Below are 132,307 nucleotides of genomic sequence, written 5' to 3'. Positions count from 1 at the left end.
TGAACTTCTTTCGAAAATACGGAATTGCTTTTAGTGGTAGCAATCTCAAAAATTCGTTTCGCGCTAGAAAAATGTGATGAAGTAGAGGAAAGATCCTGACTAATGAACTTAAGTACATTGTCAATACTTGCATTTGCTTCGAGTTGTTAGCAGAAGTATTCCATGAGGGTTCATATTCAGGAGTTCTTCAATCTGTTGCTTTTGGCATTTTTTTTAACAAACAGAAAAGTAGCACTTTGAGCGACCAAGGTGGTAGAATAAAATTTATAGGCTCCCTTGACACTCCGGGACCCTGCGGGACCAGAGGAGAGGAGGAAGCAAGGCTCGCGGTCTTTGCCGGTTCTCAGGCCGCGCGGACGGCAGGGAGGAGCCGGTGCCCTCTGCAGCCGGGCCGAGCCCCCGGCTCTGCCCGCTGGTCCGGTCGGTCCCTCACTGGGCGGGGGCGGCGAGCACACCGCGCTGGTCATTTGGCTTTTGTCCTTCGCCACAAGGAGCCCCGCTGCACCGGGTCCCCAGGGTGGGAATGGAGGAGAGCCCCCGTGGGGAAAGGAGCTGGGTGAGCCGCGGGGCAGCGGCGGTGCCGAGCGGCAGGCGGGGAGCGCGGAGCGAGGGCAGAGCATGGCTCCTCGCCCAGCCTCCCCAAAACATCGCCAATCCCGGCCCCTCCATTCCCTCGGGAAGAGTAGAGCAGGTACATCCGCCAGCAGGGCTCCCAGCCCTGAACCTGTACCTCTCCGAGGTGGCTTTAGCTAACCCTGACCTCTGGTCTCGCTTCCCCAGGCAGAGCGGCTTGTGCGCGTCCCTTCTGTCTGCTTGTTACCATTTCTCGGGTTTGCTTCTGTGGTGAGGTTATTTTTTTTAAACAACTTAAAAAATTACTTTATTTCTTTGCTCCTGGATGCAAAGATGAGAGGGAAAAAAAGAAAGGAGGCTTAAACTACTGCCATCCCCTTCCTCTTCTCCCAGGCTTTTTCATTATTTAGAGGACCAGTGCTGAAACAAATCACATTGACCGTTTAGAAGCCGATCAAACCTTTATAAAAATCCATCGCCTAGGAATCGATTGGTAAATATTTGCTAGGAATTTGTTCAAAAGAAATAAATAAGGAGGGTAAGTATATTAAATGCAAAGGGGGAACACGGAGGTGTTTTTCTTCATTGATTAATGACCTCTAAAATAAAACAAGCGGGAAGAGGAGCCAAGATCGATAAATTAACTACCCAAATACATCATTTTCTCTGTGCTTTTTTTCCTTTTAGGGTGTTTGGCTGGGGTTTGTGGGGTTTTCTGATTTCTTCTTCTCTCTTTTTTTTCTTTTTTCTTTTTTTTTTTTTTCTTTTCTGCTGGGTTGGATTTTATATTGTAAACAACACCTATGAAGGATGCACTTCTCTTTGGAAACTCGAAGGCTTTATTTTAGGCTTGGGTTAGAAAAGGGAGCTAAACCCCTTTTAGCAAGGGATTGAAACGGGGACACCCTATCTGATTTCGTTTGACACACAATTAAAAAGTTTGCCTTTCATATTAATTAATTCTCCTGATCTGGGGAAGACAAATGGTCGGTTACCTCTGACAGGAGTCCGATAAAGGATTCAGCAGCTTTCCTTCTTGCCCTAGGCGTCTCCTCATTCCAGTTTTAAGGTCACGAGCGGCCGAGTTAATAATTCATTAATATAGACATTTATTCAGATGGGATTCACGGGGATTCGCGCTCTCCTACATCTCACCATTCGCATTTCAGGTCCCCTGGAAGAGAAGAAGAGGGGGAGGAGAAGGGATAGAGGAAGGCTCTGCACAATGGCATCACACGGACCTGTCTCCACACTCGTGTTTAAAACGTGGCGCTCCCAAGGCGAGCCCTGCCGGGGCAGCCCAGCTCCGCTCCGCTGGGCGCCGCTCCCCAGGCCCAAGCGGCGGCCGAGGGCTGGACGGCCTGGGGGCACTTCCCGAGCCCCTCCCCAGCAGAGGGCAGGCACTGCCCTCCCCCTCCTGCTTCCCTGGAACCAGCAAGAGTCGGTGAAATTGCCCGAAAAAGCCGCTGGCAGCGCGCCCTGGGGCCGGGCACGGGATGCAGCGCGGAGGGGGCTGTGGGGGTGTCAGTGGGGGCGTCAGTGGGGATGGCTGTGGGGTGTTTTCAGAGGTCTCTGTGGCGGTGACAGTGGAGGTCTCTGTCGGGGGTCGCGCCCGGCGGGTCCGCGGGCAGTGCAGAGGCCGGGAGGAGCCCCCGAGGGCACCCCCGAGGCCCGGCGGGGGGAGGCTGACGGGGGTCGCTGCTGCCGCGGCTGCGATTTACCCCGGGCCCAGGGGTGTCACTTGGAGCGGGAGGGGACGGGCGCCCGGCATCGCTGTGCATCACCGTTGTGTGACACGGGCTGTGTGACACTGCTGTGTGTGACACTGCTGTGTGTGACACTTGCTGTGTGTGACACTGGCTGTGTGACACTGCTGTGTGACACTGCTGTGTGTGACACTGGCTGTGTGACACTGCTGTGTGTGACACTGCTGTGTGTGACACTTGGTGTGTGTGACACTGGCTGTGTGACACTGCTGTGTGACACTGCTGTGTGTGACGCTGCTGTGTGACACTGCTGTGTGACACTGCTGTGTGACACTTGCTGTGTGTGACATTGTTGTGTGTGACACTGGCTGTGTGACACTGCTGTGTGACACTGCTGTGTGACACTTGCTGTGTGTGACACGGGCTGTGTGACATGGGCTGTGTGTGACACGGGTTGTGTGTGACACTGCTGTGTGACACTGCTGTGTGTGACACTGGCTGTGTGACACTGCTGTGTGTGACACTGCTGTGTGTGACACTTGGTGTGTGTGACACTGCTGTGTGACACTGCTGTGTGACACTGCTGTGTGTGACGCTGCTGTGTGACACTGCTGTGTGTGACACTGTTGTGTGTGACACTGGCTGTGTGACACTGCTGTGTGACACTGCTGTGTGACACTTGCTGTGTGACACTGCTGTGTGTGACACTGCTGTGTGTGACACTGGCTGTGTGACACGGGCTGTATGACACGGGCTGTGTGTGGCACTGGCTGTGTGACACTGCTGTGTGTGACACTGCTGTGTGTGACACGGGCTGTGTGACACTGCTGTGTGTGACACTGCTGTGTGTGACACGGGCTGTGTGTGACACGGGCTGTGTGACACTGCTGTGTGACACTGCTGTGTGTGACACGGGCTGTGTGTGACACGGGCTGTGTGACACGGGCTGTGTGTGACACTGGCTGTGTGACACTACTGTGTGACACTGTCCTGCTGCCCTCCTCGTGGCCACCGCAGCTGAGGTCCCCCGTTGCTGAAGTGGCTCATCCACGAGGGGAACTGTGTCCCTTCCTTGGGAGCAGACAGCAAGGGGCTGTCTGAGGGGGAGTGCTGCGGCAAAGAAAGGAAAACACCTGGGCACGTGGAACTGGACAGCGATTTTTAAATGGCTTGGCAACGGCCACGAGGCAGATGCCAGCCAGATCCATAATGACTTTCTGCCACTATTGACCTGATATGGATGTGAACTAGTGACCCTTGGGGCAAAATGCACTGTAGTCTATTTCCAATTCCCCCAGCCACCAAACCCTCCTCACAGACAGATTCAAATATTTATGCCCGTCAACAAAACAAACTCTGCTCCAAGCAAGGCACACTGCAGATGGGTTGAAAAAAGGAATTCTCAGTTGTAAAGAGCAACTAAAAATAAATCAATTGCATGAAGAAAGTTGCCATGACAAATTTGGGTTAATTGCATTTCTATTTCCACACAGAGCCCATTGAAATTACTCTCAATTATTTGAGAGCTCTAGGTGGGCTGTTTTGTTCGGCTTTTGTTTTGTTTTGTTTTGTTTTTTGTTTTGTTTTGTTCAGTTGGGTTTTGGTTTTATTTTTTTTTGTGGGGTTTTGTTGTTATTGCTGTTTGTTTTATTTTTTTTTTTTCCTTTTTAAACCCAAAGACAGTGTTTGGTCTATAGTGTAGTACTTCAAAATGTTTTTCCAGTTAGGATTCTGGAATTTAAAATCTATTCTCTGGGTAATAAAAAGATTAATAGGCAGAATATTTTAATCACGTCTGTATCTTTAAGGCCAGCTTCTGTGTTTTTTTGATATTTGCAGTCTGAGTGCACACTCCTACATGTACTTCATTCAACAATTTTAAAAAGAAGTGTAAAGGAGCAGTCTGAAAGGCAGACTTCCTTTAAAATCCCTGAACTCACGCCTTCCAAAACCGAGTGACTCAACATTTTGAATGCAACTCTGGGTGACTACCTCAAGCAGAAAAACAGTCTAGAGAGTTTTCCTTCACTTTATCTAAAAATAGCTCTCAGAAATACAGAATCTATTAAATATGATTGTTTGCATATGACATAAGAATGATAAGGTCTGGACAAAACTGCCATAATATTTGCAGAAATAAATGGAGATTGTGGGGTTTCTTTCCAATTTTGGTGTAGGATTGTAATCGTGACTCAATGTTTTGGACAGAAAAACCTCACATTCTCTATTTTCCATTTAAGTACTTTTTCAAAACTTTTACTTTTATAACAGATTTCTCCAGGCCTGAAATCTAGTTTATTTTGATCAGGGTTTTTTTAGGAGGGAGTGGAGTTGAGGTTTATGTTTGGTTTGGTTTTTCTTGTTTTATTTTGGTTTTTTCCCTTTATAAATCACCACTGAATCTATTGATGGGCAAAGGAAAAGACTGACAGTCCCAAGGAGCAAGAGTTCAAAGCAGGGATTGTATCTTCCTTTGCTTTGTGTACCATATGGTAAAAGGCCGCAGGTACAATGCTGAAATATCTGTCCTGCCAATGTTCACTCTTTCTTACTGGTCTATGTCTGGCAGACGATCTTTTGCTTAAAAAAAGACTGTATGTCAAACTAACTTCAGCAAGTCAGACTCTTGAATGCAATTGTTCATTCTGACACCATTATTCAGGAATAACCATCTTGGATTTTATGGTTTAATCCCAGCCAGCAGCCACTTGCTCCTCCTCCACCAGTGGGATCAAGGGAAAAATGGGAAGGGTAAAAGCCAGAAAACTCATATTTTGAGATAAACCCAGGCTAATAGGGAAAGGCAAAAGCTATGCACACAAGCAAAGCAAAATTAATTCACTGATTCACACGGGCAGCCTACTTCAGGGGAGCAGGACACATAAAGCTGACTTGGGAGGACAAACACCCTCACTGCAAGAATGCCTCCTTTCTGCCTTCTTCCCTCCCACCTTATGTACAGAGCAGGATGCCATATGGTCTGGAATATCCCTTGGGTCAGTTGGGGTCATCTGTCCCAGCTGTGTCTATTCCCAGCCACGCAGCCACCCCCGTGGAAGTGCAAACAGCAGCAAAGGCCTAGGTTCTGTGCAAACCCTGCTCAGCAATAACAGAAACATCTCTGTATTATCAACCCTGTGTTCAGTACAAATCCAAAACACAGCCCCATACCAGCACAAAGAAAATTACCCCAGCCAAACCTAGAGCACTGGTAAAGTTTTGTGTGTGGAGAAGGAACTGGGGAGAGAGTAATAGTCCTGGAAGAGCTGCTAATGATGAGTACCATGAATACTGTGAAAAATGGTCACAGCTTTAGCACCAAATAGAAAATTTTAGCTGCTACAACATTATTGCTAGCTAGCACCTCCTGAGCAATGGAGTTTCCTAGGTAAATGAATAAAACTGAACATTATATGAAGACTCAAGGAATGTCTACATCAAGAACTGAAATACCCAAGTAACTACAGTAGAGTACTTGCCTTTCCACCACAGCTGCTCTAGATCATTCTCCAGTGCTTTACAAGACAAATGCTTGTTTCAATTTTTCATATGCTTAAATATTTCTCATAAAGTTATCTAGAACTATAGAAGTCCAAAACTGAATCCAGAAATACAGATGTTAAAAAAATAAATGACATCAATAAAACATCTGGCTTTTCAACAGACAGCAAACCTACTGAAGCTGGCAATTTTCTGCAGCAAGGTTTAGGTTCTGAAATTCTGTAGTGTGAATTATTAAAGGCAGGGAGCCCAAGCCAGAACAGCTGATGTATGGAAACATATAGAAAACCCCTACTTCAGGGGCTGCCTAAATACCTCATTGTAAAATCCTGCACTCTTCCCTTCTGACTAAGAGGAATCAGTTCTTCTGGATTCCTGTTTGGATTCTGCCAATCAGACTGGCCTTGTTATTTCATCTTGTGCACCTGAGCTAAATCTATACAGAGATAACCCCTTGATTGAGAAAAACCAGTAGGCTCTCTGTAGCCTGTCACAGGTACTTAGCCTCCATCCAGCTGAACTGATATTAAAAAACTAGATAATCCTAAAAGGCAAAGCGCTAGATGCACATGATTTTGTGAACTATTCCACGTTTTGGCTGGAACAAGTTAGGTATTCTGCTACACTGGCAGTGCAAGTATGGATTTTGGGTGTAGAAAAGAAGAGAAAGCATAGACTGAGAAGAAACACTTTGGTTGCTGACTTCAGTACATTGACGTTGCAGTCAACTGTGGAATAGCTGTTAAGTCCAAAAAAGTTTAAAAATACATAATTTATTTCTGTTACATGCTGTAAGAGCTCTACCCTCTCCTTCCCCTCCTGAAAATACCCAGTAACAATCTCAGGGCTTTCAGTAGAAAAGACAGGATAAAAAAAAAGCAGCATAAAACTTCAGAAAACAATGCACCATCAGTGAAGAAGTGGAAAGACAATTGATGCTATGAACCTCTGCACTGAGACAAGAGTTGGTTAAATGGAAATGCCCAAGGGACATTAGAAAGTGAATACCCCACAGAGAACAGAGGAAATAAAAATGTCAAAGTGTAATGGTCAGGTTTATTTTATAGACATAAAAAACCTTGACCATAAAACCATAAACTCTCCAAGACTTTAGGTACATCAGTGCACTTTTATCAATTCCCGATATTTGAAAGAAACACAAACACAAATAATTTATCAGAACATGATTTTGTATCAAGAAAAAACAGAAAAAGCCCTAATGCAAAGCACGCCATGGTGTTATATAAAAATTGAATGAAAAAAATAAAGGAGGTGAGAGTCAGCCTACAGCAGCTGGGATCAGGCAACACCTGGCCTGGCATTTTGGGATAACCTCTGAGGAAAATGAAGGGCTAAGAGTCAAACAACAAACAATAAAACTCCATCCAACTCCTGGACAACAAACAGTGCAGGAAAGCATCAGAGACTCAGGCAGCAGTTATCTGCATCCCTGATGGGCACACTGTCTACAGAACAGCTGGGGGCCAGAAGAGCAGGAGGAACTTGACCAGAATGTGAGGACTCAGGTAACACACTGCTCCATGTGGAGCCCGGGTAAAGCAGCATGGACAAAAGTTTCAGCTTTGCCTGACAATCACTGTAGACAAACCTCAGGTATTAGAGACACTGGCTAAATTCCATTCCTTTGCAAGAACGTGACACATCCCTCACAGCCACTGCTGTGGTCGTAAGATCTCAGTTCCACCCCAAATCCAAGTGCTGTTCTCCCACACTCCATCTCTGGCATGCAAACTGTTCCTCTAGGAACATGTATGGGATATCTCCTTCCACTTAAGCCCAGAAGGATCACCACTGCATCTTCTGTTCCAGTGACAAAAACTCATTGCAGATACATTGTCCTGCTCTTCATGACAGCAGAGCATGGAGGTTCTTTGAGCTCACAAACTATGAAATTTGTTTTCCTGACACTCTTTTTATGGGCTATTTAATTTAAAGTATGAGAAAGTGCACTTTAGGACAGGTTCAACAGTTATATTACATGAGTAGTAAGGTACAGGTGTTTCATATGTTGGTAACTCAACCAAAGTATTATACTTTCACTCTGGAATTTATTCTTAGACCATAAGAGGCTATTGCCCTGAAATAACTTTATCACATTTCTTCTGGAGCTTAAAACCTGCAGACAGCTTATGAAAAGGAATCACATCTTTTTTCAGTACATGACAGCCAAAGTAATGCAAAATATCCTCAGAGGCAGGTTAATGTAACTCTTGTGCTGAATGAAAGGGACCTCCCACATTGTTTGTTCTGCTAGTTGAACATATTGTAATTTTTAGCTGTCAGGTGAAAAAAAATAAACTATAAAATGTTGGTAAATTCTTCTCAGCTGTGTGGAAAAGAAAGTCTTTGTATAAGGTTTTTGTGGCCATGAGAATTTGCCACATGAAGGCAAATGAAGGTCATGAGAATTTGCAAAATGACCTCTACTGCTATACAGAAAGGCATTTGGGATCATTTAAAATTTCCTTGTCTACCAAATGCTCTATTAACGAGAATGTGCTTTCTACTAAACTTGAAACTTTGTTTACTGTTACCATATCTTAAGTTGATTAGACATAAAAATGCATTCATTTTTTATTGTAAAGTTCCTAGCAGGACTATTGTTTCCACTAGAACCTTTATAAATTAAAAATTTCCCTAAATATAAAAATTTCAACTTGTTAAGTTTATATTTCCAGGGGATGTAAGATAATCAAAATCATGCTGTCAATATCATGTATGATAAGGAACTTAAGGGACAAGCAGTATATGCAGCTCAGTGGAGTTCTCACACAAGTCATTACTTGTGTTGCCTCTTTTCAGACATACAAACCCAAATCACACTTCTTAAATATAAACGGATTACTGGGCTATTTATATGAAAGAGCTTTATAAAATTATGGAATGTTTTCACTACTTTTCATATGAAACAACCCTTTTCTCTGGTGAAACAGACTTATATTACATGCCAGCCAAATTAATTGACCTAGTGTCCTCCAGCATTCAAAAACTTCTGTATTTCAGAATAATTTCCTGTCTATTCTGCACCTATCAGGATTGCCACGCAAATCAATACAATGGCACTACCTAGGATAAAATACCCTAAAACGACATAAAAATATTAAGGTTTAGCAGATTGTATTTGTACTATACTATATTTACACTAATACATACAAGTGATCTTCATTATAGAGAAGATCAAATGTGGTCACCACACGAATCCAACGTAACCTAAACCATGATGTGGCCTAGACATCTAAACCAAACCTGTAGTACTTTAAAAGCTCAAACAGATTCTAGCAAGAAATTAATTTTACACTCTCTGTTGATAGATTGCTGTCCTTCCTGTTCCTGAACAGCAGATTCTAGTTACAGCTCCAGGAGGTGAGGTGATTACACTCCTGGTCTTACCCTTCTGTTCTGTTAAACTTCACATTCCTCAAGCAGCCCTGGCAGGTACCTTTTCAAACGTATTCTTCCTGCCATTTTTACTGTTGATTTGGTTGCCCAACATGTAATCTTACTTTCCATGAAACTTCCAGAGTCCTTCAGATTTGCAAAACCATTAGAGAAGGGCAGAGGCAGGAAAGTTGAGCAGCTAGCAAGAGTACCAGAGACACTACTTTCAGAAATTAGCATCAGGAAATGTAAAGATACAGAACCAGTGCCCAGAAAAACAATTAGAAAAAGAAATATAGATGATGTTTTTCCTGAGTACCTCCTAGTTCTTTCAGGCCACAAAGCCTCATAATAAAGGCTTGACACATTTAAGACAGGACCGCAATATTAGACTCACTTCAGTGAATGCAGAACAATGTAAGGAGTAGAGACACCACAAAATGTTAAGTCAAATAATTTTTTTTGTGATTGTATTTATAATTACAAAACAAAAAATTGTGGGGCTGGAAGAGAGGAAGTACCTCAAAGACAAAGCATACATTTTGAGAAGCTCTCTTATATAATTTCTTCTTTTTTCTATTTAAGTTTTTGGTAATCAAGAATAAAAAATAGTAAGAGTGGGCAAATTTTGATGACATCAGTGCATCCCAAGTCTCACTGATTTCAGAAGGACAAGTGCTACAATAAACACTACCAGGCACTCAGAGGTCAAAGCTTGCATTTTTAAATCAAGTGCTCATTTTCCATCTTATTCCTAGAAAAAAATGAAGATCTGAAAGATGTGGCTTTGATCACATGCTTTAGACAAGAGAAGTGAGAATCATTTTAATACAGATTTATGCCATAACTAAAGACAGCAGTAATTCTCAATTCTCTTGACTCATTTGAAGGGAGAAGCTGATTCTTCAGCTAAAACCACGTGACCTGAAGAAATTACAGAATCATTCTTATTTCTTTTGAAATTTGCCTAATCATTTACGAAGGGAGATGACGTTCACAGACTAATTCAGAACAGCCTAAGAACCTCTTTAAGGTTCAGCACGAGAATGAGGCCTTTCAACAAAGTCAATTTAGTCTTTGAAGAAGAAAACTTTAAAAGACACAATTTTCAGAGTGTATCTTCCATGGAGGGTGCTCAAGGGGTATTTTCTGCAATAATTTTTATAGAATAGACTTTTCTAGAATGGTGAATGGTATGCCAATGTGAGTGCAGGCACACGCCCTGAGTACAGTTTGAACTTGAGTCCCAGCACATTTGTCTCCATTCATTTCTGTTAAAATCTGCGCATTCAGACAGATATAGAATTCTGGAAATTAATCTGACAGCTATGCATTATGTTACCTTTGTATCCTAAGAAGCAGAGTTCAAATCAATAGGGGCTTAGTCAGAAGGAATAGACTCTGCACAGAAGAAAGTATGATACTGGATTTATTAGATCCGGTTTAGTAGAATCTTGAAAGATATTTTTGCTTGCAAAATGACCGAAGTATATACTTATACCAGATATATATAGACACACACACACACACACACACACACAATATAAAAATTTATAAGTTATATATAGATGACTAGTTTTTAATACAAATTCATCCCCTAGCTTGAATACACCTCTGAAAGTTGCCATTTGAAAGAAAATTATTACTGTTAAGTGTACTTAATTTCAGCTTATTTAATGGAAACTTGACACTGTGCTGAAAGCCGTCCCTAAGCCTTTTACACTAAGACTGGTACAATAGCATCTGTTTAAAACCAAAATGTGACTGTGGCCAGGAAAGTGACTATATAAAATGCCACTTTCCAACAGCCTTACTCCTGCTCTTCACTGAGTCATAGCTGCTTTTCCTTCTTCTGTTTTTCTGTGATTAAAATATATTTTTCCACCACTTTTAATTTCTGGTAATTGTGTAGAATCAACACAGTTATAGGAGAATTAGGCAGACAGTTTTCCATTTATATAAGATAAGCAGATTTATTAGGTAACCTCTGATTCTTTAATCTTTATTATCTGTGATATGGTGTGATCAGAAAAAAGAAAAACAGCTTCCATTTCAGGTTGTATATTCAGGAATAGCTGCATTAAAACAACTTTGGATTCCTCAAAATAATAAATGCAATGTAGAAAATGTAAGAGACAATGTAAAACACAACCTTCAATACTGTATAGTTACAGTCCCTTGAAATCCATATTTTAAGCATTTTTCCACATGAAGTCCATTATAAAAAATCACACCATCGGAAACCTGGGGTATTCTATTATTGGACTCATCTAAAATATATTTTTTATTAAATACATCCATAATATTTCATAGTCTTATAAATCATGGAAATAATGACCCAAGAAGGATGGAATTAAGTTTTTCTAACTTTATAAGGCCTTTTTTTTTACTTGAAGAAAGTCAGATCACTGACTAAATATCCCAGATACTTTCTGGGATAAAACTATCTGGAGAATAGATGCTGACATTGTGAGGATTTGGCTACATAAAGCATTTAAAATAATGTAATCTCTAAAGAGAAATGGACCAGTATTTTGGTAGCTTTTTTGAGAAACGTGATGTTTTGGGTCTGTTGCACACAAGAAATACCAAGTTTAACTTAAATAAAAAGGGCTGAGAAAAATAGTTACGAATTTTCTATGAGATAAGAGCTGGTGAAACAGGGCATTTGATTTATAAAGCAGGAATACCTGGAGTATCAATACAGAATGCAATCAAGGCAACTATGTGCAAGTACTTTCTGGAACCAATGACTGGTGATTTCACTTGTCTTTGTTTTACATCTCCAGAAAAACTGAGGAAAAGACCAGTGCTAATAGACACTGTGTTGCAAAAAGAAGGGATCTAACACCTGAAGACCTAAGCAGACCTTCCAGACTGTATAGAATTAAATTATATCTGAGCAGATAGATACCCAGTTGACAGTGCTGTCCGCATGAAATGGCATGGAAACTAACAAAATGACACACAAGATTTGCACTGGGACACAGAGAGTGAAAAAAACAGGCCCTAAACCTGTTTATATCCTGAATAGTGTGCACAAAACTGTGTCAAATAAATAGGTTGAGACAGGATGGCTGAAAAACCATGAGAGTTCTGTAATGATCCTCCTTTTTTCAGGATCCCATATCCTTGGTTTCTGTATCCAGGCTAACTACTTTCCCCAATAATGTAATAGGCAAACCTTCCTGTCTGCAACAATATCTCTACAGAGGTACTACTTATTACTGACTTGTAAAAAGCTTTGATGTCTTCTGGTGAAAAACAGTGTACGTGCTAGGTTATAATCTGTTAATAGAATGGCAGTGAAAGAACCCACACGTTGGCCAGGAGAGCTGTTTTTTAACCATCAAACCACCTTTTCTTGCCTGTTTTGTGCTGTGATGTGTGTAGAATACTCCAGAGTGTGTGTGACTGTGAATATATGCCTGAGAGAGAGGGACAGGAAGAGAAAGACAGAACCACTCTGAGAATAAGAGATCTCAACGAAAACTAGAACAAAATCAATCTGAGTTGCCAAGAGACCTAATGTTCTATTATGATCAAAATAATGTCAAAGTAAATCGAGAGGTCAAGCAGCAGCAGCAAAAATTCATCACCAGTCAGGGTACAGAGACCAAAACTTAACTCTTCAGAATACTGTTTCCCAGTGCAGAGGACAGGGTCCAGCTTGAGATGAAACCAAGAAATGTTCTTTGAAAGATATTACCACATTTACAGTGTACAGCAATCACAAGGGGAAAAAAAATTAATATTAAATAGCAAACGTAAGATTTTCTATTGGTGGATTTTCTTTTTAAAACTGGACTGATAATTGTTTTACTTTCTGTCATTATTAAGATGTTCCCCACCATCAAAGAAAGATTAACAATGTGAGAATCCAGAGGGATTAGAGAATGAAGAAAAACTGTAACTGTTTAGACCAAAGATTTGGCAAAACATAATAGTGCCCTGAGGTGTTGGAACGTAAAATGCCAAAAGTATTTCTAGCTTGAAAATTTTGACAAGCTCAAGATTTGGAATTAGAGAATTGTTAGTGTTGGCAGCTTTGTTAGGGGGTAAGTAACTCACAATGATCTTAATTTTGTTCTCAAAGTGGGATGTGAACAGTTCACAAAGTTCTGTTCATGGAGGAAGAGCCAGATTAGTCAGCTTCCCTGCAATAAAATGTTACAAGAAAGTAGGGCACGCTGCCCATTCAGCAATTAAGTTGGAATAATAAGCAGATCTGGCTTGTTTCAAAACATCTCTGTACACATTTATATAGAACAAACTTGTAAGTGTACATGCAGACAAGAAGTCCTCAAACAGCATTTAACTTACAGCCCAGAACATTCACTTTTGAGGACATCTTCCAAAAAGAAGTGTACAGAATTGGTATGCCCGTTAGGACATTATGAGGATGGTTGAACTATTATATTTTTAAGAGGAAATCTGAAACATTCTGAAGCAATCAGCAGTATAAAAGGAAGCCGCTTTGGTCTGGCAGACAATGACATTCAGTTAAAAAATGAGTGGAAAGCTAGGATATCACAAACCTTATTTAGGTTTTACTCAGGTTTTACTTCATTAAATGGTTGAGAGGTGGGGTGTTTGTTTTGCTCTTGTTTTTTCTTGTGTGAGTGTGCATGGGTTTTGGTTTTATTGTTTGCGTGTGTGTGGGCTTTTTATTTGGCTAAGAATAAGTAATAAGTAAAAAAGAAATAGTGGCAATTAGCACCTCCATCAGAATTTTTATCTATAAAACCTCTTATCAGTATCACTAACTGCAGATGGCCATCCTCCAGATGAAGACACCAAGACAGTGAAAATAATAGGTCTTGATTCTACATGGATTAACTATGGCTTTAGACTCTCACACAAAAATATAAAATTTGAAACCAATGAAATAAGTGTCATGTGAACAGCTAAACATTCAGAGGAAAGTGGTCCAGAAGTGAGCATATTTCCTTTGCCTCTGTGCTTAAACTTGATGAATACAGCCTTTGGTAGAGTTACTGAAGGTTCTATTCATGGCAGATAAATCACAGTTGATAGATCACAATGTTGATCTTGGAGCTAATGGGACATGTAAGATTTGCGGTTTAACTATGTAATCCAAAATCTTTCCTAAACTGCCTTCACATTCATATAGGTTTTGTCTTCTTTTTCTTATGTTTTTACCATATTAATTACTAACAGAGAATTCTCCACTTGTTTCTGCATGAGGTAGAAGAGGATAACATGGTGCTGCTTGCTCTATTTTAGGACACTGAGCAATTTGCTTCACCCTCAATGCCTTCAGTATTTATTTTGGTACGATTAAAGACAGAGTGCATATGGCAATAATTCTGGTATTCCTTCTTGTGGATGAATCATACAGAACATCAGACACATTCGGAAATCATATTACCATGTAATTTGTTATCAGAAAGGGTCGTAAGCAGTAAGTGATAGAAGTTCAAACTCAGTAAAAGCAGGAGATTATATGGTATCGTGGAACAGATATGATGGAATCATCAGATGCAACCCCCTGCTCAAGCAGGGACACCTACAGCTGGTAGCCCAGGACTGCAGTCCATCAGGTTTTTCACATCTCCAAGGATGGAGACTACCCCACCATCCTGGGCTACCTGTGCCAGTGCTCAGTTACCCTCACAGTAACAAAGTGCTTCTGGGTGTTTAGACAAAGCCTCCTGTATTTCAATATGTGCCCATGGCCTCTGGTCCAGTCTCTGGGCACCTCTGGAAAGAACCTGGCTCTCTCTGCACACCAAATGGAACTGTTACTGCAGCTTCTGAGGCTTATAAGTGCTTGAGTGTGGGTCAGAGATGGATGCGACAATGTGCAAAGCCTTTTTCCGGCTTCTCAGTCTAAGAGTCCTCTTACATGGATTACTATAATTCTGCTGCTCCAGGACTGACAGCTGCCAACAAACAACTAAGGTCTGGTGCTCCTCAAAGTTTGTAGACATAATGTTGATAATAAAACAGCAAATAATTCATGACCTGTAGCTATCTAAGATCATTTCTCCTGAGAAGGGACCTGTAGCTGATTCTGTAAGAGACATCTTCTTCCCTACCAAGGCAGTTTTGAAAAACACTTCCTTGGGAAACCCAGAGTCCTATTAACAAACCAGGAAAAACACCTACTCTTTGGTGAAATTGAGACATTGATGATGTAACTTTAAGTGATGTAACAGCGAAGAGTTTTGAGAAAAAAAGCAAGAGCAGCAAGAAAGCTGTAATAAAGGATTGCATGTGTGAGCATAGCTGGATGCCTTAGCTCAGCTACCTGAATGTTCTGATCAAACCAAACCAAACAGCATCATTTACCATGTATACAACTTAACCTTTTGAGTGCTACCTTGTGTGAGAAAGAGGAATTAAAACAACTGCAACCATGGTATAGAAGCATAAAAAAAAATGGAAACAGCCAATAGGCAAGTCAACACTGGAATCGACAACAAATCTTGAGAGGAACTGTGTTGCTGAATCAGACAGTTGTTTTTGCAATACTTTGGAAGGAAAAATACAAAAAAGTTTGTGTATCTGTTGAGTGGAAAGAAAATGGTTACAGAGGGGTCCAGTAGACTATGAGATCCTAGAACTGAGTCTGTCCTGCTATTTTTTAGGATACATCTACATGTTGTGTATAAACTTACATAATAAACCACTTTTCTGCTCTCTTTCTTTCACCAATGTAAAACTGGATGTATTAATAGTGAGGCTTTTGAGTGAGGTGTTCTGGTTCACTGATCCATCAAATAAGTGATCTACAAAGAGGAAAGGTATATTCTCTATCAGATCAGCAGGTTTACATGACCTGTTGCACAGCTGTAGCTGTATTAATAGTATTTCATATGACATAAAGAAACAGATATAGTCTGTCACTTGTGAAGCATAGGAAGAGAGAAGGAGGAATGGGATCATTGTTTGCAATAGCCCACAACTGAGACAGATTAGATACAACACAAAAGGGCATCTTTAAAATAGAAGTGTAACCAATGTGGTTTCTGATTCTGACTTGTCCTGTTGCACACATAAGCACCCCCAGAAGTCTGGCTTTATTATACTTCATCACAGACCCTGCCTTCCCCAGGGAGGTTTATCACTGACAGCTCCACGTTATGGTCCATGTGTTAGCTCCTGCACCACCTTGTATTTTTACACATGCATTAGTTCCCCATTTTGATGACCAGGGAAAATGCCTTGGAGAAAAAACAGTTTAAGGAGAGTAGACTATGAAACTACTAAAAATAACGTGTAGTTGCAGTCACATAGAAAAAGGATAATCTCACCAATGTTATCAGTTGCCTATCCCTCAATAACATACAGCAACATGCAGAGACGCAATGGGAGGCTAGCATTACCATTAATGAGTGAGTTACTCAACTTGTTACCTTTTCCTCTCCAATCCTAACTAGGGAAAAGATCATCTGTTGAAAAATTCTGAGAAATTAAGACTAAACACAAAAAGTCTTCATCTTGCAATGCCCCCTTTCCCTTCCTCTGAAACTCAGTAGGAAACACTTATTAGGTGATCTCAGGATATAATGTTATAATGATAGCTTCGTAGCCTTGCAGCTATGCTGAAGTAACCTGTTGGGCTGGTGAAGTCAGGAAAACTCTTGGGAACTCCCCTCCTGCTGAATAATCATGGTTCTTGGCCGCTAGACATTACACTCAAGAAGGAAAAAAGGGTAAAAGCAGCTGAAATCTATCTATCTACAATACTCATCTCTCAGGCTCCTGTTCTGCCATGTTGAAAGAAGAGGAAGACAGCTCTATCATTAGGCTTTAGGTGTCTCTTGACTGGCAACTTTTTCAGTTCTTCTGCAGAAAAAAATAATTTACCATCAAGAGAGTGTACTCTAATCTAAGTGACTTTTCCATTATCTCCAGTATCTCTTAATTTTTCTCCAAGTCCAGTTGCACTACTCCTATTTCCCATCTGGTTGAACCAAGGTAGAAAAATGGCATAAATGAAGCTTAACATAATGCAATTAAGCAATCTATAACAACATTCCCCAAAAAAGGTTATGCCTCCATGATTCATACCAGCAATTCTTGAGCATATTAATCTGTGAAATGGTATGAACCTGTTTTTCCTAAAACAAAGCACCCCAGCTGCATTTCATTAATAAGAATTTTATTAAAGACTACATTTTATGTCATCCTTCTGATCCTTATTCCTTTCAGAGTCTATGGTAATAGCCACTACCACTAGCTGTGTGTAAACAATGGTAACTTTAAAAACACTTTCCTTTTTCATTCAAGTGAAAATGGAAATAGAAGACAGGGCTAAAATATGTATTCCTTAGTGTACTTTTGTCTTGCTCTTATTACTTCTGTCTGTCCTTCTTTTTGTGCTGCTGGCCTTTCTTATACAAAATAAACATGAACTACTTGTCTTTCCACTGTGTCTTCTCTTCACATTTATGCCTTACTTCCAGGATAAACAAGAGTAAGTCTGTTCTCCAAGTCCTATTGAATTTACTGTACTGATCATGATACAGAGATAAAAGTGTTTTTAAGCATCTAAGCACCCAAGATTTGATCTACTCTGGTTTTGTGGTGAAACTAGTCTGAACTAGGCCACAAAGCAGTTATTGACACCAGACTTTAATTCCTGAGTTGAGGCCTTCTGGAATCAGCTTTGTATGAATGCAGCTTTGATGACACCTGAAGTGAAGCCAGGCATTCTGTTAGCTCACTCACTCTACTCCCATGGGCATGTCCTGGCAACAGTTTCTAGACAATTTCTTTCAGAATTTCTTGCAGCACTTTCTAGGCTGATATATAAAATTCCGAGTTTGTTTTGAAAGGCAAATCCTCAAAATACAAAGCTGATTTTTCAACTGGCAATTTTTTTTTTTTTTTTTTTTAAAGTAAGAGAAATAGAACTGCCACTGCCACTTCTGAGGTTTTATTAGTATTTGAGTCTGGGTCAGAGAGATGGATGTGACAATGTGCAAAGCCTTTTTCCTGCTTCTCAGTCTAAGAGTCCTCTTACATGGATTATTATAATTTCTGCTGCTCCAGGACTGATAGCTGCCAACAGACAACTAAGGTCTGGTGCTCCTCAAAGTTTGTTCATAAAACAACAAATAATTCATGACCTGTAGCTATCTAAGATCATTTCTCCTGAGAAGGGGCCTGAAGCTGATTCTGTAAGAGACATCTTCCCTACCCAAGGCAATTTTGAAAAAACATTTCCTTGGGAAACCCAGAGACCTATTAACAAACAAGTAATCTGAATTACAATGTCTTCCCAACACATCTGCTCTTCAGAAAGCAAAATGCAGAGAGTTTGCAACTGGTCAGTAGACTACAAGTTTAGAATCAAGGAAATAATTTAATTGCATTCAACTGTTTGCCCAGAACACTGAGCATGTGCTCAGTCTTAAAGCCATTCCCTGCATAATATTAGTGACAGCAAGTGATATTACTCAAAGCAGCCAGGATTGCTCATGCAAAAAAACTTTGGTTTATTTTGTTGCTTCCCCCTGCTTTCTCTCGCAAGGCATCACTTTAGTTTTTGCAATTCTGAATGCCTGTGAAGACCCTTTGAAAATATACTTCCTATGAAATTTACTTGTCTTGTTGATATTACTGCTAGGTAAACACATAAATGTAACATCAGCAGGTGACAGAAGCAGGAATTTAGGGAACAACTGCTTTCTACTTCATTCCACTCACTCAGACAATACGTGACTTTGAAGGTGATTCTGCTGAAAAAGTAGATGCAAAACCGGATAGGAGCTCAGTGACTGATGGTTTTCTCAAAGCCTCAGGCAGCCAGCTTCAACTGAAGCAGCTGAGATTGTACAAGATCTCAGCAAAATATATTGTTTGCTTTATCGGGTACCTTGCCCAGCAGAGAGAGACACAGTTTCCAGGCAAGATAAATGTTAAATAAGCAGTTGTAGATACTGACACTATCTGGTTATCCAATTTCAGACAGGATGCCAAGGCCCCACTGAGTGACACAGAGCTCTGTATACTACTGCAAACAGTATCTCAGGCAGGTAGTCAAAGCATCATCTCACAGCACAGTTTTGCCCTTACTGTGAATCAGAATGAGCTAATTGCACAGCAACTTTCTTGTCAGCATCCTGATGTCTTAATAGAGGAGGCAATAGCATCCACTGAAAGATGGAGACACAGTTGACATTATACTGCAGGAAGCTGTTGTATTTTCTCCCCCAATTTTTGAAAAATACAGATGTAATCTGCAACTGAGCCACTGATGTGTAAGTAGCATGAGGTAGACAGAGGAGGTAAATTTTTTTTGTAAATCTCAGAAAATGTCAGTGGGAAAAGAAGAGAAAGAAGGAAAGGGAATGATAAGTCCTAACTTCATGTTTATGCCCGTTTGCCACAGTGTGAACTTGTGCCTGTCTTCTTAGCTGTTCTTCACAGATGGTCTGCTCCTGCTCCAGAGTTCACAGAAGAATTATATCTAATTATTTGTTCTGAAATCCATGGTCATCTTATTTTCCTCCAGAAATCAGGATTGGGACACCTTACAATTTTTCTTATTCAGTTCATGGCTAAAATACAGCTTGTGATAGTATCTATAGTCACATAGTCCTATTCTAGGTCTGAAGGGAGAAGCATGAATCACACCTCTATCTTTGAACTGGTAAGACAGACAAAACTATGGATAAGCTTCATTTAATCAGATCATAGCTGTGTAATGTCTTTTCTACCACTTATATCTTCTGGCAAAAAAGACCACATGTGGACACTCCTAGCCTCACTAGAAAAACATCCTTAGCCAAGTTGATCCTTAAAGGCTGCCAAATATATAAATCTTACACCAGCAAATGTAAAAATCCTACTCAGACAGAAAATGCAATTAATGGGGAAGCATCACAGACAGAAGACAGAGAGAAGAGAAGGTCAGCCAACAAGGACGCTCCTGCTGGAATACTTCACCAGTGCACTGTTTCTGTGCTCTGGAATATCCTGCTCTGACAGAGGCAAACACCACTTTGTTAGAACTGACTTTACACTGATGCTAAAGAGGCAGAATAAAGACCCAAGTTCTAATTTACATTTCAATCACTTTCCCAATGAACTTATTTTGCTTTTGTAAATAGTTTGAATTTAATTTTTTAATGACATTTTATTTATGAATCATGCCATTAAAAGACAACACTTTAGCTGGAGATGACATTGTTTATCCTTTAGGGGAACATTTGCTGCATTAGCCATAATATACATAGCCAAAGTGTTTATGAAACAAGTACCAACTTAGTCTTCATGTTCAGGAAAGCTTTACTGGTTCAAATTTACAGATTGGTATCATAAGTGTGAAAACAGTAGTTTGCACGTCACATGATATATCCATCTGCTTTTACAGCAGTGCATAAGCACAACAGTTGTGAATATACTCTGGGTTTACAACACTACCGAGGTCTTCTACAAAGAGATGCATATAAAGCTGTCACTTCCCTGACTATGTTGTCTGAAATTAGAGAATTTTGACGCAGAACATTGCTGAGTCGAAAAAAGTCCTGGCTTTCCTGTCAATGGGGAGACAGAGCCCCGGACAGGAAAAATCTTTCCCAAAAATGAATTTTACGTATTCGTTGTAATCCCATGTCTTCAGCAGCAGCTACAACTGGTAGTCTTAGGACTGACGTTTTTTGTGCTTGTCAGATCGATGGAAGGAAAGATGTGAAGGAAGAGATCTATAAAAAAGTGCTTTTCCTAGAAGGCTGCAATGCCAATGAAATCATAAGAATGCTAGTGTTTAAAGAAGCCTGAACATTTTGGAACAAAGCAGTACATGGACTTTATCAATCTGATGTTTTAATGAGAACAAAAATGGCACCACTAGTTTGCCAAGCCAAAATTTCTCTATTTCTAAGAATACCATTGACATATCCTTAGATACAATCAGAGAAACATCTGCTTTGTTTCTACTCTGATGTTGCTTCTGCTAGAAACTAGGACTGTATTTTAAGATATTTAAAAACTGACATAAGAACAAGTCAGTTTCCAGGTAGCTTTTGTGGGATTACATTTAAATCCACCAAGGTCTATTTTGAACTGGAAACCAATAATCAATGCAAGTCTTTGGGGCCTCTAATGAAGATTATTAGAATTTAATGGATTCAATAAGGGGGACTCTCCAACCTATTTCACCATCCAAATAATTAGTTTCTCAACCAAAACTGTGGGATGTGCCATCCAAAGCATTATGATATTGGCATATGCTTCCAGACACATAGAAAATATGGAATCCAGCAAAGTATAAGCCATCTAAAAACAGAAGGAAAAAGCAATGCTTTCAATGGTGTTGACAATTACACTAAGTATTTTGGCACATAAAATGCAATGTGAAGTTATATTTCTGAGAGCATTTCCCCAGTAAGGTGCTATTAATACATCTGATCTTTGAGCTATTTATCCCAGGTTCCTTTGCCTGCAGTCACAAATTTGATAATTTCCATAGAATCATACAATAGTTTGGGTTGGAAGGAGCCTTCAAAGGTCAGTTAGACCAAATGCCTGCCATGAGCAGAGACATCTCAGACTAGACTAAGCTACTCAGAGACCTGCTCTGTTTGCTCAGACCAACTGAAATTTCCCAGACTGTTCCTACTTTTTTTCTTACAGTTCTTCATATCAATGGGTGACAAAAGCAAAAATCAGTAAAACATTTAATAACAATACACTAAAAAAAAGTACTGACAATTCAAGGTTTAGCAGTCTTGTTTCATAGGAAATACAGAGAACACAAATGGCAAGTGGTAAACTTGCCATCAGCATCAATTTCTGATGTATTAAATATTGAGAAGTGATAGCGGTATGAGCAGATTTTCATTCCAGACAATTGCATTTCCATACATTATGCATATTCTATGTATTTTGTAAGAAATCCTTGTTTTAAAATGCTTTGTTCAGTCTTCAGGGCTGAAAGGGTTGATGACACCTTTTAAAAAAATCATTAAAACACTAGTCTTTTTCACCAGCTTAACCGTAAAACTAAAACAGTACTGAAAAGTTCCACTATGGCTGAAAGCTTCTTTCCAAAAAGCTAACAAGGTGTTTAAAATCCCCAAGTTTTCATGTCAGACCTGAGCAGCCCTGGTACAGCACCAGCACTGTCTCCCCAACATTCTGCCTCCTCCCACACCCCAGCAACTTGTAATTTTCTGAGAAGTGGCTGAATATCGCCTACAGATGGGAAGTAGATAAAAAAATTTCTTTTTCTTTTTTCCGGTTTAACTTCCTTTTTCTTAACTCATTGCTGTTTTCTCCATCTTAATTTTCTTCCACCTCATCCAGCTGAGGAGAGTGATAGAGCAGCTCGGTGGGCATCTTGTATGCAGCCGAGGCCATCCCATCAGAGAGAGGTCCCGCTGCCATCAGTGTAGCTCTCCAAAACTGTGAGTCAGAATTATTTCCAAATTACCTACAATTCCTTTTTCAAAAATAACACACTTACACTTCCGTTCATTACAAGAACTACAACAATGAAATGCAAGGTTGACTGCTGGAATAAGCTACTGGGCAGAAAACATAGCATTTACAAAGCACTTGACAATAGGATTTTTATTGAAAAAATTACTTAGAAAAGAGACAATGAACTTAGCATAAACAATGGTAAGAAAAAGAGGAATAGTTTCAATGTTATTTGAACATACACAACAAACACCACAAAAATGTCAATACATGCAGAGTTATTGTAGCATGCTCATCAGAATATCACTTTTTATTTTAAGTGGGAGATATCATTACATTTTCCTAGATTCTGTGACAGGGAAATTCTTAATGAACATCAGTGTACAGAATTTTATCTGTGACTGACTGTAACACTGTTCAAAAAAGAGATAGTAAATAAAAACACCAGCTATATATAACAGTTAATAGCTGATCTCTTAATTCCCACCTTATACACAGGACCATTGTCCTTTCCTTGATCCTTACACAGTCTTGGCAGAATTCCTCTAGCTGTTGCATAGGTTTAATATACAAAAATGTATACAAAATTATTTCATATAGACAAAGGATCACAGTAGGTATTTCTCAAAAATTTCATCTCTAATTGGCAAGATCTCCAAGAAAACATTACAGCTCTAAAAAAATACTTTGTTTATTTCACTGTATATTTTCTGAAAGACCTGAAACATGCAACAAATAAGGTAGTATCTAAGTCAAGTGTATGCAGTTAGCTGTATATGTATAAGAATAAAATCTTAATAAAACTTAAAGTAATATAGAGGTGAACTAGACACAAATCTTAAGGTAAATTAAGATATCTTTTTTTACATAGTGTAATCTGTCTGACAGCAAATAAATACATCTTTTCAGGAGCACTGCATCTTACTGAACAGAAATTAGAAAGAAGCTAGACATATGAGGTCCTTGATCAGACACTACTTTTAACACAGTAATAACAATGCAGAACTTCAGGATCAGGAAAATTATACGTATTTTTTTCCCGGTATCTTCTAACCCATATTTCCTGGACTAATGAGGCTAGCTTTGTACTTCTGTCAGCACAGCAGGCTACAGAGGGAGTTGGAGAGAGAAATATAATGTATCCTCACCTTTCACACATCTTGAAACAAATCAACATATTTTCCTTCCACTTAATACTATCCTGGCAACAGCTTCCTCTCTTGTTCTAGATGCTCAGGTCTTTGCGAAAATGATCAGTTTTACAAAATCTCTCTAAATAGTCCATGCTTTCCTTACAATTTGTAAAGGAAAAATTGTTGTAATTTTCACTTTCCTCTGGAACAGTTTCAAGTTTTATTTTTCTTTTTAATTGCTACAACCTCATCTGGTATTTGGAAGGTGAGGGCCAAACCCATACACATACCTTAGCACTGCTGAATATGTTAGTTTTCTTCTGAGTGTTACTCCTGGGCTGCCATTTCACTCCCTGACAATTAATGAGCTTTCCCTGTTTCACTCTTCCTATGTCCTTCTTTCCCTACCTTTTCCTTGCTCCCCTCCACCACCAAGAACAACTGTAATTAAAAACATCACATGAAAAGAAACAAACCTGTACCTATTCTTCACCATAGACAAGTGATGGAATGCTGTTTTCTTCAGTTTCCCATTTCCATATTTGAGGAAGGAATTATCTTTTTTTCTTAAGAGCCTAGAAACACAAGACTACATATTCTGATTTGCACCTCTCAGCATTATCAAGCTGGAAGTATCAATTACTGAAACTTAAATTTATTAACAAAGACATACTTTTCAAACAGCTATGTACTTACTTTGAGGTGTAAGTAGTTCCATGGAAAAGAGATCACAGCCATAATTTAGGGATAAGCAAGAGTGTTTGGAGAACTGGAATAAAGAACTTACTATAATTGGAAGTAATATTTGGGGAAGGAAAAAAAAAAGATCATATGGAGTTTTAGCTTTCTTTTCCCCCTAAGTTTTAGCTTTTTTGCCTTGAAAACAAAGAAATCTTACTGTACATTTCCTCACAGCTATGCCTTGCTGAAAAAAAATTTTCAGTTTTGCCCTAAGGGATCTTATGCAACCACAGATGCTATGAAAAACAGAATTTAAATGAATGACTATGTGCTAAATGAGATGTGCAATTACAGATAGCTCTGATATCCTGTAAACATATAGGCTCAAAATGGTTCTGCCTCCAGCTGCACTATTTTGAAAACACATTGCTGGTATCACCTAAATAAATGCTTTGACCATTAGAGTGGAAAGGGTGACACTTCAAATCGTGTTTGGATACAAAATTTAAAAAGCTTAAAAACCATTCACCAGAAGGAAGACACTTATCCGGAGCATAGGACACATTTATTTTGCATAAGTGCACCAGATGACAGGAGCAGTCTAAGCCATTTTACAAGTGGTTTAATAGAAGAGACAGCACATACGATACACTCCATCTTTCTGAAATCACATAAAGGAAAAGACAAAAAAACACAAACAAAACTTCCTATAAACCTCTTTCTTCATTATTCATGAGGGCCATATTCAATGACTTATAATTTGCAGACCTTAAGCTGTTTTTTTTTTTTTAAACTGTTGCATCTCAGAATCATATGTCAGGTCACAATGGCTTGAATCTTTTAACACTTTTAAGCATTTTATAATTCAGCTGGTATATAAGATGTAGCGGAGCATTTCTTAGTCTTTATGGGATTGAAGCTTGGCTTTAAACCTATTATTTTATTCAGTGATACATTAAATAAACAAGACAAGGAACGTGATGGCAGCGTGAAACTTTATGGACAAAGACCAGTCCTGGAGGGGTGACACACTTTCAGTGATTCAGCCTTGAGAATCAAAAACTCATTTCAAAGTGAGAAAATAAAAATAAAAGCTCAGTGATAGCAGTCTTACAGGACACAACATCTACTCTAAGTTTTATCCTGGCAGCTATCAAGCAGATAACATCGATGAAAGCGCCTACAGAACCATAAAGCATTATTATGTGTACCAGAATTCTTTTACCTGTACAACATGATATACTAGAGCAATTTGGATATTAAATATTTCTATATCACTACAATAAATCATAGCTCATATCATACCATAGTGCTGAAGGGAAGTGCTAGAATTACTGCCAATGCTAGTAGTACCAGAAATCAAAATCTGTCAGATTCGATATGCTCAACAGTTCTCTCTTCTGTACCCATTTTAATTGTAGAGCACCTATAAGAAACAATGAAACACCTCATTACAGACACTATTACTTCAATCCAAGACTATCAAACAGTAGCAAATTATTCTTTTAAAAGGTTGGTGACTTCAAGAGACATGTCCCAAGTAACACATCAGCTAGCTCTAAAATGCAACATGTCCCGTGCACCATAATACAAACACAAGATAGTCTAAGCATATGCTTTGAAAGGGCTACACAATCTTTGCCACAACAGCCTTATGTCACTAGAACAACTTAAAAATAAAGGGGAAAAAAACCCAAGAAATGACAAGAAATGACAAAATGTGCTTATCTGAAGCTTCTTCTTATGTATAAGAACAAAGGTAATATTTCAACTAAAAGCTATACATCCAGATGACGCCTGCTCTAATACTTGACCCATGTGGAAAGATAGAATGAATTGGGGTTGTTTAGTCTACAGAAAAGAAAACTGAGGGAAGAAATGATAACATTTTTTTCAAATCAGCTTCACTGAGGAGGTGAACAAATTGTTCATGGTTAGGAAAGATGGAACAGGAAAAAATGGTTTTCTCTTGTATACCCTCTCTTGATTTTGCACTTTTTTTCTTTTATTTTAATATGGAGAAGTTGTCTCTGTGCAAAGCCAAAGTTCTCAGCACATTGTGTCCAGTTGGTGTGAAGAGTTTGCAAATTCTTCAAGAGAGCTATGAATAATTAAAGCAGAAAACAAAAGTCTCCATAACAAGTTTTTACACATTGTCTAGTTCCATTGCAAGGATTTCCTTATTTTCACAGCTAGCACAAAGTTTACTGTTTGTCTGGCTTTTGTGTACTTCCAATTTGATAGTCATGACATCAAACTCCTACAAAAAGAACATCCACTTCTTTTAGCATCAGGAAGAGATTTTCTGTGTAAAATTGACTTTTCACTGAACATAATAAGTTTCTGCCTCTTTTCAAGATTTCCTCTTTAAACATTGTTTTATCTTCTTCCAAAAATTATTTAGCAGCATCACCAGTATGCATAAACTTTCCAAGATAATATAAACCAGATCCCATCTCATCTTCTCATCTTGTTGTTTTTAAATATCTTCAGTGCTATCAAGCACTCCTTTCATTCTTCCTGCCTCACACTGCCATCTTGTATGTGGTTGAAATATATTTACATTTCAATAAAAAGGGCAGTTTATCCTTGCAAACACCAACATTTTTATTGAGGAAGAGTGAAAGGGAACTCTTGGGAGAACTGTGACTAGAGAGTGTCATTCAGCATACCAACACCTTTATACACTCTGTATTAAGCAGTATTAAATTAAGGGGTCTCTCAGCCAGATCATCTTTTTTGTGTCTTTCCAGCTCCTTGTTCATTCTTCTGCACCTCCTGGTTTGAATCAGCGTACTATTCTGACTGAATTGCTCTGAGACAATACAGTCTCATCAGCCAGCCTTGGTCTTCTTTCAGATTCTAAACTAGGAATTAGCCTTGGCTCCACCTTTTTCCTTATTTTTTTACACATTCACCTGGTGACCTACATGCATTTGAAGTATCAAAAACGTTCTGCCCCACACATGCCAAATCTAAAAATACTTCAAATTAAAAGATGAAAAGGTTTAGGTCAGATATTAGGAAGAATTCTTTATGGTGGGTGGTGAGGCACTGGAACAGGCTGCCCAGAGAAGCTGTAGCTGCCCCATCCCTGGAAGAGTTCCCAGCCAGGTTGGATGGGCTCTGAGCAACCTGGTCTGGTGAAAGGTGTACCTGCTCATGGCAAGGGAGCTGGAATCAGATGATCTTTAACGTTCCTTCCAACTCAAATCATTCTATGATTCTCTAAACAGGGATGGAAATGGTAAATTTACATACGCCTCCTGCATTTTAACTATTGAGACTTATGTGATTAGATACACACAAGAACTAATTTTGGTTTACTGAAATGAACAGATCTAAACAGCTGGAGGATAAATGTCTTGAACCAGGCCCTGAAGCACCATATCCCCTAGTGCTGATGGAGTCCCCAGGGGGCAAAGGTTTGGTAAAACACTCAGTTGTACAAAATGCCAGCATATAGGTCAGACATCAAAGTTAAGTCCTAGATTAGCGCAGATGGCTCTTTGATTCAGGAACTAAAAGTATGCTTTACACTGCTTGAGGAAAAAGTGTCAGTCATCAGTTAAGCAAGATGGCAATTTGGTGTTGCTGCTCATGCACTATGCAATGTGGAATCTGTACCCACCCTCTCGGCTGTGCCCATGAAATTAGTTTTTACTGTAGTCACTTGATGAGAAATCTCATTACACTCAGATACTAGTGCAGGCAGCATGTAGGCAGAATGGAAAAGAGTAGAAAAGTTACACCCCTATCAAGGACAATCTGTGATCACCACATATTGTCAAAAGTGTGCATCAGGGTATGCCATGTTTTGGATTGGATGAAGAATGAACTTTGAAGTGGATCTTTCCAATATACTAGCTTACTGTTTGGTTCAGAGAAGCCTGCCATATACGAACCAGATGCCTGTCAAATGGCTACACAAGAGAAAGTTTTCCACAAGCATGCCTGCACTCTTCAAGTGTTGTAGGCATTTGGTCAGCTGCACAAGCCACCTGAAAACTCACAGAGAAAACATCATCTGTTCATGGACAAGTGCCCCCTTTGCTGCCCAAAACGAGCTGGACAGCCAGGCCCTGAGAGCGGGGGTGAATGGAGTTACATCCAGCTCATGGCCAGTCACAAGTGCTGTTCCCCAGGGCTCAGTGTTGGAGACAGCCCTGTTTAAAATCTTTATTCGTGATCTGGATATGGGGATCAAGTGCACCCTCTGTCAGTTTGCAGGTGACACTGAGCCGGGTGGGAGTGCTGATCTGTTGGAGGGTAGGAGGGCTCTGCAGAGGGATCTGGGCAGGCTGGATTGGTGGGCTGAAGGCAGGATGATGAAGTTGAACAGAAAAGTGCCAGGTCCTGCACTTTGGTCACAGCAACCCCAAGCAGTGCTACAGGCTGGGGACAGAGTGGCTGGAAAGTGGCCCAGCAGAAAAGGACCTGGGGGTGCTGGTCAGCAGAGGCTGAGCGAGAGCCAGTTGTACCCATGTGGCCAGAAAGGTCAATGATTTCCTAGGCTCTACCGAAAATGATGTGGCCAGCATGACCAAGAGATTGTCACCCTGCATTGGGCACTGGTGAGGCCACCTCAGATTCTGGGTTCAGTTTTGAGCCCCTCACTACAAGAAAGACATTGAAGTGCTGAAGTGTGTTCAGACAAGGTCAAGAAAGGTGGGGAACAACCTGTTGCACAGGTCTGATGAGGAGCAGCTGAGGGAACTGGGCATGCTCATCCTGGAGAAAATTATAACCAAGGGGACACCTGATCACTTTTTACAACAATCTAAAAGAAGGCTGTAGCAAGGTGGGGAACAGCCTCTTTCTAGCATGTAGCAAGCCTTAGGGCAAGAGGAAATATCCCTAAACTGTCCTGGAGAGGCATAAGCTGGATATTATGAAAAATTCTTTCATGGAAAGGGCTGTTAAGCACTGGAACAGGCTGCACAGGGAAGTGGTAGAATCACCAACTGGAGGTATTTAAAAGACATGTGGATGCAGTGCTTAGGGACATGATTAAGTGCTGGGCTTAGCAGTGCTGGGTTAATGGTTGAACTCAATGATGCTGAATATCTTCTCTCACCTAAACAATTCTATGACTCTGTGGCTATTATCTTTACTACTTGCCAACTGAGGCACAGTCGCAAGCAGAGGGGTTCGGCAGACATGCAGTGCACGTGCAGTGGTGCAGAGCACATTCTCCCTAGGGCCCTGCACCTGAGCTCTGGGCTGGCTTTGCAATTGTTGGTGTATGTGCTATGCCATACACCCAGAAACACAGGGCTGCTGGGTTTAAGGCTGAGTGTGTTTGCATAATCCACTGACAACTTCCCTCTTGCAGTGCATCGGCATGTATAATAACTTTCATATGCTGGCAGCTGAGAGGCCACAGAATTTCAGTGTGTGGTACAACTTACAAATTTTCTAGGGACTGCAGCAGCAACACCATTTGAAACAGGTCCTGAATTCAAATAACTTCTTAGCAGGTAATAGCTTGGGAGAAACGTTTGTGTTTGATGAATTCTTTTTGTACTGCTGTTATTGTCCACAGCCAGAAGTGCAAGCTGGTATGGGTGCCAAGCAGTGCACCACCACTGCTAACACAAATGTGCCTCACAGGTTCCCATTCCTACTCAGATTAAATTCAGCAAAGATGAAAGACCAACAACCCACTCCCAAAACCACAGAATCAGTCAAGTGGTCAGGTTGGAAGTGGCCACAGTGGACCATGTGGACTGTCCTAGAGCGCATAGCACAGGACTGTACCCAGATGGGTCTCAAGTATTTCCAGTGAGGAAGACTTTGTAACCTGTCTGGGCAATCTGTTCCAATGTGCTTACACAGTAAAGAAGCTCTTGCTTGTAATCAGGTGGACAACCCAGTGCATCAGTTTCTGCCTGTTATCCTATTGCTAGGCACTACACAGCCTGGTCCATCCTCTTGATAACCCATCCTTCAGATACTCATAGATAATGATGTGATCTCAGTCATCTTTTCTCCAGGCTGAACGGCCTTTCCTCAGAAGAGGAATGCTCCAGTCCCTTTCTTGCCCTGTGCTGGACCCACTCTGGGAGCTCCATACATCTCTTATGCTGAGGAGCCCACAATTGGACAGAACATTCCAGGCATGTCCTCACCAGGGCTGTGGAGCAGGATCACCTCCCTCGACCTGCTGGCAAATGCTCTTTCGAATGCGGCCCAGGACACTACCCTTTCCCACAAAGGCACGCTGTTGGCTCAATCCCTCGAGCGTTTACTCTTTTCGCTACTTCACCCACATGTGGACATTCCTGGGCACACAGCCTGGCCAAAGCCGCCCATCAGCGTGCACCGCTGAACCCCCAGATCCAGCCAGGGCACCGACTCCTCAAATCCAGCCAGGACGCCAGGCCCGTCCCGGACAGCGCCGGGACCGGAGCGGGTCATCGCTCCTGCTGGCATAGGTGACCGCTTCTCCAGCATGGCTGACCAAGCTCTGGCATGGGTGATGCCTCCCTGGGATGAGTGATCGCTCCGTGGCCTCGGTGGCCTTTCTCCCGGGATGATGACGGCTCCCCGGGACTGGAGGCCTTTTCCCCCGGATGATGACGGCTCCCCGGGACTGGAGGCCTTTTCCCCCGGATGATGACGGCTCCCCGAGACTGGAGGCCTTTCCCCCTGGGATGATGACCGCTCCCTGAAGCAGCGGCCGCTCCCCGAGCCCCCCCGCCCGGCGCAGGAGGAGCCGCCCTTCCCCGGCGCAGGCGCCGCAGCGCTCGGCCGGCGCCATGGACCGCGGGGTGCTGCTCAGCGCCGTGGCCTGTCTGTGCTTCCTGGCCCCGGCGGCCGAGGCCTTCAAGAGGAGGGGACCCAGCGTGACAGCGAAGGTGACTCTCGCCTGCGGCCGGGGCGGCGTCTCCGCCGCCGGGAAGGCTCGGGAAGGGTCGGGCGGGGCCCGCGGCGGGGATGTCCGCGGTCGTGGCGGCGCTGCCGCGGGGAGCCGGCCGGCCCCTGCCCGCCCCGCTCCGGGCACTGAGGGCTTGGGGCGAGCTTGGCCAAACGCCAGGACTTCTCGGTTTTATTGGGGTTTTTTGGTTGGTTGGTTGGTTGGTTACTTGGTTTTTAACCCCTTTTGGCGTGCCGCCTTTCTGTCGGCGCTGGCACACCGCAGAGTTCGGGCCAGCAAAGCCTCGCTCTGGCTTGCAGAAGTGGAAACTTTTAAATTTCCCACCGGTCCAGCGCGGCTGCCGCCTCTGCTGCTGCCAGGGCAGTTTGGGGCTGCTGGTTTCGCTGCTCCGGGGCTTGTCTGTGCCATGGGTTTTATTCTTTCCCCCTGACCTCTGCCGAAATTCCTGGAGAGGATCATCTCTCTTGCCGGGAAGGCTGAGGGAGGATGAGGGAGCTGGGCTCGTTCAGCCTGGAGAAGGAATGACTGAGAAACGACCTTATCAATGTCTATGAGTGTGTGTGGGGAGGGTTCCAAGAGGATGGATCAGGCTCTGCTCGCTGGTGCCAAGCTGATGCACAGGAAGTTCCACCCGAACACAAGGAAGAACTTCTTTATTGTGCAGGCGACTGAGCACTGGAACAGATTACCCAAAGAGGCTGTGGAGCCTCCCTCACTGTAGATATTCAAGAGCCACCTGGACACAATCCTGTGCCCTGGGATGGCCCTGCTTGAGCAGGGAGGTTGGGCCAGAAGACTCGCTGTGTCCTTTCCACTCTGTCCCATTCTGTCATTGTGTGAAGCAGTTGGTATTGAGAGCAGTCCCGTTGTTGGCCCTGGAGGACGTGTGCGTGGTGCCTTGCTGGGATCCCTGGATCCCATCTCTTTTCAAAAAAAAAAGTTTGTTTGATACAGGAGGTGGCATGTTCAGTCCAACTTTGGGTAAAGCAGGAATTCCATGTTTCAGCTCCCAAGTGTCTTTCCACCTGCAGTCAGGATGTTGTCCATGCTGGGAAAGACACCTACACTCATGAAAGTGTGACTGGGAAGGGCAGGGGCAGAACTGCTTTCTCTAGCATGGCTTCAGCATCCTTAGCCATGGACTGTGCCTTTGTCTCTGTACTTTATTGCCACTTGGCTGTCTGCAACTGCTTGCAGTTTCATTGCCATGGACTTCTAGACCACAGAATTGATGCTTTGAGGGGGAAAGAGGAGGGTAAATTTGACCTCCAAATAATCTTCTGGCAATATATTCCCATTTAATTATGCATAAAGTACTTTTTTTCTTCATTCCTTTTGCCTGGGGTATCATTTTATGCCATTTTCTGATTGTTCTGGCACATTGCCAATTTTCCATGTCCTAGGCAGTAGTAAGTTTACAAAACTCATCAAATCACACCAGTTTTCTCTCTTCTAGTTTAAGTAGCTTTCTGTAACCTTTCTTCATATAAAAGGTATTCCATGTTGAGCTGTAGGGTATCTGTTCTGCCCATATTTTTCTATATTGTTTTAGGTTGGTTTTATAATTCTGTGACAGAGAAGCCAGAATTACATGCAGCACTGAGGATGTGGACTCACAGTATAGATGTAGCTATGCCCATCTCTTTTCTGTATCCATTTAAATTATTTCTAGTATTTGTTTTCCTGCTCTGACCCTCACAAGCCCAAAGCCAAACCTTTAACTAAACTGCTCAGGATGATTCCAGATATATTTTGGCCCCCTTGTTGTGGTTCTACACCATATACAGTATTTTTGCATTTATGAGGTTACTACATTACCTGGTCTCTAAGAAGCATGAGATCTTCCTTTCAAAGTCACCTTCAGTTTCCCTGAATAATTAAATGCTCTTGTCCATTTTTTTCAATTAGATAGATTAAATTATATATGAACATTTTTATGAGAACCAGCCACTCTTAGTGGTGTGTTCTTTTTTTTTATTTCGGTCTTGAAATACTTAACTTCAGATTGTAAATACAATTAAATATTTATAAAAATATTAATAAGACTGAAAATGTGTAATATTTACTTTCAGAGTTTTTGATGAAGAATTTGGCTAGATGTTTTTTGAGATTTAAAAATGCTGTATCAACCAGCTCACAAGTGTCTGCATGCTTACTGAATTTCCAGAAAACCTGTGGTAATACCTCATGAGAACATAGCTTTTCTATGCAGAAATGGTGTCTAAGGCTACCAGATATTTCTGTACTTGATTTTGTGGCCAGAAATACATGGAGACACATTTTTTAAAAGTCCTGGGTTTGCTGCTCAGGCAAGCAGCAGTGCCACGTATGAAGCCTTGTGGCTGTGCCAGGCTTACAGCATATGATGAACTTGTCTCCTTGTGCTGTCAACAAAGTGTATGATGTTCCTGCTCTGTGAGGTGATTGTTTGGTAGCCTTGGTCTTGTTACTTATGCATGCCTATTTATTTCAGGCAGAACAACTAGAACTACTAGAACAACGTTTCCAGGCAAAATAAACAGGCAGTGGGTTTAGAAAATGTAGGAAAGCAATACCCCTTACCTAGATAACCCTGGCCACACAATTCAGAAAGGTTTGTTTATAAAACTCTTAAAAAGTTAGTGAAAGTGTGCTGCTAATACTTTGGGACCCACACATCTAAGAAGCATGTTATTCAGTGCCAAGTGCCAAGGAAATGAATGAGGTGTATCAAAAGGAATTCTATTTCCTTTATAGCGCTTTTATAGCGTTAGCCAAAAGTTGAACATTCAAAACCAACCACAAGGAAGATCAAGAAATGGTAGAAGTGTTTACTAGGAAAGCGTAAAAGAGGCATTCACGTTGGAGAGACTGTGGTCATTTATTATCATTATTGGACTAATTTCTTAGCATTGCAGACAAGTAATACTTGGTTGAGTGCCACAAGGAACAGCAAATACCACATCACAGGAATACACATTGCTGTTTCCTAGAAGTTGTAATAGCCTTTATGTAACTTTTTCAGAACTTCAAAATGCCTCATTTCCTGACAGCTGTTCCTATTTTAAGTAATTATTGGAACATTTTTGCACGTAATATGCATTCATAGATTTTGAACTATATTAAAATGTCTTTTAACTCATTTGTCTTTTTGAAGTTGCTTTTCAGCAACATATACATTGGAGCTTTTAGGCAATCAGCTGAATAATCTGGCCTGGTTTTTTCTCTGCTGGGTTTGAGTTCATGTTTAGGAAGGCAACTGCTTGCTTGAGCCATAGGATTTTCTTCCCTCTGTTTGTCAGTTCAATGGAATTTAGGCTTGTACTGAAGCCAAGAACAGTGAAGAATTTGAATGGATAGCAAACTGTCATTTGTGGGGAGTGTCAGTACTATAGTTCCTTGTTTTTTTCCGCCATATAGGAATAGCACTGTTGTTCTTCCTTACTTCCATATTTCATTTTTTCCATTCAGCTTTAAAAACTTACCTGTGTGGGAAAAAATCTTCTTGAACACTATTTTCAAACTTGAGATGCAGTAAGAATCAAAACATACAGTCACCAGTTCTCAAATAATTTTCTGCAGAACCTGGTTTTGGTGGTTCTGAAAGGATTTCTCTCAAACAGCACCCTTAGGAATTGCAGGATACTATTAATATAGACCAGCCAGAAGTAATTTCTTACCACCTTACTCTTTGAAAAGCTTGGCTGTTTGTTGCACTCACATCTATATCACTTTTGTTCCCTTCGCAAAAATATTCAGGTGTTCTTTGATGTGAAGATTGGAGACAAAGATGTTGGCAGAATTGTAATTGGATTGTTTGGAAAAGTTGTCCCAAAGACCGTGGAGAACTTCATTGCGTTGGCAACTGGAGAAGTACGTTTGTCGTTTTCTTCCACTGTGTACTCAAGTGTGGCTTGGGAAGGCAGTGTTTGTTTAATGCTGTTTCACTTGTGAACTGTGGATCTTCATTCACTGGAACCTGTGCACAAGTGCTGGCCCCAGGGATGTGAACTAGTGTGTATCTTCTCAGGTGCTTGGCTCACAAGATGTAATTACGAGATGCTGGCTACAAGCACCTCAATCTGTCCCTGCCTTGCAGATCTGGCATGTGGAGTTAGTGTGGTTATATATTTGACCACATTGTCAAATAAAGACAATGGCTTTGATCACCTGAATAATACCTTCTTTGTGGCAGTGCAGACCAGATGAGTTTACCTGCACCTCAGTTTAATGTGTTTCTTGACAGTACTATATCCCTTGTTGATTTCTGTGAAATTTCACAACTTGTGTATTTCCTTATGATTATGTATAGAAATGGATGTTATATTAATTTAAAGAATTATTTCGTTTTCTTAGAGAGGATATGGATACAAAGGAAGTAAATTTCATCGTGTGATCAAAGATTTCATGATTCAAGGAGGAGACTTTACAGCTGGAGATGGATCAGGAGGTAACATACTTAGTATCTTCCAGGTTCCCTTTTCTTTGTTCAAGTGTCTGCTGAAAGTATGGGCAAACCAGCATATTCCTTCATGGTTTCTGCTCAGATAAATGAAAAAACACCAAACCAACCTACATTTGTTTTAGAACATCTAATACTTTTCCAAGTATCTTGTAGCCTAAGATGCAGCTATTTGGATTATCTGACTTACAAGTTTGTGTAGCTCTTCCTTTGTCCTCAATTTTTGCAGATAGCTCTTTTCTGTCTGTGACTTGTCCCCATTCAAGAAGCATGGCTTTGCGTGCTGGGCTGGAGCCACGTGACCAGCTGAGCTGCTCCTACAACTTACCGTCTCCAAAAGATGGATGTCTCCACCCTTCCCCTGCTCTGGCTTTGTGACAGCGCTCCTTCCCTGAGGCACTCACTGATTGCATGTATAGGTGAACCTATTCAAGTCATCCAGCAGAAGTCTAATCCGTGATGAAACAGTGAAAGCGCATAGAGGGAAGGCAGGTAGGGAAGGAGGAGGCTATTCTCTGCCCTCAGCTCAGCATGTTCTGAGGAACCTCTGAAATGTGCTGTGAGAAGGAATTTCGTAACAGGGAGAGAGAAAAAAATTAGAAGATGAGGGTCATGCCCTCTCCCCATTTTTCTCTTCCTAAACTTGCTGGTGCTGTGAGTCCTGGCTGTGTGTATCACTTCTGCCTCCTGAGCCTCCAGAAGAACAGTCCACTCAGGGAGACAATGCCAGCACAGCCTCTCTTTCACTGCACTTACTCTGGCTGCAGATTTCTTCTCTTCCTTTATGTGCACATTTTTCACACGGTACAATTTGAACTGTCTGCATGAACTGTTAGGGACTTCCCTGCTGGGGTTCAATGGAAAACACACATTCCTTTTCCTAGCAGTGAACAATGGGGAAGACCATAATTCTGAAGACATAGTTTCAGCATTAAAGGTAGGCAGCATTTATTTGCCTGCTGAGGTTGTTTATTGGTATAGCATCTGGTGGCGTTTGGAATAGTGTCCCCATTTTGCTAGGCAGTGCACAAGTAAAGAGTGATACAGACAGGCTTCTCTTTTCAGAGTGATGGTTTAACCACGACTGATGTGTTTTCTCTCTGAACTATTTTAGAAACATCTTTATGTCGTGGTTGTACACATCCACACCAAGTATTTCAGTCTAACTTCATTTGGTCTTCATATATTTCTAAACACGCCTAAAGCAATTTCTTAGCATAAGGGAAAGGTTTAAATACTGAAATTGTCATGGCAGCCTTATTGTTAGTGGCCATAAGTATGTACTTTGATTTGCTCAACAGGATGAAGTATACTGTTGTTCAGTGGTGTCTGTAAACCAGACTTTTGAAGGTATTTATCTTGCTTAAATACAAAGGATAAACATCATCAGCTTTAACGATTCTCTCCTTAGTCTGGTGGTTTAGGTTACCTTTACACACAAAATAATTTTAGTTACAGAGTTGCTAATGGTTGAACAGTCATGCTGCTGTGTTTACTCAAACAATTAATCTTCAAGTCTTGAATTCATTCTTTTTTTTCCCCATTTTTGAACAAAAAGGGGCTTTTGTTTGATTTTTTTTTTCAGTTTGCTTTCTTATGTTTTTGTCATAGGAAGAAGCATCTATGGAGAAAGGTTTCCTGATGAGAATTTCAAGCTTAAACACTATGGAATTGGATGGGTTAGCATGGCTAATTCTGGCCCGGACACCAATGGATCCCAATTCTTCATCAGTGTGACAAAGCCTTCCTGGTTAGATGGAAAACATGTAGTATTTGGCAAAGTCCTTGATGGCATGGTAAGTTTAAAGAAATGGTTGATCTGGACAAATTGTGCCCTGTTATATCGGTGTTACCATGGTTCAGAAACAGTTGAGTATTCATCTAATATGTACATGTTAGAAAATGATTGTGAAGAGCTCCAGCTGGACAATTTAGAACGGAAATAGCAGAAATGGAAACCTGTACCATGCTTTTGGCTTTCACAGCCCTCATTTCAGACTGCTAACCACTGAAATCCACACTGACACCTTTGCAGATTACAAATGGAGAAAGTTCAGCTCCTCCTTTCAGTAACACTGTTACCCATGAAATAATTATTTTTCTACAGGCTAAAATCAGATTTTGTATGCATACTAGTTATGGGTAGCCCTTCACTGTTGAGGGTTTCAGAAGCATGTGAATGTATAGCATGCAAACACATACTGATGAGAGGCCCAGTAGAATTTTAAGCTAAAAAATTATATTTTCAAGTGATTATACTTTTAGTAGTCTGGTTTTCCTTACAAATTATTCCTTTTTTAATCCGTGTTTTGAAATTATTGGGGAAAACATGACCTGCTGGATGGACTTTGAGGAGTTTGAAAACTTCATCAGAATACTTGCCCCTCACTCGCACATGCATACTGAATTCCATTTTCATGATAGTAGTTGTATATTTTTGAGAAGATACTTAGACTTAAGTTTCAGTTTAGTCAGATTAATGGACAAATACCCAAAACCAAGTTGTCAATATATCTAAATTAATTTTGTCCTTTAAAAATATCAGTGGCATGGTACCACACTAAAAATCTGTGTGTGTTTGTTACATGCTAAAAGTAAAAGCAGTAACTGGATTTCTGGAAGCACAGTTATGCTGTACAATTAGAAAAATAATATGCTTGCCTCTTCTGATCTCTGGATTCACTTTCTGCTCATGGGCCACAGATAGAATCCTGTGTATGCCAGTTTAATCAGCTGAATGTACAGCTGATTAAGCTTACAGTAAATTCACGAATACGAGCCGCACTGAGTATAAGCTGCATCACTGGGTGTTGGCAAACATTTTGGTTTTTGTCCATAGATAAGCCGCACCCGAATATAAGCCGCTTTGTCGTTCGCAGCGAGGACCCGTGTGCAATTAGTAACAGAGCCGTGGGAGGGCGGGGTTTACTGGCTGAGCTAAGGCTGTGCAGGCTCGGCCCGCTAGGGGCCGCTGACGGGGCCAGGTGGCCCAGCCCGGTGCTGCAGCTCGGGGCCGGCCGCCGCTGCCACTGGGCTCGGGGCCACCAGCCGCTGCCACTGGGCTCGGTCACCCCGGGTCGGCGCTGCCCCGCCGTGGCAGGCAGGGATGGAGCTTCCCCCGCTCCTACGGCAGCGGCGGCGGGTGGGGACGGAGCTTTCCCGCGCCCGTGGCGCCGGCGGCGGGCAGGGACGGAGTTTCCCTGCTCCTGCCGCGGCGGCGGCGGGCGGGGACAAAGCACCCCGTCGGCTCCCCGAGCCGCGGCAATGGCTGCGCGGGGCTCCCGTCGGCTTCCCGGGCCACAGCAATGGCTTGCGCGGGGCTCCTGTCGGCTCCCCGAGCCGCAGCAATGGCGGCGCGTGCTTCCCCCCCCTCCCTGGGCCGCAGCAATGGCGGCGCGCGCTTTCCCCCGCCTCCCTGGGCCGCAGCAATGGCAGCGCGGGGCTCCTGTCGGCTCCCCGAGCCGCAGCAATGGCGGCGCGGGCTTCCCCCCCCCTCCCCGGGCCGCAGCAATGGCGGCGCGGGCTTCCACCCCCCTCCCCGGGCCGCGGTAGGGGCGGCCCGGGTCCCCCCTCTCCTCCCCGGGCCGCGGCAATGGCGGCGCCGGGCCCCCCCCCCCCCGTCTCTCCCCTGGGCTGTGGCAGAGGAGGAAAGAGAGCTCTCCCGCCTCTCTCCCCGCCCCCCGTGCTGCCTACAGGGAGCCAGGCTCCACCCGCGGTGCAACAGAGTAGCGATTTGTAACAGTCGCAAAATGCCGACTTTGCAGCTGCTCGGCTCAGCACTCTGGCAGGCACTTCTGAGGTTGTATTAGCCGCTCCTGATTATTAGCCGCATTTCCGGTTTAGGAGCAAAATCTTAGTCAAATTGGTGCGGCTTGTATTCGTGAAATTACTGTAATCAGCCCCTTCAAAGTGTTTTTGTTGGCTGAAAGATTTTCTGGGGTGGCAAACATCCTTTCCTATGCTTCTGTCAACTGTATGTGATTTACAGAGTGATACAATTGGTAATATGGAAGAAAAAGGATGTGGGAAGTTGACAGGGTAAAGGTCTTTGTTCACAAGCTGGTTAATATCAGTGATGTTAGGCACACTTCGTTGTTTCTGTGGCACCAGACTTCAGCCACTTGAGTTTCTTGGGCTAAACTGAACCTTTCTGTTCTTTTTTTGTTTGACAGTCTGTGGTGCACTCGATAGAACTCCAGCAGACAGATGAACATGATCGGCCCCTTCAAGACTGTGTGATTGTGAATAGTGGCAAAATAGCTGTAAAGGAACCATTTGTAGTTGAAGTGGGTGACTGGTGAAACTAGAATGAAAAGTAAAACTTAATCACTTTTCTTTAATGCTGGTTTTTGACTGATCTCAGCAATCTACTGAATTTTCACCTCAAAACGTGTGAAGTTACATTTAGGGAGTACTTATCATTTGCCAAATACAGAAAAGATATGACCATTACTGTAACAACTTGTTGGAGCCGCCACTCCTTGAAAATCAAGACATATCCCACCAAACTCTAGATCTTGCGGAAACAGACTTTAATGAAAAATTATAGCAGTAATTCTATGTTTTTCAAGGTTTAAAATACAATAATTTTGCTTGGAAATTTTAGCAATTTTTTTTTTCTCTTTTCAACTGAAAATATTTACTGTAACACTACCAGCATTTTTAAAAGCTTAAAAAAAAGGTAACATATAGATGTGTTTTGAAAAAATAAACTTTGATTTCAAATAAATACTTGAGATCATTTTTTTACTCTACCCCCAAAGTATTTTTTCTCACCTCAGCTGATTCCACAAAATATGAAGGGAGTTTTGCTTTTCAGGAGATGTACAGAAATTTCACGACCATAAGGTGCACCAGACTAGAAGGCACACCCCCTGGGAGTTGGCAAATTTCTCAACTTTGTAGATCATATAAGGTGCACCAGACTATAAGGAGCACTTTTTTTTTGCAGCGAGGAGCCGCGCAGCGTGCAACAAAGTAACGAATTACTGGCAGGTGCTCAATTTGCAAACATTTTTCAAAGATCGGTGTAGCCTTTAAATGCAGCCCCAGGCGCCCTCCCTGTGCAGCGGGCCCCAGCACTCCCGCCCGCCCCCAGCGCCAGCTGGCACAGCTCACGGCTCCTGGCTCCCACCGCGCGGCCACGCTGCGTCACAGCTTCCCCCGGCCGGTGGTGGCGGTGGCGCTGCTTGTTGCCGCTTCTCCGCAGCCGGTGGCTGCGCTGCTTCTCCCTGGCCGGTGGCCACGCCGCATGCCCCCGGCTGGCAGCTGCGCCGTGTCCTGGCATCCCCCTGCCTGGCGGCTCCAGCTCCCACGGTTCTCAACTCGGCTCACAGCTCGCACTTCCAGGTTTGCATATTTCACAACTTTGTCCATTATATAAGGCGCACTGGACTATAAGATGCACTTCCGGGTTCGGACCGAAATTTTAGTCAAAAGGGTGCACCTTATAGTCATGAAATTACTGTAAGTTTAGAGCAGAGATGGTAAATATTCCTAATCTTAACTTGTTAAATAAAATCCCTAGTGTCTTTCAGAGAACCACAGTATTCGGATACCATTCTGTAATCAAGAACAAGCAGCTTTTCTGTCTATTGTTGAATAAGATAATCAGTTAGAAACTGATTAAAAGAAGAATCCTTGTTTTACAGGATGGTGAATTTTATAACACCTAACTAATGTTACTTAATATAAAGCTCAAATGCTTTTTCTTTTAAGTTTTGCTTTTAAGTTTGAGAACTTTAGGTTAATTTTTTGTGATGTTTCATAAATAACTCTGAAGCTGACAACTGGTAGCTTTCAAAGAAGGTCAGTGTAGGGTAGCACTTAAGACTATGTTAAGTTCTGACAGAACTCCACAGGGCAGATATGTGGATTTTTTCCTTTTGAGTTCACTGTTCTAGGACTCAAGATGGAAGAGGCAGTGCCAGGATCTGATGAAGATCTCATCCACCAGTTAAAACAGGCAGCACACCACTCCTCTTTGCAGTGACTAGTTTCCTGAAGGGTGTCCTGGAGGCCATTTGAGGTATCCAGAGCTGAAGTGATTCAGGGTGGAGGAAGCTGCTGCAGCTGCACAGTGCTCGTAGGTACCTACTGGCATTCAACTCACAAGGAAACAGGAAAAAGTTGAGGGCAGGGATTTACCCTAGGTTCTCCTGACATGTCATTTGCAGTTAGAGGATACTCCTCCCAGTTCCTCATCCACAGCTCTGGGGCCACTCCTGATGGTAATACTGATGCTTCTTTTCAGAGACCTGTGAAAGGATTACTGTCCTCTGTAAACAGAACTAGAGGGATAACTTGGCAAGGGCATCTAAATTTGCCTACTGCTAGGCAATCAGATTTCCATTTCATCTCTGATCACTTTTCTTTCTACTAGCTGTTTAAAGAAAAATTCGCTGAAAAGCAGGTCTGGAGCAGGGTTAGCAAGCAGGAGTGGGAATGCCTCAGACCGCTTTGTCCAACCAGCTTTCTGCCACTAGGTGAAAGCGTTCCTGAAGGCTGAGCCTACAGACCTCATAAAGTTACGCCACCTGAACAAGTGCTGCAATCACAGGCCTACCTTTTTTCCAAGTCTAAGTTTTCCACTCTCCCCAAATGGCTTCCAAACACATTTGGTAATTACAGCAAGCAATCCATGATTCTCCAGGATCAGACTAATGTTTGTGCCCAGCTTTGCCATTGCTGCTTTTGTGTAACACTCCCTTCTGCTGATGAGCACAGTGACTTTGTGTTCCATTACCCTGACTTTTTTTTCACCAAAAAACCTTTTGTAAGGCTACCATGTTCAGCTAACCTAAGAGCTTTAAATGAGCAGACACACAGGTATTTTCTCACACTTCATGGGGAAACAGACATCGGTGAGACCATCTCAGATGACAGAATTTCACAAAAATTTCAACCGAAAAGCACAAAAAACCACACTGAGGTGGTACCTTCATGTCCTAGTAATTTATTTTGTAATGTCCAGTAGCACACTTACAAGTTTCCAGTTAAATCTGAACATACATATTTATATATCAGTTTTAGTTTGATCATAATCTTAATAATATTCTTGCTTTAGTTTACCACAGAGTTGTATGTTCTGTGACTTATAAATTGTTAATATATGGAATACAGTCAGCAAATTGATGTGGACAGTAAACAAACACACAGGTTAGATATCATAACTGAATGGAGATGTACAAAAGCCACATAAAAGCTCCTGGTAAGTAAAATAATTTCAACAGAAATCTAGAAAATTTCCTCAGAGAATCCTATGTTCAGAATGTTTCCAATTCTGCACACTCTCTCTTCAGCACTTTTAATCCATCCAATGCCAGCAATGGATAATGTGCTGGGAAAAATTCTGGTGCAAAATGGTTTAGTGTTTGCTTTAATAGAAATTATAAAAATAATTAAGTAAATTAAGTAAAACTTTTCTCTTCAAAGGTTAGCATAATTCAGTGTATGACTTAGAACATTTAGTGTTAAATACAGCATGTTAATATATAGAAGGTATAAATAACTTCAATACTGTTGTTTCCATATCTTTTTTTTTAAAAGCAGCAATTATAATGACAGTGATTTTATTTAAAAAGACATAATGCTTGAACTTAATCTGAGGTTGTGCCTCTTGCTTCTGAGCATAATTTTCACATCACAGAATTTTATTCCTGTTAATTCTATTAACCACGACTCAGGGACTTCAGCTTCTTCTTGCCTTGTATTACTTCTACCTGGGCAGTAAATGAGGATAAAATATTCCATGTAGAGTGCCGTCTATAACTACATTCGGAAAGTCATCTGAAAAAAAAGGAAAAAAAAATAGAAAGAAACTTCCTTATCCATGTCAGTACAATACAAGTGTTTTTGTGAAACTTAACTAGGTAAGGCCTCATTTACTCTGTGTTACTGCAACACTCAACTGTTTATCCATGTTGGGGATGTGCTATTAGTAATGCTGTTTCAGCACTAAAGCCACTTTAGGGTAGCACTGGGCATTGCATGAATGTGCTGCCCGATTTGTAGCTTATTGATTTAAAGGGATGTTCTAATACTTAATGCTGCTAGGCTCCAGCTCTTTAGCTGAATCTTTTCTCACAAGGAAGATGGATTACACTGGCAATTCAGTTCCTGACAAAATCTCAATATACTTGAAGAAATTTCAAGATTACTACTGGGAATACTTCAAAGCTGTTTTTTGTATTGTGGTTTATGGCAGTGTTTAGACTGAGAAGACTTGAGGATGCCTGTATGAAGATGATTATTTGAGGCAAGAAATTTTCAGGTCGTCCAATCAATGTAAAATGTCACATGTTACAAAATGTCATCCTACAGTACTTGAAGGAAAAAATTCCCACTACTTTGTTGTCATGGATGCAGAGGAAACTGCCAGTTAATTTTCATGTTCCATTTGGCAAGAAAGAATTGCCTGATAGAACATAGTAACAGATCCATGTACGTGGATGTACACTGCTGAATTGAAAAGAAATTTGAAATGCACCAACATCTGAGGTTTTAATGAAGGGTTTATATAAATCACCAGGCATTAAAAATAAGAATGTCTGATCACATCTTACAACCTTAAAATTGTTACTATACTAGAGATGGAATTCCGGCTAAGAACAGACTGTTTCTGATGCGGGACTTTCCACACTAATCAAACTTTCAACTATCAGCCTACAGGATATTCACAAAGGGGAGATGCAACTTATATAAAAATAATTAGTACTTGATAAATAAAATCACTTAATGTGGGTGGGAATTAGGATTTGCTCCTAATTCTTTCACAGAAATAATTTTGTAAGTAAAAATATTGAGCAAAAGTAGACTTGAATCCTATAAATAAAATCCTTATTGTCTTAAATGTGTTCATTGTTACTAATAAAGTGATTTCAGAATATTACAGATGTTATGAACAGAGATATTTTAGGATGTTTGCACGAACTGTAACCTCCACTGTAAACAATATATGCATAATTCTACACTGCTTCCCATAGTAAGTCATAATTATAAATGACTTGCTAGTATTTTGAATGAAATAATGTTTCCTCAAATCCTGTAAGCTCATCTGTCCCAAATTACCCTGGCAGAATAACTCTATGCAGTTGTCATTAATGTTATCAAAATAGCACTTGTAAAGGTGATCTGATGCTTTCTTTCTAAATTAAATTATGCAGTCCCAGAAACCAGTTTTTATTGGTTCTTCTATAACACACACTATATATAGGAACAAAAGGACTGATTTTCAAAATTATACAACCTGACAACATCAGATTTAATGTGAGTCTTTTCTGTTTTATTTTGTTTGAAGTTCACACTATTTCCTATTTATTGAAGTATGTTAACACAGGTATTCCTGTATCTAGGAAAGACTTCTGAAAGAAATTCACCTTCTTCAAAGAAAACATGCAACAAATAGTTGTTTGTTAATGCACATTTACTTTTGGTTATAGGTTGAACAACTTTGGCTGTTTTTACAAAGGAATAAGAGTCTATCAAAGTAAGAACTGATTTGACAGGGAAAAATTTAGAAAGCTTATCTATATTTTCTCTGTGCTTCAAACTAAAAACAAAAAAGAATAATTAAATGCAATGGTAGTTGCGTAAAAACTTTTATTTCTTTCTAACTAGACTTGAGCCAACTAGTAGAGCCTCTAGATTCAGGACTTGGTTTTCTTCTTCCTTTTTTAAACCACAACTCACATTCTAATTTGTGTTTTAATTAATTAAGTTATAGAATGACTTGCAGCGAATTTAATGTTTTAGCGTTTTCAAATACAAAGAATATTCACCTGCCATATAAAATTCTAAATACTGTGGATTAAGGCCAGAAAATGTCTTGGCAAAAGTATGAAATGTCCTTTGTTTCAGAGGTCATTAATGAGGCCTACTCAATATTTAAACATGTTACTCATTAGAAGAGGCCTCTATCTTAATGCTTTTTTGCATTACTTAACAGTTACAAAATTAATTGGAAAGTTCCTAACGATTTCACAAAAAGGAAGCTTAGCCTACTCGGAGTACACATTATGGAAGGGAGACAAATACATCACAGAACTGCAGAATCTTGAAGTCTTACAGCAAAATCTTACATGTGGGCTGGAAATTCTAAGCACCATCTCAATTTTTTGGGATAACTGTATATGAAATCAATTTTCTCTCTTCAGAATGGTATGGAGTTACATGATATTTATGATTTATACCAGGCTCTTGAGGAATCAAGTATAAAATTAGGAGGAGCATTAGACACTAAGATTAAGACATGCAATATGGCTCACTGTAAATATCAGTATAGACAGCATCTGTACCAGATTTTAAACAGAGGTTACTCTGTGGGTGATTCTTCATTACTGTTGTCACTTGGGTCAGGCATGACCCTGTGCAGTGACCCCCTCCCCTTACCGTACTTTGGTTCATCGATTTTGTCATTTGCACTTCAGCCTCAAATGAACATTCAGTCTGTGAGATCAGACTACTGCTAAGTCAAAGTAAAACCTAAACAATCTTGCAATGTGTCTTCTGATGTGGACCTGCATCACATGGGTCCTCTGTTGTCTATGTTTCACTCTAGTTACATGTTGGAGTTCAGTAAGACTTCATAGGGTCAAGAGTGTTTGGCTCCACTACTAGCTAGCGTGGACATTGCTTGCAAGAGAGACTACTTAACCCTCTCAAAATACATGAGCTGGTCCCTATGGTTTTGATAAACAGCTTGAAAAAACAACAGAACCATAGAATAGCTACAGCTGGGAGATGACTGGAGGTGATCTGGTCCAAACCCCTATTCAAGCAGGAGCACCTGCAGGCAGTCGCCGAGGACATGGCCAGGCAGCTTCTGAGCGTCTGCAAGAGTGGAGACCCATCACCACTCTGGGCAACCTGCTTGTAGGCCTGGGAAAATGTTCCTTATGTTCTAGTCCTATCACTAGGCAGCACTGAAAAGAGATTGGCTTTGTCTTCCTTACGCCCTCCCCTCAAGTATTTATAAACATATTGAGGAAATCTCAAGGAAGTACACTCTATTGTCTAGGAAAAGCAAAAAAGCATTCTTTCCCAAATTTATTCTTAAAAATTTAATGAATTTCAAGACAGAGTGAGAATCGGATTTCTACACAGTGTTTTGTAAAATGAAACAAAATGCCCGATTAAAAAAGAACCTATATGCAGCACAGGAAGAAAATTCTTTTCTGAAAGGACATTACATTTTTAAATAAAATATTCAGTAAAAACAACAAGTTCAAACAAGTAAAATGATAAAGCCAAGAGGAACACACTCTAAAAATGGTACTTTTTTCCCCTGCACACATTTAAGAAAGGTAAATTCTCTGAATTATTAATTCAAAGAACTTTTTATATTAAGAGTTTATAACAATTTCAAACACTCTTTTGAACTATGTAAGTCTAATGTAAATGTCCTGTGAAATACATCACACTTAAAGCACATTTTTTTTCCCCAGAAAGAGCTCCAGAGGTTATAAATGATAAGAAATAATAATAATAATCCAAATGGAAATACAAACATGCTTGCAGTAGATCGACTGCAAGTAGATCAGTGTTTAGGGAAAAAGCACTTACAAAGGACTGGGCCTCCAAGTTCAAATCCTTCAGGCAAAACAGTCAAAGGGTCAACAACAAGAAAAGAGAAGCAGTGTTCTTCATCTTTTGATTTGAATTCTCAGTAGGATTGCCTGAGAGAACAAGTGGGGGAGAAAATTCCACCCTTTTACACATCACCCACCCCACTTAGTGTTTTAATGGTTTCTTATATGAGAACTATCATTTTATTGGCAGGTTATTAGATTTTGGACCAGTGTCATTTGACTAGGCCAGTATTAATAATAATAATGTGGTTTATGCAGTGCAGGGTCAGATCAGTAAAGTGCTGTTAACAGATGACAGGTTTGATTACCGTTGGCTTTAGGCAAGACATATGGATCCCTTAGGAACAGCAGCACAGGCTGGTGGGACAGTTTGCTGGAAAGGTCAAGAAGAGGGATGTCAGTATATCAAGGGACAGCAAACAGACTACTCTACAAACTAGCTTTGATAAAGTGAGGTGGTCGAACTGCCAGGAGCTGTGCAGTGGGGTTCTGCACACCCACGCTGCCCAGAAGGGCAGGCTCCATCTCCTGGAAGCAAAGCTTGCTGCTCCTCAGCCATACAGCCAAACCCTCAATATCAAGCTGGAGTGAAGGGGCTGCATCCAGGAGGACTGCCTTGCAGCAGGCTCAGCTAGCTCTGAGACCTCCTGATTCTGCTCTGCTCCCTGGCATGTGGTGTTATGCAGGTCATGCAAGACCATCTACAACCAGGCTCCACGTCTACAGCCTCTCCAGGCCACCAAGCCGACTCAAAATGTCACACCATGTTCTTACAGCCCAGATATATTTCAGAGCTGGTAGTATTCTGTCACTTTTGTACGGATTTTCTCAACACTAGCATAAGGATGTTCAAGCCACACTAAAAATTGATAGATATAGCACAGCTGATGGTAATATTTAACAAATACATTTAATTTTAATGCTAAACTACTTGCAATTTGTTAACTGCAAGGAACAAATAAAGTAAAAGCCAGTAATTTAAGTAGTTTATTAATCAGGTGCCGTATAAAGAGTAGAAATCAAACTCACCTTGATTCTTCAGATTCTGTTTCATCAAAAGAGCTGCAAGTAAAGTGAGAGGAAGCTTTGGTTACAAAAAAAAAATTAATTTTACAATTAAAACCCCCAAATCCTTTAAGAATTACTAAAGGGAGCAATCTTCTTCTGATCAGTGTCCACATACCACCACATAAGGAAATACACACGGGAGCATGTATCATTTTATAACCACCACTACCTGAAAATGACAGCATCCTTCTATCTATCTATCTATCTATCTATCTATCTATCTATCTATCTATCTATCTATCTATCTATCTATCTATCTATCTATCTATTGTTGGGGTACAGTTTCACTGAGGATGTTGCTGATGTCGTTGACTGCAAGTGAAAACTACAAGCTTGATGGCTTCTTAATCACTCTGAACACTGCCCTGGGCCGTAGACACCTCCAAGTCTAAGAGAAGAGGGCCTCAAAATTATCTTTAGGTAAACTTGCCTTCTCACCACTGCAGATCCAAACAGCCTGCCCCACAGTGGAAAAGGGCCATGTGGTTTTCTGGGGAGCATGTTCTGGTAATGTTTCTGCACTATCAACCCCATCCTCTTACATAGCAAAAATTCTCCGTACAAAGCTCACAGCTGCAGATGGTAACAGAGCTCCCAGTTACACTGGTTTGGGCATTTCTGTAGTCAGTTCACTCATCGTACTAAGAATCTCTTCTGCTACTGTGGTTAGGAACCCTTCCCAGGGGATAGGCAATCGGGTCACTGGGGTAATGTCATCAGAGAGGTGAAAGAATTTCCTTTTTGAACACACAGAAAGATCATAAAATGATCATGGAATGAGCTTCTATTTTGTACAGAAACTATGATCATAAAACACATTCAAAGGCTTTCTACGCAATTTCAGTGAGCGCTTACAAATACATTTCAGTAGATACTACATGATCTACAAGAAAGTAGTATTTTTCTCATCTAAGTTCTCCTTTGCTTTCCAAGAATGTTACATTAAACTTCCCTTCTGTCTTTGAACATGCTGGATTTATTTTACAACCTTTTGGGGATATATAAACATACTTAACATGAACCTAATGCCCATTTATTTTACAGTGTTAGAGTTGGCAGTAAGACCATTTTAAGTCAATGGAATTGCATCAGCACTGAGTGGATATGGACCTTTTGGCCTCCATATATTTTTCAGTAAAGGAGAGCTTACCCACAGCTTTCTGCTTTTGGCAAGGTAGGTACATGACGAACATTCAGAAAATCGAGAAATATCTTAGGGAGCTCTTCATTTTCCAAAATGACTGTCTGTTAAAAAAAACAAGGCATAATAGAAACCCATGTTTTAAAAATATTTTCCATATTGCGCAGTTCCATTCAAGCTACCAAAACATTTCTCTATTGCAATACTTCTTTTCAATTCTCCATTGTTTTTACACCTATTTTGGAATGCCTCATTTTGATAGGAAAACCACAGTTCTTGATAAATCACTTAGAAATACATTCAGTTATGCTAATACATTCTTTTCCACCTGTGATCACTGGTGCCAACCTATGTACCTCTCAAGCAGAAATGTCTGATTCTGGATCTATGAATAAGATTCAGTTTATTTAAAATATAAAATAAAAAAGCCTCAGCTCAGTGCTTTCATGTTCACCTCACAGAAGACTACCATCTGGCTTATAAGCAGAAGTCTTCACTTTGTGCAGTTTTATTAATGCACATCTTGGTAAATGACAACAAGGGAAACTCCTTGCTTGGCTTGACAATTCAGCTTACAAGATACTCCATGTATCTGCACTATGGCTGTGAACGACAAAGCTCTGATCATGCAGCTGCTGGCCAGACTTGCCACATTCTTCCACAACTGTGGTACAATGGCCACACAATGGCCGGACTACATCATCTCTGTGGTTTTGTTTGATGAGATAATTTACAGTTTTTACAAGGCAAAGAAAAACATCATAAATTCAACCAATGTCCCACCTGAAAGATTAAGCCCCTATTTCTTTACTGTTCATATTGACGTACATTCTGAAAACGTGTACTTCACAAGAAAAAGGAAGCTATAAACTTTCTTAAAGATATTTCCTTCATAAATGCCCAATATGAAGTGAATGTATGTATGGCAGATACTTCACTGGATTTAAAATTAAATTCACTCCTAGAAGCAACATTTTCCATGTTCATCCTGTTCACTTTCCCACCCTATGATAGAAGTAATAAATATAGAGAAGAAAGAAGTGATGGAAAAATACATTATGTTACATTCAGGAAAACTTACTCCTACATGTGTGTTCTTTTACATTACAAAATCACAAGGGAGACACAATGGTATATAGAGGATAGTAGGATCACAATAAAAAGAAGAAAGGTTGGAAGAGACATCTAGAAGTCAGCTAAATTTTATTGCAGGTTTTATAGGAAATGGTTTGGTTATTTGTGTTAGGAAAACCTGCTTAATGTTGAAATTACATAAGATGTGAATGGACTTAAAAGCATTTAAAACCAAAGATATTTGAGAACTGGATCTTTTTTTATGTTACATCTGCAAGTCTGAATTCAGAAGCAACACTTTCTCAACAGCTAAGGCCATCACTAAAATGTTTGAAAAAAAGAACAGGGAAAAATACAACTTTTGAACTTTTCTGTTCTGGATTTTAAGGGATGTAACAAAGGAGGTCTGAGATGTTGGTAAGCATTAAGCCTTTCAGTTCACCTCTATGTGAAAAGGCTGCATTAAAAAATGCCACTATGTTTGCATTCTGCAAAATCAGCACTCTGCTGCTGCAAAATTTATTCCGTTCTGCATTCAGGTTATGCACAAAAGAAAGGTGTGGAGGTGGATGCATATTCAGAGGGTGTGTGAATTGCATAGAAATGTGTATAACTGGCTCAAATAAAACCATCTTGCTAATTATATGCTATGAGGAACCGCAAAAAGTTGTAGAAAGATGTTTAAGGGCACCCAGTGCTTATATGCAACTTCGTACTTAAAATTCTTGACAGCTTTTTCTAAAAGCTGAGCTGCCTTCTGAGGCTGCTGAATGGAGCAGGGAAGAATAGAAGCATACACCATTTTATAAAAAGAAAACTACTGACAGCTCTTACAAGCCTATTTACTTCTACGTCCACTCACTTGAGAATATTATCTCATTCTATTTTTTTTTCCCCCACAACATGTATGAAGTCAACCCAAGCCCTGCTAATCCTCACCTGACCAAATATCTTTCACAAAAAGATGTAAGTAAATAGTATCCATTTTAGTGTGTTAAGCCATACACTTTGTCAGCTGTCAATAACTCTGCTTTGGTGATCGCTGAACTTGAAAATGTAGAATTTGCAGAGAAGCAAAGGCAATTTTGTATTGCACTGTATTAGTATACCACCTCTGCTGATCGTCATTTCCAGAATTTTATGAAGGAATGACTGCATTGACCAAAGGAGGATTTTTCAACTGATGTAATGTAATGCAACATGTATTTTCAAGTATTAAAAATAAAAATATGAAGTTTACAAGTTAATTATAGACATAGGGGCAAATTATCTTTTGGCTTGACTTCATTAGCTTTGGTTCAACAAGAGATGAGGACATAATCTTGCCATTTAAAATACATGGTGGAAAACAAAGGACAGGAGAAAAAAAAGTCTGATCACAACAACGAAACTAAACCAAAGGAAAACCAGCAAAAAACCAAACACCAAACCAACCAACCAACCAATACCAAAACAAAACCCACACAAGCACCAACCAGCCACAATGAATTAGGTGTGTCTGCCTAAACACATTTCCTAACTCTCGTGGTGATCCAAAGTGGATCTAGAAAAAAATCTAAGCATTCTCAGCTTCTTATTTAAGTTTAAAACAAATTACTCTTAAATCAGAAATGTTATTATAATTGGTTTAATTTACCTGGAACAACCCATAACACAACAGATTTTTTACTTCTGTCTAAAAACTTGTAAGAAATCCGTTTTTTGCAGACCTGATGATCTTTAAATGATAGGTGTGCAGAAAAGGAACCTGCAGGTAAAGTTTCTCAACAACTACCTATAATTTTTGATGCAATATGCTGAACTGCAGCATTTGTTCAAGTGAATATATGATACTGGCTTGTAAGCATGACTAGCTATCTTGTTTGCTCTGTCATCAAAAACTGAAAGATAAATGTTTTCAAAGAAATAAAAACTTAAACTTAGTTTCTTTGTAACGTGAATTTTTGTTGCATTCAAATTCTGTCAAGATCATAGCAATGAATTTTAAATATGGGTCCCAGAGTGCCAAGCAGGCTAATTTAAGAAAAAAACCCAAGGATCTCTATTTCCATCCTAAAATAAATAAGACCACCTCTTCCCCTCAACTAAACCAGCTAACACAACCTCTAGCAAGTGATTTGGGAAGTGACTCCAGAAATACATTTTTCAACTCATTGATTTCAGCTGAACTAAAAGTGCCATATTTTCTTAGAAAATTGTAAAGAGTGTTTATCCGTTACTGTCACACTTTAATGGACTACTCTGTGCTTCAGGAGAAAAACCCACAACACAAGGGAAAGTCTGATGTTTACATCAGCAGAAATGTCTTTTTTATTGGAAGGGTGCAATTATTATTATGTAAGACAAATCATAAAATCCCCGATTTTTCTACCTTATCAGTTTCATAAAATCGTGTTCCCTAAGGATGTAATTGATTAGTTGCACATGTTCTTTCAGTGACATCTGAAATACTTAATTGTCGGTTATCTTTTCTCCTTCAGTAAGTAAAATATAGTCACAAAATTGCGAAGGGACTTGTTCTGCCTTAACCTTAGCTAGATGCCATCATGCAGTGGAAAACAGTGCTAAAATATCACAGGATAATGCTTTCCAACAAGGGAGACATATAAACAGCATAATGATTTCCCATGAGTTTCCTTTTTAGAAAATTGTCACTAAAGCCAGGCTAAATGGTGACATATCTTCACAGAGGACACTGTGAAATCGAACACTGGCATTCTAGTTAGGCCCAAACCTACTCATCAGCCAATTATAACATCTTGCTGAAAACCTGAACAAGACCACTTCGCTAACCTTCAGAGATCATGCCACAGAAGTGTATCACTTTCTATTATTAATATTACTATTACTATTATTATTATTTCTGTTTTTAATGAAGAAAGATTTAAAAATCAATTTCTTACAGTCATCTATCACACTTTCTTGTGGTTGCTGGAAGAGTTGTTGGAGAGGGAGAAAAGAGACAGTGGAAGCTGAGTTACAGGATTTTTACAGACTTTTCCATTCAATCGGGTTCAGTTTGAAAGGCTATACTGTTAGGGTGAAAAAGTTCATGACAGTTTTTCCTCTCTTCACAGTGAAAGATGCTTCACAATACCTAATTCAGTGGTGCAGTTAAAATGGGGGAAAAGAAAATCAATACATTCCAGCTACAGTAAGTAGGCTGGAGTGTCAGTCTCCACTGGGACCAAAATCCACATCTTTTGGAACATTTTAGTCTATAGTCTTCTATTAACCTGCTTTTCCTGAACTGCTTTACACAGTCCCATGAAATGATAAAAAGGTTATCAAAAGAACACATTAGCTAAAAAACAAGTAGACAAAGGAACCAAACTTGTAAGATTAAGCTTCTCTTTTTTAAAGTAATAGCAGATACAGTCATGTTTTTATAATACCCATTGTGAAGAACTGAAGAAACTCACTCCCTTGTGCAGTGAGGCTTGTGAGAGGTTATTAACTGGGATTAATTCTAGAAAGTATTTCCACTTTTCTTTACTACCGGAAGTATTCACATATGTAAGAACAAAAGGAGGTTATAAAACGTGTTTAAAAACCTGTATAAAGTTTCAAGAAGTGTGCAAACACATACAACACCACAGAAGTGATGCTCCATATGAAGCACCAGCTAGTTAACACTCCTACACTATGTATCAAAGGGAAGTCAGCAGCAAGAGTGATATCCATGCAGTGGAGTTTGAAAGTGAACAAATACTGACTATAGATACTACAAGACAAAATAAATCAAGTGAAGATTCAGAAGTTCCAACCAAACTATTTGAAAGATAATGTAAAGTCACAAGAGTTAATAAAAAGGACAGAGGGGAATTGCATCTCTGAACCTCAAGACTGGAGGATACTGCCTGTGAGCTTAAAACTCCCCCATCATCTCAAGACTGACAAATCTATCTATTATAGTAATCTCAAGCTAGGCAAAGGATAAATTAGATTAAAGGGAAGCCCAATAGGTTAAATGACTACTGAATCATCAGTGAAAATGTGTATCCAGAAATTCATGACAGTGTCTATAACTCACACTGCAAGGTAGTTTAGTAATTTTGATTGAAAATACTGCCACATAGGTCTTCAGATGAGAGCACTTCAGTTAGAAAGCTAATTGAAAACACAGTTACAGTTCCAACTAATATTTAACTACTAAGTGCAGACTTGTGGCTAAGTCTACAAATATAACCTCTTATATAGTCTATAAAAGTCTACAAACATAATCCATATGATGTGAAAAATAAAATACTGCTTTTTTTCCCCCCAGAAAACTGGGAACATAATTTAATGGGAGCAAACAGTGAACTGCTCTTCAGTAAAAGAGGAGACTAGCCCTTGAAAGATTAGAAACAAAGTGCAAGAACAGATCCTTTGAAAAATACAAATGAAAGGAAGCAGTCAATACAATTTCCTGAGACACTGCTCAAAGGATTGGAGGTTAAGACAAAGCTGGATGAGAAATGAAGAAATCAACAGAACAAAAGGAAAAAAACAGGCAGAAATGAAAAGAAGGGCAGGCCAAGCTAATAATATTATAAAAACTTAGCAGGAACAAGAAAGGTATTTAAAAATAAGTAACAGGAAAAAGTAATACAAAGAATTAATACATCCACTAATGACAGACACAAAATTAGACACCGAATTCAAAATGTGTAAATTGAAGTATTTTTCAGAAGTAATTGAGACGATGTGAATAGTGGTGGTGACAACAAACAGGTTCAGGAATACCTTAGATAACTATATACATATATATATATAAAACTATATATATATATCAGTAAATCCAGAAAATACACGTTTTAGGAAGATACAGAAATTAGGTAGTTAGGTTTGGAGAAGTCTTCTCAAGAGTGCAACGGAAGAGGGTTTCTAAGAAGGCACCCATATTTACAATTACAACACATAGTAGAACTCAGGAACACTGAACATTCAGGAGATGCAAGGTGCCTTGTTTACCCTGCCCTCTGCCACTCCCCCTCCCAAGGCAAGCTCCTACAGGCAGTGCCATGGAGCACCAGGATGCTCACCTGAAACAGGCAGGATCTGAGTTCTCTTACACAACCCCTCAGACCAACACAGTCACTGGTAAATGCCAGAATTTCCTCATAAAACACTCTAGGTACAAACCAGCCACAAGAACTGCACATAGCCCAGTGTTACCAGAAACGCATGTATTTTCCCTGTTCAGGAAGTTTCTGCTGTCCACTACCAGAGCTTTATGAGACACCAGTTATCTATAAATTGCATTTTGAGAAACATCCAATAAAGAGACCACTAAGACAAATAGAAAAGAAAGAAAAAGAAAGAGAGGAAGAAGTCTAAGAAATGTAGTTGCAGACCATAACAGCTGACAGATTTCAAAATTGATAGGTTTTTGTTTTCTGTTGGTTAGGTTCTGCCCTCCTTCTATGCTGATGCTTGTGCATCAGGGAGAAGGTTGCATGGGGAAAAGAGGCAAAATCCTGCAATAGACCTGATGAGGTAATTAAATACTATCATAAATACATAATTTACTCTATGGTGGAAATGTCAATACTAGATTTTCCAAATTTGCAAGTCCTAACCTTCTTCTAAAGTCCTAACCTTCTAAATATCAGGGTTTAGGATATGTTCCTGTCTACTTAGTGTGTGATAACCCTTTCTTAGAATTGTAGAATTGTTTAGGTGGGAAAAGGTCTTTAAGATCAACCCTTAACCCAGCACTGCTGAATCCATCACTAAATCAAGTCCCTCAATGTCATCTCTGTGTCTTTTAAATACCTCCAGGGATGGGTGACTCAACTACTTCCCTGGAGAGCTTGTTCCAATGCCTGACAACCTGTTACTTGAAGGAATTTTCCTTCATATCTGATCTAAACCTCCCCTGGCCCAACTAGAGGCCATTTCCTCTCATCCTGCCACTTCTTATCTGAGAGAGGAGACCAGCCCCCATCCTGCTACAAACTAATTTCCTGTAGTTGTATAGCGATTGGGTCCCCCCTGAGGAAAATTTTCTCCAGGGTAAACACCTTCAGCTCCTCTCCACAGGACTTGTGCTCCAGACCCTTACCCAGCTCCTTCTCTGACCTTCTCTGGATATGCTTCAGTGCCTCAATATCTTTCTTGAATTGAGGGGCCCAGATCTGAATCCAGGATTCAAGATGTGGTGTTACCAGCACCCAGTACAGAGGGACAATCCCTGCCCTGGTCCTGCACAATATTGTGGACAAATGCCAGGATGCCATTGGCCTTCCTGGCCACATGGGCACAGCTGGCTCATGTTCAGACTGTGTTGACCAGCACCCATCTTTCTTGCAGTGAGGGGCTCAAAACTGAACCCAGAATCTGAGGTGGCCTCACCAGTGCCCAATGCAGGGTGACAATCTCTTGGTCATGCTGGCCACATCATTTTCGGTAGAGCCTAGGAAATCATTGACCTTTCTGGCCACATGGGCACAACTGGCTCTCGCTCAGCCTCTGCTGACCAGCACCCCCAGGTCCTTTTCTGCTGGGCCACTTTCCAGCCGCTCTGTCCCCAGCCTGTAGCACTGTTTGGGGTTGCTGTGACCAAAGTGCAGGACCTGGCACTTTTCTGTTCAACTTCATCATCCTGCCTTCAGCCCACCAATCCAGCCTGCCCAGATCCCTCTGCAGAGCCCTCCTACCCTCCAACAGATCAGCACTCCCACCCGGCTCAGTGTCACCTGCAAACTGACAGAGGGTGCACTTGATCCCCATATCCAGATCACGAATAAAGATTTTAAACAGGGCTGTCTCCAACACTGAGCCCTGGGGAACAGCACTTGTGATGGCCATGAGCTGGATGTAACTCCATTCACCCTCACTCTCTGCGCCTGGCCAGAGTTTGCTGGCTGTCCAGCAAAGAGCGTCTGACCAAGACAGGAGGGGCCATTGTGAAACCATCAGCATTCATCACTGTCCAATATAAAGTCAGAATACTCAACACACATTTCCATTTTCCCTTTTTTTTTTAATCCTCATCAAAGCATTTCCATAGTTGAAGTCATAAAACACACAGAAAGGTATTTGCTTGTTACAGTAACAACTCAGCAGGAGTACACTATTCCTTAAAAAATTCAATTTATTAATTTTCTGGATTAACAATGGTGTATAACATATTGTATACAGCTGCTTTAAAACCAGAGAACTAAAAAAATTACAGTGATCATGATGATGGTAACAACAATAATAATTTTAATAATAATAATAATAATAATGGGAATAGAGTACCATGAGAAATCTGGGTATTAATAAAGTGATATGCCTCTACCAGGAAGTTAGTAACTACAATAAGGAGTAGAATTACTAGGAACAAAGATAAACACAACTGAATGGAAATAAATCCATATCACAGAACTGCTGAGATAGAAACAAAGAGACTTTGGTTAGATGGTTACTGACTAGATATTACAATGGAAGAAAAAGACTCAGTTTCAAAACTTACTGCAACCCCTGAAAGGATAGAGTCCACTTTCATTTCCAAAAAGGTTTAAACTGCCCACCCCCACCCCCGCCCTCAAGAAAGCCTTAAAGCAAACTCAGCAAAGATAAGTTGTTACAAGATCCTTTCAAAGATAAATAAGTTGTTACAAGATAGGGAAGGAGAACACAGCTCTGAGTGATGCACATTGGAAAAAATGTAACAAAACAATGATGGACCTCAGAATGAGCATTAGAGATTGTGGGAGTGAGTTGCTGATGGCTATAATAGCATTTCCACTTCTTTTTCGCTCTGTAAGGAATCTCCCACAGCTCTAACTCATTTTGCTGACTTGGCTGAGAAAAAGGAAAGAGGTAGATGTTTGATAAGGTCTGAGGAACTTATCTATGAAAACAAGTCTTGCTTTTCACAAGAATGACAATTTCATGCAAATCTTGTATCAAAAATTTAAAAGTCATCTGAGCACAATTTCCTCATCTGCATGTTTTCTACAAGAGACTGTAAGAAAAATGCTATTCAACTCCACAATAACTTCTTATTTTGTCTCTCTGACATTTTCTTGTCGGATGTTTTGGGTCAGAGTAAACTCTTGAGAAATGATTCTACATTCCCTTTGAAACTAATTAGACTAAGCAGCAGGTAGCCACTCTGAAGTCCAAACAAGAGAATGTAGAAAGCCCAGGGAATTCTCTGCACCTGGGGTTAATGAACTCAATTGTGTCATTTTTGCAGAGGTAAAGCAGGGGTAACATAGCTGACGAAACATGTTTAGATTTATATGGTGGTGGTTTTTGGGTTTTGTTTGTTAGTTTTGAGTGTTGCTAGCCCTTTCAGCACAAAACACAATGTTGAATAACTACTCTAGGCTATTTTGTAGTGCTGGAAGTGTAGCTACAAGGAAATTGCCAAGCTTTATATTAAAAACTCTAAAGCTCACTTAAATTTTAATCAACTTAGCAAGAAAATACATGTTTTGTGCAAGACATTTACTTACCTTTATCAGCAAAAGAAAGGTAAAAATCTGTGTGGGACCTTTTTTGCTTGGGGTTTAGTTAATATACTTAACATACTGAATAGCTACTATACCAACAATTTACTTTGATATCTTAATTCTGTACTTCAGGAGTCAGTTGCTAACACAACAGCAAAGAAGTGCACAGTATATTTTGACCCCTGACAACTCAGAAATGCAGAAAATGAAGAAAAACTGGAGTCAGTACTAACAGTACAGATAGACACCACAGGTATAGAACAAGAATATGAATGTCTTTGTTTAAATTTGTGAAAGCAAAGGGCTTTTTCCTAGCAAGAGAAAACCCTTCTTTAAAACACACACTCTTATCCACGTTCTTTATAGTAACTTCTGTTTGTAAACATTCTTATGTTTCAAGTATTTCCTTAGCCCCACAAGAGAGCAAGATCAAATCAACTCAGAACAATGCAACAAATGCTGTGCTGACAGCATTAGCCATTGATTTAAAAACCTTTGTTTTGTGAAAAAATCACAAAGGTTTGCTTTGAAAAACACTCATTAAAAATGCCTACGATGTATTGGAACCAAAGGTTAAAGACAAAGATTCAGACAATGTCTTCTTGTCTACTTATGCTATAGAAGCATCATAACAAATGGTTAAGATGTAACGACACTCGACCATACGGATATCAAAAAAGCATAGACAGCATTCCCTAAATTACACAAGCAAACTAAATCAATGTCAGAGAAATTTGAATAGATAAAGTAGAAAATTTTTAAACGATAGAGATATGCATCTTTAAATTAAATTCTTGATAAATAGCTACTAACTGTGCTGTGAAAATGTTTTGCTAGGGATCATAACTCAGTCATTATTTTCATTAAAAAGAAATACAGTATAAAAGAAATGGAGGACAGTAGAGCAGTCATAATGGAGTAAATTACTTAATTTTATTTTCCTAAGTAACATAAGAACAAGAAGATGCTTAAGGCTGTCCAAAAGCAACAGTAAGCATTTCCTGCAGTAAATCACTACGGAACAGTCAGGTGGGCAAGAAAGGCTTTATAATGTGTTGTCAAAGCACTTAACTGGTCCAGTTTTGTCACCAAGAGTCTGAATTTAACTCTCATGCTACAACACTTGTGGATCCTGACAGATGGGTTATTTCTACATGAAAGCAGATTGATCGAGGACTGTAACCTGCTCCTCAGTACCACCCACCAAACCACTCTTTCAGGAATAAGACTACAAATTAACTAAAAGGTTTTGTCTTAGAACAAACATGCCTACACTGTATTTGCTGACACCCTCTTCTATCATATATCTACATTTTGTTAAAATCTCCCAAAGAATTAGAGGTCTTGTTCATGCCAAAATTCTGCATTAAATATCTTTCCACATAAATTTTTAGAGAAGGCTGACTTCGTCATGTCTGCATGTATTCCATTATAGGAGAGATCCAGCAGCAAATTATTAAACTCTGTATTCTTCAGTGAAATTAGCTGTTTGCAGAATTAACATATTACAGTATGATTTTTGTCTTTCTAATGAATCAAAAGTCTTTACACAGGTAGGACAAAACAAACATGTATAAATAAAAAAACCCATAGCAGTTAAAACTTGTGGTGTGGAGCTTGTGATACTGAATTCTGTCTGTTTTTAAAATCCTCAGTACTTGCTTGCTCATGGATGCAATCTGCATCAGGAATTAATGTCATCAGAAGTGCCAGAACTGGATAAAGTAATTCCCTTTCTCTGCAAACACAGAAATTCTGATTTTTGTTTGCACAGGTCTTCAACGTTTTTCTTGTTAAAAAACCCAGTACTCCAAAACAACCCTCAAAACCCCCCATCCTTCCTTTTTTCACTCCTGCCACCCTGGCAAAAAACCTCACCTCCCTTCCAGAGAAATGAGCATGCCTTGTTACACGCTGCTCTGTAACTATAGGAGCAAATCAATAGCAGCTGAATGCCATCTGCTTCGGGCAGCAGAACAGCACCAAAAGTGTGAGCAATGCATCTTCCCTTATTGAAAGGTTATTTTATGCAAGTAAACAATTCATCGTCTTCTTGCACGCTTGATGCTCATTTACCACTTTTGATCAATAAAATATGCAAAACAACAAAAAAATTGAATCCTAAGAGTAGTTCTGATGCCAGTGTGATAGGTAATCAATACCAGGTCTCTGTTCAGTAAGGCAGCCAGTAGGGTAACTCCTTTATTGTATGAACCCAGGAGAAAGTGTGGAAATGTGTTCTCGTTACCTATAAAATGCAATAAGAGCAATGAGAAACAATTTCTATCCTGGAAATTTAAAAATAAAAATAGGAAAGGAGAGCCACTACTTTAATTTTATTTTCCCCTAACTATGCAAAGGTTAGTAATGTCAACTTGCTTAATCATTTCTTGCAAAGAATTTGCTGCTACTGTGTTGACAGAACTTCAGTATCATTAACACAGATATTTGGTTAAATTGTAGTCATTACAAGACATACTTTGGACGACAATTCCTCTTCCTTCAGAAGCTGCTCTACCTTATTAAGCCTCAGTTTTCAATGTATTTATGGTTCAGGTGAACTCAGTTTTTCTGTTAAAAACAAACTGCTATGGGAATTTCTTCTGCACAGTGTTTCTTTTAGTCAGACCACAAACTGCCTTATTACATTAAGCCTCCTGACAATTGATTCAAGCAGAATACTTCTCTCCCAACAAAGAAAACAACATCATTTTTACAGATACTGCAGAACAAAATCTCCAATTCAAACAGTTTCCTAAAATAACATAAAATACTTGAAATAACAGCTGCTACCCAAAAATTTTCTTTAGTGTACCAGATACCCTAATATTTTAAAAAAATACTAAAACTACTACTCTCTAAGAGCAATTTTGCAGACTGTATCACAAAGCCACAAGTTAACCTGCACAACCATTACTCTGATCTGCACTTAACACCAAATTGTCTTCAATCTTCTTTCCTGCATGTCTTTAGAAACAACTATTTGGGTGTGTGGCCTTTACATACATTTGGTTATTTGAGCTGCAAAATAAGCTTGATATTCTTCTATAGAAGAGTATGTTATGCAGGGCTTCCATTTAAGAGAACTAATCGGTACAACATTTTTAAAAAAAACCAAAACCCTAAAACCTTGACTTTTTAGATATTTGCAATGCAGACATTTTCCAATGCGTAGGTCATAGGCTTTGAGAAAAGTCCTATTAAAGAGAAACTAAGAAATACTGAATAAAACTCAATTTTACCAAAAGATTATAGCCAAACTGGCAGTCAAGTAGCAGCGCTTCTATATAGGAAAGGAAAAAAAATCTTTTCATAACAGTTCAGTTCTCATTATTATTGCAAAAAGGAGACAATACTGAAGAATGTATCTGTAAATCAACATATATAGAATTTTCAAGGTCATTACTGGTAATTAAAAAAGAACCATGGGGAAAAAGTCCTTCTGAATAATCAATGAAACTTACTGAATGCAAGATAGATTTGGGTTTAGGATTTATTTAAATCTGTTTAGGTTTAGATTTAGAATTAGAATTAGAGGCAGGTTTGTTAGCAACAGTTCAAAATTTTTCTTTTATAACTTTGTAAGACCCCAAGCATTAGTAGTGGTAATAAGTAATTGCTCCTTCTGTATAATGTAGCTCGGATCATGTTCCTCCTGCATTCCTTCTTCAAAAATGCTTATGAGTTTATATGAACTTCAGTACATGGCTTGCACACATTTATAGAAGCCAAAACAACTTTGATCAAATTAATAATACAGAACATAGTAGTGAAAGTACAGTAGCTTGGAGTCAATGACCCAACTAGCAGCAAGGGTATAATTTAAAGTCAGAAATTTCCAGTGCATGCACCGTTAGCCACAGTGAACCTGTTACTGCTCTAAAGGGAATTGTTTGCCTCTTATTAGATTTTCTACAGCACAGCCATAAGTGATAAATGTACTGCTGTACTCACTGTCAAGTTAATCAATGCTGCCAAAGTTTTGTTGACCTAACAGTAATCCATAAAGTGAGCAGCATTTTCTCTATCCCTATGACATCTCGGTCCTCAGTGGGGATACAAATCTTACAACAGCTTCTCAAAAAAACCCCAAAAAAACCAAAAAACAAAACAAAGCAAAGCAGGGAGAAAAAAGATATTTTCAAAATTCTGTCTTTAAATTAGCAGACTGTGAGAATGCCTTGCTTCTCTGACAAAATGCTTTAAAATGATGGCCATACAATGGAGTCAGTTTGATGGCTAAAATACTAGTAAATGGATGACTTCATGGAGGATAGAGCCTTGTTTACTAAAAAGAAGGTAAATAACAGCTTCATGAGTCTTTCAAGGAAACAGTTGTGAACACGATTTACATGTAACTATAGATTAGTGCACTGGTTGGAACAGAAAACATTGCAGCAATTCTGAAGACAGTAATGTGAAAACAATAATAAAAAATCACCACCAATAAAACTTGTCTATTGCTGTGTCCAGCTGTAATTCACAGTCCATGAGAGGCATCACCACTAGAAAGAAGAAAAAGTCAGGAAACAATCCTTGGTAGAACAAGCTGCTCTATAAACAAATTGCTGCCATGCTCTCACAAGCAATTATAGACATATGAAATATGAATTGCCATTGATTTTTCTTCTAGAGGTCACTCTGCTCCATGTTTTACGCAGTCTAGGCATTTATTTGGGTGGCAAACTGACAAGTTTTTACAGAATTAACAGAGCAATGTAATCCTTGCTCTATCACAGGTACTTCATTATGGTTCTATTCCTTGACACTTGTCCCTCCCAAAACTCACCAGCAAGGGAGTCCTTAATAAAGGTAAGGAACGATGCAATTACTTGTGAAAAGAGACCATCCTAACTTGGTCAGTGAATGCCTATTTAACTTTACTGTGCTGATAGCACACAAGCAGCATCGTCACACTATAGCAATTCTGTGGATAATGTTCTGATTTGAGAAAAAACTCCCCACATTCTTGTTATTGAAAGAGGGATGATTTCTCCAAAACAGAGAAAAAATGTTGCAATTTAGCTTGCTAACAGAAGCAGAAGAGCTATCCATATTTCTGTTAAAAATTATAATAACATTAGATTACTGCAAGAATGCCAAGATGTTCTCTATAAATCCCATATTTTTGATGTTATATTCTCACTTAGCGATTACTTGATGTTCCTCACTCAGCTACCAGAGAACTACTTAATTATGGTCAGTAAACTCAACAAATGAGGTTGAAATCGAGATCACAGATTAATGAATCATATATTCTGCCACTTTAGACAGCAATCTTCCTTATTTCTATTAATCACTTTGGCACAAATATTTGGTCTCCATATTTCCCACACAAGAAGAATTAATAAAAAAATTCTGTGTTGCACTCCTTCTTCCCAGTGCTTAGTCTTTTTCTGAAGGCTCTCGTTTACCTTACAAGAAAGTTTTAGCTGAATCTGAATCTAGGTAAAATTGTTATTTAAGCCACATTTCTTGGGGTTTCAATGAAAAGGCAGAACAGTACTATATACAATGGTACAGAGAGGTTAATCAGATTCTAGACTCCACAACGAGCAAATAAAAGTGAGTATGCCACCAGATGTGGATGTAGTGTAACGGTTCAAAAAGGATTTATAGTAGAACTGGAATCTACAAAAAACCTAGCATTATCTGTTGACTGGCCACAGAGATTATCTTCAATACATGATCATCAGAAGACAATGCTTAAGTGACACATAGATTGATTAATAAAGTCAAAGGGTGAAAATTAAATTTCAGGGGAAAAAACCCAAAATATAAAAAGGTTGGATGACGGAGAGCTGAAAGAATTTAAAGTTGAAAGAATCTGCTATAGATATAAAAAAGATAATATGGTGGTTATAACTGGGAAATATGCTACAGGAAAAATAATTGACATGTCTCCATACTCATGGTAATAAACCCAGTCTTGTCTGATGATAGACTCCTCTTTGAATTCCTTAGTGAACATCACTGCTTCATAAAACAGACAAAAATAATTGACAAACTGGAAAGAAATGGATTCTTTTTGGAATTTTTTTGTCACTTAAAATTTAGGTTGAGATGTCAAGCCCGGCTGCTGGACCTCTTCACTGAAATATTGCCTGTACTTTAATAATACAGTTCCTGAGTATCTGCACTAAACCACAGTTATCAAGAGCCTTCTATAGCATTAGAGGGCAAATTCATCATAAACCTCACTAATCTTTATTTCTAATACTACAAAAAGACCCTAATATTTTTGCGGTAACTTGCCCTTGCAGTACATGTTCTTGTGATTCTAACACTTAAAGCCAGATAACTAATTTAGGTCACATAATTAAACTTGTCTGAATTTGATTAATTATTAAAAAATCCCCATGTAAAGCAGGTGAGCACTATTGCGTAGCATTTAAATATAATATCATTAGAGAAACACAGATTGCTTCTAAATTGTGAAGTTGTACAACTGCTGCTGTTCAAAACTATTAGCAGTATCACTGCTTGACCTTGACTGAGTTCAAATACACAGAGAAACGTCTGATGGGATGATGCAGAGATGGCTGCTTAAATGTTGCTGGTTGCAAGACCGTAGACTCTGAATTCTGTGCATGGTCTTTGTTCCTGCATACTGTTCTGTGGCTTTGTGAATCCTTTTTTAAAATTAGAGTTACATCAGGAACCTTTCCCACTGAACTGTGTGTGAGAGCTGGATCCCACACTGAAAGCGCACTTGAAGATCTGGATGCCTTGACATCTGAAGAAACTTGGAGAAGTTCCACTAACTTCCTCATGATTTTTTGGAGATAATCTGAGTATTTTTCAGAAGCCAACAGTAGAAGGAAGCTGGTCAGAAGACCATGGTTACATAGAATACAACTGTGATCTTATTCAGTTGTGACTTGCCAGTAAGGACACAAAGAAAAATACTGTATATTACCTGTATTCAAGGTCCTATGTGTGTTAAAGCATGTCTGCTATCATCAGCTCATGAGCTTATATGACACCATACTATATCATGGTTATGAATGATGAATTCCTCTAATGATGATGATATTCCAGAAATAAAAAAAATATTAAGCTCAAAAAATGGAGGATTAACTCCCCCAGTCAGATACACATAACTGGAATGACATTTTCTCAGAAGGTTTTATTGGGAAAGTTATAACTGACCTTTTCATTTTCCTAGAATAGATGTACCCAGTGGGTTGCAACAGCATAAGAAATAAGATTTTTATCCAACCATTTTAAAACTGTAATTCTGCAAAAGCCGATTCCAGCCACACTGCTGCGGTAAAGGCCAGAGATGCACCTCACAAACTGATGCGCTAAGAGAGCAGTTTTAGAAGTTGTGGTAGCTGGTATATTTGTGCTGTCAATTTACAGGAATTATGCCAACACATAGAACAGCAATATAACTTATCTAGCCAAGGTAGTTCTGTAAAAACTGACAGAAATTAGTCTATTTCATGTTCCTTCTTCTGGATGGAGTACATTACTCTGAAGCAGAATATCTACAATAATTATCAACAAGCAACAAACATGTAAAACCTTTTTTTACCATATTAATGCTCAGAGCTGTTAAGTTTATTTCTAGATCTAAGGTGTCAGAGAGACTTTCTTCTCATGATGATATCTGCACTGTCAAAATGCTGACACGTAAGGAGAACATCCAGGTGCTTTTTCTGTGTTTTATCATTAAGAGAACTATCCAGAGGACCCACATGTAGAATGATGTTTACACCATGTGGACCAATGCAATTTGGCATGCACAGGCATCTGAAAGAAAAGATCCAAAAGGTCTAGATACATAGGAACACAAACCTGCAGTAAAGGGGAATCAAAACACAGCGTGTAGGCTAAGTATCTACCAAACACAGGGGTTACTGATTATTAATATAAGCAAAGCACACTTGGAAATTACTGTGTCTACAAACACAAGTGTTGAAGTATTTGCAGGGCTTTCTTACGCTTTAGATGCAATTGAAATAAATCTTGTGATGGTTCTGAGTTGTATGATCTGTGATTTTTTTTTTATTTCTATATCACATATAAAATTTTCCTTTGAGCTTAGTGGCTACTCTCAATTCTATTTTGTCGCATCAGTGCTTCTTACTGCTTTATGTAAAATTTGCATTCATTGATAATGTTGGTTCAGTCTAACTGTTATACTGAGCTTTGAACTAATTGCTCTCAATTAATCTGTTCCACTCTTTGATAGCTTATTTATCAGATTGGGAAAGATAGATTTAATGGTGCTTGCTGGAAACAAGTTCTTTAATTGGAAATACCTGAGTGCTTAGCTCACTTCGTGCTCCAGCAATTAAGGACAATTTGGAAAAGCGTTTTTCCCCCTACTTGATTAGATATCCAAAGAAGCAGACAAAACAAATGACAACACCACCTAGCAATATTGGTTCAAATAAAAGCCCAGCAGCCAAATTACTTACTATGAGAAATGTGAACCATCCCCATCAATTCCAATGCTGTGTTACATTCATTTTGCTGTATCTTCACCTCCCAAGTAGGTAAATGGCAAAATTTCTTTCAAAATGCATAGGTCTATGCCTGCCTCTATACAATTATCCCTTTCCACAAATAAGCCAAATCAACAGAAGAAATTATTTTTCTTGATTAAGCTCCCACATTTCTCTTGGGATGAAACAAAACAAACAATTAATCTTTCCTTATTTGTTCTCAGAAGAACCTGCATCCCTTAAATGTACAATAACCAGGGTACCTGTGGCAGGCAGTCGGCAGCAATTAGGCTTGTGCTGAAAACGAATGGACTAGAGTCAGAATGCCTAATCTGCTGAGAGTTTCTACAGGAGGGCAAGGTTAGACCAGGAAAATTCCCTTGCTGTGGAAACACTGTTAAAAATTACCACCTGACTTCGGCATAATTAACAAGGTTTGGGAATTTATATGAACTGAGTAATTGAAAAGAATTAGCAAGAGATATATACATTAATCTTCGCCAGTTACAATATGCCTAATGAAATTAAAGGTTCTACTTCTGCTTCATGCTTTGTTTCTGCAAACTTCTTTCATCTACAGAAGAAAAAGTATATTAAAGACAATTATAATTATGAAATATTGAAAAGAAAAAGTACTACAAGCCTCAACTTCTACATCAATACTTCTTGAAAATTTTCTTATATATAATTCACAGTATTTATCATAAGTGTATCTTGAAGTTTTCTATTTTAATGTCCATATTTTCAAAGTCTACAGGAAAAAGTCATATCAGAGTTATAAATGTAGGCATCATTCAATAATGTGTATTTGTTTGCCAATGTACCTTTACAGAAATCCAAGCCTGTCTCAGTCAAAATACTCTGCAATGAGTAAGTTTAGTGTAAAATGAACTTTTTTACGCATAACTGAATCTATATTATATTTGGACAACAGAGACAATAAGCAGGTGGAAAAAAAGAAAGACAATCAATAGTGATGTGGATAGAGACAGACAATGTTAGAGAAGATAACAAGCATTTGTTATTCTCCTAAGCCACCCATGACCACAGGACCTTCTCCCCGTAGTTCACACTGAAATCCTTCAACATCTTTAAGAAAGGAGACATGTAAGACTGCATAAATGCCAAGAAAAGGCAGCACACGCAGACACATGGGAATTATATCTAATGCAGGAGCATTCAATTTACTGTAGAACCAAAGGAGAAGGCTCACTGACCACCCTGCCACAACCTATCTGAAGAAGATTATTCCTCTTCCTCTGCTCACCTCCCTTAGCTGCTGATAGACCAGCTCTCATGTTTTGCTTAGCAGTCCTTCTTGAGAAGAATTCTTCTGTTCCTATGCTCCTTCCTTTCAACATCTAAAGCAGAAGGCAAGAATTACTACTTATTTATTTCAGCATCTTTCTGGTAACCCCCTGTGATTAGTTCCACAGCTTGTTGGGTTTTGTTTGGGTTTTTTTTATTAGAATGGTCTATGTCAAATGATACAAACAATATTGGACAATGAAGTTATTATAGCACACTAGAATCAAGCTTTAATTCAGCTTCTTTATGTATAAGGATTTATTTAACATTGATTACACATGTAGCACAATGCTACTACTTTTTCCTCCAGAACAAGTTCTTCATCCAAAGCACATAATAAATGGCTCTGTTTTTCAGCTTACATTCTATATTTTGTTTTCTTCCTCTGGCTTCCAAACACAGCCTGTGCCTTATGTGAAGATTCAAATCTCTAAAAAAAGAATTATTTGCTTCTTCATGAACATTTTTCCTCTGCCCTCATGTGCAACTTATAAATGTGTAAAGAATATTAATGGTGGATCTTCACTCACACAAAAAGTGTATGAAGAAGAATGCTACCAGATTGCAAAAAGTCAATACAATCTAAGTATAAACTACATTCTAATTTAGTGCTGTATGCTACTGAACAACCTTAACAAAACATAGTGTGTTATACTACATAAGCAATAATAAAATACTCCTTCAGAAGAAAATAAGTTTATCCCTTCATTAGCAATTCATTAACTTTACAGACTAATTTTGAAGCAAAAGCCCTTAAAATTTATCTTGCTTTGAAAGTCCAATTTAAAAAAGCAGTAATCATTTTTACATGTAAACATAAGAATTACCTTATCTAAAACAGTACAGAATAGGAACTGAAAATATGTTTAAAATGCTATGGATTGATAGCATTTTCAAAAAGATGGGGGAAACCTGAGTCTTTTTACCAAACTTCAGGTGGTGGTAATAAGACTGCAGGAATTACTGTGCCCTCCTCCCTTCTTTACTATAATGGACAAGAATTTTTTGACTTCCCTCCACCTTCCTCAAAGAGCTCAAGTAAATCTATTAAATATCTATTAAGGAAAAAGAAAATTTATTTCCTACATGTCAAATGTGGAGCTGCATTCAGGATCAAATTTTCTTTCAGAACAGCTAAATGAATTATCTCATCCTTTCAAAGGATTTAGAAGGAATCAGGGCAGTTAGAACACTCAGCAGCAGACTACAGGTGTGTGCCAGCCTTTGAGTTTCAATATCCCTAGTTTGCTTTCATAGACTTAGAGAACTTAATTTCTTCCTCTCTCCTCTTAAATATTTTCCAGTTATTCTGAGCATGTGCAGTCATGACAAAGACCATCTCTCACTGTATGGAAATGAATGATTAGTACACTTTGATGTTCATCTTAGTTTGGGCAAATGTAGATAATATAGTATCATTATGATAAACAGTATAATGAAAAGAGAACAAGCACTTAGACATGGTTTCTAAACCTGTCACAACTACTAATGTAAATTCTGTGCTTAACTGAATTAAAACATATTTTGATCACCTCTAACATGCAAGAGTAAAATGTGAGAGTTCATGCAGCACAATTCTATACAGCAAAAATAAACAGATTATTGAAAATGAAGGAAAAATATTAAACATAAATCACAACATAGCATAAGTTGAAAAGCAAAAATTTAACTCCTAAAACACAAGGCAGGTAATTTTCTGAGCACACTTGAAAAATGGTTCAAATAATTCTTCATAAATCTCTGCAGACAGACATTTTTAATAAATGGGTCTCCTTTAAATTATCTACAAAATTATTTTGCTTCCCTGTTTTCTTTGGCTTTCTCCTTCCTTTTAACAAATATGCAATCCTGCATGTGTCAGGCACACTTCTTTAAAATCCACAGCCATCTAAACCAAGCCATGTATCTTTACGACCAAAGAAACACATATGCACAACAGAATTTTAAAAAAGCCAGTTGCAGCAATGATGGATTTAAGTTATTAACCGATCAAAAAAAGATGGATGGTGGTCTGCTTTTCTTAATCTACATCATCATCTAGATCTATTTAAGGATATGTGGTACACTAACAAACTTAGTTAAGGTTTCGATAAAATCAGTAGAATAATCTGCCCTGTTACATTGAGACTGTATCGATCAATAAAATCACTTGTACTAGGAAAGTACTGTTAAGTACTGACAATCCCAGCCATTAATATTATTTAACACTCTGCTCACAATCTTTAATGAGGACAAAGAACATTTTGTCTTTTTATACTTATCATACCATTGCTTTTAGAACTCCTTACAGGAGCTGTTCAGCCTCGATTGCTGCACAGTAAATGGAGTTAAAGAGACAGAAGACACTGAATAATTTTGGATAATGGAGAGAATTTTCAATGTGATTAATAGGTGTGGGTGATTCACCAGACTTTCCTGCAAAACATCAGTTAAATCTTATTTCACTGAATCAAAAATTTTTTTTGCAACTTTCTAATGCTAGACCCTTTCGTCTCAGCATATTCACCTGCATTTAAAATAAAACTGGTTTCCAGAAACTGCAATCAGGAAGATAAGCATCTGTTCTGGACTTGAGGGGAATTTTTTTTCTGCAAATAAGCCACTTTGATCTTAAATTAGTTAGAGATAAATCCTAACAGTGAATGTGCACATAGGACAAAGGGAAGCACTGCCTCTGCAGAAACCTTTGTGGTGCCTAACGAAGGATACAAGGAAGTCAAAGAGTTTTCTATCCAGTTCCTGCTCTCAGACATGGGGAATGGTTAAACAGAAACACAGTGGGAAAAAAACCCACAGGTCAGACACACATAGAATAATGCGGAGGAAAAAAAATAAACCCACATTTTGCACAAAACTTCTATAGCTTAAAATTTCAACCTCTGTATTCAGCTTTAAAGTATATACAACCAATTACCTTGCATGTGTAAAGCATTTGGTCTGAAAAAGCATTAGTCTTTACAAGTGGCTTTGCACAGTCACATCACCTGCATACTTCATCCATCCATCTATCTATCTATCTATCTATCTATCTATCTATCTATCTATCTATCTATCTATCTATCTATCTATCTATCCATCTATCTATCTCTCTCTATAGATAGCTCAATGATACAAATATGTCTTCTCAACCATACAATTAACTCCTTTTCCTTTTTGCATAGTGTTCGTGATACATACAGGACTCAGTTCTTGAAAACACGTTAATGTTTAAACAAATCTAATGAGTTGAAACACAACCATGTTTCTAATCACTTTAAGGATTATATAAGGAAGGTCATTGCTTCAGACCAAAGATCCATTTAGCTCTGTATCCTATACCTCAAAATTGCTATGAATGGATACAAAGGAAGAGTGTAATTCTTCAAAACAAAATCAGCTTCAGAAGTTATTTCCTATTAGGGGACCTTCTGTGCTTGATATAGGCTATCCCATCACATACCTTTCCAGTCTTCCAATTGAACTAACTCAAAATTTTGTGCTCATAACACCCTTTGGTGAGGGTACACAGGTATATGGGAACAATTAAATGCTTGATACAGAATGGATTTTTGACAATATAAAGAAAGAAAAATTGTAATGAATGGACGTAGAATGGATAAATGTGATGAATAGGAACTGCACAGAAACAAAATTTAAATACTTGAAAGATCACTGAATAGTTCTAAGGTCATTTTGCCGTTGCATTTCCATATTAAACAGTAAGCAACTTGATTAATTTTCATTGGGCAAAGCCAATAAAATGTCTCATAGAAGTGCACATATCACGCACAGAGATCTCAATAATTCCAAACATCTCCAACAGCACCAGTTCAACTCTTCAGACATTACACATGTAACATCAAAAACTGTTCCACTTAGAAAGCACTTACAGATTACATCTGATCCTAGAGATCTATATCAGCTTAAGTCACGATCAAGATTTTCCTGTCTTTATATGAAGTCCTAGTTTTTGATCTGCTTAGGAGAGCTCAGATAACTACCATGGGACTATTTTTACCTCTACTTCACAAAGAGAAGAGAAAACAATGAAAAAACATGTACATCACCAAGGACTTTTTCTCCCCAAATAAATTTCTTTTCTTTCCTGATCCTACTCCAAAGCTCTGAGGCAGTATTTCAGCTGTAGTTACAGAACAGGTGTATTTGGCTATTGAAAGGCAAAGCTCTTGCAAACACACCATGAGGAGTACTTGCACACTGGCATCAGGAGCCTAGATGTGCGGTCTTAGAGCAGAGATCTCTTCAGTCTTCTTGACAATGGACAGGGTTCTAAATGGCTGAGTTTGCATTCCTTCTTGTTAGAATAGCAAGAGGTCAAGAGAAATTGAATCAGTTAAGCAGTGAAAAACTGATGAAACTCCCCACGAGGTGATGGAAAACTCTTTTTCTTCACAATTTGATAAAAAACCCTGAGAAATCACATTAACACGGCCCTCAGAATGATAGTGAAAAGAGGCAACAACTGAAGCTCAAGGAAAGCACAGTTCTTATCTCTGCCTGAATATGAAATGCAGTATTAGGTCTGAAATGCTCTGCAATGGAGTTTTCAAATCAACAAAAATAACCTTTCAGTATTTTTTAACTGAATCTAAAACTTTTGTGAAGTAACATCACAAAATTAGACCAACTTAAAAGAAAATAGTATAAAAATTTTGTCCTAATTTCTATGTCCAGTCAGAAAAGGTTATTTACTTATTTAAACTTTACCACAAGTAATCTTGTATCAATGCTTATTGAAGTAAATAAAGAAAATCACAGTGGTCCATGAAGAAATGACATCTTGAGCAAAATTTTCTGTATTGACAGTTTTTCCTCTGCAGTCTAACTAACTACAGAAATAGCTCATTCATTCCCATTTTTTGCAGTTGTGGTTGAATTGTTCCCCCAAAAAAGAGTAAAAAAATGCAATATAATAATGTGTGCTTTTCTTCTTTATAGTTCTGATGAGCTTACTCATACAGCAACTACACATTCTTCATTACATTATTACATCCACTGTTTTCCTAACTCCACCCTGCTGGAAACTAAGACAGCTAAGGAGTATAGGATTGAGTTTTAATTTCTTAAGAGTAAAATCATAATAGATATGGCTTTACTTATGTTTTTCAGGAAGGACTGGTAGTTAAAATATTTTTAAAGAGAATTGCATTCTGAAGAATACTGAAATATAGGTCAAAGTGCTTCTCAGATCTCCAGATTATTTCCTTAAATGGAAAACAAATCTCTAGTCCAGTTTCATAAGTGCCATAATTCATTTTTAAGATTTGGATTCCTGAAACTGCTGGAATGTTGAAGTTCATCAAGTCTTCATGTCTCACAGCCAAGGAGCACTTTAACCAATCTTATCTCCAGGAATCAGGACTGTTCTCTTTGTAAAAAGTTCAAGAATAAATAAAAGGCAAGTATGTTTTCTTGACCTCAGCCAAGAGAGAAATATTAGCTCTACATATTAACTCTGGTTAGAGACGTATGTACATAGAGATCCTACATATATACAGAGTACTTCAGAAGGTCTACAATTCTCTGTTTTATATTAGAGCCTTGCTAGTCACAAGAAGAATTTCTTCAGGTCACCCAGACCACATGAAATCAGTTAGTACCCTGAAACTAATAAAAATATGGGCCTCCTTCAAAATCTCTCCCTATAAGCAAATTATTTCAGTGAGGACTAGCACCAGCTACCAAGCCTCATGCTGAGGTGTGGGTGAATTCTGTTAACGATGCTTGTTATCTTGTCGGACTGATGATATCAGCAAATGATGAGATTTCTTCAGCCCAAGGGAGTTAGAAAATATCTATTCCATTGAACTTTAAAAAGCAGACCTGTCAAAGAGCAAGTCCCTGGGGCAGACAGACTGGATGGCAATAACATCCAATGTCAGCTTACTGGGACAAGGATATGACCTAACACCAAATGAGCAGGTGGCTAGATCAAATTCTTCCCCATTACCAATTCACAGGAAATAAGCTCTGTAAAAGCTGCTCCTCCAATAGTATATCATATCAAATGTATTTGTAACAAATCTGATCCACAGCTGCATCTGTTCTGATAGCCAGTTAGATAAGATCACCTCCAGTACCCTTCTTCAATGTTCAAATAAGATCCCAACTACCCGTTCACTTGGTCCATCTACAAAATTACTTCCTGAACTTAGACATAGTAAAAACTGTGGAAGAGGGAGTTTTCAATTTAAATAAACATACCAACTGGATTATTTCTGTATTGCTTTGTGATAATAGTCAGTCCAAAATTGGACAATGGATGAAAGAAAACCCAAAGAAAACAAACACCATCCAGAAGCTACAATGCTGGTTATCAGCCTGGTCCATCACCTTCCACACTTATATTCACCTTCTGGTACTTTCAAGCAAATACATTTATCTACACTCACTATTATGAGGAGTCACAGACTTTCAGGGCAGCCATTCTCAAATTACAGGCACCTTATACAACCTGCTACTTAAAATCCTTATCTTCTACCTTTCTTCAACACCAAGTTCCTCATGAAGCTCATCAAGAGAAGATACTTCTAATCATAGATAAATATTAAGTTCAAATCTTACTGCAGACTAAAACTGCTACCAAGGGAGAGTTTGTCAGCAATAGTGTAACCCAGTGATTTACTTACAAATTTTAAACCAAAACCACCTGGATTCTTATTTCTGCTTTACAGCAAGCTACAAGCTCAGATATACAAGTAAGTAACTATAAAGTTACCTAATTGATGGTCACCACAAGATAATAAAAGCTGGTTTAGTGCTCTTCTACTGGCAGGAGCAGCCATTTGGAGATTTAAAGGAGAGAAAGGGGAGACCTCATTTTCAACATCCTCATGAGGGGAAGAGGAGGGGCACTGATCTCTTCTCTGTGCTAAGCAGTGACAGGACCTGACAGAATGCCCTGAAGTTGTGCCAGGGGAGATTCAGGTTGGATACCAGGAAAAATTCTTCACCCAGAAGGTGGTTGGGAACTGAACAGGCTCCCCAGGGGAAGCGGTCACAGCAGCAGCCTGACAGACCTCAAGAAGTGTTTGGTCAGTGTTCTCAGGCACATGGTGCAACAACTGGGGGTGTCCTGTACAGGGACCAGGAGTTGGACTCAATGATCCTTGTGGGCCTTTCCAATCCAGTTTATTCTGTGATTTTCTTATTTAGCCAAGACTAAATCAGCTCAACTTAAGTCCTTTGTGCTGTAGTTCAACATCATGCACAGAGACATTTACCATGATAAGCAGAGTAGCAATAGCTTATTTCTTCATAGTAATTTGCTTGAATGTTTGGGGCCACAATCTGTCATTCACTTATCTTTGCATCTGTTTCCTCATTAATAAATTAAACATAATCCTTCTTTCCTCTTGTCAATCAGTTGATTGTTCTCAGTATTCACAACGACTCTGTAAATATTATTATATATAAAGTTGAATTACAAAGCATATTAGTGCTTCTAGTCAATTGTTTCACAGTAGAAAAAACAAAAGTTGCACATTCCAGTCAAACTTGTAAAATATTAAAGTCTTACTTAAAAATAGGGTAAAATTAATCATTCTTTCAAAATTCCATTTAGATTGATCTATTATAACAAGAAAAAGTCCTGACCCAACCTTTCAAAACCAGAAGTAAAATAAGCAGTCTTGTGACACAATTATCTGGCAGTGGCTTCTGACACATTAAAAACAATTACATTTTGTAGCTCAAAATTTAATAATACTTCATTTATTTGTAATTTTGCTACTCTTCAGAAAGATATAATGAAATGTTTCTGAGCTCCTGCCCGTCCACTCCCAGAAATAAACAACCTGTGCTGAAAGGATTTAAAAGGGCGATTTCATCATGAAAAGGTCACAAAGAACTAACAAGGTCCTCGCAACTGCAGCACCTTCTGTCTTAGACAGGGGAATGTCTTCCTTTCTTTACTACTTAGTAGAGAGTGATTCTACTACTCTCATTTCATGTCAATATTTTTATATGCATTTAATTATAGACAACTACTTAATTAAAAATATGTTAACAACCCAACATGGGTTAGATCATGTCAGGTACAGGGCTGTATTTGACACCCCTCTGCATGGCATCCATGTAATAGTTCAGTATTTGCATATGTTTCTGGCTTGTTTTATACAAAACAATTAATGAATGGCACGGTTTCATAACAGTTTATCTGCTGCACCAATGTCTGGCTACAAGCACCACCATTGATTAGTGACAGTACTAGCCAAACACCTGAAAACATATTTGCAATATTTTACATACACAGTGTTAAATAAAAACCTGATCATGTCTTTTGAAATTGTAGTATACTTCTACACTGTGCTTTGGTAAATGCTTGGCGCTATTAAAAACAGCTCATAACTGAAGTGTCTTAGTGTGAACTTTTCGTTATCTAGAAGTAGGCTCTAATTATCTTAAAAGTTAAAATTTCACTGGTGATTAATACTGCTTTTTATTAGCAGAAACAGAAATTAATTACTTTGACAAAAGTATTAATGACTTCTCTTCTTGTTTAAATTAGCATGCATATCAGTAAGGACATAACTTAGAGGCTTGTCATGTTTTAAACAGATGATGCCCAGCAGTTCCTTCCAACCTAAACCATTGCATGTTGCTATGATAGTCAACAGCAGCAGAATAGACGAAGAGTTAACTAAATGTGCAAGACTGCAAAAGAACAAGAGTTGACTAACTCTTCCAGTAGGGGGAGATGTTCTTTTACAGTTTATCAGCAATTAAAAAGTGATAACCAAATTACCTCTCTACCTTTTTAAGGAAATCAGTTGTTCAAGACAAATTGGTTTATGTGCCTCGGTAGTGATTATGTCCAAAAGAGAGTTGTATGGAAACCAGAAAAAACAAAAACTCACTGCAAGTAGCTGATGGGAGTTAAAATATAAGACTTACTTTTGCCTTCCTCCCAAAACAATTGTTTTGACACATTATTTCTACGATTCCCTTCAGTAAAACAGCACTTGCATTAGTGCACCTGAAAGTGCAGTGAACTGGGAACATGTTTAGAGTAACACCTTCATCTAGCATTGCCACCAAAGAAACACCTGTGAACCTACTCCATAGGCCATTTTTTAAAGCAATCATGGTGACAAAAGAAATTCCATTTGTTAAAAATGAATGGGATTTATTCCTGATATATTTAGATTTCTAAACAACTGCATCATTCCTGAAGACTCTTTTTATTGTCTTTTACATAATCATGACCCATCTAGTAGAACCTAAGACTTAAAATGCAAATGTCCAAACCAAATGATATTAATATGAGATGACAGGTGCCTATTTCAGCTAGAGGAACAATTAATACACAGGCATGTATATCAGAGTGATATGAATTGGATGAACTGATGCTTCTCTAATCTGTCTAAACAGAGGTGAATTAAATAAAGTCTCCTTATAATTTTTCTGCAACATTTTTGCTTGGTATAGTCAGGACAACTTTGGAAAGAATAACATTATTTTCCCCATTTTAGGTAGAGGAACATGAAGGTTCACCAAAATCAATATTCAGACTTTGGAAAAATCAGGAAAAGAAATACAAAACAGTCTGGTTTTCTAGCTGGTAGTCCTGCTAAGTGAACAGAAATCACTGCTGCTGGGAAGTATTCAGATCACTTCCCACCTCTAAAATTGCCTATTAGTAAATCGCCACACTTCATGCTTTCTAATGCTTTGGAAACAGATGCTGCTTTTACTTTCAGCAGGCTGCAAGGGGACACACCTGCAAGTACAACTCCAAGCCTTGTCGTCGCTGCTCCAGGACCTTGGGGACCCAGTTTCTCACATGCTTTGAAGGGATCTCTGGTGTTCTTATGAACTTCTTGAGCTGTAAGGAAAAAAAAAAAAAAGAAACATAGAAACAAAGTATAATAATGTTGCTGTAAAATAAACAAGTTTATGTTAGTGATGTAAAAAAACCTATGCATTAAGGACAACAGCATGGAAATGAAGTTACTTAGAATCATCTCCCTGAAATAATAGCAGATGTCATACCTATGGAGTGTGGTTAAAAATCTTCACATCCAGCTGCCCTGGACAGTAAAGAGGAACCCAACTAACATTTTTTTTGTGACTAATAGCCTGAACATAAAATAGCAACCACTGCATTAAATACTTGAAATTGGAGTTTCCCATTGGTCTAGTGGGACAATACTTCACAACATCACCACGACATAACCAGAAATTATCTTGCTAAGTGCAATGACTGCACCGTGATGGTTTCCAACTCCAGATTTAGGCAATAATGAACAGGTGTGAAAAGTATGGGAGAAATGGAGTGCTAACTAATTCTCTAGAGAGTTGGCAATCAAGGCAGTGAAATATCCATGCTCTCAAAGTGTACCAAAAGATTGGCAGTCTGTGTTTAATATCTTACACAGAGAAATTGCAAGATTGTCACTGATTATATTCCAAAGAGAGCTCCATAACTATTCCTCTAAAGATCCTCACAGGAAACCTTATACATGTATCTACATAAATCTATACATAATGTGTATCTATAAAGATCTATACACACACACGTACATATATATATTTATATATCTTCATACATATGATTGTATATAGATAGACACAAACATGCAACCTGACAACACTAAAAATCCTCTTGATGGAGAAACATATTTTTTAAAAATCAAAAAATATTAATTTTTTCCTCAAAACTACAGAGCAAAATAATAGCTGAATAGACCCTATTGCATTTTGATAGAAGGTGGCATTCTTTCTGTTGGATATTGCCTCTGAGTAAATCTGAAGCAAAGAATGCAAGGAAAGAAACTCAAAATTGACTTTGACATGCATACCCATGGGAGACTGAGAATTTACATTTCATCTTCAAGCTTGCTGAGATGTCACTATAGGAAAAAGCAGTGGCAACATATCAACGTCTCTGCAATCAAGTATGGAAGCTGTAGCTGGGAAACCTCAATTGCTCTGGAAACATTTTGCAACTTCCTTATTTCTAAACCATGCTAAATTACAATTAAATGTGAAGTGAGAAAAACAACACTCCAAAATAAAACTCCAAACCCAGCTATGTTCACTGACTGATCTTAAAAACAGAGTGCAACCCCCCATTTTTCCCTCTAAATTGATTTGGGATGTTGAAGAAACTACGGTCACCACAGTAGCAAACTCTGACAGCACCTGCAGGTGAGCAACAAATGAGGAGAACGCTCCAGATGGGTACAGACAAATCTGAAACTATACAAACGTCCACCAAGATCTAGCTGCTTACAAGATAAATACTCTCTGGCTGGTAACCCAGCTGATGATTAACAGTCCTTTTGTGCTCTGTGGCCGTGTTACATATAAAACATCCAACACCCAACTACTTAGTGTGCTGGCATTGATAGTGATTGTAAGTATAAAGCCAACATTATGCAGACATACAAAATATATATTAAAAATACACTTTCTTATGCTTACAATAATCCAGTAATATATATCGCTACAAATAATTATAACAATGTCAAAAGAATCTTAAGAAAAACCACATATGCATTAGCTGTATTGTTACAAACTTGTCCCAACACAAAACAAAACATATTTATCTGAGAACTATTATTGCCGATAGTACCTTCCTATCTCTAATACTGACCTAAAGCCTATTGACATACTGTAGTCTCTATTTTTTAAAGATTTAAAGATGGTTCACCTTATCAAGTAAAGAGTTATTTGTACAATTGTGAAAAGACAATATGTCTGAAAGTATACACTAGTTATTCTAAAATTACAGACAACTTGCAAAACAAGATGTTCTAAACTTCAGATTTTTGCAAATTTCACTGAACCACTTTTAATGTTGTGACCTTCTAGCATTATTGTACCTAAAAAGAACTACCATCATTTAATAATGCATAAAGAAGAATAAAAAAATATTTGGGAATAAATATGAACAAATGATTGTATTTTTAACTGTTATACACCTAGAAATAATTTAATTCTTGCTAAGAAAACTTTCCACATGAGTATAATAGCACTTTTGTCCAGACTTATACATAATACTGTAATGTGAATGGTGCATAGTCTGATAGGCAAGGTTTGTTGTTCATAATCAAGGCAAAGCATAATGGCCTATGGAAACTATTTCATAGAAGCCAGGTTCTGTGGGTGGCTCCTGTCGAAAGAATAATTTGTACTCCTGGTGTAACATGGAAGTCTTGAAAATATTTTAAATCTTTTCCACTACAGCCAGATTGCACAGGAAGTAAAGCTTTACTCTTTAACACAACTGAAATGTATGAAACACTGAACCCAAGACAGAGGAAGATCCAGACATACTTTTGGAAAAAGCTTTTTTTTAAAAAACGTAATTCATCAAAATATTGATTGTCATTCTGATGGATGAATACTGTCTTCTACGAGCAACAGAGTCCTCCTTCCTCCACACAATGCTAGTGAGGTGTGCTGTTCTCCAGCGAAAGGCTCAATCTCCTAATCAGCCTCTACATCCATTTTCTATCACAGGTGTTTTCTACAAAAGCTTTGTTTCTCCTATGCAGTACAGACATCTCCAACACTAAGGGCACCTTGAATACGCAGCAAGTCTAAAGAGACCTTTCCAACTGCCATGTACTCACAGCAATTTAGAATTAAATGTACATTTTAAATTAAAGGGGAAGAGAAGAACGGAAGATAAATACCGTATTGGCATGCTGATAGCAAACTAATGCAAATGCTTTCTCTAGGATTTCTGTAACACTGAAAACACTAAGACAGGTTCAGAGCATGAGCTGTTCAACAACACTAACCAAAATTTTGCATCTTCAAAAAGTAAGACTTATTAAAAAAGTATATTGTTGCTAAAATATGCTGTATGTTTTGCATCTGTACAGGGAACAATTAAAAAAAAAGTCTCTATCCATTTTCAGAGTAATATAAACAGACAGCAAGTGAATGAGAAAATGAAACAAATGGAAACATGGTGTAAAGTGCCTAGTTAGAATACTTGTTTTTCAGATTTGTTTATATTGCTGCTATTTCTGCAATGGGAGAAAGGAGGTATCATTAACGGTGTTTTTTGGTATTCTAAGAAATCTCTGCAAAAGGGTTATTGCAGTGAAAGTGGTGTAAGAAGACAAATCTGAGAGTGAGACTGCAGTCATCCATGACTTTTATGTGGAGTAATTGTATAGCTCCAGAAATTGCAGTGAAATTAGACCTGCTGTCCCATCTGTCTGGACAGCTGGGAGAAGGCCAGTTATGTGATGTGGACCCTCCCCCAGTTCTGCTACCTGTCCATCCTGTGATGGGCTGAGAACAAGCCAGAGTATCCCTCTGCAAGAGGAGGATACTGTCAGTCTTGCAATCGTTGCAGCTGGATGATGACTACTTGGAGCATGTCACCATACCCTCCACAACATGTGTCATCCACCAGGTAGGAGTCGCTCTGAGACACCCAGCTGCCCAGGATTTCCATCATCCTGGAGCACCCCAAGGCGGGGCTTCAAGAAGGAATGTTCACCTGCTTTCAGAACCATGCAATGCTCCTGCAGAGCAACCCTGCAACCCTGGATCCATCAGGAGATGGAGATATTTGGCAACAGTGTTGGATGAGTGATGGTGAAAGATACCATCACAATCATCTCAACCAAACACAGGATGTTTGCTCCTGAGCTGGATGCTGGGGATGTCCCTCCAAAACTGCACAGTGACATTCATGCACCAGTGTACACATGTCGCTGTGCAATGCAGCAGCAGAAAGGCCACCTCCCCCACTGTTGCTGGTGAGGGATCCTGGCAGTCACTCCTCAGCTACCATTGCCATTCTACAGAGGAAGAAAATCCCCAGGTTGAGTCAGATAAGGCTGTGCCCAGGGCTGCCACTTCCAGATGGTGCAGTTAATGCCCCCCTGAAGTACCACAGAAACTCCTGAAGAGAAGGGAAAGAGACCTCCAACACCCCTCCAGCAAACAAGAGCCCAGCACCTCATCAGTGATGTTGGAATGTTCCTTGGAACATGGCTAAAGCAGGATAGGGACAGCCATCAACTGTGGTATGTGCCAGCCCTCAAAAGCTCCCAGCCCCAACTATCGAAATAAAATAAATGCAAAAATCTACAGGAAAAGTCTCAGTGTCATTAATAGTATAGATTCTATCCTTACCCTTTTTTGCTTTTTTGCTAGGTAGGATGGAATGTTAATACCGATGGGTCCTTCTACTTTGTGCCAGGTACTATTTTATTGTTCCTCTAGAGGCAAGTACTGCCCAGCTCCATGCCTGCACCTCTGCACCTCGTCCTGGGATAGTTGTTTCCAGTTGGGGGTCTCCAGAGGCAGCCCCTGACCCACTGCCCATCACCTCAGGCCTGGTCTCTTCTTCCCTGTACCTTCTGTTCCATGTCCCTGGGCTCTGCTCTCCTACCAGCCTGCACTGCCTGGTGCAGCCTTGCTATGGTGCAGCCCAAATCTCTCCTCTTGCCTGGAGTCACAATTTGGTGCTGCTCTCTACATCACACCAGAGCCATACCCTGCCACAGCAGGAGCCCAAGGAGGGGGAGTACAAAGTCCTCCCCTGTGAAGGGACAGCCAAACATGGAACAGCTGCCCAGATGGTAAGCAACCTGGAAAAGGCTTCTGCCCACATCCATAGGCTTTCTTCTCCCTCTTCCAGATCCAGCCTTGGTGTCGGCTTTTCTTCCCTGATTGCAAAGGACCCACCTGCAGATGCTCAGCTGATAGATGCCCAGTGGCTGAGGACACTGAGTTTGCTTAGTTTGGAGAAAAGCGTGACAAAGGGTGATCCCATCACTTCCTGAGGAGAGGAAGTAGAATGAGAGGTACTGAGCAATTCTGGGATTTCCCCCAGGGATCCAGTGACAGGACATGTGGGAATGGTTCATAGATGTGCCAGGCGAGGTTCAGAGTGAACATCAGGAAATGTTTCTTTACCAATGCCCTTAATATAATGCTGTAATTTCTGGTAATCCCTGCATTGCTTAGGCAGTTGGACTATATAATGTTGTACATCTTTTCCAGCTGAAAATATTCAATTATATTTCTAATTCTAATTCTGTACTACATTGCATTATACAGTACTGTACGGTTCTAACAGGACACTGCCTACCTGGATAGGGTGCATTTAAAGGATATAAATCCTGATTTTTCCCTCTTAATGTTTCCTAGCCTATTTCACTGTATAAACTCTATTCATCTGCTTTACCTTCAACTGCAGAATCATTCTCATCCGGAAAACAAAACACTCATATATTGCAGGGCTTAGTGGTGGGTGAATGAGTTATTTTACTGTTTCTGACACCATTGCTTATTTAGTTTCATATTTAGTATGAACCAAGGATGAAAATATCTGAGACACTTCTGTATTAAAACAATAAACAAGGTATTAATAAGTGGCAGATGATACCATCACTGATGCAAGAAGCAAATAGGCAAGAAGACCTAACAGATTTAATTATGGTACAGTAAAGAAAATGGTTCTTGTCTTTGGACTTCTGATGGGCCAATAGAGTAATTTCACGACTCTAAGGTGTACCCTTTTGACTAAATTTTTCCCCTGAACCCGGAAGTGCGCCTTATATCTGGTGCGCCTTACATAATGTACAAAGTTGCGAAACTTTCCAAACTGAAGTGTGAGCCGCAATGCGGGGGCGGTGCCACGGGAGCGCCGAGTTGCGAGGGGAGGGTGGGAGCGGGCAGCCACGGCTGGCAGGAGCCGCGAGAGGAGGGAGGGAGCTGCCGCCGGCCCTGGCCCGGGCACAGGCGGAACAAGAAGTTGGGCGACGCCAGCCCAGGCGCGGGGGGGGAATGAGAAGCCAGGTGGTGCCGGCCCCAGCCCGGGCGTGGGGAAACGAGAAGGGGAGGGCGCCTGGGGCTGCGTTTAAAGGCTACACGAATCTTTAAAAAATGTTTGCAAATTGAGCACCTGCCAGTAATTCGTCACTTTGTTGCATGCCGCGCGGCTCCTCGCTGCAGAAAAAAAGAGTGCCTTATAGTCCGGTGCGCCTTATCTGATCTAAAAGTTGCGAAATTTGCTGACTCCCGGGGGGTGTGCCTTACAGTCCGGTGCGGTCCGGTCGTGAAATTACTGTAGTTGCCTTTTGCTCAGACAAGTTTGCCTAAACCTATACACCTTATGAGCCTGGCAAAATCATCCTCTGTAGCACCAGGTTAATGCTTCTTTCCTGAGCTAATTCAGGACCACCAGCAAACATCCTGATGGAAATAAACTCCTCTGATGTTGCACTGACAGGAGCTGTAAATATCCATGTTGGTCTCTGTTGTTTGCAGAAGTAGCTTTTCCATAATGAAGGCAAGCAGCATCAGTCAAAGCAGCTGACTGTGCCCACACTCCACTGCCACTCAGAGCTACAAACCAAGAGACATTTAGTTGACCCAGATCCTAGGACTGAAGCTCTTCATTACAGCCCCACTGCTACTAGTGGGTTGCAATGCTCCTCCAGAATTCTCCTTCACAATACTTGGCCTCCATGAAGCACAAAAAGAAAGTAAAGCCTTCCTTTCAGCAGCACAATTGCACAGCAGCATTCAGTTCAGCTTGGAGAGAAAAAATCATACTTTTAACACACAAAGCAATTTAAAGAAGTACTAGTGGATAACCAGCCTTGAAAGTTCTGAGTTCCCTTCTACATGTTACTAAGATGATTCAGTAGACAAGCTTAGCAGATATTTTATATTACATTAATTGAGATGGTTTACTCAGTCATTTTCATGTCTGGTTTCCTTATACACAAAAGTTGTTTACTCATCTTTACATATGGCAGGTTAGCAACAAAATTTATAGAACTAACAAGTTATTTGCCTAACTGGGAAAAAAAACCCCACCCTATTTATTTGTGGTTGGAATGCGACTTTACAATAAGACAAAAAAATACAGACAGCATTTTAGCCAAAAGAAAACGAGACTTAGTAACATGTGAGAAATCATCACTCCTTTCTACAAAACAGAGAAGAAATTAAGTTAGTTAGGAATTAATTTCCAGAGGCATGAATCACAGGATGTATTTAAGACAAACCATGTATAGTAACAATTACACGAGAAAGAAAAACATCATTGAGGTAAAACAAAGCTACATATTATAACAAAAAAGATCAGTACCTTTTTATGAAGTGCATGGAATTCACTATACCTCTTCTCCACAAAATGTTTCCTTCCATTCATCAGCACTTCTATTTTAAAGACCTGAAAATTACAAACAATAAAAAAGAGGGTAATGTTACTTGCACTAAACATTTCAGTGACATGGCTGTGACTGCACATTTTACCACAGTCATTCTTCTAAGTATTCCCAAAAAACCCAATGAGCCTCATGAGTTGCAGAAGTACAACAGTGATTAATGGTAAATATGGCTGAATCTTCTGTTAATATGTTTGTTCTGTAAACATATAAAAAAACAGCTTAAGCATGGACTATATGCTTTACATTAAAAACTAAGCATTAAAATATCTCCTTTCAGAAAGATGCAACATACTTTGAACTTATTAAAAAAATAATAAAAAGAACGGTAGGAACAGAAAAAAAAAGCAGGGAGAAAGAAGTTAATTCTTTCCCCCGTTTTACAATCATACTAATACATTCATACATGCTCACTAAGAACTGGATAATATATGCATTAAGTTATGCATGGAAATAAAGAAATAAATGCAAGCGCTATATTCTAGGCTAATTTCCTCCTAACCTATAAATTCATCTCCAGTCTCAATTCAACTTGTGTCATGTACGCTCTAGGAAAAAACAAAACAGAACACACACATGGCAAATGTTTGTTTTCTTTATATGATACATGTGACAGCTTTTGTTGCTGCCTCTGGAAGGTTGAAAGGCCAGCAGAAGCAACTCTCTGGATCCACTAATTAGTAGTCACTCACATGACATTTTCTTGATTCTCAGGTCAGCAGGTCAGTTTTGAGGGCAAGTGATGAGAAATATTTTGAGGTACTCAAGAAAATATGGTCTATTAAATGAACACAAAATCAGCAGAGAAGTAATACAGAAAAAGTGCCTATTTTATCTAGGAGTTCTTTGTTTTCTGTTTTGCCCAGAAAATGCTGGAAATAATTATTTTCAGGACAATGAGAAACAATGTTCAGCACAGATGATCACATCAAGACCCAATACTTTGCCAAATCAAATGTTCTTTGAAATAAATTTACAAACAGTGTTTATGCTTGAATGCAGAAAAAAGGGTTTTCTGTCACAACATGCCCAGCTAGCATTGATCAGAGCAAACAGTGACATACCATACTGGATAAACACTTTCTATTGTCCACTAGAACCTGCCTTTCAAACAGGTCAAAATTATATGGTTTTCACTGGCTAGCCAAATAACATTAAAAACAGACAGCATTTTATTTAATCCAGACTGAAATGCTTTTACCATTGTTTTACCTGCATTTGCCTTGAATGCAGTATGGATAGGATTGTAGTGACTTCACACCAAAATTTACATTACCAAAATTAGTTTAAGTCACTGTAATAACCTGTGCTACATTCTACATCTTTGAATAGGACTATGTCTGTGTCCTAACAGTATGAGCACATGACCTTATTTGGGTGCATTGATTTTTCTCCCCCTCCTATCTATTTGGAGTACTTTGGAAGAACAGTCAGTGGCTATTAAACATTTTTTCCTCTACACATAAAAAAACTACAAGTCACCACTACAACTTATCTTATCAGTTCAGAGATGTAAAGAGAATCATATGCAAAAGGAACATTAATGTAGATGGTTTTCTTTAGTTAAGATCAAACATACTAATTAAATGAGAGGAAAATATTTACGTTTCAGATTCTACACACTATATGAAAGAAATAGTTCTGCAAGGAACAATTTACTTTGGATTGCACAGGAACAAAGGAATTTTAGGGATAACTTATTAGAAAGAATGAATAACAAAATATGAAAGTAGTTAAGTGAAAAGTGATCATGGGTCTCTAGCTAAGGTGTTGTAACAGTTTTGTATCTACCTGATCTTAGACCTCCAGGATTTATGAGGAACTTGTAACACCCACTCACACCTCAGTCAGCTAAGAGCCACTCACAACTTCTGTTGGCCACAAGGCTCGCCAAGCAATTTTGAGAAGTCTAAGGGGCTCCTGTCTCAGCTATAAGCACTCCCTTGGCAGGTAACTTTCTTGTGGTTGGCACATGCAGTTCCATTTTAATTTTATTCATATGTGTGTCTTCAGAGAAATATCTGTCCCCCTGAAATCTAAAAATCCATCTTTTCATGAAGGCAAATAGTTGGATTATGTGAAATGAAATACAAATCCCTATGTGGACTTTCTTTTCAAAGTACACACCTATTTGTTCTGTGTCTCATCATGGGTTAAGTAATCACATAAATGGTTTCAGAACACCAAGAACTATGCTACACTTATTCTTCCTCCTGTTTTAATTACAGTTTCATAATTTTTGCTAACATCATGACACTCAACAATATATTTGACAGTTACTTTCACAGAAGGTGCAAGAGGAAAGCAAAGCTTTGCATGCAAAGTAATGTTATTTTAAAATATAGACACTGCCACTCTTAGACTCTCAACTCCTTGCACCCATATAGAGGTTTTAACTTGCCTCTTACTATGTAGAGGACTCAGATCCAGCTTTAGGACACAACTAAAATTTACAAAATCAACAACAACTCTTCTATGCTTGAATTGAATATCACTGTTTGAAAACAAAACTGTGCAACTGATTTTTCTTATCTATTCACTGTGGTACCAATACTTCAGAAATATAAAGCAATTTGTAGTAACTAAGTGGACAACACAGAAAAGTTTTTTGGTTCAGATAAGTCTAATTATTAAACTGATTTACAAAGTAACTTGCAAAGTAGAAATGCAAGAAATAACACAATTTTGTTTATAAACTTGAATTATTCCATGACTATTTAGACTGCATAAATTCCAAGTTTCCTTCCTTACTATTTACCAGATCAGAATTCACAAGAACAAAGTAAAAGCATACAAATTAGTTCCTGTGCCACTGTTTCAGAAAATGACATGGCTTTGTGCAAAAGGCAAAAAGATAAGTTGAGAGAGAGATAGGATGTTTTCATGGATACAAAATAGCTATAAGCAAATCTCAAATTTAACTGTGCAATAGCAGGCCCTGGCAGAAAAACAATGTAAGGAAACTGGTGAACATAGATGAAAGTGCCAAAATAAAGACAGAAGAACTATAGGGGAAAAAATGCAACAGTGCTAGGAAATTACTTTTCTAGTAAAAATGTTCATGTTCGTTGAACAGATAACTCTGAAAAGAAATACGACTTTTTGTAAGTGACAGATAGTTAAAAGAAAAATGCAAGAATTGCTCTCTGAATTAGACAAGCAAAATACTTTTCCCACAGACACTGAAATACCAGAAATTACACTGTACTGAATGATTTGCAGTTCATCCTGACTAGGACACAAGAGACCATAGATTTGAAGACACCAATTACAAAACTCCAAGAGTACTTTGAAACTAGAAACATCTCACTGTTCTTGGTTGATGCCACAATAGTTATCAGTGATGTCTGCACATAGTTAGAAGATCATCACCCATTAAAGGCATTCTTCCAAAAACTTTAACCCACATAAATAATGTATGGGGCAAAAATCTCTGAAAATTATATCAGTATGAACAATGCTCATCTTTTACCCTAGCAGAATTGCCACTGTAATTCATAACTACCAAACTTGTAATGAAAATTTAAAAAAAAAAGAATTCCTAAAGTCTTTGTTAATAAAATAAGAAAAACTTTCAGGTAGGAGTATAAAACAGATTTACACATAATTTTTTCCCTCTTCACTTTGTTACAATTATATGAATTATATTCAGATTATGGAAACCATTTAGTTCTTTCCTTATTGCAAGCAACTATGCCTAATTTTCCCATTTTCCTGAATGTATCTATTTCTGATCATTACCAAACATCTAAATGAATGGTCCTTTTTCAATATTTTCAAGAAGAACACATATATTTCTCTTCTTATTGCAGAAACTGGACAGTACTACATAGCAAATAAACTGGATTATATATGGGCAAAAAAATTGGTACTTTATCACTGTGAATTTTGAAGACAAAAAGCACAAATGGAAGAAAACAGGAACTAATAAAATGTACAAGAAACTGCCCATAGTACCCAAGAGTGCATATAATGAATTGTGAATAACACTGACACTGCTCCCCTTCATTCTTACTTATGTCACATGTGTACATTGACACAAAAGGACATATTTTATCACATAATCTGATGCAAAAAAAAAATGCAGCTCCAGTAACTTAGTCTCAAAAAGTTCTACAATGATCAATTTTACAAAAAAATGCAGACAAGAATGTCAAATATGACCATAAGTAGGGATGAAAATTAACAAATATAGTAACGTCTCAGCTTGGTTTCCTATTACATAAGAAATACACAGATGACTGTCACATTCACTCATAGTTTACTATTATGTTTACTACATAGTTTACTATTATAGTAAATTAATCCTAACATATTGTGCATACTTATACATGGAAAAGTGAATTGCAATACTTTTGAAAAATTACAGTTGAAAAAGAGATTTGGGTCAATGTCACTTGGAATAAGGAGATACAAAAAACAGAAGCAGAAAAAGATAAATTTACAAAAACCAGATACATTTGTCTAACATTCACCAGGAAAGAAAACTCCACAAAATTCTAGTGTCAGGTTTTTATCTCTCAAGACCAAGCTTATTGACCCTAATTCTATTTAATATATTACTTCCAGAAATAAATACATCCCTTCAGATGCTTCAGTATACATGACAGACTTTTGTCTGAGGAACAGCTAATGCATTCAAAGTGTCAAGAAAACTCAACCTTAAACCTTTGGCATGACCATATGGAAGGAATTCCAGAGCAAATGAAATGACAGCTACAGTCCATGAAACACTAATAGGATTTCCACGTGTTTAGTGTTTCATTATTGCTCAGACAACGGCACATTTTCTATCTCGGTTGTGCTACGGCTACAAGAAGATCACAGAAAACAGTAGAGATCAAAAGATAACTTTAAGCCTATTTCCATCCTACTGTTTCAGGGGAAAACAATATTCTACACAATTGGTAAGACCACATGGGTGGTGGTGGTAACTGGAGCTGCATGTAGCTGCCACAGCAGCTCCAAATCTTAGGAGTGTCAGTGCCTCACAGTAATGCTCCACCCTTCTGAATGCCCTCCACAGCACAGGCAGAGACCAGGACAGTATTCAGAGCCAACTCAAACTTCAGAGTAGCCCTGATAAAACTGAATCTCACTATTCCTCAAATGAAAACACATTAACTTATTCTGACTTCATCTTTTGGAAAGCAGGACAGCAAAACTCAGTTCTGCAGCGGGCACAGGGCAGCTCAAGGGCATAGAGGCTGACATGGGTCACAGAGACATGAGGCAAGGGAAATCTCCATTTGCTCCCAACCATATTCCCCTCAGTTCTAGTTCTCCTTTGTCTACCACCCAGTGCTTACTTTGGTTATTGCCACCATTTCAAGTTGCTGAGACTTAAGACATTCTGCTCCTTGGGTGGGTTGCTTATAGTCACATCTGTTGACTCCTCTCTTCAGAAATTGTTCTTCTACACAAGCAGCCCTTACACGAGCTCCTGTAGTCTGCCCATAAGGAATGGGCCCCCTTTCTGCTGCAGAGGAAAGGAGTTGGGGCACAGTAAAGAAGAAAGCAGTATAGCCCCAAGGAGACCGGTTTGCTCTGTGTGGTTTTGCTTTGGCCCTCAAACAAGACATGAGAGAGTCTGCCAGAGGCAGTAAAGGAAGAGAAGTGAATGCCTGAGGAACTGAGAGTGCTGGGAGGAAGTATGAACAGGCACAGAGCTGAGAGCTGTCCACCCTTCCTGGAATCATCCTCACACATGCTGAACATTTTCCTGATGGCTGTAAGAGCAGGCACAAAGCCAGAGCTTCAGTGGGGCAACTCAGCTAGCGCAGATGTTTGGGTCCTCACAGCTTCTTCCACCTCCCTACTCACTTGAGGAAGGCGCTCCTTGTGTCTGTGCCTTGTCCTCCAGCAGTACAGCTCTGTTCAACACACGTTTCACTTCTACTGAGGGGCCACAAAGAGACCCAGATCCTCTGCATTATCAGTTACAAGATTTGCTTATCTCACCTAAAGTCAGCTGAAAAGATGGGTTAAACTCACAAAGAGTCCCTTCCCTCACCCCAAGCACTGTCATCTCTGTTACATGAAATCAGACTGTTTCACTTAGTCTCAAGTACAATGTACAAGCTCAAGTTACAGTACAAGGAAAAAAGTACAGTAATTTCACAACTATAAGGCGCACCGGACTATAAGGCGCACCCCCCCAGATTCGGCAAAATTCGCAACTTTGTAGATCAGATAAGGCGCACCGGTCTATAAGGCGCACTTTTTTTTTGCAGTGAGGCCCCACCCCCAGCTCACCCTGTGGGGTTGCTGGCCGAGGCCCCGCCTCAACCCGGCAGCCATTGGCCCCCGGGCCCGCCTCCACCCGGTAGGGGTGGTGCCGCGAGCCACCGAGCCACCCTGGACCTGGCAGCCATGGGCCCCCGGGACTGCTTCCACCTGGGAAGGGGGGTGCCGCGGCCCCCCTAGCCCACATTCACGCGGCAGCCATGGGCCCCCGGGACTGCCTGGACCCAGGAGCGGGGTTGCTGCCGGCCCCCTAGCCTGCCTTCATCCGGCAGCCGTGGGCTCCCGGGGCTGCCTGGACCCAGGAGTAGGGGTTGCCGTGGCCCCCCTAGCCCACATTCACGCGGCAGCCATGGCTCCCCGGGAGCGGGGGTGCCGTGGCCCCCCTAGCCCGCATTCACGCGGCAGCCATGGCTCCCTGGGAATGCCTGGACCCAGGAGCAGGGGTGCCGCGGCCCCCCTTGCCCACATTCACCCGGCAGCCGTGGGCTCCCGGGACTGCCTGGACCCGGGAAGGCAGGTGCCGCGGCCCCCCTTGCCCACATTCAGCCGGCAGCCATGGGCTCCCGGAACTGCCTGGACCCAGGAAGGCGGGTGCCGCGGCCCCCCTAGCCCACATTCACTCGGCAGCCATGGGCTCCCGGGACTGCCTGGACCCGGGAAGGCGGGTGCCGCGGCCTCCCTAGCCCACATTCACCCAGCAGCCATGGGCTCCCGGGACTGCCTGGACCCGGGAAGGCGGGTGCCGCGGCCTCCCTAGCCCACATTCATCCGGCAGCCATGGGGCCCTAGGACTGCCTGGACCGGAGAGGGGCAGTGCCTCGGGCCCCCTGGCCCGCCTCCACCTGGCAGGGGCAGTGCCGCGGGCCTCCGGGCCCGCCCCCAGCCAGCTGCTCTGGCACTTCCGGCTCCCCCCACGGCTCTCAGCTCACACTTCCGGTTTGGCAAATTTCGCCGCTTTGTACATCAGATAAGGCGCACCGGACTATAAGGCGCACTTCCGGGTTCGAGGGAAAATTTTAGTCAAAAGGGTGCGCTTTATAGTCGTGAAATTACTGTACACAGATTATTGACCATGAAAATGAAAGCATGATATTATCCAATTACGATCCTGCTTCATCCAGAGTTTGTGAGGGAGAAAAACCATGACAGAGAAGTAAAATGTTCACTGTAGGATTTCCAGGGAGTATTTCCAACAGCTCCAGCCTGTGTGAAGCAGTTAGCTGATCCATTCTGGCCTGGGAAAACAGCCTTACTGTTTTTTACATACAAAAATAGATTTTCTACTGTGACATAAGAGAACAAGTCTGTTGTTTCACTGGTTCCTTTTGTTAAATCTCATGCTACTGCAATCTAACTTGGGCTTTCATTGCTAAAAAGAATAACTAAATAAAAAAATGTGTACATAAAAACAATCCCTATTTCTTACGTGACTCTTAATTTAAATGCCTCCTTACTAATTTATACAACCTTCAGCCATTTGTTGACTTAAAAAGTTTTCCTTAACAGTTACCAGTTTTACCGATACCAGTATCTACCTAAATCAGATTACAGTCTCTTCAAGAACCTTCCAGCATGCAGTCTGTAAATCCCACCAACAATACAAAATTGTTAAGGATTATTTCCTTACAATTCCCCAACACTCTTTTGCTGTACGACGCTCCACCAGTTGTTAAATGGCAGTGTTAGTACAAATTATGTACCAAAGGTGTGCATGGGATTCAGTGATATTCTTCCTGAAGATGGCCTTTTAGAGGTCTGTCATATTTTTTAGGGTTTGGAGGAAGAGATAGTAAAACAATTTATACTGCAACTCAGTCAGGTAGTTTTGTAATTCTTATAACATGGGAAGCTCGAGGGAGGCTTCTACAGAGTTGTCACTATTGAATGAAAGAGTAAGTGACATGTAAGAGTAAGTAGTTTTCTGATTTTTTCAACTCTCTTTAAACCAATCTTTTCCAAACACATGGTTCAGAAAATCCCATAGGAACCCCTCTGTCATTTCCTGAAAAACAACTTACTTGGCTTTCTATACTAAAAAACCTCTCCCTTGCCGATGGTACACTGGCTATGGAAATCTAATTTGTAACCAAACCAAGATGCTAAAAGGTCTGCCTTGGTTTTGGTATTTTTCCTTATTGGCCCTGCAAAGGACAACTGTTATATAGATGACAGACACCCTTTCAAAATCTCATTGCCACTGTGGTTACCTATTTGGCTAACTTCCCTTCAGTCAAACTTAAGTGAAAATGTTGATCGTTTACTGAAAAAGGAAAACATTTACAACCCATGGTAAAGCGTATAGTTAGACAGATGAAAAATAAAATTAGACTAATCTGCTCTATTTGTTCATCTGGATCATCTCAATGCCTCTTATCATAAATGTTCTAGTAATAGAAAAATTATGAGCCTTTTTATAGAAAATATTAGTTTTCCAATAGAAACAGTAAATTGGGATAAATACTTGAATACTGCAAAAAATAGCTGATGCCAGAAGTGTATTTACAAGAAACAGATTAAATCTAAGTCGGATAAAATATATGGAATCTACTATTTTGTCACAAAATCCTTTGCTGTTTTCTCTGGAGAGTCTGTAATGAATCCTCTCATTTCCCAAGGCAGGATGCAATTCCTAACCACAATGAAAGTGCCCTCATATTGCAGCCAACTAGCATCAAGAAGCTCGTTTTTGTGACAGGTTAGACAAAACACTAAGTTTTTTTCTAGAAACATTGAGTCTTTGTTATTTTGTTTGCACTTGAATTTGCTGTTTGGCGAACACCTGGGTGACCTAATGCCTCCAAAGTACATATATTTTGTTTACAAGCAGAAATGTAAATGGTACCAAAGAACACATAAAAAGATATACAAGCAACAGGGTAATAAGCATTTCAAAGGAACGGACTTTCTATAGTCTCATTTTCCATGGTATGTCTACTATAGTACACGAATTTAGTCTTTTCTCTGCTGGTGACTAACAAAACACATATGAATAAGAAACACAATAGGATTTAGTCAAAGTATCATACACACAAGCTATTAAAATCAGCTCCACATTCATCATGGTGATTAAATACCAGGGGAAAAAAATAATGTATATCCACTTTGCATCATTTCTTATTAGGGTCTCTGCAGAGAAGTCTCTGCTACTCTTTACCACGTAAGTAGTTCATCCAAATAAATTTTTAAGACCAGTAGTCAAAGGAGGTTTCTTTTCTAAACGTCTGTGCAACTTAGCAAATATCCTTCATATATTACACTTAAAGACTGTGATTACCATATCTTCGGCCCAAAAATGGAGGATTCAAATGTTATTCTGCTAATAACAAGATGAGCAGTGTAACATCTTCAGGCACTTCCTTTCACTGAGTTAGATCATCCAAATTTCCACTAAACTGGCACTGATCTGTCTTCCAAAATGGAATCCTCATTACTGCTGCAATTGCTGGCCACCTGTGTTACTCTTACACACAACTAACAACACTGTTTCAAACATCAGCCTCATTCCTGAAAAGAGAAGTCACTGCATCAATTTATCAAAGAATGCCATCCTGCTCACCAAAGGTTTCCCTTGCCAGTTCAATCTCTTTGGAATGGCAATTCAAAGTGGGACAAAGAAATAGGCTTGAATATACATAAGACAGTTTTGTTACTGGACTAAGCCTGCTGTGATCGACACAAGACCTGAAACTGGTTACCAGGATGTGGTTATCAATGTACCTAGCTGCAGAAAATCAAATTCTTCTTCATGTGCAAGGAAGCCAAAGAGAATAGCAGTGATAAACTCTGCACAACTGTAGAAGAAAACGCAGCAGCAGCTACCACAAACAGTGCTCAAAAATAATAAAATATTGTGCCCAAATTGAGATTTAAGTTTTTAAGCTTCTGAATTTACATGCTGTGACTAACAGTATTTATATAGTTGGCTTGCTGGACACAGTGAATGCAAATATTCCTGAGCCAGATTTAAACTGGCTCAGGGACTAGTGACAGCATTAACAGTAGCAGCAGCATGGGCAGCACACACTGGAGAACTCATAAGGAAATTTGGACAAAGCTCAGTGACAAGAGGGCTGGCCTGGATCTGTCACAGGTATGTCGATGGGAACTACAGTCAGCAAGGTGCAGGCATAACACAAAAGGGAGCAGGTGAGGATGAAGTTCAGAGCAGGGTCTGGAGTTTACTTGAACATAAAGAAAAAATACTGGGAAGAGAAACAAATATTTTCTAATTTGCTTTCCTTACCATAGAAAACACAGCAAGTATGTAAATCAAAGACACTTCAAGCAGAGAACTATATTGACATTAGTGGAAGAGCTAAGGCAGCACAGATTTTAACTCAAACAACCATGTCTGAGAAAAGGCAAGATCTAAGCAAATTACGGGAACTACTTCCAGTACAATCATGTCAACAGATTTTAAAGCTTCAAAGGCAGTACAAAACTAATATAAACCAACGTTTAGCGTAATACATACAATAAAAGTATCCTATTAGTCATTTTGTGACCCAAGATTGAATAACGTATCCAAGAACATTGGTTGTATAGTCATGTATCAATCATTTCAAAAACATGAAAATGATTCAGTGAATATTATATTGTTTTGCAACTGATCTCTCAATCACTTAGAAGATGGTGAGGCAAATATCAACTAATTGCATGCCTGTACAAGTATTCAGCCAGATAAGGTTTTATGTATCCAGCACATTTCTGAGAGATTTTAAATAAGTTATGAGTTGAGTCTGATGTAGGAAATGTGTAAATAAAAGCAAGAACATGGCAGAAAGCAATAGGATATGGATGAATGAAAATTGTGCTGTTTTTAACTGCTGTTGCTTGAGCTGATAATACAATGTGGCAGTCTCCTCAAATGTTAACTCAAAGCATCAAACAGTACTATTCACAGGTCTAAAAATCTACAACTGCCTTTCCCTCAATGAAGACAAAAATAGAAGACACGGCCAAGCACAGACTGCCAAAGAACGAACTGGACTTGAACACTGCAGTAAAAAAAGCTAGTTTCTTCCTAAAAACAGCATTATAAGGAAACAGAATCCATACACTTTTTTAATCTGAAATGAGTCACTGGGTTCTTGGGTGTGAAAGAAATCTTCATTATTTACTGGAAAACTTGATATTCATCACCAGCAGATACCAACCAAGTTCCTTATTTAAATACCTACAGACTAAAGCCCTAAATTCAGTTGGACATAAATATTATTGAGGAAACATTACAGATCACTAAGTCATACAGGTACAACATGATACTGCCACAGATATCAGGCCTTCCTTCATTCTGATGCTTCAGATTTTCTTCTTGCTTTATTAGGTACTTAGCAAAAACTTCATTCAACTATCCAAACCTCTTTGAATCTTGTCATTTTTCTAGCTTTTACTTTCTGTACTGGACAAAAAAACTTCTGCCATTTTTATTCACACAAAATGCTGCCATAAATAACGTCTTCTAATTTATTTTCTGTTACAAAGGCTCCATTATTATGAAACTGCAGTGTGCCCCTCCAGAAGGCATGCAAATGCCTAGTTTACTCTAAGTTCTTATTCGCAGCAAAAGTTGATTTTAGAGACTGTCACTTTTCTATTTACAGAGCAAAAAAAAAGAAAACTACCCTATCCTAAATGTGACTGAGAAGCCAGTTTCAACTGCCTCAGCAAGAAACTACTCATCTTTCTGTATAGCCTCTGTCCCTACTTATTGTTTCTCTCCCCCACAGATTTTTCATGGGAAAATTCTAAAAGGGTAATGAAGGGGCACATTCATCTTGCACTAACTAATTTCTCACCCTTCTGTTTCATGCAGCAGCTCAGACACACTGCTGCTATTTTTCTTTTTACATTCTCAATAGCATTTGAGGAGGACCTGAGATGGAAGTAATTTAATAAAAAGCATTATAGAACTCAATGGCAGAGCCAGGAGCAATTAGAATAATCTAATATTTTCCATTACAAGACTGTTCTCGGCTACTTATAGTTTTGCCAATCTTTAATTTTTGGGCTTAGATTTTCTGTATCAGGTATGTGATTCAGACAGAAAATATTTTTAGAAAGTTACAGCTGAGACAGTCCAAACACATACTTAACAAAAAATACATTTTACATTATCCATGCCAAAAAACCCAATCAAAACCCCAAAACCCAATCCAAAATAAAACCCAAACTGCTTCACTCAAATTTCTCCAAGATGTGGACAAGAAGACCAGGAAGACATCTGGGAGGCAAACTTGGCCAAGTCATAAACTTCTGGAAAACTGCCTAACTACTAACAAAACTTTGCACTGAGTGTGTTCATAATGTAGTTTTTCCAATAGGATAGTCACTGTTGGTGCTCTGTTATTTTCACAGCATGTTTGATCTGACTGAAAGTTCATGGCTTCTCCACAAAGTCAGGATAAATTTCAGGCCTATTCTATTCAGGAGCAGCTTTAATGTTAGGAAGTAGAAAAACAACTGGACGACATTAAAAATTTTTTATAAGATATGCTGGACAGGAATCTACGCAATAGCACAGGGAAACAACATCTGAGAAGACAGTTAAAATAAAGTGGCCAAGGAAGTGTAGGAGAAGGGGCTTGTACTCTGAAATACTCCCACTCCTGTATTCTTAAAGGGAATGCACAATTCCAGTGTGTATGAATCAGAAGTGTATGTCACTGCAGCTTGCTCTGAAAACCCACTGGAAACACTTGGTACCCCTCTCCCTCTCTCTGGTACCCCTGGTGGGGCAGTTGGATGACAAAAACCCAAGTGTCTCTTGGTCAAGAAGCCTGTCTTAGAGACCTCAAAGGTTCACATCGATCAGTCACATGTCTGACAGTACCTATACAAACTATATATTCCCTTCCCTTAATTCCCAGTTACCCACTCAGGGGTAAAAGAAGCAAAAGGGTAAACTGTTAAGAAACAAGGGTTGTGAATTTAAATGCTCACAGTGTCATTTAAGCTTTTCACACAATGCAACCCACACTGCTGCACATGCCTACTTGCAGCAGTCAGACACATGCTCCTTTTCCCCACTGAGTGTCCACTAACTCAGCATGCATGACCAACTGTGGTGGGAACAAATGAGCAAAGGAGAACGTCCATATGGGCTCCTTCCATGTAAGAACTTAAAAAACAAACAAACAAACAAACCCCCCCCACCAAAAAAAAAAAAACATGGCAGAAAAACTACACATAGAGAAAAGTGTGACAAATAGTAACATCATAATGGTTACTTTGGAAACATTAGATCTAAAATCTAAGTGCTTCTGCAATGCTGAACAACTTAATTTATGTTTGTTCTTAGAAAAACCTACTTAGAACATCCAGATTGGGCACAATTCAGAGGCCTGAAGTTAAAAGTCCAAGTCCTAAACCCATATCTTTCTATTATATGAGGATATTCAGTCATAATTCTCTACGAATTCTACTCCCACATCTTTCTTTTCACTGGAAACATTTTCTATCAAATCTTCTATCCGTTCTTTTTAAAGAACCAATGAAAAATTACTGCATATAAAGATCACTCAATTTTTCTGGAAAAATATGACCAGACCTAGTGCCAAATCTGGCTTATTTAATAGTTTCATTGGAAAGTGTATATTAGATAAACACTGTAGCTGGGGCCCAGAGAAGTAGTGGAGAAGCCAAAACATGATAGGACATGACCCTGTGGAATCTGATCTACATTATCCCTGTGTGGAGCAGGGGTGGTGGTGGGGAGTGTGCTTGGACCTCCATGGGCCCCTGCCAACCCAAATGACCCCATGATCCTATGAAAGCTCCCTCCAAGGCAGGAGGAAAAGTAAAAAGATGAAAAAAATTGCTTATTTTTCTATGTTCATTTTTTGGAAGACACTTAGAAGACCCAGCTATGCATTCACAACTGTCACACATTTTACAGTTTTTTGGGTTTTTTGTTATCAAGCAGCAATTTGCTCTTTAGATTTGTAGTTTCTCTGAAGATCCTGTTGCAACATTTTATAGAAGGCAAATGCGACGGAAGATGATATATATTCCCATTGGCTTAATGCTATTTCTCTTAAGACACTTTCATCTTTCCCACTAGGTATGAAAAAAAACCCTTTAGGTCCAAAAGTTACAATTAAAACAGCAATTTATTTGCAACTGACAAATTCCTCCCAAATTACAAAGAATGCTAGTTTGTTCTTATGGAAATTCCAGTGACCCAGGAAGGAATCTCAAGCATGCCTCACCTCTCTGGTTCTTTCCAGTTCCACTGCGATTTCAGACGTGCTTTTACAATTATTATTTCTATTCAAAACAAGGAAAATATTAGCTTGTATGGTTTCTACAAACAGAAGTGAAATGTGTCAGATTGCTGGTGATCTAACAGTGGCTTCATTGCTGTTGTCACTGCACAGTATACTACTCTGCCTTGTAACAGCAGCAATAACTGGAGCTTTCCCTATGTGGTAAAAGTTGTTGGATTAGTAAAGAAGTATAGCAGATTACCAACAGTTACTCTGAATTATGTAAAATTACACACTGATTAATACACATGTATAACACAATGAAAGTTACTATTCAATCCTGTGCTGTGTGACAAGGACTTAAGGTGAAGTTTCTAGTTGGAGAAGCCTTTCCTACATCCAGAAAGTGCAAACCATCAACCTATGTTCAGTAAGACATACTAAAAATTGAAAGTTTAGCAACATTTTGCAGTAAAATGAATTTTATATTCAAGAAACTATAAAAAATTTACATAATCTAAACTCCTCCTCCATGTTTATCAAAACTAATTGATGGTGTAATAAAAATCACAAGATCTATACCAATCCAATTCACACATTCAAAATGTGCCCAATTCTGCGTATGCATTCTAAAATGCAGTGGAAGAAAGCACTAGGCCGTCAAAGCAAACTATTATTAAATATGCAGCATATAAGAGGAATTGTACTGTTGGTTAAAAATAAGGAGCTTCAAAAATGCTGAAAGTGTCAGCCTAAGGGTCTCCAAAAATGCTGAAAGCATCAACCTTTTTAGGCCCAGTGTCTATTGCAGATAACTGAGGCCAAGCCAATCTCAAAATGCTACAAAAGACCCAAAGATACCCAAGTGATCTTTATCAACAAAAATCAGCTTAGCTACTAAATGAAAAAGGAAAGCATGTAAGAGACAGAATAATAATTTTAAAAACCCACAAAAAACCCCAAAAAACAAAAAAACCAACCCCCCACCCCCCCATGCAAAAAAAAAAAAAAAAAAAAAAAAACCAGGAAAAAGCAAGTCTCGTAAGCACAAGCTTTTATATCCAACTAACAAGACACAATCATAAAATGATCTATTTACATGGCCAGATCTGTATACATTTTCAAGTTGTTTAGGTTTTTGGGTATTTTTTTAAATTTGGAGGAAACACAAAACATCTAGCAATTAATGAACACATTGTGCTTAATACATCAGTCAATCAATCAGGCAATCCCCCACCTTCTTGATTACAAGAGGGATTAAAAATATTAGCATATCAGGAATAGAAGCCTGAAAACAGTTTTCATGTTTGCCCTTGTTCTTAAAATGGGAATTCAAATGCCTTAAATTTTTAGTGAAAAGTCCCACTACTGACTAAACAATGACATACTACCTCCTCTCCTCTACCCCCTTCACACAAGCTGATTCACACTGCTGTGATACCATGCTCAACAAATATTCTTCCACAGATCTAAAACAAGAAATTAAAACATGTTCCTTCTTTACCTTGCCTTTAAGGTATTTTAATCAGTGAAAAGTAGACACTTTCTAGACTTTTGTTAATGTGAAGAAAAAGGTTCTCAGACTAAAAAAAACCTCAGGTGACTTGCTTCCAAATCAGATTTCTAGTGTCCCTTCTCAAGACACCTATTTACATGAAATCTCTTATAGTTTCTCTGCTTGTATAAAATGTAGATGCCACTGCACATCAGGCCTGTGTTTGCCTCTTTGCACAGACAGTCCAAAACAGTTTTCCTGATCTGTTTCAACTTGAAATGTTGTCAATATATGGATTGTCTTGCTTTCTAATTCAGTGAAAAATCTAGTTTTCCATTAGTCTCTGCCTTTCTAATTTTCGATACAGCTTTACTAAATGTAATTATTAAAGGCAGATTCAAGAAAGCAATTACTGAGCTACTGGTTTGTATCTCTGAAGTCTTAATAAGGAACAAGAAGTTGAAGTGACAGAAACACTGCAAAATCTGTAAATTAAAAAAAAAAAAAAAGCCAAACCAAAACACACCAGGTTATGTGCTTACTTTATTATGTACAATACAACAGAGAGAAAAAGAATAATATGGAAAATTGCTATATGTCTGGGGCAACCACACAACCATCTGTTACCACAAATGAGTTTTAATCTTTTTTAGCATTATAATCATAAGTATTTCAAAACTACAGCAGAAATAGTTCTAGAATGAATCATACAAATTTAGATCCAGAATGGGACTGCAAACAATGGAAAGTGGTATTTCATACCCTCTTTTTGGAAGGATTTTCAACGTGTTCTGGAGGTTACAGTATTTGGAGGTGTTGTACTGGCCTATTAGATACCGAATTCCACTTGCCAGTATAAGGAATTAAGCCAAAAAACAATAACAAGAAAAGGAGACAATTAGATTAGCTTTGTCAAAACCTATAAATTATCCTAACGCACAGGCAGGTGCTAAGTTGAAGCAGAGCTTTGGAGCCCTCTTAGTAGTTTTGAGAGAATTTGAATAATTCTCAGTACTCAAATCCAGACATAAAAGACTGCACATAGGTTATCTTCCTCCTGTGTAATGACCTCCTCCACTCCACAAGTCAATCATCTCACTTTCTACCCCCCAAAAAGTGAATAATATCCTGGTCACAATGAATCTAGTTACCAAAGTCCTGTTTAACAGTTCCATTTGGCATCACTCTTTTTGTTACCATTATTGTATACAACTAATATTATTTGGCTATTTTTGTATCAGAAAAAATGACGTTTTGCAAGACCACAATATCAGTTCTGAATGACTCCATGAGGTAAATTAGAAATAAACTCAAAATAATTTTCTTATTTAAAATAAATATCAGCCTACACAGACCTGTCCAGCAGCCTCTCTTTCACAACAATAGTTCATAATACACAGTAAATTAATTGAAATATGCTAGCAGAATAACAATTGATGACTTAGCATCACATACTTCACACTTCATTGTGCTCCTTACAAATTTATATTGGTAGGTGGGTACCTGGTCACTCCCTGTATACAACACAAAGCACCAAAAAATTGTCAATAGAAGAAAAAGTAGAGGTATGATCTGATGTCTGAGAAAACAGGGAATGCAAGCAATGTGGAATGGTTATGTTTGGCTATTCTTAACCAAGTTTCTTGCCAGGCTCAAGAAACGTGTTCTCAGTGTTCCAGATGAGGACAATCATTGTCTGAAAGCCCTGCAGAAAACCCCTTAGAGACAGAGGTGATGGAATCCTGATAGGCCAAACTGAGAACTCCAGAGAATCGTGACACCTGCTCTGAATCCAGGTTTCTCAACTGAGACAACCTGGTATACATGAACAGTATGACCAGTGACTGTTGAAGACCCAATCTCCTTTACATAAGCTCTGACCTCATGGTATATACCCAAAACCTGACACAGCAGAAGCACAGGCTTTTCTTCATACAAATTAAACTTCAGTGTAGTGGATAAGAATGCAAGAGCATGACAACATTATTAAGACAACAAAGATATTGCAGAATCACAAAAAGGTTTGGGTTGAAAAACAGCACAAAGATCATGTAGTTCTAACTCCTCTACCACAGGCAGGGATAACTTCCACTAGCTCAGGTTGTTCAGGGCCCCATTCAACCTGGCCTTAAACACTTCCAGGGACAGGACATTCATAGCTTCACTCAACAACCTGTTCCAGAACCTTACCATAACCACAATAAAAAAATTATTTCTTTTGTCTAATTTAAATCTACTCTTTTTCAGTTTAATTCCATTGCCCCTTGTTTTACCACTACACACCTTAGTTAGAAGTCCCTCTTCAACTTTCTTGTAGACTCCTCTTAGGTACTGAAATGTCACCAGAAGGTCACTACAGAATCTTTTCTTCTCTAGAATGAACAATCTCTGATTCTCTCAGTGTTTCCTCATAGAAGTGATGCTCCATCTCTCTGATCATCTTTATGTCATTTTCCTGGACTTACACTAATTTCACGACCATAAGGCGCACCAGACTATAAGGTGCACCCCTGGGAGTCGGCAAATTTCACAACTTTGTAGATCATATAACGCGCACCGGACTATAAGGCGCACTTCTGGGTTTGGGCCAAAATTTTAGTCAAAAGGGTGTGCCTTATAGTCGTGAAATTACTGTACTTCAACACACTGGTGTCCTTCCAGTGCTGGGGACCCCAGAGTTGGGTGCAGCACTGCAGGTGGAGTCTCACTGGAGTGGAGCGGAGGTACAGACTGTGAACTCCATTACATTCCTGTATGTATATGCACACCATCACACTGAGATAATACTCCTACTTTCTCAGCCAGTGGTCAGGAGAGTAAGGTAGAGTGCAAGCTGGTATCAATGACATTGCTGTTACAAGTACGCCAGAGTTCAGTTCACTCATTAACACATCAGCAGGTATTACTTTAAGTTACAAAACCCATATTTTTTTTAGAAACAGATTTTATTTTACTAACATATTTAGTTTCTTTTCAAAATCATGACTTCCATATTTTGCTTCTTACATAGCATATGTAAGAAATACAATAAATATAGTAAAGACATATATATATGTCATGCTTAGGAAGGATTAAACCAACTCTCAAGATGAAAGACCAAATACCATGCCAAATACCATGTTCAAAAAGCTTAAACGTTTATCTACCCTCAATCATCTATTATAGAAACTTCCTCTCAAAACACAAAACTGTGTTCTGGAATTCATATTGTAAATTTCTTATGGTAAAATAGGAGCAAGTACCTTCCTCAGTGCAAGACCCATAACACAGCAACTACAAACAAAACACTGAATAGTGTTAAACCCTTTCTTCTTCATCTTAACTCCTGGAAGTTGATCTTCATTGGAATAATGAAATGTATCAAAAAGACTTCAAACTAGAAAAAACCCTGCACATTTCAAAGTTAGTCCTCTACTGCCATTTTTGAAAGTATTTTTAAGCTTCTTCACAACTGAAAAACAACACAAGCAACCAAAATACCTCCAATTGTTTGATTCTGTAGTAAAATATTGAAGTGAGTTCTCTAATGCTTTGAAAGAGTATTCTAGCATTAATAGGTATTTTACCCATTGTATGCTGCCTCAGAGAACATTTCTAATATTTATTTATTCTTCCTTAATTTTAGTATCAAGTAGGACCCAAGATGTAGTACCAAAAGGCAAGAATAAAAATAAAGGCAATTTGTAAGTGGGCCATTCTGTTCAGTGCTGTAATATAAAAATCCTTTTTACTCTCTTTGTTCTTTTTGAATGATTTGACTTGTACTAGCCAGAATCATTTTGTTGCATGTTTATGGAAAATGAAAAATCTTGTCTGTAGCAATATCAAATCATTTACACACAGTAGACATCAGCTGTCATTTCTGTCTATCCCAGTAGTACACCCCCTCCCACACTTCTCTCTTTAGTCTAGGTGAGCTGTCAAGTTTCTAGTTTCTGATGTGTATTTACATCATTCAATGACATCTGACAGTAGTGAAAGGCCACAGAAAACTGCTTATTGATCAGAGCAAAACTAGTTGACGGAACAGATGAGGTTGTATCACAGAAATGCAGCCACACTCAGGTGATGACATTTTGCTCTGTTGTATACAAGTGCTTAATGGAATACAACTTCATTATATCATGCCACTAGTGTTTAAAGAATTGCACAGTTCTCATGAGTGTTTTGTCTATGTGGTGATGAGGACAATCTATTTGTACTGGTACCAATATATTACTAACCTGTTTTGCTCATGAACACTTGCAAACTACCAGCCAATGTGTCCTGATGAATATAATAAAAGACACTGAAGACTCAATCTTGCCAAAATCTAATTGAGCTGACCTTTTAAAAAAAGATGGAATTACCATTTAGGGAGCCAGATCTACTTGAGATTTAGTTCTGCAGAATACTGTGCTGCTTAGTAAAGACATTTTAAATGACCACTTTTATGCTTGGGACCGGTACAGTTTCCCAGTGGAAGTGATAACTCATCATTAGTATTTCAGAGGTTATTATATCAACTTGTATGAGAGTCTTTCAAACTGTATTGATTTAAATGCTGAGGCATTCATGAGCAGAGGCTCTCCATACAAAATGTCCTGCAGCTAAAATATTAATTTTCGTATTTTCATTACTTTCTTCTTTAGTTATCTTGAATAGAAAACTCATTTTCCACAGAATAACCTGTCAGGGTATAATTACACTATACAATCATTTTTTACAGAATCTGTGTTTGCATTAGCAGTCTAACTAGAAAACTCAGGACAATGTTGGTACTAAGAAAACTGCATTGATTCAAAAAAAGCCAGTATGTTACAAGTAGTACCTGAAGGGCTTGAAATAATGAAACTTCTAGGGATATAGCACAGACATCAGAAGAATTTGCTTTCTATTTCATATCTTACAGAAGGTAGAAGCAGCAGATCTTTGTTTCCAAGAAAAAATCCAGAAGAAGAAAAGATCCTGATAGTCCAAAAGTTGCTCTTTACAGTTGGCAAGTGATGCTCAATTTTTCTAAGTTAAGCCTTGTATTCAGGTTAACTGCTTATAAATTAATACAGTCTTTTTATTCAAAGCAAAATTATTCAACACCTCAAAAACAGAAATTTCTTTCCATTTCAATTGGGAAGAGATAAAAGGCTCAGTTCTCAGAGAAGACATTCCCAATGCCATTCCAATTTAGGCAAGCAGCATGAAACCAGAGGCTGACTAAATCCAAATCTCACACAACTAGAGAAATCAAGCCTTAATAATAACAGAGAAATGTATGTGAATGATGTCTTATTAAACAAGCAGAATACATTTTCCACTATTTCACAGTAGAAGCAATATGGACTAATCTGTACAAACTCATTGACAACAATGGAAAAATGTGAAACCATCTCACCAATTTTCAGTCCAGTTGTTAACATGAAAACTTCTTTCAGATAAAACCAATAATGATTAGATGTTTCTTGTTCTTTTCCCTGCGTTCTTCTAATGCACTTTCTGCAAAACAACTAGAAGAATCTTGCTTTCAGACCCAAAAAAACTAGTGGTAAACTGAGATTTTTCACAGGTCATCTGACTAAGACTGAATCAAGCTACAGGTACAGAGCAATTACTTTTCCCACTCTAATAAAACTTCATAATTCCCACTCCAAAGAGGGGAAAAATAAGGCAACACAACAGTTGAATGATCAAATTTGTTTCATTAATTCTGGCAAAACAATTTCCTCAGTTTTTTGGAAATAGATTAATTATCTCACTGAACATTAGGAATTTCAATGCGTACTAATTATTTGTGATGTAAAATTTCAGCCCAGAAGCTAATATTTGCAATTACTCACAAAAATGAAACCAAGAACTCCTTCATAGCAAACAGATTTCAAATACATCTTCAACATTTTTCACAGCTAGCTCAGTCTGCATCTAAAAGAAACTGTGTCATGTCAGAGGCTACGGTTAGCTGTCAGCATTTGTCAGCACATATACAAAACCATGTGTATTTAGTATGTACAGATTTAAGTGGAAAATGGAAGATAAAGAAACAGTCATTCATTCATTGCATATGACGCCAAATGTCTAAAAATCAAACTGTCTGTCTTCTTAAAGTTAGCGGGAAGGAAAGAGGAAGTACCCCAGACAATGGAAAAGTATAGATAGGATGCTATTTTAGGTATATTTATGAAACTTATTTTAGCCCCGTGTTTTTTTTTAAACAAAGAAAATGTAGCATTCTGTATTCTTCTGTATAATCCTTTACTGCATAAGCTTTTACTCATAAGAACTCAAAATTATTGAAAAGAATAGAGGAGTATCTTTAGACAAGAAGTTGAAGACAAATTGCACTTTGTTCCTTCCAAGTTCTGGTCTTTGTACTTTGTGCTTATACAGAAAACAGGAAATTCTCTTCATCTCAGTTGTCTGATATGCATAAATATCTGGGCTGAAAGCCTTGACACTGATAATGATGACAGCAGCAATTGTAACCAATTATGAAAAAACAAAAAATCCCTACGTGAACCTACTTTTAATTTAACCCTGGATCTAAAACTATTTGTTTTATTTGAAATGTAAAGTATCTGTCTAAAGCACAAGAAACATCTATCTTCATTCAATGAAGTCACCCCGAAAAGTAAGAAAACATTATTCAGTATTAATAATTCCCAAATAATACCTTGGAGTCAGTTCTCTCAGAAAAATACAAAGCCATATATTTCCACTCTATTAGAACTGGAGCTAAGAGAAATGGAAATAGATACTGCTGACGTAAGGATGTATAGAGGTTGTGCAGAATTTGAAAGTGAATCACGATGAACACACTTCACTCTTTCAGTATTTAAATCATGTAAAACAGCCTCACATCTAATAATGTTATTACTTAATTTCTTTTCAATGCAGCTTTTATTTTTCTATGGCAGATTGCAACTGTATCATGCAATAATACATATGGCTTGTTCATATTTAGGCAACCATTTTAATATTCCTTGATTTTGTTACACAAAAACATATATCACAGGCATTTTTCTCTGTTTTAGATGGCACAGAAGACCTTTTCTTCCCTGTGAATAATTCACAGAAAGCCACATCACTTCAAAAGAACAGAAACTGACTCTTTATGACAGGGATATATGAACTAGGTAAATGCCCAAGCCATTGCTTAGAGCATGCCTGTAGCAGTATCATCACTTCTTCCTGGAAAGGCATACTTAGCTGAAGCAATGACTTTTATGTTTTCTTAGTTAAACTCAGTGGAGTTAAAGTCAAAGTCAAAAGAAAAAAACTAATACTTGGATTCATTATGCATTAGAAGCATCTTTCTTTGTTAGCGAATAAGTATAGATTGTAGTGCTGTACACTGGTGTCTTATAAAAGGTTCACAATACACCAAGAACCCAACATTTCTAAAAGAAATCCCGAAAGCCTACGGAAAACAAATGCATGTAGTCACAAACATTACAATATTCACTATTTCGCAGTAATTTACAGTTTTCTCTGTAATTTTGAATTCCAAAGCATGAAACACTACAAGCTGCATCAGCCATATGATTACTCTTTCCACTGGAAAACATCACTTAGGAGGGCTCTTTTAAGCGGGGAATTCATCTTTGCACTGAAGGCACACCACACAAAAGGAATCCCCATTGAGAATCTAAGACAACTTCAGCACTGCCACTTTTTGATGCTTTGTTCAGGATCAGTCTTCTCACTCTGCTCCTTGACAAAATTACCAATTTTTGTTCTGTACAAAGTTCAGTGTACAAGAAGAACTCCCAAAACCAGTATGACATTTACTACTGTATGATGTAACTTTTCACCATCTTTAGGTGGCTTGATTGACCAATTACCCATTACATTACTGCTTGGGTCTTTGAAATCTTTTTCCTTTTAAAATTTTTTGGTACTACTTTTTACTTTTTTTTTAAGTTAAGTTTTAAGCTTTTAACGTCAAATACAAGTATACTTGAAAATGAGATTGAGTTTTAAAAAAGGTAAATTGATAAATGTGTGATTTAACAAAAGCCTAAATACAATCAAAATTTATAATGTACCTACAGAAAAGCAGTACAAAGATATAAAAAAATGTTTAAAAGAAACCACAGAAACACTGCTTCAGTCAATAAAGTGATAAAATATTTTTATCTTCTCAGATCTTATAACCTTCCCTTTATTTGGTATGAACATACAAATCTGGTGATTTTGTCAACATTAAAAAAAAAAATAAATTAAAATATATTTTGAAGTCCATCTTTTCTCTATGGATGAAGAAGCAAAGGAATGGTTTAACTGCTTTTTTCCGTTATCTCATTTACCAGATTGCTGTGTGAAAATATAGTTCCATATGTTGATATTTGTCATATTCCTAATTCGTGTTAAACTGAGAGATTTTGGAGTCTCTCCCACTGCAGGATATTCAAAAGTCATCTGGACACAATTCTGAACAATGTACTCTATGGAACCCTCCTTGAACAGAGATATTGGCCAAAATGACCTCCAGTGGTCCCTTCCAATCCTAAATATTCTCTGTTTCTGTGAAAAGAAGAGCAAACTTTTCTTTCAAAGATCAGTTTCGGAGAAATAAGGGCTACATACAAAGGCATGAAAATATGTTAGGCTTAGATGACTCAGTATAGCTGGGAGCAGAGAAAATAAAGGAAAGCTATGATTTATTCAAGCCATAATGACTTCACTGGAAATGTAGAGAAAAAATGTTGCAAAAAGGAAAAACAAGGAGTTTCACTAATAAAAAAAAACATTAAAGTTGAATAAAATTTGTGAATTCAAGTAACATTTGCTGGAAAGATGCTAATAGTTTTTATGTTATAGGATTACAAGGTTTGTTGCTCCATTTCAATTAAAAACGCAGCATAGTAATTTGAAGACATTTCTCTGGTTTTAAGGTGCTGATTTTTGGACTACTTAAAGAAAAGAAGTTAACAAAAAGAAGAAACTATACTCTTTAATACAATAAAAAATTACCAACATAAATAGAATTTCAATTACTGAAAAAATGGAAACACACACACTTGAGACAATCTTTCGTTTTCTTGTCGAAATGCAATGTATGCAAAAGTCATCAGCACATGTTTTCATATTCCCCTATCAATCAAATTAAGCAAATCTCATCAGGCATAGAAAAACAAGCAAATCCTGCCCCTTACTACCTTGCTATCACTTTTTCTGCTCACACCTGCTCTTGTACCAGTATTACTGAAATTAATCACTTCATCCTTACAGGTAGCCTCTGAAGTAAAGATCATGAACATTACAAACACATTCTTAATCTTTATCTCACCTGACTCCACATGATTATCTATGCTTTTCTGAACCAAACCACAGACCACTGTGACTGGTCTGAGTCAGAAACTGAACTCTCAGGTCCTGGATATCAGCTAAGCCAGATTGGAGCGATTTTTGCTGGGCTTTTCCCACAGACCACTCACACTGAAGATTCTCCATGGCTTCCAACACTTTTGAAATAAAACTTGAGCTCCTGCACACAACTGTAGCACACAAAACCACAAATACATAAACTACTGCAAAAAGTGTAGAAGAGGAGGTGATGGAAAGGATAGGAATATAAACAACATAGCTAGTTCAATCAAAATTTGCAATGCATCTCTCACTAAGGAATCTAAGCAAAGAAAGTATTACAAAGTACATATCTCAGTCTTTAATTTAAAACTGGATAAATGCTCCATTTAAGAAAGGATTACATCCTTTCACAAGCATTAAGATACATTCAGCTTTCTTCAATCTTATATGGAAAACATTTTAAATCCTAAGATACAGATTTTAGAAGAGAGTAGGAGGGAAAGATATATTTCCCAACACTGCCACTACAGAAAAACTGGAAAGAGATGGATCTTATATATTGGATTGAAGTGACAACATTGATCATCAACTAGTTGCACAATTAATTGCCTGACTTAAAAGACCAGAATCTCTTCACCCATCTATTTCATTTAGCAGATGCACAGATGCTTCTGCTAGAGTTAAAAAAATGCCCTTAAAGTTTGACTTGGAGAGAAATGGAATGGAAGCATTTATGTGGCACATTGACCTGTCTTGACAGACTTTCCAGCCTCTTTTATTGACTTGGGGCATGGAAATACAGTAAGCCCAACCAGAATCCCTTTCTCTTTAGCATGCTCTCTTCCAACAAACTGTGAAGACTCTCTCAAAGACTCTTCTGATACTGTATCATCAGATATCCAGTCTGTGATATAGCCGTGCTTCATAGTTAGTTTATAATATGTTAACTATCATACATACTTTGAACAGATATTCCCAACTCAAAGAAAAAACAGTAACTTAATGAACAATGAGTAGAATTCTTCTCTAGGATTTCTTCAAGTATGCTGGTATATGCAATTAAAAAGAGTAATTAAAATTACCAACATGTTCCCTAAATTCAATGCATAGAGTGACCCCTACTGGTCTGTTAGGCACCCCAGGAAAGATACAAACAGACAACAGCCATCACTCCAAGGACTGAAACTGAGTTAACTCACATGGACAACCTTCAGGCTAAGCACGCACACCTTACCCAAGCTACAGAAAGACTAATACTAGTAACTTAGTTGAGGCAAAAATCCTCCAGTGAGTGCTTGCTATGGCCTTTTAAACCTTAATTCCTCTTGTTATTATAAACACCAAAAATCATCAAGTAAACAGCCTGTAAAGAACACTAAGTATCAATAGCTGGAAACCATATTATTATGAAGAACTTTAATTAAAGGAAAAAAAAAGCAACTTAAAAGTCACCCAGTAGAAACAAACTTTAGTGTAGTATATGTTTCTAAATGAGAAAAATGTATATTTTCTGTGTATTCACAATTGAACATGAATGGGAATTACAAGCCCCCATGATGCATATTTTGCTTGCCACTCTTTTTATACATAAAAGGCAAGTTACAAGAGCATTTAATTATTTGTCTCACTACTGTCTGCTTTAATGCCCAACTAATAAGTGAGGTAATCAACAGTGTTTCATAATACAAACAATTTATCACCTAATACATTATTTTATTATTTTAATGGTGTAGGAGAATCTATTCAAGATCTTAGCTCTGAGTACATTAAAAGGAAAATAAAAGAAGGGCATGGCTGCTCATTTGAAGTGCTCAGTGTTCTCTTGTATTTTTAAATATATATATATATTAAATGCACATACACATACTTGCATCAGAATCTAACTAGAATCAAGAACTAGGAAACAGTAAAATTAAGCTAAGTGTCTCCATCTAGGAGTAATCCCAGCAACCTAGTAAGACAAAACAGTGCTGATTCCCTTTTCTGAGGAAAACCTTTGCTTAGAAAGCTTAAGCAATTTCTCTGCTTCAAAATTTCTGCTAATTAAAAAGGAATATTCTGTAGTGACTGCAAGTTTCCATTGCATCTAAACTAAGTCAGTCCAATGTTGCTTAATCTGTGCTCATACTGGGAGCTTACAAAAAAGGCTGCTCAGGAGTAGCTGAGCTAGCCTTCAGGTCCAGACGCAAAAACTGGACCTCCAGCTGTTTCAGTGGCCCCCAGCAGGCTGGTTCTGCACCCTGGCTCTTAATTCTGACCACTAGTCAAGCTGTTGAAGCAAATAATTACAGCCACAAGTTATTTTTAAAATGCATTCAACCAGTTCTAAGTCAGTACACCAAATCCCTAGAGCCTTCAACAGGAGCTCAACATTTAAGAGAGATTTTATTTTTGGGAGCCATATTTAAATATTTACAATGTTACACAAAGGAGAATAAAAAGGATAAAAAAGGAACCAACCGTGACATGCTATAAAACATTTAAGAAGCCTGTAACTCAGCTATTTTTCCCCAAACTATACAGTGAACTTTTCTATTGTTCTCACTGAAATACTGAGTACTACAACACCCACTGTAAAGTATAAATTTAGACATTACTCCATCAAAAGAAATACAACAAAACCATTGAGGTTAAAAGAGAAGAACTCCAAAGTCAAAGAATTCAAGAAATAATCCTGTCCATTTAATCAATCCCATTGGGTTTACCTCCAGCAATAATTAAAAACCTTTTTCTCAAGATCTTTGCCTTATTCATTGAGCAGCATTTTACCATTGTTGTGGTTGGTCTTGCTCATGTTTGATTCCAGGCCTTGTAAGTGGCCTCTAAACAAAAAATTGAGCCAAGTTGAGAGGTGCAGTTCATTTGCTGAAGAGAAGGGATGTCATCCAGAGGGACTTTGACAGGCCTGACAAGTGAGCCAACAAGAACGTCATGAAATTCAACATGGCCAAAAGCAAGCATGCGTTTGAAACCCTCAGTATCAACACAGGCTGGAGAATGAATGGGATGAGAGCAGTCCCGCAGAAAAAGATTTGGGCTACTGGTGAATGAAAAGTTGGGTGAGACCCAGCAATGTGCGCTCACAGCCCAGGAAGCCAATTGCATTGGCATCAAAAGCAGCATGGTCAGGAGGGAGGAGGAGAAGATTCTCCCTCTCTGCTCTGGCCAGATTCCACCTAAAGTGTTTGGATTCTCAGTGACATGAAAGACATGGATCTGTTGGAGCAAGTCCCGAGAAGGGACACAGAACTGACCAGAGAGCTGAAACATCTCTGCTGTGAAGAGTTGTAAAGGAAAAGAATTGTGGTTGTTCAGTGAGTTGTGGCTGTTCAGCCCAAGACAAGAAAGCTCCAGGGAGATTATTTTGTGGCCTTTCAATATAAAATGGGGGTTCACAGGGAAGATGGAGACAGGCTAATTTTTACCAAGGTTCGTAATGACAGAACACGTGACAACATTAAGTCTTAAATTAAGAGTGTAGATTTAGATTGGAAACAAGAAAAAATTTTTTATGACGAGGGTGGTGAGACACTGGAACATGTTGCCCAGAGAAGCTGTGATCTAATGAAAGGTGTCTCTGCCCATGGTAAATAGCTGGATCAGATGATTTTTAAATCAATTTTTTCCAATCCAAACTATTCCACGATTCTGTGCAAGAATACATTTCACATTTCCAAGCTGTCTATACCAAAAAAGGGCCCTAAGTCTATTGCGAACCTCAACTCCCTCTCTGTGTACTGGAAAGCCAAAGCTATTGCCAAGCCAGCTTCAGTACCAAACATACCACTATGACAGAAAGCTATCTGATGGAACCACAGGTTTTACCTCTTTTGGTTTCAAAACCTTGATCCCTGTACAGAAGTGTAAAACTATGGTTTGACTGTATGGGTACAAAACCAAATTTGGCTGACTTGGGGATTTCCCTCCTCAGCTCTTTTTCTGAGTATGCTTTCATGGTACCTTGTCTCATTGTTCTCCACTAGCAGCTGAGCAGTCAGACCCTTTAGCAATACAACCCAATAAATCCTGCCAATGTTGTTATATGTATGTGCTTCTGTGTACCTGCACCCACAAACACACGTGTATGCATGCCATCTAAGTTCTACCCCATCTGAATATAAGGATATTACTGACCACAGTACAGTAATTTCACGAATACAAGCCACACCATTTTGACTTAGATTTTGATCTCAAACCGGAAATGCGACTAATACTCAGGAGCGGCTAATATGTGAATAATTTTCTGACATTTACAACCCTAGAAGTGCCAGCCAGGGTGCCGAGCCGAGCACCTGCCAGTAAAACCCAGGATTTCGAGATTGTTACAAATTGGTTACTGTGTTGCACGGCGGGTGGGGCCAGCTGAGCACCTGCAGCGTGGGGGGAGGGAGGGAGGCAGGGAAGTTCCCTACTTCAGGCGGGGGAGAGGCAGGGGGCTCTGTGCTGACATCCCCATGGCTTGGGGAGAAGCCGGGGGGCTCCGCCCCCGCCCTCCGCCGCCACGGTGGGAGCGGGGTGTGTGTTCCGTGCCCGTTTGCCGCAGGAGCGGGGTGTGTGCTCCGCCCCCGCCCTCCGCCACCGTGGCAGGAGCAGGGGTGCTCCGTGCCCGCTTGCCGCAGGAGCGGGGAGTGTGCTCCGTGCTCGCCCACCACTGCTGCGGCGGGAGTAGGGCCAGGGTGAGCGACCCCAGAGGCGGCGGCCAGCCCCGAGCGGCCCCACTGAGCTGGGCCACCTGGCCCCGTCAGCAGCCCCGAGTGGGTCGAGCCTGCACAGCCTCAGCTGAACCAGTAAACCCCTCCATGCCGCGGTTCTGTTAGTATTTGGCAACTTCGTTGCACGCGGGTCCTCGCTGTGAACGACAGAGCGGCTTATACTCAGGTGCGGCTTATTTATGGACAAAGAACGAAATATTTGCCAACACCTGGCGATGTGGCTTATACTCAGTATGGCTTGTATTCATGAAATCACTGTACTTTGTTGGTTTTGCTATTGGTGTAGAGGCAACTACAGTAATTTCACGAATACAAGCCACACTGAGTATAAGCCGCATCGCCGGGTGTTGGCAAACAATTCGTTCTTTGTCCATAAATAAGCCGCACCTGAGTATAAGCCGCTCTGTTGTTCGCAAGGAGGACCTGCGTGCAACAAAGTTGCCAAATAGTAACAGAATCGCGGCAGGACGGGGTTTACGGCTCGGCTCGGGCCTGCTGACAGGGCTGGGTGGCCCAGTTTGGCTCTGTCACTCGGCAGGGCCTCTTGGGGCCAGCCGCCGCTGCCTCTGGGCTCAGTCACCCCGGTCCAGTGCTGCCTCGCAGTGGTAGGGGGGGCACAGAGCCTGCCGGCACCCGTGGCGTCGGTGGGAGGCGGGGATGGAGCCGCCCCACTCCTGCGGTGGCAGCACGCAGGGACGGGAGGCCCCCGAGCCGCGGGGCCAGCAGCACAGAGCCCCCTGCCTTCCCCCGGGCCGTGGGGCCAGCAGGAGAGAGCTGCCCCGCCTTCCCCACCCCCTGTGCTGCCTGCACAGAGCAGCTCCACCTGCCACGCAACAGAGTAACCAATTTGTAACAACCGCGTAAATGCAGGGTTTTACTGGCAGGAGCTCGACTTTACAGTTTGCACTGACTCGGTTTGCACTCCCGAGGTTGAAAATGTCAGAAAATTATTCACATATTAGCCGCTCCTGAGTGTTAACCGCATTTCCGGTGTGGGAACAAAATTTTGGTCAAAACGGTGTGGCTTGTATTCGTGAAATTACTGTAATTTAGGTTGCCTGCTGTACAAACAAAGCCTGTGATGACAGCACGCTCACTGGATTTAACTAACTAGTACTTTAGACAACTAGACCTAGGAAATCAGGCAGAGATGTTTTACTGATGCATAAGCAGCAAAGCCTAGCACACTGTAAAAATTTACATTGCTTTAAGAAGTCATCCTACAAAAAACTCCACCAAGAAATAAAAGGAAAACATGCTTCCAAAAGTTAGCATCAAACTTAAAAAAAATATTACTTCTTTCTTCTTATGTGCAATATTGAACAGCGAGTTCTGGTCATAACACAGAATTACTCTGAGGAATTATACAAAACAACACTATTTTTCTGAATATATTTAAGAAAATATGTTCAGAAAAGGAAAGAAATGCAGGCTCATTATAAAAATGTGCTTAGCTATGCAAAGCTGCTAAGCAAATGTGAAAGCTACAGCAGGAAAGAAAGTGGCAGACTTGCACAGACTTGCTAGCGGGGTGCTCAGAGTTACACCGTTGTCAAAAATTCCCCTGGTAAACATAAAAAGAAATATTTTGTGCTGAAGCATTTTTATAAATTCCTCAGAGATACCTTAAATATTAATAAGAACATATTTTAAAACAGTTTTTTAAATATTAAGGCATGTCCATGTATGCTGTATTAATATAAGATTGAATAAAATCTGTTCTTTCCACAAGACTCCCTTCAAGGGATAGTTTTGGGTTTGGTTTTTTTTGTCTGTTTTGTAGGTTTTTCCTTTTTTTTGTTTTGGTTTTTTTTTGTTGTTTTTTTTTTTGTTAGTTTGGGTTTTTTGATTGGATTTTTTTGGTTTTTTTTGTTTTATTTTATTGTGTTTTTGTTGTTGTTGCCTCTCCAGAGAAATCCTTGTTAACTCAAACTAATATGTTCAAAAAAACCAAAATCCAATGATCTGGCAGTTTTTAAGAACTGATTACTGACATGGTTTTGAATGTTTCTTAGATGAAATCACTAACTAACACCTTCACATTAATCGATTGGTGTCAGCAGAATTCTGGAGAGCTACGCTGCAGGCTCCAACACCAAAGTAGTAATCAATTAAGGAAGTCAGCTGAAAAAAATGATGCAAAGATCAGAGTTGTCAATGGCAAAATAATCTCATCTCAGTGGTGTCAAAGAAAGAGTAAAAAAATGCCACATACTTGCTTCATAGTATAAGAAAACAATTCCAAACAAAGATTTAGCAATCAAATAATTATCAAATAAATGCATCAATTAAAATCTATGAAGAAATTCTTCAGGAATCTATCTCTGAGGCTATATTTATGCAATTTTATAAAAGATACATGTTAGAATAAATTGCACAAACCTTTTAAAATTTTTTAACAGTATTATATAACATACTTGCTAAAAAATCCAGGGATTTTTATTTAGAAAGTATTAATGCTTTAAACAAATGATACAAACGTAAACAAAGACAATACATATCCAGTTTATGTCTTGGAAACTAACTAAATTTTTCACACATTTTACACCCTTTTTTAATAGGGACAAAAAAGCCACTGTTTTCCTGCTGTATCTCTCATACATAAATAACTCTGAAGCACAAATAACACCGCTTTGGTGAGCTGCTAAGTTCTTGGACCTGCTGAGTTAGTAAGGATGTCCACAGCGGGGTATTGAGAAGGGTAGTGTTAAACACTATCCAAAATAAGGTTCTCATTTCTCCGTACTCTTTGTTTGGCTATCACCATCATGAGGGCCTCCACCAAACTAAATGCCATAGAAAGCTACCTGACACAATCTGTAGTGCATTCTTTACCTTCCACAAGCAAACCATCAGAATCTATTAAAATTACTTTACGCCGATAGCACTAGAGACATGACAAATCACAGGCCAAGAGTCAGATACCAAAGAATGTGTCTCAGGGCGTTGGGGCCAGGTCCATTTGCAAGCAAATGATATTGTGCGAAGCTGGCATGCTCAGTGCATGACAAACTGATGCAATTTCAGTACTGTCGGAGAAGCTGGGTGAGATTTCTCTGATGCTGGCTATGGTTAGTGTACAGAATTGTGCAGAGTTCCTAGATTTGAATCACTTGGGGCCTGAAAGGGCTTCACTTGACAAGCCACAAATAATTACACTACACTCTTTCTATTGTACTCTATTACTTTGCCTCTTATCTCTAGGCTTTGAACACTCATGAACAAGCAAGGTCGCTTCTATTTTGACCATGATGCAACAAAACATTGTTCTTTTGTGATATGATAAATAAAACACAGCCCTGCAGACTAAACATTTTTATCAGGTCCATTTTCCACATTTATAAGCAACAACAAGTTTGGGAGCTTGTTAGAAGAGTGGAGGTTGGAAATAAATATGCAGGCAAGTTCATGAGCTTTTCACTTAGGAGTGTGATACAGCTATCTTGTTATTGCAAAAACTCATTTGAGCAATAGGGCATTAAGTTCTTAGCCCATAACAGATAACAGTTGTATCTGTGATTACTTTAAACAGGTTTTTACCCCCTTTCAAATCCGCAATTTTTGACAATTTAGTAGCAAAAAATAGCTTTGAATGTGCAGCATGTTACCATTTCTTTCCTAGACACCATACACACTTCAAAACTAACATTTTCTTTATCAGTTCGCAAAATATATCATTTAAACACTTAGTAAATTTGCAAAGTTTTGTGCTAGTGGTATTATCCCAACCACAACATTCAAGGAGAGTAACATTTACAGTTATTAAAAAAAATTAAAAAATAAAAAAAGGAAAAGCAAACAGCAGTGACTTTCATGGTTTAAGTAACGAACTTCTAGTCATCTTTTCTTAGCTTACAGAAAAATTTATTTCAGAAAAAATTTCCTTCTTTCTCCCTTTTTTTCACTGGCTAGACAAAGAATCACTCTTTTAATTTAGAGTTCTATACTGTGAACCAGGTGGCACTAGATCTTTTCATCCTTAAAACTATGTTTAGAGGTTTTCTAAAGCTGCAATTAGACACAAAAGGGAAAATTCAAATATGAAGCCTAAATGCACATAGAGAAAAAATTATCCTAACAAGAACCTTCAAACTGTTTCTGATCCCCATTAGCACATTCTCCTTATTTTCCAGACAAATATATAGTAGCAAGTAGGTAGCAAAAGATAAAATGTTCTTTGCTACAAGTGCTGAACTTTTTACAAAGTATATTTAACCTCTAATTCAGGGCAACATAAGGACTGAGAGGAGAGAAAAAAGTTACTATCTGAAATAACATTCTCATCAAACACTTGCTGAATTGCTTTAAAAGACACATAAAAACATTCGCTCCCCCTTCCCAAATGGCAATAGGAACACATGGTAAAACTTGGATGTCTGGTATTGAAACATTTCTGACAAGGGAAGGCAAAACCATAATTAGGAACATATTTTGATAGAGAGGGAAAATATGAAAAGGAAATTCTAAATAAAAAACCCTAACAAAACCCACAAAACCCCCCCCAAAACCAAACACTGAGCAGCAAACCGAACAACCAAAAAATCCACCACAAACTGTCATATTTTAGAATCTACTTGAGCTTTCTAGTCACCATGTCAGAGGCAATGGTGCAAAGATGCTATTCCTACCAATCACAGAGTCATATCCACATTCTGAGCACTCAGTATTAGGAAAGGCCTATGATGTTTTCTATCCAGAACCAAAAACATATGTTTTCAGTAATTACTGACTTTTTGTGCTCCCTCACTAGAACAGAAATCCAGAAGGCAGGTCTTTGGCTTTCAATGAGAGAACGAATCTCTAATTAGAAACCAGTTTTCAAATGTTCTCAATCTTGGTTGTAAGAATGAAACATTTTGAAGTTTTACAAGAAATACGCCATCACAGGAGATAATGTTTCTTAGAATTTGGAGCAAATAAAAAAAATAGTAAGTTAACATATTTTCTGATTCTATAATGGCATAACTTTCAAATCCAATGTTGATGCGCATTTTTTCCCCAAATATCCATTTCTTCACATATTTAAAGAAAATCTAATATTTTTATTACATTTCCTGACATTACCATATATTTACTAGTCCATTAATTTATTATTAAACTGAAGACATATTACTTTTTCTTTTTCTCCACATCTTAAAAGAACAAAAGTCAGATTGTAATTACCATCACAGGTCAACTGCAAGGAAGACACATGATCAGGGAGTCCTATTCCTGCTAAGAGCTTGATTACCCAGTAAAGAGTAGAGAAGGGAATCTATGCACAAAGCAAGAGTACTGTGCAAAACCAGAAGTACAGGCAGTTAGCTGTATTTCTCAACACATATGGTCCTTTTTCTTAAAGCAGTGTATTGTAATCAATGTAGACTTGCTGCTGAACAATTGGTTATTTCATTACCTAATCAAGACGTTATTTATCCTTTTGTAAAGATTATAAGAAAAGCTTTAGATTTCATTATTTTCCAATGTGAAGATACTGTAGCCCTTGAATACCTCCTGCTCTGGTATAAAAAAAGGGTTCTATTTATTAAAAATTAATCAATTACAGGAGAGACAAGAAATATAAAAAATAAAATAATGATCAGTAGTTCTCATCTTGCCATTTTCAAGGTAGCCTAGTGGAACAGAAGACTTTCACAGAAGTTTTATACTGTTTTCACTCTATTAAAGAATTAAGTACTCACATAGTAAGAATACCTTTTTGGATATGCAGTGCTTTTCACAGCATCTCATCAGGAAACAACTATTACCAAGTGTAGGCAGCCCCTTTCAAGAGTGACATTTGAAACTCTGTGTAGCATGTACATTATTCCATAACTGCCTCACAGAGGCCCTGGACCCACAAACACCGTGACATCTAAATAAATAATATACTAGATGGAGGTTGCAGTAGAGGTTTGGCTGTCACTTCTCATAAATTGCTTACCAGAGTCAGTACCCTACACTGAGAGCAAATTCAACATTCAAAATCATCTTCTCAGAATTCCTATTTACATGCTCCTAGAACTGAAGGTTTTTTTGAACGAGAGGTGGAGCTCTCACTGCACCAACAGAGGAGGAAGGAGAAGAAACATTCTTTGTTTCAAACCTGGCATGGGTTTGATGCTCCTTACTCATGGTATGCTCCTTCTGTCTCATCTTATTTCAATGCCTGAAAGTATACATTGATTGTTGTGCCCCAAATACTTTATTTTTAAAACAAACCTTACAACATTTATTGGTTTATGAAATGTGAAATTTATAGCACAATATATAGATTGAAATATTAATTTAAAAATGACCGTTCACAGGAAGAAGGTATTCACACTCCGGCTGCAAGACTTTCCACCAAGACATCTCAGAGTAAGTTTATTAACAGGCTACATACACTCCTCCTTTCATTTTCTATTAAAAATACAATGCCACTTTCAAAAGGAATGACAACACTTCTGTTTTGTCATTAAAATCCCTCCACAGAATGCTCTCCAAATTGTTATTTTAGTCTTCTTCAAACCACAAAAATTTCGGCTTGCAGAGAACTGAAAATGAAAAGTTGATACAAGTCCTCATATAATTCCTGTTAACACAAAAATAATAATGGTTACTGATAGCAAAAGTATTAAGAACACAGTGGCTTGAAAGCCTCCATTAGCATACTTCCATGGTGCCTACCTACACCAAGTATTTCCACTGTACCCACATGCAGCACTGAAGTTATCCTGCCAAGCACTCTGCACAGAAGCACCTCTTAGGTATCACACAATGAAATTCCAAGATAACTTAATAAATGCCGTAACAATGGGGACTAATTATCAATTAAACCTGGAATTAATTACATTGGTGTTAGATGGTGCTAAAAAAATTCAATTAGAATTGCACTGCACTAAGAAAAAGGGAGAAATCTATTCCATCTTCCCTTATGTTGCATTTTAAAGCCTGGTGTGCCCTCACTCCTGGCTAGTGAAGAATGTACGCATGTTTAACACTTTGTGGACAAGATTTTACAATAACCATGACTTGATGCTATCTGGAAACATCATAAGGAGCAGTTAAGCACGAATCCTCTGATTAAATAATTCCAATGATAGTATTACATTACTAACAAAATTTTGTCACCAACACATTCTAGAAATACAGTGGAATTCAAATATATCTTTATTGTGATCCATGTCTGAACGTCCTGCTAGCTCCAATCTTTTTGAAAATTTAAATTCCTCATTAAAACTGCAATCCAGTAGATACCAGGAGATGAACAGATAATGGATGCTCTGCAGTTGTAATGTACTGATAGATTGTGTCAACTTTTGCTCTTTCAGATGGAAAATTGATAGAGGCAATCATGCAGCTGCTTCTCTACTCAGCTGTCGACCCTCCTACCACAAATAAAGTGAAAGGTATTTCCTGCACAGAGAAATCTTACTTAGCCCTTTCCAATAAGATTCCATGACTGTGAATCAGGGGATTCTCCATAACTGGAGATCACTGGAGCTGTATGTCTCCGTCTGATCTGTCCACAGCTCTGACTGTTCTCTGTGTACAAATTCAGCCAGTTTTCACTTTGGTTTTACCTGTTCCTAGTTTCTGCCTTAGTTGCCATTGAGTGCACTGCAAAATTCTTTGTGTCTTCAAGTTCCCACTGCATACCAAGTGATCAGTTTCATACCACTGACAAAGTCTGTCAAACAGGAAAATGACCAGAGGAAAGAAATGCAATCATCACTGTTGACAAATGTACAAGTCACTCACTAAAAAAAACCCAAAAAAACCCCAAAAAACCAACAAAAAAACCAAACACCCCAACAAATGTATATATCTCAAAATAGCAAGTCCTTTTCCTCCCCTAACACATGCACCTTCATTGGAACATCAAACCCACCCAAATAATGATCAAAATAGCATTTTTCTGACATTACAGAATCACTGACATCTGTCAAATTATCTTTTATTGTCTTCATCATCCCTGCAGGAGAGAAATGCGTCCGTAAAAACCTACTTTGACTCCCTTTTAGAGAAACTAGGACACTTGAAAACCCTCTATGAAGACATTAAGACTGTAAAAAACACTAATTAGATCTAATAGATTGAATACTTCTGTTTAACTTCCTTGAACTTGGCGTGTCACTGATTTCAACAGTACTTGTGACACAAGGTTAATGCAAGGTGAGCTTACAAAAGCCCAAGTGGTATACAAGTAGTCTTCACACTGGTAGATTTCATACTTGAGTCACTCAAAATCTGTTCGATTTTTAAAAACTACCAAGTTTACACAGTCTAGAAAAGTGAAAGTGAAAGAGCTAGAACCATAATACTTCAAAACCTTTTTACACAAACTCACAATTACTCCCTCCATACTTTGTAAATAAAAAAAAAATATTACCCCTTTATAGCTTGTTATTGTGGCTTTTTCTAGATCTTCATGGAAGAACAACTAAAAACTTATCTTTTTGGCTCTATGTACATTTATTTTAACAGTAAAGAATGCTAAAATACATAAACTATACCAAACTTTAGATCCTTGTGGTTTTATACTTCCATAGAGAAAAGTACAGCCTCGTAATTAAACCGCTGCTTCTATGGAGGTAAAGCCAATGGATTTTCAAAAAACCCACATTAGTTTATGATCTTACATGTCAGATCTTGCTTCTACATTTGCAACTCCAGGAGCAATTTGGAAAGTAGCATTGGAAGTGTTAATTAAAAATGCAGTAAGCACTTGTGTCAGTCAAGTATGCCCTCTGCTCTACAACACATTTAAATGTATGTCACCTTGACCTGCAATATACCACTGTAAAATTTTTTTGGTCAATATAAATCAAATGTACACTAATTTATTCAGTAAGTTTCCTGGGATCTGAATCAACATTAGAAATCTAACTAGTATTTATTATTCTGTTATTGACAAAGGGAGCATATTTAAATGACAACAAGAACACGTGGGTGTCATTTCGAAGTTGAATTGTTCTCTAGGGACATCCTTAGTAAGCGCCTACATTTAAAGGTCATTCACTGCCAAATTATGAACAACTGTTGCATTTATTAGCACAGGCTCAATAGTTTAGAAGCCAGTGTCATCAATTTAAACTGACAATGAAATTTAATTGTCCACCAAGAAAACTGACATTTCCCATATTCTGTGTTTCATCATTTTATGTATACGCCAAACAGGACTGGAACAAGTGCCAAGTTTACTCTGGGATTTTTGTTTGGGTTTTTTTTGTGTGGGGATGAAGGAAAAAGACTTTCAAGATTTTGTATCAGATGAATAGTGCTTCAGAAAAGCTGAGCTCCTGAAACACTTTTGAAAGAACTGTGTTTCCTATTTACTTCTGACAGAACCCAATCTTAAGCATTGCATAATAAGATTTTTCCCTAATTTTTCTTTCTAATCTTTTATGTCCCTAATATTTTATCTCTCTGGTCAAGACCTCCCTTTCTATTTCTTAATTGCATTGTACTTTTCCCTCTGAAAAGTACTTTCTATGGCAAGTCATTTCCACCCTCTCTGAAGAACTGACGGATCTCTAACTATTCCACTTTGCAAGTGCTGCCTAGCCACACCAGGGAAAAAAGAAAATAATCTGAAACAACAATCTTAAGCTGAAAACAAACCAGTAAGTTGGTAATAAATTCCCATAAAGAAAAAGTCAAATATCCTTTTTGTGTCTTTTCTTTTCAGGAAGTAAAAACACACAGTAGCAGCCTGCATCCAGGGGAAATGGATTCTGCACCACTAAAGATAAGGAACCAGAAACACAGGGATGTCAGAAAGTATGTTATGGTTGCAATGCAGAGCCACCAGAGAGGAGCAGCTCTCCCTTCAGTCTCCCATTTCATGCAGGAGGTCACCACCATCACTGTTTCTAGAAAAGGTGCTAGGACAACCACCACCACTGTTCTCAAAAAGCCACCCCTGACTGCTGATTGTCTGTCACAGTGCAGAAGGCACCCTCTCCAACCCGCTGGCATGTGACTGCTCTGGTGGGCAGTCAGCACGACAGCAATCTCTCATCTGCTTCCATCATCCTTTTCTGCTATTAGTTGCATAATCTCTGATAGTTCCTTGTTCCAGCTACTTCAGCCCAACAAAACACTTTAATTTTGAACAAGTCAGCACATAAGCGAAAGACAACAATAAAGTTATCAACTGTGCAAAGTGATACTTCTCTGAGAAGAGAACTGCGTAATAGTTTGAGTTAGAAGGGACTTTTAAAGGTCATCTAATCCACTTCTTCTGCCATGAGCAGGGACACCTTCATCTAGGTAAGGCTGCTGAGAGCCCCATCCAAACTGGCCTTGAATGTTTCCAGGGATGGGCCACTTGACACCTCTCTGCGCAATTTGTGCAGGGTTTCACAAGACTCACCATAAAAACTGTGTTCTTATGTCTACTCTGAATCTACCCTCTTAGTTTAAAAGCACTCTCCTTGTTCTACAGAAAAAGACCTACTAAAAAACCTGTCCCCATCTTTTTTGAAAGCCCTGGTTATTGCAAAAATGGAGTCCTCTCTTCTTCAGGTTGGACACAAGTACTCTCTTAGCCTTTCCTCACTGAAAGAGGAAAGCAGAGGTGCTCCATGCCTCTGGTCCATTTTTTGTGGCCTGATTCCAATAGTCCTCTTTCTTCTGTTAGGGACCCCAGAGCTGGATGTGGCAGACCCCTTCCAGGTGGGGTCTCACCAGAGCAGAGCAGAGCAGAGCAGAAGGGCAGAATTCCCTCCCTTCCCTGCTGCCCATGCTGCTTTGGATGCAGCCCAGGACATGTTTGGCTCTCTGGGCTGTGAGTGCCCATGGCTGGGTCATGTTCTGCCTCTCACCCACCAGCACCCCCAAGTCCTTCCCAGAACAGCTGCTCTCAATGCCTTCACCCCCCAGCCTGGACTGGTAACAGGGGCTGTCCCAACACAGGTGCAGCACCTTGGCTTTGGCCTTGTTGAATCTCATTAAGGTCCCACAGGAGTGTCACTGCACCACTCAGCTCGGTGTGATCTGCAAATCTGCTGGGAGTGCACTCTGTCCCTTTGTCTATGTCACTAATGAAGATATTAAATAACACTGGTCCCTGTGCAGACCCCTGGAGGCACCACTTGCCGCTGATGTCCACTGGGACTCTGAGCCATTGACCACTACCCTCTGGATGAGACCATCCAACAAATCCTTGTGCATCTGCCAGTTGATCTGCAGAATCTCTCCAGTTTAGACAGAAGGATGTTGTGGGGGTTTAGACAGAAGGATGTCATGTGGGACATGTCAAAGGCCTTATGGAAGTCCAGATAAATGACATCTGTAGCCCTTCCCTTATGCACTGATGTAGCCACTGCATCACAGAAGGCCACCAGGCTGCTCAGGCAGGACTCACCCTTGGTGCAGCTGTACTGACTGCTTCAAATCTCCTCCCTGTCCTCCACATGCCTTAGCAGAGCTTCTAGGAAGATCTGTCCCATGATCTTTTCAGGCATGGAAGTGAGACTGTCAGGTTGGTAGTTTGAAACGTCCTCCTTTCTATGCTCTTCAAAGATGGGTACTTTCCAGTCACCTGGGATTTTACATGACTTTCTAAATATCAAGTAGAGTGGTTTGGCAACTACATCAGTCAATTCCCTCAGGACTCTGGCACACATCTCATCAGCATCCGTAGACTTAAGTATGTTCAGTTCTTCATGACCCTTATAATCTCTTACAACTTACTTCCCCATTCCCTGCCTTGTAGTCCATTCACTCGAGAACTGTGGGAAAAAGAGATTGCAAGTGAAGACTGAAGCAAAAAAAGTTAAGTAGCTCAGCCTTTTCTTGTCCTTTGTTACCAGTTTGCCAGTCATGTTCATTGGGACACCTTCTCTGACTTTTAAACTGTTTTAAATGCTAATATTGTAAAACCGATGATGAAAACTAACTTAAAGTGAATTGCCTGTACAATTTCATAGCTAGTACAGAGAAATGGTAACGTTTCATCAACCTCAGTTTTGCTGGAAGGACCACTTTGAATTTTTGGACTTATACAATACTCGTGCAAATTATTTACATAATCACAAATTGGCAATTACATTGGCATAAGCCTTTGTCATTAATTGTCCAGAAGCCCTTTAAAACACAAAGGATAGACACAAATTTACTATCAGAGCAGTTTTCCACATCCACTCCTACAAGTATGCCCAACCCAGACAAATTTTAGCTACAATTTCTCATACAGTTTCATGGTCAGCATAAAGTCAGGATCATGTTTCATATGAGACGTAGAACAGAATTGCCTCATCTGGCTAAAATGGCAGAATAATCATGCAGGGAAAACTATCAAAATGTACTGAGCTACAGCAACTTTCAGATCTATGAGACTGACTCACCACCAGTACATTATTTGACAGGAAAAATGTTGTAACAATCCACAGCGTTGTAATAGAACATGTGCGCACTCAGGATCATTTTCTTGGAAGACTCCTAGGATCATATAGTTTCATTTCTGATTTCTTTGAAGCTTACACAGCTTAACATTTATGAAATTTAAAAAACTCAAATCCTCTAGACAGCAGGAGTCAGGCAGTATTACATTTAAAGAAACAGAAATTCACAAAAAGCAAATACTAAAATAAATATCACTACAAAAAATTCTATTTGTGTGATATGCACATCTTAGAAATCACTCTGTCATTTCAACTAACCTGCTTAACTAGGATGTGGTGGGATCAGTCTGTGCTGTTGTAATTACACTCAACCACATTCAGTCAAAATGTTTTAAAGCAAAGTCCCTAAAATGACACAGGTATCTTGTAGGGAGTCACATTTAATTTCATCCAAGAGACAAAAATATTAATGCTGCTACAGTCCCACATTAATACAATGAAAGTGGTTCACCTTTTCTAAGGCCTGCAAACATTTGCTAGTAGTGAGGACCAAATAATATACAGCATTAAACATAAGGAAAATAAACTTGCTTCATGGAACTATGCCTACATGGATTAATCTTCCAGAAGTTGTTCTAGGATTCAATTTTTTTTTTTTTTTAGCTACTAAATGAATATATTTAATAATATAACCCAGGACCATGTGAATGTGCTACTGTCCAACAATTTTGTGGATGAAGAAACTACTAGGAACAAAAAGACCTCTAAAAATTGTGCAGACTAACCTGTTTGTTCAAGGAGGGTCAACTATACAGCTGGCTCTCCAGAATAGTGTCCAGGCAGGTTTTGAGAACCTGCAAGGATAGAGACTTCACAGTCCTCTGGGCAACCTATGCCAGTGCTTGACCACCCTCATGATAACAAACCAGTTTTGTCTTATGTTTAAAGGGTGTTCCCTGTACTGATGTTTGCCCACTGCCACCTCTCCTGTCACTGGGGACCAACACAGAGTCTGGCTTCCCCATTTTGTCCATTCAGATCATCAGTACACGTTGAAGAGACGCCACTGTCCCTTTTATTTTCCAGGATGAGCAGTCCCAGTTCTCTCAGCGTTTCCACACGCAAGAGATACTCCAGCCCCTTCACCGTGTTTGGTCGTGCACGGACCCGGACCCCGCAGGGCCGAGTGGCGAGGGAGCTCCTGCCAGGCTGCTCAGCAGCCACTGCCGCTGGCGCCCCGCAGAACAGAGCCCGTGCGAGGCAGCAGGTGTCTGGCGGGCTGCGAGCATCCCGGCCGCGCCGAGAGGGGCAGAGCAGGGGGGGCTGCACTGGGCAGGGCACGGCTGCGAGTGGAAAGGCCGGTCTGCACAAGGAGGTTGTACACTGGGATGTACAGAGCAGGGTTGGGATGGCTCTGCAGAGCAGGGTTAGTGAGGGCAATGCAGGGCGGGGTAAGAGCAAGGTAGCGATGGGGACAATACGGTAAGGCTGGACAGGGCTGGCGGGGCAAAGACGGGCGGTGCTGATCGGGGCAAGGTCGGGCAAGGGCAGGTCGGGGCTGGCCTGGGCAGGAAGGGCAGCACGGCCCCGGCATGCTGATGCCCGCCCGGCGCCCCAGCGCAGCCCCCGCTGGCCGCCGGCACATAGGCAGCCCGAGGCGCGGGCGTGCTCCGCCCCGGCGCACCTCACCGTGTATCCCCGTTCCAGCTCGCTCTCCTCATATCGGAAGGACGGGATGAACACCTCCATGCCGGCTCCCCTCAGCGCAGCGGCGACGCCGCCGCCATCGGCGCGCCCATCACGTGACCCGCCGCCACGTGACAGGGGCGGTGCGCGAGCCGCGCTCGGCCCCGCCCCCCGCGTCCCCTCGCGCTGCCGGCGAGAGGTCGGAGAAGCTTCGTCTGGAAAAAAACGTGGTTTAAAACAAACGGTGCTCGACAGAGTCGGCTTCTGATTCAGGCGGAGCAGCAGCACTACTGCGGAGCACACAGAAAACGGAGGTAAAAAGAAATAACTTCCAGAGGGATGGATTTATCCAGTTCTAAATTCACACCGCAGCTCAAACCTGAATCACAGAATCGTTAGGTTGGAAGGGACCTCTGGAGATCATCCAGACCAACCCCATGCGAAGACAGGGTTACCTAGGAATGCATCCAGGTGGGTTTGGAGAGAGGGAGAGAAGACTCCAGGCTCCCCTGGCCAGCCTGTACCAGTGCTCTGCCACTCTCAGGGTGAAGTTCCTCCTCAGGCTGAGGTGGAATTTCTTGCATTGTAGTTTCTGACCATTACTCCTTACACTATCGCTGGGCACTATCGAAAGGACATTGGCACAATCCTGCTGGCACCCACCTTTCAGATATTTGTATGCATTGATGACATCCTTTCAGTCTTCTCTAGACTAAACAGGCCGAGCTCACAGACTCTCTCCTAAGAGAGGTGCTCCGGATCCCTCATCATCTTTTGGTCTCCACCAGATCCTCTTCAGTAGTACCTTGTCTTTCTTGTAAACTAGAATTGAACACAACACTCCACATGTGGTGTCACTTGTGCTCTCTCCACCTGCTGGCCTGACTCTTCCCGATGCACCCCAGGACACCATTGGCTCTTCTGGCCACAAGGGCTCTGCCAGCTTATGATCAACTCGTGATCCAAGAAGACTCCCAGGTCCTTCTCCACAGAACTGCTCCCCAGTAGGTCAGTCCCCAACCCGTGCTGGTACTTGGGGTTATTCCTCCCCAGCTGGAGCAGCCTGCATTTGCCCTTACTGTACCTCATACAGTTTCTCACCACTCAACTCTGCAGCCTACCAAGCCCATTGAATGACAACACAGCCTTCTGCCTATGACTAGGTCAGTCAACAAACAATTGCAGCACTTTTAGTAGTGTCTGCTGTGAACACACATGAAATTAAGAGGGGGAAAAAATGGCGCTCAGGAAAGTTGCTGTGTGTGTTTCCAAGAAACCATCTCAACTTTATTATGTAGCAGAGAAAACCATACCATTTCAGAGAAGTGTAAATGATTTCTCACCACTGGAGAAATTAAATAAGATTCCAAAATAAGTGGCTGTTTTGTAGGCTTAGAGTAATGGAGGCAGAAACAGAAGGTGTAAGAGCAGGTGCATTTAGGAGGCTGGGCTGTTGGTAGAGGCAAATGCTCTGACTTCACAAAAATTTGCTAACCTAATGCCAAGCTTCAAACCATTTGGAAACACCACAAAATGTCAAGAAACTGCTACTGTATTAGATGGCCATATCTTTAAACTCACCTTTTGAGTCTGGAGTGTCTCAGGCACTACCTGAGACAACCTCACACTCTCACTTATCTTCTAGAGTAGCTACTATGATAAATCCATGATCATAGAGGGTTTGATCTTCATAAGTAGATTCAAGTATGAAAACATACCTCAAAAATGGACAGAAAACAAATTTATCTGATGTCCGTGGTTTATGCTGTCAGCTTTTTGAAATTTCTTTTGAAAACTAACCTGTTTCCTTCTAGATTAATAGCACTGGGGAGGGAGAGAGGAACATTACAAGCTGCTTTCCCCTACTTTTCTCTTTATTTTACTGTAAGGTAAATTTAATTATATGCTGCTCTGAACAAAGAACTGTGACCTTGAAGGACACAGTACAAAGTAGACATCATTTGACTTCAACCAAGAAGACTAAAGCAAACACTATTTTACTTTGCTAAACTAAAGCAAAGTAACAAATCAAATTTTTTTTTTTTAAATTGTCTGAAATCAAAGCCAGATATTCCTCAAGCCTGTTTCTGCATAACACTGCTCCCAGCCCAGTGTCTCCAACTGCTGACAAGCAGCAGGACAGTCCCAGCACCGCTCTCTGGTAGTAGTGACAAGAGCAGTTTTTCCAACCCCCATGTACTCCCCACTATGCCCTTTCAGTGAAAGGTGTGAATGACATCCCATTTCCCCACAAGTACCATCTGATAAAGATATTACAATAATCCCAAGGAAAGACTAGCCACATCATCATAGTCTTAGCACTATAGTAAATGTAGGCATACTAGGTAATACTGTGCTATCATTACTGTTAGTTTCTGGTTAGCAATCCAATCTTTAGGCATAGTTTCTGTTTTCCCCACAATAAAAAAA

At 39.4% G+C, this 132,307-nt stretch overlaps 2 protein-coding genes across 5 annotated transcripts; one reads left to right on the top strand and one right to left on the bottom strand.

Moving 5' to 3' along the window:
- The first annotated feature begins 31,095 nt into the window (after window positions 1-31,095).
- On the top strand, window positions 31,096-40,440 carry PPIC (peptidylprolyl isomerase C). The gene is made up of 5 exons (XM_033084975.1): window positions 31,096-31,254; window positions 35,013-35,126; window positions 35,610-35,703; window positions 37,327-37,511; window positions 39,888-40,440. The coding sequence occupies exons 1-5, from the start codon at window positions 31,156-31,158 to the stop codon at window positions 40,014-40,016; spliced, it is 621 nt and encodes a 206-aa protein (XP_032940866.1). The 5' UTR covers window positions 31,096-31,155; the 3' UTR covers window positions 40,017-40,440.
- A 2,214-nt stretch (window positions 40,441-42,654) lies between these two features.
- SNX24 (sorting nexin 24) lies at window positions 42,655-130,009 on the bottom strand. 4 transcript variants are annotated; one of them, XM_033084800.2, is made up of 7 exons: window positions 129,881-130,009; window positions 85,860-85,943; window positions 78,504-78,608; window positions 49,522-49,616; window positions 48,333-48,365; window positions 47,612-47,676; window positions 42,655-43,503 (listed from the first exon to the last, which is right to left on the bottom strand). In XM_033084800.2, exons 1-7 carry the CDS (start codon window positions 129,938-129,940, stop codon window positions 43,433-43,435), a joined length of 513 nt encoding a protein of 170 aa, XP_032940691.1. In that variant the 5' UTR covers window positions 129,941-130,009; the 3' UTR covers window positions 42,655-43,432. The 4 variants fall into 4 exon arrangements, with proteins under 4 accessions (XP_032940691.1, XP_032940693.1, XP_032940694.1 ...); XM_033084802.2 differs by having other exon boundaries at window positions 129,876-129,967; XM_033084803.2 differs by lacking the exon at window positions 129,881-130,009 and adding an exon at window positions 128,977-129,045.
- Between the last annotated feature and the right edge of the window lie 2,298 nt (window positions 130,010-132,307).

This window comes from Catharus ustulatus, chromosome Z (assembly GCF_009819885.2).
Source record: "Catharus ustulatus isolate bCatUst1 chromosome Z, bCatUst1.pri.v2, whole genome shotgun sequence".
NCBI lineage: Eukaryota > Metazoa > Chordata > Aves > Passeriformes > Turdidae > Catharus > Catharus ustulatus.
This window is presented reverse-complemented; position numbering and strand designations above follow the sequence as displayed.

Excerpts from the sequence above, each read along its gene's own strand:
- PPIC (XM_033084975.1), top strand. The coding sequence starts at position 31,156 with ATGGACCGCGGGGTGCTGCTCAGCGCCGTGGCCTGTCTGTGCTTCCTG. Across the intron at positions 35,704-37,326 it reads AGCTGGAGATGGATCAGGAG|GAAGAAGCATCTATGGAGAA; the intron begins GTAACATACTTA and ends TTTTTGTCATAG. Across the intron at positions 37,512-39,887 it reads GCAAAGTCCTTGATGGCATG|TCTGTGGTGCACTCGATAGA; the intron begins GTAAGTTTAAAG and ends TTTGTTTGACAG.
- SNX24 (XM_033084800.2), bottom strand. The coding sequence starts at position 129,940 with ATGGAGGTGTTCATCCCGTCCTTCCGATATGAGGAGAGCGAGCTGGAA. Across the intron at positions 49,617-78,503 it reads GCTTGGAGTTGTACTTGCAG|ACAGTCATTTTGGAAAATGA; the intron begins GTGTGTCCCCTT and ends TTTTTTTAACAG. Across the intron at positions 48,366-49,521 it reads CCAAAAGCAGAAAGCTGTGG|CTCTTTTGATGAAACAGAAT; the intron begins GTAAGCTCTCCT and ends CTTTACTTGCAG.